Source organism: Paramormyrops kingsleyae, chromosome 22 (assembly GCF_048594095.1).
Source record: "Paramormyrops kingsleyae isolate MSU_618 chromosome 22, PKINGS_0.4, whole genome shotgun sequence".
NCBI lineage: Eukaryota > Metazoa > Chordata > Actinopteri > Osteoglossiformes > Mormyridae > Paramormyrops > Paramormyrops kingsleyae.
Window position 1 is genome coordinate 17,248,881 of NC_132818.1, and position 144,179 is coordinate 17,393,059.

General features: G+C 41.5%; 5 protein-coding genes and 1 pseudogene across 8 annotated transcripts; 4 read left to right on the forward strand and 2 right to left on the reverse strand.

Moving 5' to 3' along the window:
* Nucleotides 1-821: 821 nt before the first annotated feature.
* LOC140581706 (GTPase IMAP family member 8-like) lies at nucleotides 822-17,196 on the forward strand. Its single transcript, XM_072705237.1, has 6 exons — nucleotides 822-879; nucleotides 1,467-1,532; nucleotides 9,159-9,869; nucleotides 10,408-11,118; nucleotides 11,792-12,580; nucleotides 17,105-17,196. Exons 2-6 carry the CDS (start codon nucleotides 1,514-1,516, stop codon nucleotides 17,194-17,196), a joined length of 2,322 nt encoding a protein of 773 aa, XP_072561338.1. The 5' UTR covers nucleotides 822-879; nucleotides 1,467-1,513.
* Nucleotides 17,197-18,512: 1,316 nt separating this feature from the next.
* Nucleotides 18,513-19,978, reverse strand: LOC140581685 (radical S-adenosyl methionine domain-containing protein 1, mitochondrial-like). Its single transcript, XM_072705175.1, has 3 exons — nucleotides 19,628-19,978; nucleotides 19,322-19,455; nucleotides 18,513-19,194 (listed from the first exon to the last, which is right to left on the reverse strand). Exons 1-3 carry the CDS (start codon nucleotides 19,784-19,786, stop codon nucleotides 19,002-19,004), a joined length of 486 nt encoding a protein of 161 aa, XP_072561276.1. The 5' UTR covers nucleotides 19,787-19,978; the 3' UTR covers nucleotides 18,513-19,001.
* A 5,649-nt stretch (nucleotides 19,979-25,627) lies between these two features.
* On the forward strand, nucleotides 25,628-27,032 carry LOC111852886 (GTPase IMAP family member 9-like). Its single transcript, XM_072705238.1, has 2 exons — nucleotides 25,628-25,649; nucleotides 26,236-27,032. The coding sequence occupies exons 1-2, from the start codon at nucleotides 25,628-25,630 to the stop codon at nucleotides 27,030-27,032; spliced, it is 819 nt and encodes a 272-aa protein (XP_072561339.1).
* Nucleotides 27,033-29,725: 2,693 nt separating this feature from the next.
* On the reverse strand, nucleotides 29,726-30,814 carry LOC111852885 (cdc42 effector protein 4-like; annotated as a pseudogene).
* A 1,736-nt stretch (nucleotides 30,815-32,550) lies between these two features.
* Nucleotides 32,551-42,223, forward strand: LOC111852878 (GTPase IMAP family member 8-like). Of its 4 annotated transcripts, XM_072705170.1 has the most exons (7): nucleotides 32,551-32,810; nucleotides 34,756-34,838; nucleotides 35,026-35,082; nucleotides 36,405-37,115; nucleotides 37,661-38,371; nucleotides 38,916-39,704; nucleotides 40,521-42,223. In XM_072705170.1, exons 2-7 carry the CDS (start codon nucleotides 34,820-34,822, stop codon nucleotides 41,147-41,149), a joined length of 2,916 nt encoding a protein of 971 aa, XP_072561271.1. In that variant the 5' UTR covers nucleotides 32,551-32,810; nucleotides 34,756-34,819; the 3' UTR covers nucleotides 41,150-42,223. The 4 variants fall into 4 exon arrangements, with proteins under 4 accessions (XP_072561271.1, XP_072561269.1, XP_072561272.1 ...); XM_072705168.1 differs by having other exon boundaries at nucleotides 32,551-34,838; XM_072705171.1 differs by lacking the exon at nucleotides 35,026-35,082.
* A 1,706-nt stretch (nucleotides 42,224-43,929) lies between these two features.
* On the forward strand, nucleotides 43,930-58,730 carry LOC111852877 (GTPase IMAP family member 8-like). The gene is made up of 6 exons (XM_072705172.1): nucleotides 43,930-44,203; nucleotides 47,276-47,337; nucleotides 48,085-48,795; nucleotides 49,332-50,042; nucleotides 55,364-56,143; nucleotides 56,730-58,730. Exons 2-6 carry the CDS (start codon nucleotides 47,319-47,321, stop codon nucleotides 56,873-56,875), a joined length of 2,367 nt encoding a protein of 788 aa, XP_072561273.1. The 5' UTR covers nucleotides 43,930-44,203; nucleotides 47,276-47,318; the 3' UTR covers nucleotides 56,876-58,730.
* The last annotated feature ends 85,449 nt before the right edge of the window (nucleotides 58,731-144,179 follow it).

Below are 144,179 nucleotides of genomic sequence, written 5' to 3' on the forward strand. Positions count from 1 at the left end.
CTGTTTCCTGCCTGCACCTGAGCCTGTGCCGGCATACCTGTGTCTGTACCTGTATACCTGTGCCTGTGTACCTGTGTCTGTACCTGCATACCTGTGCCTGTGTACCTGTGTCTGTACCTGTATACCTGTGCCTGTGTACCTGTGTCTGTACCTGCATACCTGTGCCCGTGCCTGTGTACCTGTGTCTGTACCTGTATACCTGTGCCTGTGTACCTGTGTCTGTACCTGTATACCTGTGCCTGTGTACCTGTGTCTGTACCTGTATACCTCTGCCTGTGTACCTGTGTCTGTACCTGCATACCTGTGCCCGTGCCTGTGTACCCGTGTCTGTACCTGTATACCTGTGTCTGTACCTGTATACCTGCGCCCATGCCTGTGTACCTGTGTCTGTACCTGTATACCTGTGCCTGTGTACCTGTGTCTGTACCTGTATACCTGCGCCCGTGCCTGTGTACCTGTGTACCTGTGTCTCTACCTGTATACTTGCGTCTGTGCCTGTGTACCTGTATACCTGTGCCTGTGTACCTGTGTCTGTACCTGTACAGTATACTTGCGCCCGCACCTGTGTACCTGTGTCTGTGTCTGTACCTGTATACTTGCGCCCGTGCCTGTGTACCTGTGTACCTGTGTCCGTGCGTCTAGCTTATGTCTTCATTTGTCTTGCTTGGTTTCTTTGGAGTTTGGTTTCCAATAAAATTCCCCGCTTGTCGGTAAGGTGAACTTTGGACTGATTAAAGTACTATTATACAGATACTGAATTGCTTTATATGCACAAAGTCCAGGGGAGTGTATTTATGATTTCTTGTAAGGGCTTGTTGTTTGATTGTCCATACTGTATGAGGATGTGGTGGGGAAAGACATGAACTGCTAATACTTCAGGTCAGTTTTTAATTCACATAGTAACACTATTTATTCTATGCATTGATATATATTTATATGTAAATATATAGTTATACTTTTGGTCTGTGATGCCGATTTGTTTGTTAAAATCTGAATTTACAGGTAACATAGTAAAAGTCATTTTTGCCTTCTGAAAAATATATAATATTATTTTTACAGTAGCTGCATTTGCAAGTTTTTGAAACTCATCTGGTAGAGAAAAGCAGCCACGACAAGACAGAAAAGTAGAGAAGAAAGTGTAGAGGTTGACTATAAAGATAGTGTAATAAACATTTGCCAAACATAGGATGTATCAGATATTAAACTGCATTCAATAATACTATTAAAGATTATGTGTTATCGGTAAATAACTGAATACAGATGTCTTCGAAATATGCTGTATCTTCCAGTATTACAATGTATTTCATTAAATTATTACAATAAACAGAATGAAGCATCTATCAAAATTTTCTGACTCTATGATGAATCTTTTTTTATGGGTGAAAATGCTTAATAAGTAATTGATATTACTAAAGGTCACTGCAGTTATCTGTAATGTCTTTCTGACGCCTAGTATTTTACAACAGGAGAGGGTACACTTTGATCTCCATAATCCAAGAAATTCCAGAAAGACATGGCTTCTTCCAAAGATGGTAAGTTCATGCTTGTCCCGACCGGAGACGGAAGAGGAGTGATGATCTGAATGCAGCTCAGGGTATCCGAAGGGGATTTTATTTAAAGACTGGAAGACATAGTATGTAACATACAAAAGGTCTGCAAGTGGTCAAGACAGGAGGCAGGGATCATAAAGGATCTAAACACAGGGAAAGGCAGGACAGACAGTAACTGAGAGCACCAGGGTGAATTACCCACAAGCGGGAACTAGCACAGAGCACTAAGGCTAACATACTGTAAAGTGCCATTGGGATTTCATCATTTCTAAATGAAAATATTGAGATTTGCCATTTAACTTCATATTCATTTTATTAAGCAGACCTTAGGCTGTTACAAATGTGTGTTGGTCAAGGTCCAGAACATTTTGTAAATTAACTACAAGCAGGCAATGTATGAGCCATTCGCAAAATACATCCATCCTGTCGTGGACAAATTCAAAGTAGAGTAAATGCATTTTCATTGCATAGTGATTAAAAATGTACATTTTCAGAAAGATGTTTTGTCCCTTTCTCAACAGTTTAGTTAATGGGAAAAGTCTTTTGATAATGAAATTACTGCAAGTATATTTTTGCTGTCTGAAATTCCAATCACCAACATGTTCAATTTCGATTTGTGCACAGGATATACTGAACTCTGCGATTAGGTTTCGCTTTGGCACTTGACCCCCTTTGTAAATATCACCCACATAAAGCCCTTGGTACCATGTTGTATTTCCTCAAGCTTTTGGGTGCTTAAAACACCAAGTTCAGTCCATAACCTGAATATGTGCCTAGCTGTTCCAAGAAGTAGATTATGCATTAGGTCAATGACAACAAATCGTATGGCATCATAATACTTAAGGTGAAAAAGTTCAGACCACCTGGCACCATATTGAGCTTCCAGTCTTTTTTGGGCTGCCTTTGTAGTTGCCTTCTCCGTCATTTTAGCATACAACTTGTGTTCCTCTGAAGTGCGTGGGACCCAGGATGATCGGTCAAAACCAGAGAAGTCTGTTTTCCCCCCAAAGGATGTTTTCTTGAATGTTTTCAGGCATTTGTTACATCCTACACAACACAAATACAACAATAAATGGATGATGTCTCTTAAACTCAGATGTACTTTTAAATTTTAAAACAACAGATGTTATGGCGCAATAGCAGAAAACTAACCTCTTAAAGCTCCATGGCCCACAAAGCCACCCCCTTCTTTACAAATCCTCGCTTTACCCAACTTCGCTTTTACGAAAGACCTACAATTGCGACAGTTTTCACTAACCAAATGAAATCTGAAGAGGATTTTTGCTTTTACGAAAAATTAAGAAAAGTGAGAATAGTGTTTAGCATTGGTTTATCAGTGAGCCAGTTATCGATATACAGTCAGGCTCCACATAACGATATTTCGGTCAACGACGGACTGCATATATAGCAGTAGCCCCATAACATTATAACGGAACTGAAAAATTCTTATCCCTTAGTGACGTTGTGTTGTAGCTTTTATGTGTTATTTGACATGATTTCGTAGGTTATTTTTTCGTCTGGGAACCCTTAATGTTTACTTCCATATAAATTAATAGTAATTGCTTCTTTGTTTTATGCCATATCGGTTTATGAATGGTTTCATAGAAACCCTCTATGCTTTAATAACTGTGGAAACCTCTATATATAGAGTAACTCACCATTAAAGGAGCAGAAAAAGTCCAGGGGTTGGACAATGAAACAGAAACACCTACTGTAGTTTTAGACCACAATAGTTTATTAGTATGGAGTAGGGCCTCCTTTTCTGTTCAGTACAGCATCAGTTTATCTTGGGAATGACACAGTGGCCAGAGGGATTTTGAGTCATTCCTCTAGCAGAACAGTGGCCAGGTCACTATGAGATGCTGGTGGAGGACAACGTTTCCTGACTCGCTCCTCCAAAACACCCCAATGTGACTGAATGATATTCAGATTTGTTGACTGCAGGCCATGGGAGATGTTCAACTTCACGTTCATGTTCATCAAACTACTCTGTTACCAGTCTTGCTCTGTGTATTGGGACATTATCATCCTGATATATGGCACCACATTCAGGGTACAATGTTTGAACCATTGGGTGAACATGGTCCTCCAGAATCGTTTTGTAGTCCTTGGCACTGAAACGCCCATCAATAGCAATGTGGTCTGTCCTTTGTATGCCAACATTACCCTGGATACCATGACTCTCGATTGACCCCAAAGACTTGCTGTTCTGGTCACAGATGCCCCAGCGAGACACACAAGTCCTTCTGAGACACTTTGGAGATGCCTTTTCATGCTCTGACTTTTCTAGATATTAGTAGCATGAAACATAATGATTCGGTGTGACTTAGGTTTTTGCTTTCTGCACAAACAGCTACAATAATATGGTAGCAGTATTTTGTCAAGATTTTATTTTCCTTTTATGTTTTTTTTAGATTATATACATTTAGCAAAAAATGATTTTCAAAACATGCTAGAATAATGTCAAAGATCAGAAATTGGTCAATATCCTTGCTGAAGAAAGTAGTTATGGTGAATAATGTGAGCGATTCCACCATGATGGTTCGTTTGCATTACGTCAGACTTAACAAGCAGGTACATTCTGCACACGTGTGCACCTGAGTGAGGGCGGGGCTTCTAACAGCAGAGTATTGGAATCTGGAGCAGACAATGAGGGATAAGAAAAAGGCTTCCCACAAAATTCAAATAGAACTTTATTTAAAAACTTCAAAACTTTATTTAACATGATATAAAAGATACGGCCTTAATCAATATCATGCTGTTTATATGCTGGTATGTTTTAAAAAAGGATTTATCATTATCATTAAATTCACTCAAGATGTGCAGGCTTGAATATAGTGTTAAAGGTTACTGTGCTTCACAATAAGGAAAACTGAGTCATAAGAGGATAAGTAGATATTTTCTTTTTATTCTGAAAAAGCAGGGAAAATTGCTAAGCTTGTTAAGGCAGATTAGCACTGATTTTTTTATTCTTTAGAAAATAAAAGATTGATCTTTTAAATAATGAATTTAAAACATTTTGCTTCTGGTACTTTTAGACGTCTTAAGTGGTGAATAAGGCGACTAAAACCCTCGTCCCCCACTACGGAAAATGGCTGATTGTCCAGTGCGATCATCAGCATTATTTCAGTAGCAAGCCTAGTGCTACTGACTTTCAATATTGATAAAGATTAAATAACCCATCAGATGGCAATTTCGGTATGTTAAGCGATAGCTTACAATCCCGTTTCTAAAATGCTGCGTGAAATATAAATTAAAGCGTTATGTATGATTTGATTAATACAATATTAATTAGTTGTTAATTGTTATTAATGTCAATGCTTCAAAAAACGCTGTTTATGCAATTTCCTTTTATGTCATCAAGACAATCACAGTGGAGACCCCAACAGTAGTCTGCCATCATGTGTATGTCCCATCTGCCTTGATATCTCTCCTCCATCACCCTCATAGTCTGGTGGAACCTCTCACCTTGTTCCTTGCTGAAGTCTCCAAGGTTATCTGGAAATCTGTTTAAATCTGTTTAAATGGCTATGGAGATATATTAACTGCCACATTTCTGAACTTAGCAAGCATATCTTGCACCAATTCTTCATAATTTTCTGCTCTTTGATTACCCGAGTAGTTCTTCACAACAGAGACAAAACTCTTCCAGGCCAAAGCCTCATTGTCATTCATGCATTTAGTAAAATTGGATTGTTGATGCCGGCTCTTCTTGATGAAGTCATAATTTTTACATGTTTTTATATACTTAAGACAGAACTTTTTGGGTATAAACCAAGACTGGGTTGACAAACTTATACTGTAGTCGACTTCTTTCCTCTGCAAATTCACAGTTGAATTCTTGCTTCAAAAAGTTGCTTTTATAGCATTGTAGGCCTACAAATTGAAATACAAAATAATTATATGCGATATTTCATTACCTGAGACACTGTTAAAGAGTCAAAAGACAGACCAAATGGATGTCCATTATCTCAAAAACTAGAACCAATTCAGCCAAAGTAATGTGATTTTTTAATTCAACACCCTAAATCCATTCAAAAAACCTTGGCATCTGAATTTTTTATTTTTTTTTGAAGACCTGTGTAATATATACCCATATTTAATTGAAAATAGAACAAGGACAGTATATCAAAGGATGAAGCTGAGAAATTTTGTTGTTTTATGACAAATATATGCTCAATTTGATTTTGATGCCAACAACATGTTTCAAAAAAGTTGGGACGGGGCAACAAAAGACTGTAAAAGTCGTGCAGTGCTAAAACAAAACACCTGGTTGTATATCTCACAACTAATTGGGTTAATTGTCAACAGGTCAGTAAGATGACTTGTTATAAAAAGAGTCTCCCAGAGAGGCAGATTCTCTGTGCAGTGAAGATGGGGAGAGGTTCACCACTCTGTGCAGTGAAGATGGGGAGAGGTTCACCACTCTGTGCAGTGAAGATGGGGAGAGGTTCACCACACTGTGCAGTGAAGATGGGGAGAGGTTCACCACTCTGTGCAGTGAAGATGGGGAGAGGTTCACCACACTGTGCAGTGAAGATGGGGAGAGGTTCACCGCTCTGTAAAAGACTGTGTGGGCAAATAGTGCAGCAATTTAAGAATAATGTTCCTCAGTGTAATATTACAAAGAATTTGGAATTTCATCATCTACGGTACATAATATCATTAAAAGAATCAAAGAATCTGGAGAAATCTCTGTACACAAGGGACAAGGCTGAAAACCAGTATTGGATAGCCGTGATATTTGGGTACTCAGGCGGCACTGCATTAAAAACAGACACGATTCTACAGTGGAAATCACTGCATGGTCACAGGAACATGGATGATAGACCCACCTTTACAATATAAATAAAAGCAGTGTCCCATTTTGATCGTGATCAATCCCCCCAGTAACTAACAAAGCGACTTATTTATCCTCCATTAATTAGGAGTGGCAGTGCAGTTTCGTATGAAATTATGTATGAAGTGTAACCCATTAACTTTTTGTGGCCCCCATGCTTATTTAGCATAAAGGTCATAGTTCTTGTTTTGTGGTGTGAAAGCAACACAAGAACGTGACCAGGAACTACAAAAGTCCCAGGTCGAGCCCAAGGATTTGTAAACTGGGACCAGGTTCCGGAACTTCAGTTTGAAAGCACCTATAGTAATTTAGCCTGCAAGCCTTTCCTGCTCCAAGCAGGAGCCTGTATAACAATGCAGAATTTCTTGTTTAGTTGGATAACTTCAGGGATTTAAGTAGTCTGTATTTTTTTTACTTATTGCTAATAAACTGTAACAATTTAAAAGGTATAAAATAATTTCATTAGTAAGTACCATTTAGGCACTAACTCAAAGTCTGAATCTCCAGATATAGAAAATGATAAAATGATTGAGTCTAAAAAAAACTTATAAAAAAAAAACTATATATATAAAAAAATATATGTATATAATTTTACTTAATCTCAAAAACCCATAAATTCACAGTAGTTATGTAGAGGTGCACATGTCTGATGTGAAATTTAAGACCTTTTTAATACCACATCAAGCTGAACTTAGGACCAAACTGTAAGTGGAGATACTGTCTGCTTTACCAGATTCAATACCCACATACTTACACTACTGTGACCCACTTTTCATTCAACTTTGTATTACAAAAGGTCCAACAATTGGTATGTGAATAATAAACCAATCGCTACAAAGTGACGATGAAGGTCCGGAGGATGCTATGAGAAATCCTACTACCAAGAAACTTCAATAAAGACAGAGGAATAATGGACTTACTGTAGATTAAGACATTTAATATCCCATTCTCCAACATTACAGGCATATAAAGCAGCAGATTTAACTCATTCTTGAATATTTGAATTTACACCTCCCATGGATTGCTGATTCAAACACATTGCTGTAAATAAGATACTTACTGTAGCTAATATATGCTCTGATAGCTGCATAGAGCTACATTTGCACCAGTTGTTGAACTGCATCTATCCATCCATTTTCTGTAATCGCTTATCCTATTCAGAGTCTATCCCAGAGGCTATAAGGCAGGGAACAACCCAGGATGAGGTGCCAGGCCATTGCAGAGCACTCTCACACACCATTCACTCACACATGCACACCTATGGGCAGTTTGGTAACTCCAATAACCTCAGCATGTTTTTGGACTGTGGAGGAAACCAGAGTACCTGGAGGAAACCCAATTGTTGAATGTGAGCTTCTAAATCAATAAATAATTGTCTCACATTAATTGTATCAAATGTTATCAAAACTAAGGGGTATACTATGAAACAAGATTAACATGCACCTTTGAAAACCCATTCAATATTCCATTATCCATCTCTCTCTCTCTCTCTCTCTCTCTCTCTCTCTCTCTCTCACACACACACACACACACACACACACACATTAGCTATTCATATCTTTGTGAGGACCATCCATTAAAAACCATGGGTGTAAATTACAGGGGGGATGGGGGGGTTGTAGCCCCCCCAATAAATCAAAACCAGCTAATACAACCCCCCCAATAATCATGTTTCCCCCGTAATGGGTGGAGACCTCAACCCCCCCAATGTTCCAGCCAAAGTTACGCCCTTGGACAAAACCCTAATCCCGACCATGACCTTAAAATGTAAAGGCTGATACGTCTCAGCATTTACAACTGTCCTATGAGAAGTTTTATATTCGTCAGAGTTATGCCCCCGACTATTGAGATTCCTAATGCGTTTTTTGACACTGTGCAAACACAAGATCAATCATTACTTTTATAAGTTTGGCAAGCTAATCAATGAAGCTGTATTATATATAATTTTAATGGAAAACATACTAAAAACAATCTTTTTAAATGTACATATTGTAAAGCATGTGATACAAACAGGTTTAGCACATTACTAATATTGATAAATTATGGCATTATGTGTACAGCATATACCAAACTCAGAATCATGTATTTAAATGTCAGAAGTATGAATTAAACTTTTCTGTAATTGATTCCAGTTACTTTAAGTATGCAGAAATATACTGTTAACACATCACATTTCATAACTGGCCAGGTAACTGGGAAGATGGTGGCACAGGAGGTAGTGCTATTGGTCGGCAGCTGCCGGGTTGCAGGTTCGAACCCTGGTTTCTTCTGACCCCATCAAAGTGTCCTTGAGTAAGACACTGAACCCCAAATTGCTCCCAGTGTGCAGGTTGGCACCTTGAATGACAGCCTCCACCACCGGTGTGTGGATGGGTGAATGTGAGGCATATAATTGTATAGCACTTTGAGTGCTCATAGGAGTAGAAAAGCACTATATAAATGCAGTCCATTTGCCATAACTGAGCTTGTGGGCATCTGAGATTTTACAGAATTGCATATAACTAGGCTTTTCTTGGTAAGACACATTGAGACCTTTAATGGCATCTGTAGCCTGGAAATCATGTTCAACATCTGGATTTTCAAACTATCAGCTTCTCCTTAAATGTTGCAAAGGAGTCAAATATGTCATATTTCACCTTTACATTTTATTCTGGCTTATGAAGATAAGGGCTGATAAAAATATCATTATGTATGATCATCCTATGAGGGATTTTTTTCATGAAAATTCTGCCCTAACTAATGTGTTTATAACTTTTTTTTTTACACAGAGCAAACACAGGATCTCTCAGAGCTGAGGATTGTTCTGCTGGGAGGGAGGTGGACTGGGAAAAGTTCAGCAGGAAACACCATCCTGGGGAGAGAAGAGTTTGTCACTGGGGGAAGAACTGCACAGTGTGTGAAGAGACAGAGGGAAGTGGCTGGGAGGCAGGTCACTGTGGTCGACACACCAGGATGGTGGAAGGACTGGTCTGTGGAAAATACTTCAGAGTTGGACAAACAGGAGATTGTGCACAGTGTGTCTCTGTGTCCCCCAGGACCCTGTGCTCTGTTCATTGTTTTAAATGTAGATGCATCATTCACAGAGACACACAGGAGGTCAGTGGAGGAACATCTGGAGCTTCTCAGTGGGACAGTCTGGAGACACACTATAGTGCTGTTCACCAAGGGAGACTGGCTGGGAGACAGAACTATTGAGAAGCATATAGAGGCTGAAGGGGAGGCCCTCCGGTGGCTGGTTGGGAAATGTGGGAACAGGTATCATGTTCTCAACAATGAGAAGAGGGGTGATGTCCCTCAGGTCACTGAGCTGCTGGAGAAGGTGGAGGAGATGGTGGCAGGAAACAGTGGATGTCACTATGAAATCGACAGAATGATCATAGAGAAAGTGGAAGAGAAGAAGAGATCAGTAGAAGAAAAAGCAAACCAGAGGATGATGAAGGTGGAAAATCAGAGGAAGACACTCAGGGCCCTATTTAAAGGTGGGTTCACTTTAAGATGTAGATCAGTCAAAATGATTTTTTTAACTAAAAGAAAAAGCTATTAGTCTCATCCAATTGATAAGTACATGAATTATACTAAATGTACTTTAATGGAAACCATTAGTGACAAAATCTTTCAGATGTATCTATTGTAAAGCATGTGATGCAAACAAGTTTTGCTAATTAATAGTTTTAATATAACCAAGGCAGGATGTGTACAGCAATAACTAAAATCAGAATTATTTATTCTTAAGGTCGGGAGATTTGTCTTAAATACTAACACATTTCACAAGTGTAACTTTTATTCCACTCCATAACCACTGAGTTTGAGGTTTTCGGAAATTAAATGCATTTTCATAAGGATTGTTGCTCAAAAACAAAAAACTACCATGTTGTACCTTTTACATTATGATCCATTTTATTAAAATATAAAGGATGATTGAAGTATCTGCATGTAGAACCATCATGTGAATGATTTAATTTTCATCAAATATTCTGTCCCCAACTAATGAGTTTCTGAATGTGTTTTTTTACACAGAGCAAACACAGGATCTCTCAGAGCTGAGTATTGTTCTGCTGGGAGGGAGGTGGACTGGGAAAAGTTTAGCAGGAAACACCATCCTGGGGAGAGAAGAGTTTGTCACTGAGGGAAGAACTATACAGTGTGTGAAGAGACAGAGGGAAGTGGCTGGGAGGCAGGTCACTGTGGTCGACACACCAGGATGGTGGAAGAGCTGGTCTGTGGAGGAAACTCCAGAGGCTGACAAACAGGAGATTGTGCACAGTGTGTCTCTGTGTCCCCCAGGACCCTGTGCTCTGTTCATCGTTTTAAATGTAGATGCATCATTCACAGAGACAGAGAGGAGGTCAGTGGAGGAACATCTGGAGCTTCTCAGTGGGACAGTCTGGAGACACACTATAGTGCTGTTCACCAGGGGAGACTGGCTGGGAGACAGAACTATTGAGCAGCACATAGAGGCTGAAGGGGAGGCCCTCCGGTGGCTGGTTGGGAAATGTGGGAACAGGTATCATGTTCTCAACAAACAGAAGAGGGGTGATGTCACTCAGGTCACTGAGCTGCTGGAGAAGGTGGAGGAGATGGTGACAGGAAACAGTGGATGTCACTATGAAATCGACAGAATGATCATAGAGAAAGTGGAAGAGAAGAAAAGATCAGTGGAAGAGAGAGCAAAACGGAGGATGATGAAGGTGGAAAATCAGAGGAAGACACTCAGGGCCCTATTTAAAGGTGGGTTCATTTTAAGATGTAGATTAATTAAAATTGCTTTTTCTTTTAGTTAAAAAAATCATTACTTTTATAAGTTTGGCAAGTTAATCAATGAAGCTGTATTATATATCATTTTAATGGAAAACATACTAAAAACAATCTTTTTAAAAGTACATATTGTAAAGCATGTGATACAAACAGGTTTAGCACATTACTAATATTGATTAAAGATGGCAGTGTTTGTACAGCATATACCAAACTCAGAATCATGGTATTTAAGTGTCAGAAGTATGAATTAAACTTTTCTGTAATTGATTCCAGTTACTTTAAGTATGCAGAAATATACTGCGAATGTTAACACCTCACATTTCATAACTGGCCAGGTAACTGAGTTTGTGGGCGTCTGAGATTTTATAGAATTGCATATAATTAGACTTTTTTTGGTAAGACACATTAAGACTGTAATGGCATCTGTAGCCTGTAAATCATGTTCAACATCTGGATTTTCAAACTATCAGCTTCTCCTTTAATGTTGCAAAGGAGTCAAATGTATCATATTGCACCTTTACGTTTTATTCTATTTTATGAAGATAAGGGCTGATAAAAATATCATTATGTATAATTATCCTATGAGGGATTTTTTTCATGAAAATTCTGCCCTAACTAATGAGTTTATAACTTTTTTTTGACACAGCGCAAACACAGGATCTCTCAGAGCTGAGGATTGTTCTGCTGGGAGGGAGGTGGACTGGGAAAAGTTCAGCAGGAAACACCATCCTGGGGAGAGAAGAGTTTGTCACTAAGAGAAGAACTGCACAGTGTGTGAAGAGACAGAGGGAAGTGGCTGGGAGGCAGGTCACTGTGGTCGACACACCAGGATGGTGGAAGAACTGGTCTGTGGAAAATACTTCAGAGTTGGACAAACAGGAGATTGTGCACAGTGTGTCTCTGTGTCCCCCTGGACCCTGTGCTCTGTTCATTGTTTTAAATGTAGATGCATCATTCACAGACACACGCAGGAGGTCAGTGGAGGAACATCTGGATCTTCTCAGTGGGACAGTCTGGAGACACACTATAGTGCTGTTCACCTGGGGAGACTGGCTGGGAGACAGAACTATTGAGCAGCACATAGAGGCTGAAGGGGAGGCCCTCCAGTGGCTGGTTGGGAAATGTGGGAACAGGTATCATGTTCTCAACAATGAGAAGAGGGGTGATGTCACTCAGGTCACTGAGCTGCTGGAGAAGGTGGAGGAGATGGTGGCAGGAAACCGTGGGCGTCACTTCACTGTGGGAGAAAGGATGGAATCCTGGGGTCAGTTAGTAGAAAGAGCAGGAATCAGTAAACACACAAAACAGCAGTTTGAGGAGGAATGGAGCAGAAGAGAAGAAGAGCTGATAGAGATGATGTCACTGCTGGTGGGTGATACTCAGACAGATGAGCCTCCACGGAGGAGGAGGCGCAGTATTTCTACTCCTCCTTATTGTAAGTTTGTCTATATACACTTTTTTTGCAGGTTTCACATGGATGTGTAAAAAATACAAAGAATAACTGTAGAATAGCCTGTTATAATTGCTAACTACAGCTGTGGGGTTAACCTGCATATTAAACACCACTTAACTCTATGTAACTGTGTGTAGTTTATCTGCACTTGACAAAGCACCTCAGATAACAAGGAAAAGAAAGGATTGAGATATTTAATAATAGATATAGTGTTTTCCTTCACTATGGAATATGTTACTCATAAAATATTTTTTAAATCCTCTTTTGATGAATTGTTAATAATCAGAGCTGTGATCCAGTTCGGTTCCTGTAAATCCTTACAGGAAGCAGCGTAACGGACCGGCCCTCCTCTGACTGTGTGGGTTACGTTTGGCTCTGGGGAGCAACACTGACAGCTTCTATAATCAAGCTGATTTTTCAGTGCCTTCACTGTGTATTTAACTGATTTTGTTTTTCAGTGGTTAGTGAGTGACTCTGGCACTTATTGTCAGACTGTTTCTTTGCCTGTACATCCTGAAATTAATGCACTGTTGGTGTTTATTACAATACAAATGTGAAAACAGGAAAACATGTTTATCTTCCTCTTGCCTCTGTTTCATTTTTTATGATCACAATTGTTTACCATGTAATGTGTAATTACCATTTGGAAATATTATTCAGGAGGCATTTGTGTATAATTCCTTCTGTGGACATCACCTGATTACTAATTTTTTTAATAACCTCTAGATTTCATAATGTTATATTCTGCACTATCACTGAAACATGGCCTGTTGTTTATATTGTTTTTCAGTCAGTGGAGAATCTCCACCTCCCTCTCAAGCCGGATCTTCAGTACTGGGTGGAGAAATGAGACCTTGGCGGTCCAGTAAGAAGGTGTCACAGTGGCTGGAGGAAAACCAAGCAGGGTCATCTTCATCTGGTTATGGAACACAGACATCTGCATCTACAGCCCCCTCTGAAGCAGGAGGTTCAGTACTGGATGGAGGACAGGCACCTCGGCTGTCCCACAAGAAGGCATCAGAGAGGGCAGAGAACAACCAAGCAGGGTCATCTTCATCTGGTTATGGAACACAGACGTCTGCATCTACAGCTCCCTCTGAAGCTGGAGACTCAGGGTGGCTCAGCTGGTTATTTAAACGATTTATGAGGAAATGATTTTGTAATAAACTGGGGAAATACCAAGCAGGGACGTCTTCACTGGCTCATGGAACGCTGACATCACAACAAGCCAGGGACATTCCTCAGCCTTGTCAGATACTGAAAGCACTTATGAGGGATCTTAGGGCTGGGAGACGTGGCAAAATGTTTTATCATAATGTATTTTTTTAATATCAAATAATTATCACTATATAATTCATGTCAGTATTTCTTTAGGTCGAGGCTCCATTTTTGCTTAAAATTCCATTAGCTGTTCTCTTAGACAGATCATGAAAATCAGAACATGAAAAATGACCAGAAATTCAATGAACTGCAAACTGAAATCTAATTTTAATAAATAAATCATACAGAATAGACTTTCTTTGTCGCAGTGTGTAACACTGTGCTGCCGGTGCGGTTTGTTGCCGGGCTTTTCCACCAGACAGGGGGCCGCTAGAGACTTTGGGTCCCAGGAAAGCATATCATATTGGGCCCCCAACCCAGACCAATACAATTATGTGCCAATTTTTTTTGAGCCCCCTTCAAATCATCCTAACTGCCGCCCCCCCCCCCCCCCCTCCTCTTTATGGCACCCCTGCACCAGGCGGTAACCCTCCTTTGTACAATCTTCAAATTTTTAAGTAATTAACTGATAAATATATGTAAATTATAGTATATTAATGGTTAATTTCCACAGGTACGTAGGGTTTATTTTAGGGGTAAGACACACTCAGGATCATGGAACAACAAGGAGGAATGACGCTGGACTAGAAAAACATTCGCTGACACGTGTTTACATACACTACAGCAATTAACAAAACTAAAAACAGCTGATAACACAGGGATTCCACACGAGGTAAATGAGGGGGCGTGGCACACAGGAGGATTGGAATGATCGGGACGTGACACTAAGTAGGTAAATACAGAGAAACACAACTGCTAAGAAAAATCTCCACTACTACCCTTTAACTCTGGTAATACCATGGAAATAAACAAAGGCTTCCTTTCACAGTACAGTTTCAGCTTATTAGTACATTGTAAAAACATCTGCAAGAACATACCCAGTATTTAAGAAGATGTACCATGACACTAGAGGAAATCGGTTTCTGCAGGGGTTGTTACCAAGTATAAGGTAAAATTAAAATGTGAATTTAAAAACTGCTTCATAAATGGATGTATCCATGAACAATAACTATGTAAGAAAAAGTAATGTGTTGGAAAATTTCTACATAATTAAACTTGGGCTGTTATCAACATAAACCTTGAATAACAACAACTGTAATTTGAATTGATGAGTAATTGAGGAGATGTTTCTCTGAATTGGCTACCTACTTTCCTAGGAAGTACGCAATTTTATCTGAGTTATTACCACTTAAGTCTTAAATCTCTTAAATCTTAACTCTTGTTCATGCCCTTGTGTGATTCAGTCCTGCTGGCCCTTGTTTGCTCCCTCATTAGTCCTTATATATAAGCCCTTCCCTGTGCTCCCCAGTCTTGGTATTGATTTTGCTCCTCCTGTTTGCCCATGTCCTTCCCTGTGTAAGTCCTCCATTCCTGACCCCTCGCGGTTCCGTTTGTTTTCAGCCCCAGTTCTGTTCTGTTTGACTTGATCCCAATAAAACCCCTTTGTCTTGCCCAAAAATGCCTGCCCCCCAGTCACACATCATGCGTATCCTGACAGAATGTCAAGACTCCACAAACTACTGATGAATCCTCATGAAGCTTGCAAGACATTCCACATATCATGCCAGAACGTGTTTCTTTGAGCCTGTTTAAACATGGGGAGATACTTAGTGTGTTTTGGCAATGATTTGAACAACCTGAGAATTAAGTCTGTGTTTGCATTGAATGTAGGTCTGATTATGATATTATATATTTGATCTTAAAAATACTATAAGTGTTTCTTTCAGTTTACTTATATGTATTTTCAGTAATTATGTCTTTTTAATAAAATTTTGTGATGGGATTTGTGTCCATAGCTTCTGGAATAAGCTCCGGAACCCCCCCCCCCCCCCCGAACCTGAATAGGACAAGTGGGGACGGACAATGGATGGATGGATGGATGGATGTTTGTGCTTTTGTCTTACATTTATTCATTTGGAAGATGCTTTTATCCAAAGTGATTTACAACAAGAGAAATGAAACCTAGTGTCTTGCATGGTGTCACAAACCCGCTAGGACCAACAGAGGGATTATTGACAGAGCCTTTATTGGACAGTGCAGAAGGAACAGTGACTGGGAGCGGGCAGGGACGTGGTCGTGCAGGCAGGGTCGAAAATCAGGAGATCAGGCAGGCCAGGGTCAGGATCCGGGTCCGTAGTCGGGGTCGCAGGCAAAGGGGGAGAGCCGAGAGGTCCGTCCGAAGACACAGACAAGGCACACGAGGTACTCACGAGGAGGAAGAGCGAGGGGAGGAAGGGCAGGAGGGAGGTTGAGATGGGTTGCAGGGAGAGTCGGGCAGGGCGGAATGGAACTATACGGGAGACAGGGAAATGCACGCTCAGTATGTATCTTTGCATCTACAATACCTCACACTGGGCTGTGGTGTTTTCGGGCTTTTATCTAACGTGGAGTCCCGGTATTGGTCGGGGGCAGCCGCCTACTATTGCCGGTTCACCGACGGGGCGTGACACATGGCAGGAGAGAATTGGCTCAATGAACCTGCAATGGAACTAATAATAATAATAATTATTATTATTATTATTGTTATTGTTGTTATATTATTTTTTAAAATATTTTTTATTATTATTATTATTATTATTATTATTATTATTATTAGTAGTAGTAGTAGTAGTAGTAGTAGTAGTAGTAGTAGTAATAGTAGTAGTAGTATTTTTCCATTTGAATATTCTTTCCTCTTATTGGGGCATATCTAATTTAAAATGTACCAAAATCTGAGAATCGCCTCAGGTCATTTTCCGAACCACTTTCCATAATGAATGGAATGAGATGTTGTATGTTATACAAACTAAACTATTCTCAGTGACAAAAAAGAAGCACCTAGAAGTAACGGTACGATTTGGATATAATTTGGTACATGTGCAGACCAGCAATAGGTATATAAATTATATGATTTGCAAGGAGCTGGCATCACCAGACGCAGAGGATGCCTCGCAGACACATTAGTGTGATAGGGGTCACATTATGGGTTTGCATGAGGCCGGGTGGTCGTATCGTGCAATTGCCCGGCATGATGGGCATGCAGATGCCACAGTCGCCCGATGTTGGAAACAATGGGGATATGAGGGCACCCACACACATCATGAAGGTTCCGGTTGCCAAAGACAGACCACACCAACGGAGGATTGTCGTATTGTGGCCCAAGCATTACAGAACCCCATGACATCTGCGCCTGCCATCTGGACACAGGTATTGGACTCTCTACAACACCCAGTGTCATCCCACACCGTGTCTCGATGATTGTCATCAGCCAGGCTATAGGTTCACTGTCCCATGCGTAGGCTGCTGTTAACACCAGCACAGCGATGGCTGTGTTTGGAGTGGTGTCAACTGGGAGGCATGGACTGATTATGAGTGGCATTGTACAATGTTTAGTGATGAATCTTGGTTCTGCATTAGCATGGATGACCGTCATGTGTGCGTATGGTGGCGCCAAGGGGAGAGGACCAATCCTGCCAATGTTGTGGAGAGACACACCAGCGATACTCCTGGCATCATAGTATGGGGAGCCATAGGGTATGACATCATGGTGTAGGGAGCCATAGGGTATTACATCATGGCTGTGTCTGGGACCTCCCTCCTCCCCCGGCTGTCGTTGGGACGTGGGCTTAGCCCACTGAGCCATATGCTGCCCCTTAATTAATCAAGTAATGTTGAAATTATGTTATATCCAGCAGGGCTTTCTAAAGCTTAATAAAAAATAACATGTACAAATATTCAAATTGAAAACAATTTATTATTCATAACATATTATATATTAGGGATGTAACGGTATTGTAAATACCGTCGTACCGCAATAGCAAATTTTTTCGATACTACCGTGGTCGCATGACTCGATAAAACGATAGGTCTTCTGAGAAAAGTTTGCTCAGGCGAATGGAGCGAACGGGAGGTAGCAGGAACTACAATTCCCATCAGCCCAGGCGTGGTCATCATCCTTTGCGGTCTGTTGTCGCTACAGATCCAGTAATGCGGAAATGGCGGGTGCTGCTAGTAGCGGCGAAGGAAAAGAGATGGAAATACTAAATTGAAACTTTATTTTTTTACATGGTTTAATAATTTTTTGTTATTAAAATTGAAAAATTGAAGTTCCTGTTTCAAAGTTTACAGATAGGTGGCTAATTTGTATGCCATTGATATGTTCAGTGTTCATGTAAACTGTTTAATAAACACTTCTGGCACTTTTTTCGAGTCTCTTCATTAGTTTTGTTTTTCCTGTAAATGATTCAATAAATACCGTACCGTGCCATTCATACCGAGGTATTACCGTACCGTGAAGTTTTGATACCGTTACATCCCTATTATATATACATTCACAGAAAAGCAGCAGAATGGTAGTAATTTGGTAATTTGATAACACTGAAGTGCTAACTGACCCTCCCAAGCCGCCCACTCCCACAAAAAAAAAAAAAAAACGTGTGAGTTCAGTTCAGACGTCAACTCAGACCCAGCGCCGATCTGCAGGATCTCGAGAGCCAGTTACAACAGCTGTGGCCCGACTTGCCACAGGAGAGGATACATGAGCTGTACGACTCCCTTCCGCACTGTACGCCGCATGTATCCAGGCCCGGGGGGGAACATACCCAGTATTTACTGACATGGGACCAGCAGTGTGTCCATTTGATCTGATATTATAATCACTGCGATATAGTGATACTCCGTCTGGGTGCTTAATTTTTTATTGCCGAGGATATAGGAATCTCTCCAGCTGCCTGCCATTGCTGATCACAGAAGAAGGAAGCGATGCCAGTGGTTGTTCTCCTGCCTGACAAAAATAATTGATTACGTATTGCCAGTAGATGGCAGCACTGACTTTCACAGATCAGTGGTCAATAACAAAAGAGTATAGGAAGAATTGTCGTTGTTGTAGTACTAGTTGTGTTGAGCAGCTGTATGAGGAGTATTGGAGGTACCCGCATATCTGTTATGGTATTTTAAAAAGCAGCACTATTCCGGCATCTTGAAATATTGGTGATAAAATTTACTGAGTTGGGGTATTTCAAAATACTGCAGTATACCATATTACTGTGAAAAAGCCCAAACATAGACTAATAACTTTATAACTGTTCATAAAGGTTTAGACGTTTCACAAGCGATTCACCCCAGCAAGCCTGAATTCCTCCAGCGAGGCCAGTCCCATGGGGGTCGGGTTTATCTCTAAGGTGACTTCAGCATCAACAGGGAGATCTGCGCGCCTAGCAACCGTCTCCAGGATGGCTGCGATTGTTGAGGGTGGGGCCAGGCTAGGGGTGCCACCACCAAAAAACACAGAAGTGATGCTGAGTAATGAGAAATAAGGGGCAAAGAGGTGGTGGTGGGGGGGGGCATCAGTGCAATCAAACAGATTTCAAAAAGGCTATATCAGGGCTTTGAACTCTTCAGCAAGAAGAGAAGACAGACACAAACCGGGACACTTGGCTGACTCGGAGTAATGCCTCGGTCTCTAACTGCAGACATGCCCTCATCTCGGCGTGGTTGACATCCCGGGAAATGTACTTGTTGAAGTTGCAGTAGGAGCAGCGTTTCAGGCAGTAGGGCCACTGCAGAGAGACAACGGCCCGGGAGCGTGAGGAGACACAGCCCATTCCCCCACAAAATTCCAGGATCCACTCTGGTAGTGCAAAAGGATATTCACAATAAAAAAAGCATATTTACACGAAGATTCATCCGGCGGCAATGAGTAGACTAGATGTTTTATTAAGTTAAAGTCACGTGTACGTAGAGAGACGCCTCCTCCGAAGGCAGCGGAGCAGCTGGGATCTTACGCCCGGTCATGCCCGCGCTCATATAGCGCAAGATGTAGCGTGACCAGGGCAAACAGCGCCGAAGACCGGCGCCGCATTTACGCATAGCTAACATCACATCGCCCATTTCATCATGAAAGTATAAAAATACAGCTACTAATTAAATCATCTGTAAATACGAATAAAATGTCAGAGCATATGCAAGGTGCCGTGCTCATAATTGGGCCGTGACATACAATCAACGTCCGACTTAAAACGATTCGTTACGAGCAAAAAAGTACCATTAACTTCACATCTCACTGCCCATTTTACCGGCAGCCTAAACGAAAGTAAACGAATGAATCTCTTTCGTCCTCTTCAGTGGATGATTCACTGACGATTATCGATACGCATGTCGCCATCTAGCGGCTTGGAGTAGATACGGCGCGGATAAATCATGTGTATACAGTATGTGCAGCTAAACATAGCTACGTATGTACAGTACCCAGCATAAATGAGTACACCCTCTTTGAAAATTAAGACTTTTATCAATTTCTCAGTGAACACTAGAACAATTAGCAGATTGTTGACAAAACTAAGTTTTGTTAAACATTTGTTTCATTAACAACATAAAATCTTGGTCACCAACATCATTAGGATAAGAAAATAAACTGTATTCAAATTAAGTGTTGCAAAAATGGATACACCTTACAACAAATTCGACCAAATTTAATATTTTGTATGGCCTCCATTATTTTTAAGAACAGCACCAACTCTTCTAGATGAGGAATGTACAAGTTGGCAATATACTGCCACGTCTATCTTTCTCTATTATTGGAGAATGAGCTCTTCCAGAACCTGGATGCTGGATGGATAATGACGTTCAGCCTGTCCTTCCAGAACCTGGATGCTGGATCGATAATGACGCTCAGCCTGTCCTTCCAGAACCTGGATGCTGGATCGATAATGACGCTCAGCCTGTCCTCCCAGAACCTGGATGCTGGATCGATAATGACGCTCAGCCTGTCCTTCCAGAACTCCCCACAGGTGCCCTTTGGGTTGAGGTCAGCTGATATGCTTGACCACAGAATCACTGTCAGCCTGTTCTTCCTCAGAAATGCAGCAGTGGCCTTGGATGTTTGTTTTGGGTCATTGTCATGTTGAAAGAGTGTCCGGCCACCAAGGGCATACAGATTTGGCAGCATCTTCTCTTTCTGTACTTCACAGTACATCTGTGAATTCATGATGCCATCAGTGAAGTGCAATTCTCCAAAATGATTTACCTTTGTCTCATCGCTCCAAAGTATGGAGTCCCAATAGTCTTCACCTTCATCAGCAATTGTTGGCTAGTAATAATGGCTAGTTCAGTAATGCATGTGGCTGTGTGGAACGTAACTGAAGGGAAAAAAGCAAAACTGCAGAGTGCAGTGTATGTAAGGTTAGATTTCCTTATGTCTGAACACAGTAGCATTTATACAAGTGATACATCTTCAGACTTATATTCTTTCTACAGTTTGATTACTACTTAAAAGCTTTATCTGTGCTCCATTGTACATTTTGCACTGGAGACTTATGTGTACTTTTTGACTAGAAATGGTTAGTTGGGGTGTACAGTGATATTTTTATTATTGATTTCATTATTATATTTAATTTGCCAACAGATTGCATAGTTTTAAAGAAATATTTCTGTTGATTGTTGTTAGAATTGCATATATCATATTGGCCATATATTTCTGCCATAGCTTTTGTTTGAGCAACATGATCATTATATTTTCCTATTGTTAGCACTAAATGCAGATAGTTTACCATGTTAAATGAAATGTATTGATACAAATACCTAATTTAATGGTGAGTAGTTGATTAAGAGGAAAAACTATCAGATTGATATTGAAATCTGCAACTCAAAACTCAAAATTTTAATATTGGGACAGGAGCAGAAAAAATGATATCGTGCCAACTTTAGTAACCAGTAACGGCCCAAACCAGTCCCTGGTAATGCCATCATTATCTGAGAATGTAAGAGCCTGCCATTGGCCTGTTCCTTGGCCAGTCATTGTGTTTGCTTCTGTTTCCTGCCTGCACCTGAGCCTGTGCTGGCATACCTGTGCCTATGTACCTGTGTCTGTACCTGTATACCTGTGCCTGTATACCTGCGTCCGTGCCTGTGTCTGTACCTGTATACTTCCATCCGTGCCTGTGTACCTGTGTCTGTACCTGTATACTTGCGTCCATGCCTGTGTCTCTGTGTCTGTGTCTGTACCTGTATACCTGCGTCCGTGCCTGTGTACCTGCGTCTGTACCTGTATACCTGCGTCCGTGCCTGTGTACCTGTGTCTGTACCTGTATACTTCCATCCGTGCCTGTGTACCTGTGTCTGTACCTGTATACCTGCGTCCGTGCCTGTGTACCTGTGTCTGTACCTGTATACTTGTGCCCGTGCCTGTGTACCTGTGTCTGTACCTGTATACCTGCGTCCGTGCCTGTGTACCTGTGTTTGTACCTGTATACTTGCATCCGTGCCTGTGTACCTGTGTACCTGTGTCTGTACCTGTATACCTGCGTCCGTGCCTGTGTACCTGTGTCTGTACCTGTATACCTGCGTCCGTGCCTGTGTACCTGTGTCTGTACCTGTATACTTGTGCCCGTGCCTGTGCCTGTGTACCTGTGTATCTGTGTCTGTGCGTCTAGCTTAAGTCTTCATTTGTCTTGCTTGGTTTCTTTGGAGTTTGGTTTACAATAAAATTCCCCGCTTGTCTGTAAGGTGAACTTTGGACTGATTAAAGTACTATTATACAGATACTGAATTGCTTTACTGTATATGCACAAAGTCCACGGGAGTGTATTTATGATTTTTTGCAAGGGCTTGTTGTTTGATTGTCCATACTGTATGAGGATGTGGTGGGGAAAGACATGAACTGCTAATACTTCAGGTCAGTTTTTAATTCACATAGTAACACTATTTATTCTATGCATTGATATATATTTATATGTAAATATATAGTTATACTTTTGGTCTGTGATGCCGATTTGTTTGTTAAAATCTGAATTTACAGGTAACATAGTAAAAGTCATTTTTGCCTTCTGAAAAACAATATATAATATTTTTACAGTTGCTGCATTTGCAAGTGTTTGAAACTCATCTGGTAGAGAAAAGCAGCCACAACAAGACAGAAAAGTAGAGATGAAAGTGTAGAGGTTGACTATAAAGAAATTTTTAAAGATACTGTAATAAACATTTGCCAAACATAGGATGTATCAGATATTAAACTGCATTCAATAATACTATTAAAGATTATGTGTTATCGGTAAATAACTGAATACAGATGTCTTCGAAATATGCTGTATCTTGCAGTATTACAATGTATTTCATTAAATTATTACAATAAACAGAATGAAGCATCTATAAAAATTTCCTGAATCTATAATGAATCTTTTTTTATGGGTGAAAATGCTTAATAATTAATTAATATTACTAAAGGTCACTGCAGTTATCCGGAATGTCTTTCTGACGCCCAGTATTTTACAGGAGAGGGTACACTTTGATCTCCATAATCCAAGAAAATCCAGAAAGACATGGCTTCTTCCAAAGATGGTAAGTTCATGCTTGTCACGACCGGAGACGGAAGAGGAGTGATGATCTGAATGCAGCTCAGGGTATCCAAAGGGGATTTTATTTAAAGACTGGAAGACATAGTGTGTAACATACAAAAGGTCAACAAGGGGTTAAGACAGGAGGCAGGGATCATAAAGGATCTAAACACAGGGAAAGGCAGGACTGACAGTAACTGATAACACCAGGGTGAATTACCCACAAGCGGGAACTAGCACAGAGCACTAAGGCTAACATACTGTAAAGTGCCTTTGGGAGTTCATCATTTCTAAATGAAAATGCTGCGATTTGCCATTTAACTTCATATTCATTTTATTAAGCAGACCTTAGTATGTTATAAATACATGTTGCTCAGTCTCCAGGACATTTTGTAAATTAACTACAAGCAGGCAATGTATGAGCCATTCGCAAAATACATGCACCCTGTCGTGGACAAATTCAAAGTAGAGTAAATGTCATGGTTCCAGACGGCACGGGAACGAGGCATGGTGCACAAGGAAGGGGCGGACGACCCACTTGCGGCTCCGGCAAACAAAACAGGGTTTATTGAATCAAACAGATAACTAAAGAAAACCAAAAGACCACGAGGGGTCAAAACTAAACAGAGGGGAATAAACCAGACTAAATAACACACATGGAAAAACTAACTAACTAGAAAAGCAAGACACTGAAGTAAAATACAACCATGGGGAAAACCAGAGACAAGGGCATACCACAGACAAACGTAGACATCAGAGACACGAGCTTAGACAATAGCTTAGACACGACGCGATGAACCAGCGGGGAACAGAACAAGGGCAGGAACTAATATACCACAAGGGGTAATGACTAACACAGGGCAGGTGAGACTGATTAACAAGGACTAGGGAAACAAGACACAGGTGAAACCAATTAACTCAAAGAAACTAACAATCAGGGAAACTAAGAACTAACCAAGAATGCATATATCAACACTAGGGGAGTACATAGGAATAACACAGGCAGGGGAACAAGAAACAAAACCAAAACCGATTACTAAATCAGACACCAGGGTTTAACAAGCACAAAGGGAAAAAAACAGGGAGCTAAATACAAAAACAGAGGAGGTGGGATTCGAACACAAGACAAGAAGGAACTCAGGACCGAGGGGCAAACAGACAGCACATGCTTAATACATTGAGCCACGAGACCAGACAGGAGACAGGGGAGAACAAGGACTGACGTGAAGGATGGAATGACCAGCACCACCTGCTGGTCAAACGGGGAAGGGACACGGAAGGACCACAGTGGGGGGCTGACCCTGACAGTAAATGCATTTTCTTTGCATAATGATTTAAAAATGTACATTTTCAGAAAGATGTTTGGTCCCTTTCTCAACAGTATAATTTAGTTAATGGGAAAAGTCTTTTTATAATAATGAAACTACTGCAATTTTTTTGCTTCCATCTAAAATCTACGATAGTTCAACTTTCTTTGCTAAATAATCTCTAGCAACAAATATATCTGGTCAAACTTTCAAACAAAACTATTTGGTCTTATATTTAATTGGATTATAAAGAAATCACACAAAAGGTTTTTCTAACTTGTGAAAATAGTTTGTTTATTTTCATATAACTTGAAGATGATGGGGTGGACACTGACAATGACATGACAGGGTGGACAAAGGCTGTAATACGCGCACTAGAAGAGAATACGTCTATTATTAAACAACACGAAATCATTATAAAGAATCATACATTGATAAACATTATAAAGAATGGTTTTCATTTTTTCCATCTCTCTCTCTCTCTCTCTCTCACACACACACACACTGAGCTCATTAATACCTGTTTTCTTTCCAGTACCTCTGTCTTTATGCCACCTGTCCCCCACTCTCTTTCTCCAGGCACTTTCTTCTCCTTACTATTTCAGCTCCACTTTGATCCATTCCAATGAAAAGTCAATTCAAAACATTCCCTCACAAACTGCTGACCCCCTTTATTTAGTGGTCTGAAAAAACTATGCAGTCTGATTTAATTACGTAGGAAAAGTTTGTAAAATAGAAAATTAAGATCAACAAAACGTTAGGAGTCACATGTATCGAGCTAAGCAGGGGAAACAGGTGTGATTGCTTGACACCAGGCTAACGTTAGGAACAGACAAGATAGACAGCGCCATCTGCTGGCCAAACAGGAATATGACGGGACTGGCAGGGACAAATACTGACAATGCAATGATCCTGACAAGTAATTGATTTCACATTTATTATTTATGATTTTATCAAAGGATTATCAATGCAAATGTACTGAACTATTTTCAAACTGAACTGCATTTATCCAGCACACTGTGAATCACTGGCCAGGCATAATTAAAGTGCTCCGTTCTGTACCTGGTTCCGTATGTGAGGATCCATAGATCAGCATGGTTTTCACCAAGACTTCCGGTTTCCTTCCACAGTCCAAGAGCATGCAGTGGTGTCTTACAGTGAGAGATTGTGTGAGTCTGTGCCCTGTGATGGACTGTAATCCCATCCAGAGTGTCCCACAGCTGTAGGTCTATGTTTGTAGCTGTCAGAAACATTAAAGTTGATTTACAGCAGGGGTGGGCAATCTTATCCGCAAAGGGCCGGTGTGTATGCGGGTTTTTGCTGCAGCTCTCTAATTAGATTACTGATTAGAGGACTGATTGGTTGAAGAGTCCTCACACCTGGCGAATAAGTTTACCCACCCCTGGTTTAGAGACACCAGTTCATTTAGGTTACATGTTTTTGGATGTTACTGTACTGGGAGAATATCCTCACATGCACTGGGAGAGCATTCAAATTCTACCCACACATACCCCCTTTCAAATCCACCACTGTCAGCTTCTACCTTCCACGAAAATTAGCCATTTTCTTCCATTTATATTATGTTTAATTTATTAAAATATGTAAGCTGATAAAAGTTTTAACATGGAGATCCATTCTGTGAGGGATGTTCTTTGAAATTATGGCACCAGCTAATTAGTTTCTAACTTTTTATTTGACACAGCACAAATACAAGATCTCTCAGAGCTGAGGATTGTTCTGCTGGGAGGGAGGTGGACTGGGAAAAGTTCAGCAGGAAACACCATCCTGGGGAGAGAAGAGTTTGTCACTGAGCGAAGAACTGCACAGTGTGTGAAGAGACAGAGGGAAGTGGCTGGGAGGCAGGTCACTGTGGTCGACACACCAGGATGGAGGATGAGCTGGTCTGTGAAGGAAACTCCAAAGCTGGTCAAACAGGAGATTGTGCACAGTGTGTCTCTGTGTCCCCCAGGACCCTGTGCTCTGTTCATTGTTTTAAGGGTAGATGCATCATTCACAGAGACACACAGAAAGTCAGTGGAGGAACATCTGGAGCTTCTCAGTGGGACAGTCTGGAGACACACTATAGTGCTGTTCACCAATGGAGACTGGCTGGGAGACAGAAATATTGAGCAGCACATAGAGGCTGAAGGGGAGGCCCTCCGGTGGCTGGTTGGGAAATGTGGGAACAGGTATCATGTTCTCAACAATGAGAAGAGGGGTGATGTCACTCAGGTCACTGAGCTGCTGGAGAAGGTGGAGGAGATGGTGGCAGGAAACAGTGGATGTCACTTCACTGTGGGAGAAAGAGCAGGAAGCAGTAAAGACATAAAACAAACTTCTCAGGAGGAATGGAGCAGAAGAGAGGAGCAGCAGATAGAGATGATGTCACGGCAGGTGGATGATGATCAGACAGACGAACCTCCAAGGAAGAGGAGGAGGAGCAAGAGTATTTCTCCTCCTCCTTATTGTAAGTTTATCTACTGTACACACATTTTTTAGCTGTGATACAGTTTGGTTCCTGTAAATCCGTACAGGAAGCAGAGTAACGGACCAGCCCTCCTCTGACCATGTGGGTTACGTTTGGCTCTGGGGAGCAACACTGACAGCTTCTATAATCAAGCTGATTTCTCAGTGCTGTCACTGTGTAAACAGGAAAACGAATTTCTCTTCCTCTTGCCTGTGTTTCATTTTTTATGATCACAATCCTTTACCACGTAATGTGTAATTACCATTTGTAAATATTATTCAGGAGGCATTTGTGTATAATTCCTTCTGTGAACATCACCTGATTACTATTTTTTTAATAACCTCTAGATTTTATAATGTTATATTCTGCACTATCACTGTAATATGGCCTGTTGTTTATATTGTTTTTCAGTTAGTAGAGAATCTTCACCCCCCTCTGAAGCCAGATCTTCAGTACTGGGTGGAGGACGGGGACCTCGGCTGTCCCACAAGAAGGCATCAGAGAGGGCAGAGAATTACCAAGCAGGAGCATCTTCATCAGGTTATGGAACACAGACGTCTGCATCTGCAGCCCCCTCTGAAGCTGGAGACTCAGGGTGGCTCAGCTGGTTATTTAAACGATTTATGAGGAAATGATTTTGTAATAAACTGGGGAAATACCAAGCAGGGACGTCTTCATTGGCTCATGGAATGCTGACATCACAACAAGCCAGGGACATTCCTCAGCCTTGTCAGATACTGAAAGCACTTATGAGGGATCTTAGGGCTGGGAGACGTGGCAAAATGTTTTTTCACAATGTATCTTTTTTATGTCAGTCTTTAATGACAATCCTATAATGATATAGTGATAATTATCATACACTGTAAAAAATTCTTGTAAAAAAACAGTAAACAACTGGCAGCAGGATTGCCATTATGTTACTGTAAAATTAAGTTTTTTTACTGTTACTGAAGTTTTCTGTTTTGTACTGTTAATAGAAAATACAGTACAGACTTGTTTTTGAGTACCTTCACAGTATAGTACTGTAAACTAAAAAATACATTATACAGTATATAGACTTTTTTTTTTCTTTTACTCTCTTACAGCTGACTGATTTGTTTTAATACAAATTTTAGTTTGTATTTTTTTTTACATACATTTTAATACACCTAGTTTTTTTACCCTAAATTAATACTGACTTAGCAGGTTATACACATAAAAATAGTCATGCTAGATATGATTAAAGGCACCTTAGTTAATAAAAAGGCAATAATAGACCTTACTGGTTGCCCCAAAATCAAAACATCCCAGCCTGGAACATTCAAACTGTTGTACAGTATGTGTAGCTTCTGAAACAGACCACAAATAACACATAATAACAGAAATAATACACAGTGTAAGAATAATAGATGTCATGAGTAAAAGAATGATTGTGAGAATTAAAAATTATGTCAGACTGAGAGAATGGAAGAGGGGTTCAGACTTCTTGCTCTGTTAGGGAGAATGGGAGAAGGAGGGCGAGAGTGAGAGAAAGAACAAGTTAGAGGAATGAGACACGCTGGTGTTATATGTGAGTAACTTCACTGAGTAAGCTCACTATTTATACTCACAGTCCATGAGCCTCCTCAGCAGAGTGGATACATGTGGATTGAACATTGTTGCCTTTTAGTTGGTGACTTGGCCAGTTTTCTTTGATAAGACTTTGCCCCGTCCAGCCTTGGTGCTTCTCTCGGGGTTTATTCCAACAAACCCCCTGAAAAAATGATAGTGTTACTTAAGACACTGTAACTGTGATTAACAGCACAATAAAAGGTAGCAAATGCATAGATTCGCAATAGCATGTCATCAAAAAAGATAACAAACAATACAGGTTTTAAAGTATCAAACCTTTGGATAAATTTGAGTGTGCATACTGCCTCTTCCTGGAATTGGAGATTGAAGTTGTAGAATGTGGAAAATATTGCAGCAAGCCCTGTCAAGAAGGTGGGCTGGATCTCCCAGGGTGGTCCTACCCCCCAGGACGGTCCTACGACGTGGCTCTCAAGGCTGACCATCCAGCACTGAAAATTGGTTCCTGCTCTTTCACCTGAAACTTTTTAGTCCATGTTTGACAGCAATTGTGTTGAGTGATGAAAAATATAGTATAGTATAGTACTGTTTGAAAAACCTTTTTTTATCCATTATGAATATTCTATCCAACTATCCAACTCTTTCTATAATACCCTGAATCAGTATTTCTGTAACAGATACTGTCTCTCATTTCAACTGCCCCAGTAACAACAAGTAACACTAAAAATTACCATGGTACAATCAATGGTGTTTCCCAGTGCTTTTGTTATAGCTTTGTGTCTATCCGAACAAACATGGAATATGAATGAGATGGCATACAAGACTCACATTCCCAGAATGCATTTGGTATCTGTCCTGATAAATTACTAAGAAAAAAAGCTTTCCTCTAGTACTTCCTGTCAGATGATCAAGGGAGGAAGTGGTCAGACAGTATGAAGGATTTAAACAAAAAAACAGCTGGAAGATTATTTATAAAACATATGTATGTAACATATGTAAAAACTACTATTGCTGAACAGGATTAAAATAACCGACTTAAAAATTATTACTACATAGAATTAAATTAAAAAGTAGTCGGTACCTAATTGTAAATCAATAGCCTGATTAGCACAAGGTGACTGAAACACAAAATTGCAGATCTAGGTCAAAATGACCAAGAAACTCATCCCAGAATCCATCAGTTTGATCTAACAGGCCAGACAAACAGCGGAAACAGGGAGCTGAAGGAGGCGCTGTCCACATCACCTCCTGGCAGCAGGTGGGGTAGTTTCTCCTCCATGGCAGCGGAGCCTGAGCTGGAGACAGAGCAGCTGTCTAGGTGCCCTGGGTGTCGGGCAGATGTTTCTGGGGTGCTGGAGCCGACGCTCTGGTTCTCCAGATCCACAGAAGAGGAGAGCGGAACCGGGAGCTGCTGAAACACCATCCTCGCCTCCTTGACCTCCTCCTCCTCTTCCTCCTCCTCTCCCTGTCCAGAAGCAACGAGCAAGGGGGAGCCCCTGTCCTCACTATTTCCACCCTCCTCATACCCGAGGTCATCTTCCTCCCTCTCCATCACACCCAAGATGTCTCCCAGCATGGAGGGACCGAGGTCCACGTAGAAGGACAGGACGGACACGGCGTGTTTCAGGCCGGCACTGCGGATGGGGGTGGAAGGCAGCTCTGTCAGCTCCCCAAAGTGCTTCTCGTCCAGCTCCGGGTCCTGGGAAACACCGGCTGCTGTGGCGCCATTGGCTGCCCCGCTGTCCTGCTGCTTCAGGGGGCTGGACGAGAGGCTGTGGGTCACAGGGGTGTCCCCCCGGCCCCTGTTCCTGTCGTTGAGATAGGGTAGGGACATGGCGCTCTTCATTAGGGATGGCGAGCTTCCAGTGGGGACAAGGCCTCATTTTGCCGGTCCACCCGAGTCACTGATTGAGTCACCAGCTGATACGGAATGTCCGGAACAGGAGGCTGAGCTTCAGGGATCGTAATTGCATTCCCCCATCCATGAGGGGCTCTCCCATCTGAATGCCGAGAAAGTAGGTGTTCCCAAAAGCATCACCACTCTCACCCACATACATCGTATGGTGGAAGTTCCCCAGTGGGGCGCTGATCATCTCCAGTGTAAGTTCCATCTGAGATCGACATTTAGACTGGGACGATGTTTGAGGGTAGGCATCCTGGGCATCTTGGCACTTCCTGATGACTCTGCAGAAAGTCTTTTTACATATATGGGGTCAGCAGGTGATCAAGGAACAAACAAATCCAGGTCTTGTGGCATCATCGCCATAGCAGTCGTCTGGAAGAGTCACTCAGGTTCCTGGAACGTCACTCACAGCCTCTGAAGCTACACTGGAGAAAGACAGAGCAGATATCAGATCAATGTTTTGGTGAATTTCATTAAATCACTCAGGAGTGATCAGAATCAAATCAGACCCCCCACATCCGAAAACACACCACATATCCCTGATATGTATCCCTCATATACGAGTAGCTGACCTCAAGTCCAACCACTTTCTAATGAAACCACATCACCCACTACGCTGTTTACATGCCACAAGACAGACTACTGAGAAAACAGTAACCAGAGAGAAGAGAGAAAAGAGACTGAACCTGTACATTAAATCTCTAAACTACGCATATATCCGTAAAGAAGGAACAGCAAAACAGAGGCTGGATTAATCTTCAGAGATCTTGCTGCAGTTTGTGGCAGATAAAACCAACGATGAAATAGAGGTTAAGAGACTCCAACATGGGGGGAGGGGGGCCTGTTTCTGGATTATTTAATAACACAAAGATCATAACGGCTTTTAGGTAAGTTCATGCAAGGTCAGTGTGGCCGATGAGGGAGATGGACAGAGCTGTACCACCAGATGGACCTTTAATGATATCAGGACACCCAGCCCCCCAGTATCAGCACGGACACCCAGCCCCCCAGTATCAGCGCAGACACCCAAAGACACACAAACAAAATCTCTTTTATTTGGGCAATCCAGCAAAGTGTTACCGTCACACTCTGGCACTCGGTACCAAGTCACACGGCGCACAAAGAGCAACCAGTTGATAAACCATAACTCCCAATTCCCTATAAGGACTTCAAAGTCATGATTGGTCACAAAACACCAACAAACCAAGCTCAAACGTATAACAAATACAATTCTCCTCCTCTATTGATTCACCTTGGTAGCAAGGTAAAATCCACCCATTAGTCTCGACTTCTAGACTCTACTTGAGATATGCATATAGATATTGATTATATGACATTGAATCACGGTTAATGTTTGGGTGTTCCATTGATTAATGATTAACACATTGACGTATTGTCATTGAATCACTGCAAATGCATGGTTAACATATGATTAGTACGATTAATGATTAATGTAACAACTACTTATATATTTGCACTACCGAGCTCTCTTCAGGGTCTGCGGAACTAACCGCACCTAGCTATCACAAAGCGATACAGTATTCTTGCCTGAGGCCTAAGACATAACAGACCCAATATGCCTCCCCTCCCAGGCCTACCAATGTCCAATTTTCCTTCCACAACCTCACAAAGTATTGTTTTCTGCAAGATAAACTGACTATTATAGCTGTCAAGAAATATATCCCCTGTGTTTCAGACCAAAGTATGAACAGATAACATAATGTAATCTGAACGTCTCTTGGAAACGTTCATGGGGGACCTATTTCATTGCATATTAGCTGATGAAAGCTAAGGCAAAAGAACCCCAAGGATGTGCTGGTAGCAGCATTTCCTACTAAGATTTATGAAACACAATAATAATAATAATACAGGGGGATGCATTATTTGTCAAGCTCGATTTTATAGCTGCTGAGATTTGCATCCCCCTTTTTTCGTGAGGTACATGCAGTTCTCGGCAGACACACAAAACTCGGCATAACACACCAGCGGTGCCATACCTCGAAATTTGGTGATTATTAGTCGCTGCTTTGGTCCATTTAGCCACGCTAAGCCTTTAAGAATGTTCCCCCTAACCAAAAGTGAAAGTGGTTCAGGCTAAAGGAACTGTACAACAAACCTGTCCAAACAGGCTTTTGTTAATCATTGTCAGTCTGTAAGCTTGTTTTCAGTCTGTCCTTCTTCTTTCTGCTCATTTCACTATTTATCGATTTTGCCTCCAGTGTTTGTTTATTAGTAGTGGTGTTTGGTCCTGGCTACAGAGTATTAGTTAAGTTTTGATTCCTGCTTACAGACGTTTCCTCTTGGATTATCTTGGATTCCTCACAGCCACGTCGATCTCTCACTTCCAGGCTTCTCTCAGGTATGAACCGCCACCTAATCTGAGAATGATAGTGAGCTTAATGTATATGATGAAACAACCACAACAAGTTACATAGTTACAAAAAATGATTTTTTGTAGGGAAAGCACAGTACAATCAGCTTTTGAAATTGCATTTTTTTTTACATTTGTGTATAGGGAAGTAGATTTGGTTAATTTGTGTTTCAGATCTGAGGCTACATTACTGACTGACAGCTTTATTTAAGGGTAATTTTTAACTGTGTTGTAACACAGTAATTTTAAAGTGCTTTGAGTCATTTAAAACTGTACAGATGAGCCTGGATCGCTCACAGCGACTACGCCATCAACCCGAACTACACGACAGAGTATTTTCAGATGCCCTGTTTTAGTTCTTATTGCTGTTGGTATTAAACCAGCAGAACCAGTTTTGTTGCAAGGTTTTGTTTTGACATGTCAGACAGCCGAGCGCTTTTCTGCCCTGTTCCTCCGTGGTCGTGTATCTTCCCTCCTGTGTGCTTTCATGTGCCTCTTCTCCGTGACCCTGTTGTCCATGATGAGGCTGAAGTTGGTTCAATAGGCGGCAGTTTCTTATCCACAAGATTTGTTCCACCTTAAATAGACATAATGCTTGTTCTGCCGTATTGACAGTAATTAATCTTATCAATGTCATACGTCTGTTACAAAGTTCAATACCATGTGACTATTACATTTCATTAAGACCTGCACCCCATTTGGGTCCCCTGTTCCCAATCTGTCAGGTGAATAGAATAGCTTTGGAGCTCCCTGAAAAATCATGATAAACTTATATGCTATAATACACCATTTGGACAAAAGTATTGGGACACCTGGCCATTACACCTACAGGAACTTTTATGACATTCCATTCTGAATCCGTTGGCATCAATATGAAGCTGGTCCCCCCTTTGCAGCTGTAACAGCTTCCACTCTTCTGGGAAGGCTTTCCATAAGATGTTGGAGTGTGTCTGTGAGAATTTTTGCTCGTTCATCCAGATGAGTCTCCCTTTGCCAACCAAACTTTAAAATTGGCACAATACAGTCAGACATTCGTGGCTGAGTTTCTGTCATTCCTAAACACTTCTACTTTGGAATAATTCCACTTACAGTTGACTGTGGAATATCTAGCATGGAAAAAAAAAATCACAAACTGACTTATTGCAAGAGTGGCATCCTATGACAGTACCGCGCTTGAATTCACTGAGCTCTTCAGAACCCATTCTTTCACAAATGTCTGTAAACCTGACTGCATAGCTAGGTGCTTGGTTTTATACACCTGTGGCAATGGGTCTGACTCAAACACCCGAATTCAATGATTGAAATTTTTGTCCATACAGTGTATGTTTTTTTCATATAGGGTGTGATCACGGTGGGGTCACAACAAACCAAAACATTCTGCAGTGAAATGAATTGTACTGTCATCCATTCAAACACAGTACATAGTGGAATGAAATAATGTTCCTCATTCAAACTGAATGAATACCCCAGCTAATTAAAAAAACGAATTTCAATTTATTTGTAATGTAATTGTCCCAATACTTATGCCTCACAGTAAAAGAGACATTATGTTGCATGGAATTATTTATTTCTAAAGATCTTTCAACTATTTACCTATAATCTAGTAAAAACCAGAACAGCTGTCTTTAAGATATACCTACTGTGACCAAGTTAAAGATAAACTGCTTCATGGGTTGTCATACTAACCAGTTTTCACCATTACTTTGGGTGTATTTAAATACCTTATTACACAAAATAGAATGATACCAAATTAGTGCATATAAGAATAATTATATGTACCTAATTATATTATAAATACCTAATTATAACATATAAGAAACCTGATATATCACATATACAAGTTCTTATCTGCTTTAATTTCGTTAATGTTTGAAAAAGTTATTGTCCCAAGTGTCATACTGTGAATGATTTTACGGATCTTCCTGTCTACCAGTACTTTATATCAGGACAGGGCTCATGCTGATGTCCATAAGCACCATCACAGATTCAAGAAAGAAATGGCTTCTTCCAGACATGGTAAGTTCATATGCTCATTTTATAACCCAAGTCATATCAGAGTATAATACCATTATGGTGTTAATGAGGAAGAGCAAAAAATCATAACATACATATTGTGGTAACTTGTAAAATGAGGGACAAGTTATTTGTTTCCCAGTAATTATTTATTTAGATTTAATAACAACACTGTTTCCTTCTACACCAGGGTTCTTCAAATCTGGACGTCGATTCGAAATCAAGGCCTTGTTTTCAGTTCTCCCAGGTAGTTAGTTTAATAATTACTGATTCTGATTGGTCAGAGGCTTCACACCTGACTGACAGGTAAAGGAAGGCTGGAAAACCAGCAGTGCTCGGACCTCAAGGACCGTGATTTGAATGACCCTGATCAAGATGATGATCAAGATCTGATCAAGACTCTTACAAGATGCAGTTAAATGGTGTCTCATAGTGAGAGACTGTGTGAGTCTGTGCCCTGTAATGGACTGTAATCCCACCCAGAGTCTCCCCAGCCTCATGCCCTTTGCTGGAGTGAGGGATTGTGTGACTCTGTGCCCTGTAATGGACTATAATCCCACCCAGAGTCTCCCCAGCCTCATGCCCTTTGCTGTAGTGAGGGATTGTGTGACTCTGTGCCCTGTAATGCACTGTAATCCAGCCCAGAGTCTCCCCAGCCTCATGCCCTTTGCTGTAGTGAGAGACTGTGTGACTCTGTGCCCTGTAATGGACTGTAATCCCGTCCAGAGTCTCCCCAGCCTCATGCCCTTTGCTGTAGTGAGAGACTGTGTGAGTCTGTGCCCTGTAATGGACTGTAATCCCACCCAGAGTCTCCCCAGCCTCATGCCCTTTGCTGTAGTGAGGGATTGTGTGAGTCTGTGCCTGTAATGGACTGTAATCCCACCCAGAGTCTCCCCAGCCTCATGCCCTTTGCTGTAGTGAGGGATTGTGTGAGTCTGTGCCTGTAATGGACTGTAATCCCACCCAGAGTCTCCGCAGCCTCATGCCCTTTGCTGTAGTGAGAGACTGTGTGACTCTGTGCCCTGTAATGGACTGTAATCCCACCCAGAGTCTCCCCAGCCTCATGCCCTTTGCTGTCTGCAGCCTCCAGGCTCCTCATGACCTTGTGCTGTGTAGGTGGTTATGGAAGATGATGGATAAACAATCAGAAATCTGTCCTGAACCTTAATATCTCAGACTGAATGACTCCAGATTGTTTAGCAAAGTATAAGAAATGTAGGCCTATGTCTATATCTGTCAGGAACATTGAAGATGGTTTACAGTTACGGCAGTGAGAAAGCATTCAAACACCACACACACAGACCCAGGGGAAAAACTCAAACCGAAACCCTAGATGCAATATGCTGGTGGTTTTGGGGAGGGGTTGGTTTATTTTCAAATGAGCCTGATCCACCACAGTCAGCTTCCACCTTCTTACAAAATTAGCCATTTTGTACCATTTATATTATGTTGAATTTATTAAAATATGGAAGTTAATCAAGGTTTTGGCATGGAGATCCATTTTGTGAGGGATTTTCGGCAAAATTATGGCACCAACTAATGAGTTTCTAAATGTGTTTTTTGACAAAGTGCAAACACAAGATCTCTCAGAGCTGAGGATTGTTCTGCTGGGAGGGAGGCGGACTGGAAAAAGTTCAGCAGGAAACACCATCCTGGGAAGAGAAGAGTTTGTCACTGAGGGAAGAACTGTACAGTGTGTGAAGAGACAGAGGGAAGTGGCTGGGAGGCAGGTCACTGTGGTCGACACACCAGGATGGTGGAAGAGCTGGTCTGTGGAAAATACTCCAGAGGCTGACAAACTAGAGATTGTGCACAGTGTGTCTCTGTGTCCCCCAGGACCCTGTGCTCTGCTCATTGTTTTAAGGATAGATGCATCATTCACAGAGACAGAGAGGAGGTCAGTGGAGGAACATCTGGAGCTTCTCAGTGGGACAGTCTGGAGACACACTATAGTGCTGTTCACCAGGGGAGACCGGCTGGGAGACAGAACTATTGAGCAGCACATAGAGGCTGAAGGGGAGGCCCTCCGGTGGCTGGTTGGGAAATGTGGGAACAGGTATCATGTTCTCAACAATCAGAAGAGGGGTGATGTCACTCAGGTCACTGAGCTGCTGGAGAAGGTGGAGGAGATGGTGGCAGGAAACAGTGGGCGTCACTATGAAATTGAGAGAATGATCATAGAGAAAGTGGAAGAGAAGAAGAGATCAATGGAAGAAAGAGCAAAACAGAGGATGATGAAGCTGGAAAATCAGAGGAAGACACTCGGGGCCCTATTTAAAGGTGGGTTCATTTTAAGATGTAGATCAGTCAAAATTACTTTTTCCTCATAGTCACAGAATTATTAGTCTCATCCTATTGATAAGTACATGAATTTTACTATACTGTAAGTAGCTTTAATGGAAACATTAGTGGCAAAATCTTTCAGATGTTTCTATTGTAAAGCAAGTGATGCAAACAAGGTTCACCAATTAATATTTTTTATTTAACCAAGGCAGAATGTGTACAGCAATTACCAAAATCAGAAAAATGTATTTTTAAGGTTGGGAGATTTGTCTTAAATACTAACATATTTCACAATTTTTACTTTTATTCCACTACATACCTACTCTGAGTTTGAGGGTTTTTGAAATTTAATGCATTTCCATAAAGATTTTTGCTCAGAAAGTAAAAACTACCCTGTGGTACCTTTTACATTATGATACATTTTACTAAAACATGAAGGATGATTGAAGTTTTTCCATGTAGAACCATCATGTGAGGGATTTAATTTTCATCAATTATTCTGCCCCCAACTAATGAGTTTGTAAATGTGTTTTTTGACACAGAGCAAACACAAGATCTATCAGAGCTGAGGATTGTTCTGCTGGGAGGGAGGTGGACTGGGAAAAGTTCAGCAGGAAACACCATCCTGGGGAGAGAAGAGTTTGTCACTGAGGGAAGAACTGTACAGTGTGTGAAGAGACAGAGGGAAGTGGCTGGGAGGCAGGTCACTGTGGTCGACACACCAGGATGGTGGATAAACTGGTCTGTGGAAAATACTCCAGAGGCTGACAAACAGGAGATTGTGCACAGTGTGTCTCTGTGTCCCCCAGGACCCTGTGCTCTGTTCATTGTCTTAAATGTAGATGCATCATTCACAGAGACAGACAGGAGGTCAGTGGAGGGACATCTGGATCTTCTCAGTGGGACAGTCTGGAGACACACTATAGTGCTGTTCACCAGGGGAGACTGGCTGGGAGACAGAACTATTGAGCAGCACATAGAGGCTGAAGGGGAGGCCCTCCGGTGGCTGGTTGGGAAATGTGGGAACAGGTATCATGTTCTCAACAATGAGAAGAGGGGTGATGTCACTCAGGTCACTGAGCTGCTGGAGAAGGTGGAGGAGATGGTGGCAGGAAACAGTGGGTGTCACTTTGAAATCGACAGAATGATCATAGAGAAAGCGGAAGAGAAGAAGAAATCAGTGGAAGAAAGAGCAAAACAGAGGATGATGAAGGTGGAAAATCAGAGGAAGACACTCAGGGCCCTATTTAAAGGTGGGTTCATTTTTAAGATGTAGGTCAGTAAAAATAGTTTTTTATTTTAGTTAAAAGATCATTAGTCTCATCCGATTGATAAGTACATGATTTATACTATACAGTATGTAGCTTTAATGGAAACATTAGTGGCAAAATCTTTCAGATGTTTCTATTGTAAAGCAGGTCATGCAAACAAGTTTCACTAATTAATAGTTTGGATATAACCAAGGCAGAATGTGTACAGCAATCACCAAAATCAGAAAAATGTATTTTTAAGGTCTGGAGATTTGTCTTAAATACTAGCATATTTCACAATTGTAACTTTTCTTCCACTTCATAACCACTCTGAGTTTGACGATTTCCGAAATTAAATGCATTTTCATAAAGATTTTTGCTCAGAAACAAAAACTACCATGTTCTACCTTTTACATTATGATACATTTTACTAAAACATAAAGGATGATTGAAGTTTTTCCATGTAGAACCATCATGTGAGGGATTTAATTTTCATCAATTATTCTGCCCCCAACTAATGAGTTTGTAAATGTGTTTTTTGACACAGAGCAAACACAAGATCTATCAGAGCTGAGGATTGTTCTGCTGGGAGGGAGGTGGACTGGGAAAAGTTCAGCAGGAAACACCATCCTGGGGAGAGAAGAGTTTGTCACTGAGGGAAGAACTGTACAGTGTGTGAAGAGACAGAGGGAAGTGGCTGGGAGGCAGGTCACTGTGGTCGACACACCAGGATGGTGGATGAACTGGTCTGTGGAAAGTAGTCTAGAGGCTGACAAACAGGAGATTGTGCACAGTGTGTCTCTGTGTCCCCCAGGACCCTGTGCTCTGTTCATTGTTTTAAGGGTAGATGCATCATTCACAGAGACAGACAGGAGGTCAGTGGAGGGACATCTGGAGCTTCTCAGTGGGACAGTCTGGAGACACACTATAGTGCTGTTCACCTGTGGAGACTGGCTGGGAGACAGAACTATTGAGCAGCACATAGAGGCTGAAGGGGAGGCCCTCCGGTGGCTGGTTGGGAAATGTGGGAACAGGTATCATGTTCTCAACAATGAGAAGAGGGGTGATGTCACTCAGGTCACTGAGCTGCTGGAGAAGGTGGAGGAGATGGTGGCAGGAAACAGTGGACGTCACTTCACTGTGGGAGAAAGGGAGGATTCCTGGGAACAGTTATTAGAAAGAGCAAGAATCAGAAAAGAGATAAAACAGCAGCCTGAGGAGAAATGGAGCAGAAGAAAAGAAAAGCTGATAGAGATGATGTCACTGCTGGAGGGTGATACACAGACAGATCAGCCTTCAAGGAGGAAGAGGAGCAGTATTTCTACTCCTCCTTATTGTAAGTTTGTCTACACACACTTATTTTGCTGTGATACTTTTGTGCACGTTACACATGGATGTGTTAAAAATACGAAGAACAACTGTAGAATAGCCTGTTATAATTGCTAACTACAGCTGTGGGGTTAACCTGCAAATTAAACACCACTTAACTCTATGTAACTGTGTGTAGTTTGACTGCACTTAAGAAAGTACCCCAGATAAAATGGTAAAGAAAGAATAGAGATATTTAATAACAGATGCAATGTTTTCCGTCACTATGGAGTATGTTACTCGCAAAATATTTTTTAAATCCTCTTTTAATGAATTTTTAATAATCAGAGCTGTGATCCAGTTCGGTTCCTGTAAATCCTTACAGGAAGCAGAGTAACGGACCGGCCCTCCTCTGACCATGTCAGTTACGTTTGGCTCTGGGGAGCAACACTGACAGCTTCTATAATCAAGCTGATTTCTCAGTGCCTTCACTGTGTATTTAACTGATTTTGTTTTTCAGTGCTTAGTGAGTGACTCTGGCACTTATTGTCAGACTCTGTTTCTTTGCCTGTAGATCCTGAAACTAATGCATTGTTGGTGTTTATTAAAATACAAATGTGAAAACAGGAAAACATATTTCTCTTCTTATTGCCTCTGTTTCATTTTTTGTGATCACAATCCTTTACCATGTAATGTGTAATTACATTTTTAAATATTATTCAGGAGGCATCTGTGTATAATTCCTGCTGTGGACATCACCTGATTACTCATTTTTTTAATAACCTCTAAATTTTATGTTATATTCTGAAATATAAACTCACCTGTTATTCATATTGTTTTTCAGTTAGTGGAGAATCTTCATCCCCCTCTGAATCTGGATCTTCAGTACTGGATGGAGAACTGGGATATCAGATGGTCAGCAGGGAGGAGTCAATGCGGATGGAGAAATACAAAGCAAGGTCATCTTCATCACGTTATGGACTACGAACATCAGCATTTGCAGCTCCCTCTGAAGCCCGATATTCAGAACTGTATGGAGAACTGGGACATCAGCTGGCCAGCAGGAAGGTGTTAGAATGGATGGAGAAAAACAAAGCAAGGTCATCTTCATCAGATTGTGGAACATGGACATCTGCATTTGCAGCTCCCTCTGAAACACAATATTCAGTACTGTATGGAGAACTAGGACATCAGGAGTCAATGCAGATGGAGAAATACAAAGCAAGGTCATCTCCATCACATTATGGACCACGAACATCTGCATTTGCAGCTCCCTCTGAAGCCCGATATTCAGTCCTGGATGGAGAACTAGGACATCAGCTGGTCCACAGGAAGAAGTCAATGCAGATGGAGAAATACAAAGCAAGGTCATCTTCATCACATTATGGACCACGCAGGGACAGATTACAGACCGGGCCAGCGGGGTCGCTGCCCAGGGGCCCTTGGGGTGCAGGGGGCCCGTGGGGCCCCTAGCCCAAAACAATTTGCAACGCTTATCAACAATGTATTTTCGCTTGTCTATTTTAGAGGGCCTACATTCTTTGATCCTCTGCCTACAAGGGCCCCTGACCCTATAGGGCCTCTGATGGAAACATGGAGGGAGGGCGTTTGGCTGCCAAGGGCCCTTGAATTGTGGTGGTTGTGGTGGTGGTGCTGGTGGTGGTGGTGCTGGTGGTGGTGGGGGGGGCCCTCGCGAAAGTTTTGCCCAGGGGCCCACACAACCCATAATCCGTCCCTGGGACCACGAACATCTGCATTTGCAGCTCCCTCTGAAGCAGGAGATTCAGAATGGCTCACCTGGTATCACAACAAGCCAGGCACATTCCTCAGCCATTTCAGATACTGAAAGCACTTATGAGGGATCTTAGGGCTGGGAAACATGGCAAAATGTTTTATTATAAAAAGTTTTTCATATTAATCAATAATGATCATTATCACTATATAATTCAAGTCATTATTTCTTTACTTCAAGGCTCCATTATTGCTTATAATTCCATTAGTTGTTCCCTTAAACAGATTCAGAACATGAATAATGTCCACAAATTCAATGAACTGCAAACTGAAATCTAATGTTATTAAATGAATCATACAGGATAGTCTTTGCCTGTCGCATGGTGTAACACCATGCTCCGGAATCGTTTGTTGTTGGGCTTTTCCTCTGACTGCCAGGAAATGGGTGTGATGTTGCTGGTAGAGCTGGCACCAGGCAGGGGGCCACTAGAGACATTGGGTCCCAGGAAAGCATATCATATTGGGCCCCCAGACCAATACAATTGTGTTCCAGATTTTTTCAAGCCCCCTTTGAATTATCCCACAATAGGCGGATGTACCCTGCTACTAAGGTGAACCAATAGAGGTGGAGAATTATGTTTGTTATACCTTTCAACTTGGTTTGTTGGTGTTTTGTGACCAGTCAGGACTTAGACGTCCTTATAGGGAATTGGGTGTTATGATTTATCAACTGGTTGCTCGGGGTACCTGGTGCCAGAGTGTGACTGGAGCACTTTGCTGGATTGCTTCAATAAAGGAGAAAACTTTGCTCACCAACTGCGAGGTCCGGAGTTTTATTCTAAGTGGTTTAACTAGAGTTATTAGAGAGGTTGATTTATAATTTTTCTTCCACAATGTCTTTCATTTGCAGGTAACCGGAGGCTCTTCACTGATCCTGAAGAAGCTCTGCAGGCAATCGGCACCTTCACCTCCACCGGGATTTGGCCACTTTGCTGTCCTTATTTGATCTGTGTTTTTGTACGTTTCAGCTGTGACACCTTCCCTTTCTCTCCATGAAAGCTGAGGCGGCTAATCCTGTACTGGGTCCAATCATGTCTTATGCCGTGCAGATCTTCCATTGCATTGAAAAGCACATCGACTCCATGCTGGCATTCCAGCGCACCAATATTTCTTAATAGACCGCTCAACATTGGTGGTCAACCCATCACAAACTCCCGGTGGATTTCGTCAGGAGTCTGTACACTGGGTGATCTATTTGACGATTCTGACCTCGCGTTCCAGATTCAGCTCTAAATTCCCTATCCCTCCCTCTTCCATTTATTTGTATCTGCAACTGCGATCTGTTCTTAGAACGTGTGGGATAACTTTCTCTGCTCCCTCGCCCCCTTTGTAAATTTGTGGCTTCCTTGCCCAAGTCCAACAAACCAGTTACCACATTGTATGCGCTTTTGCATGATGCTGGTCATTTACGGACCCCCGGCTGTTGTCCGTAAATGGGGTGAGGATATCCCTTCTTCCTCTCCTTTTGTGCTGGAACACTATTTTTAAAAATGTTAAGTGCGCTCTTAGAAATCCCAATCACCCACACGTTCAGTTTCGATTTGTGCACAGGATGTACTGAACGCTGCGATTAGGTTTTGCTTTGGCACTTGATCCCCTTTGTAAATAGCACCCACTTAAAGCCCTTGGTACCTTTCTCCACACGTCCTGGGAATGCCCACCTGTGCCACTCTCTGACCTGCAATCCCCTCCTTTCTTTCTGATCTGCTAGGTGTGACTGTCCCCTGTTCTCCTCAATCACTGCTCCTCTTGGATTTCTCTCTCCTTTCCTTTTCCCTTCTCAGCCACAGGTGATTTCTCTGTTGCTGCAAAACTGATGTTGGTCTTAAGCAGGAAAGACCAGGCCGCTGCACTTTCGTAGTTTAGAGGGCTTCCTATTATAACCTGATCATGGTGGAGCTACTGCTGTATGAATAATTGCTGCCTCTGACATCACTATAAAAAACTGGGTGTGCACTGCTTCACTGGCTACAAGGGTACAGCGAGGGGAGCACATCACATACTGTGTTTGGTTAAATTTTGGTGTATATACTGTATATATACACACACACACACACACACACACACACACACACACTTTATCAGTATTTCCTTTGCTTCCTTTTCTGTCCTGGGCTGAGGGGAGGGGTGGTCGCTGGTGGGGTTTTGGTTCTCTCTCTTATTTTTCCTGTTTTGTTTGTTCGACTGTCTATATGTTACTTCGTATACATCTTACTGAAATTCTCAATAAAAAATTGATTGTAAAAAAGTAAGACCCAGGTTGTCCTCTTTCCATTGTACATTGAGTGATCTGCGGTGGACAGAGTTAGAAGCACCAAATTTCTCTGAATGCACTTTGCAGAAGACCTCACCCTGTCTCTCAAGGCCTTTACCCAAACCAAGAAGGCACGACTGCTTCCACTTCCTGAGGCAGCGGAGGACTGCAAGACTTCCAGTGCGGATGCACAGTGTGCAGTGAGAAGTTTCCGCTACCAAAACTGAAAGTAGTCACGACCAAAAGAACCGTGTATTAAAATGTGCTACAGGATTCCCGTTAGTTATACTCATTTGTTTTATTTCTTTTCATTTCACTATTTGTCGATTTTGCTTCCAGTCTTTGTACTTTAGTTCCATTTTTTCATCTTGGCTCCAGAATTCTAGTTAAGTTCTGTTTCCGGTTTACGAACGTCTCTTTTGGCACTTTCATCTCAGATTCCACTCAGTTTCGTCGATCTCTCTGTTCCAGGCTTCTCTCAGGTATTAACCGCCATCAGATCTGAGAACGATATTGAGCTTAATCTATACGAAGGAACAACTCTAACAAGTTAGATATTTTCCAAAAAACTGAATTTTGAAATTACAACCAGAATTGTAATTGCTATCTTTTAACATTATTATAAGTATAGTGTAATTAAACTGGGGATGAAATTTGTATTTCTGATCAACAGGAAAATGAGGTTAAAGTACAGAGTGCCAGCTTTATTTCTGGATAGTTCTGAACTATACTGGAAGAGACATATTAATTTGAAGGTGATTCGAGTAACCGGATACAGCGTTTTAATATGTGTTAGAAGTAAAAACAAATATTGAGGTTGGGGGGGGGGTCTCCGGGGGTTGCTCGGGGGAAACACACAAAGGTTCCACTTTCAATGCATTTGTTCAGTACGTATGTGTACCAAACCAAAAGACTCATACTGAAAATTTTCGTTACGAATACGTGTATTGTTACACTCCAAGGTCTTAGTACCGAGAAACATGCATAGTTATGGATGCTTTCAAGAAGCAGCTGTTTCAGGAGGTATCCGCATACAGGTATCCCCTTCATTACAAATCTTCACTTTACCCCACTTTGCTTTTACGAAAGACCTACAACTGCGACAGTTTTCACTAGCCAAATGAAATCTGAAGAGGATTTTCGCTTTTACGAAAAATTAAGAAAAATGAGAATAGTGTTTAGCATCAGTTTATCAGTGAGCCAGTCATGCTCCACATAACGATATTTCGGTCAACGACGGACTGCATATACAGCAGTAGTCCCATAAGATTATAATGGAACTGAAAAATTCTTAATCCCTTAGTGACGTTGTGTTGTAGCTTTTATGTGTTATTTGCTATGATTTGGTAGGTTATTTTTTCGTCTGGGAACCGTCAATGTTTATTTCCATATAAATTAATATAATTGCTTCTTTGTTTTTCTCCATTTCCGGTTATGAAAGGTTTCATAGAAAGAATCTAGTCTTTAATAACTGGGGAAACCTGTACATATAACTCACTATTAAAGGAGCAGAAAAGTCCAGGGGTTGGACAATGAAATGGAAACACCTAGTTTTAGACCACAGTAGTTTATTAGTATGGAGTAGGGCCTCCTTTTCTGGTCAATACAGCATCAGTTTGTCTTGGGAATGACCGATACAAGTCCTGCACAGTGGCCAGAGGGATTTTGAGACATTCCTTTAGCAGACCAGTGGCCAGGTCACTACGTGATGCTGGTGGAGGAAAACGTTTCCTGACTCACTCCTCCAATGCGCCCCAAAGTGGCTCAGTGATATTCAGATCTTGTGACTGCAGGCCATGGTAGATGTTCAACTTCACGTTCATGTTCATCAAACCACTCTGTCACCAGTGTTGCTGTTTGTATTGGTGCATTATCAGCCTGATACGCAGTGTTTGAACCATTGGGTGAACATGGTCCTCCAGAATGGTTTGGTAGTCCTTGGCAGTGATATGCCCATCAATAACAAGCAGTCGGCCTGGGGAATGCCATGATACTGCAGCCCAAAGCCATCACTGATCCACCCCTGTGCTGTACTCTGGGTACCCAGCAGTCTGAGTGGTAAGCCTACTTGGGGCTTCTCCACACTGTAACTCTCCCAGATGTGGGAAATACAGTGAAGGTGGAATCATCAAAGATCAATACATGTTTCACATTGTCCACAGTCCAAGATTTGCACTGCTTGCACCATAGAAACCAACATTTGCCATTGCCATGAGTGACCAATGGTTTGGCTATAGCAGCCAAACCATGTATATTGACCCTGTGGAGCTCCTGATGAACAGTTTTAGTGGAGTCAGCAGACGTGGGCATTTAATTCTGCAGTAGGTTGGGTAGCTGTGGTTTTATGTGTTTTGGATACAATCGAGGTTAGTGCCCAGACATCCCTTTCAGACAGCTTCCTCTTTCATCCACAGTTACTCCTGTTGGTCTGTCCTTCATGGTGGTATGCCAAAGTTACCCTGGATACCGTGGCTCTCGATAGACCTCAAAGACTTCCTGTCCTGGTCACAGATGTCCCCACAAGTTTTCTGAGACACTTTAGAGATGCCTTGTCATGCTCTGACTTTTCTAGATATTAGTAGCACAAAACATAATGATTCGGTGTGACCTTGGTTTTTGTTTTCTGCACAAACAGCTACAGTAGAACAATATAGTAGCAGTATTTTGCCAAGATTTTATTTTCCTTTTATGTTTTTTTTAGATTAGATACATTTAGCAAAAACTGATTTTCAAAACTTGCTAGAATAATGTCAAAGATCATAAATTGGTCAATATCCTTGCTGAAGAAAGTAGTTATGGTGAATAATGTGAGCGATTCCACCATGATGGTTCATTTGCCCCCAGAAACAGTTTTCCGTCACGCATTACGTCAGACTTAACAAGCAGGTACATTCTCCACATGTGAGCACCTGAGTGAGGGCGGGGCTGCTAAGAGCAGAGTATTGGAGTCTGGAGCAGACAGTGAAGGATAAGAAAAAGGCTTCACACAAAATTCAAAATGAACTTTATTTAAAAACTTCAAAACTTTATTTAACATGATATAAATGATACTGCCTCAATCAACATCATGCTTTGTTCAAATCCTGATTTGTTTTAAAATCTTGATATACTGCTGAGCTGTAGTATATTACTAACAAATTAGCAAGTGGAGTAATTTGCTAACTTAGCCTTACTGTGAATTAGGTGGGCATATGTCGTTCATTCTTGTTTATGATTGGTTAGAACTGAGTTTGTTTCTGTGATGTGAAAAGCTGATTTGTGCTATTGAGCAATGTCCTTATCAACAGTTCATTGAAATTTTCTTATTGTTTAAAATTTGTATGACATCAAATCATGTATATTGTCCAGTCCTACTTTGGATGCATTTAATTACCTTATTATACCAAAAAATGAAACCCACCTAACTATAAAATAATGCCTCATTTTTAACAATTCTTATGTCCATGATCTTGTTTACGGTTGCAAAAGTAAGTAGTGTTACTGAACACCATTGCATGTATCCTGAATGTCATAATTTAAGGTTATATGGTTTTATACATGTTTCTGATTTCCAGTATTTTACATCGGGACAGAAGAAAGAATGGATTGAAGAAAGAAATGGCTTCTTCCAAAGATGGTAAGTTCAGGCTCTCATTGATTGAGTCAAATTGCATCAGATCATAAATCCATGATGGAGCCAGTGGCACAAAAACAAAAAGTTATACCATGCGTATTGTAACTATTGACACAATAGAGGACAAGTTATTAATTTCCCAATTATTTTACTAAAGTGCTCAGTTCTGTTCCAGGATCTGAATGTGTGGAGTATCCTTCAATCTGCATGGTTTTCCAGGTGCTCTGCATTGCTTCCACAGTCCAACAGCATGTAATTAAATGACTCTGGTGTGAGTTTGTGCCCTGTAATGGACTGTAATCCTCACACCTGGGTTTGAAAAGCTGAGCTAAAGGTCATACACACCGGCCCTTTGGTGGATAAGATTGCCCACCCCTGGTTTAGAGACACCAGTTTACTAAGGTTATATGTTCTTGGAAATTACGGTATTGGGAAATTGTCCTCACAAGCACTGGGAGAGCATTTAAACACCACACACAGACCAAGGGGAAAAACTCAAAGCCCGACCCTAGATGCAAAATGCTGGTGGTTTGGGGGAGAAGTTGGTTAATTTTTTAATGAGCCTGATCCAACGCAGTCAGCTTCCACCTTCCAACAAAATAAATGAATGTTGTACCATTTATATTATATTGAATTTATTCAAATATGCAAGTTGATAAAAGTTTTAGTGTTGAGATCCATTCTGATGGATGCCGTTCATTAAAATTGTGGCATCAACTAATGAGTTTCTGAATGTGTTTTTTGACACAGATCAAATACAAGATCTCTCAGAGCTGAGGATTGTTCTGCTGGGAGGGAGGTGGACTGGGAAAAGTTCAGCAGGAAACACCATCCTGGGGAGAGAAGAGTTTGTCACTGGGAGAAGAACTGTACAGTGTGTGAAGAGACAGAGGGAAGTGGCTGGGAGGCAGGTCACTGTGGTCGACACACCAGGATGGTGGATGAACTGGTCTGTGGAGAAAACACCAGTGGTGGACAAACAGGAGATTGTGCACAGTGTGTCTCTGTGTCCCCCAGGACCCTGTGCTCTGTTCATTGTTTTAAATGTAGATGCATCATTCACAGAGACACACAGGAGGTCAGTGGCGAAACACCTGGAGCTTCTCAGTGGGACAGTCTGGAGACACACTATAGTGCTGTTCACCAGGGGAAACCGGCTGGGAGACAGATCTATTGAGCAGCACACAGAGGCTGAAGGGGAGGCCATCCAGTGGCTGGTTGGGAAATGTGGGAACAGGTATCATGTTCTCAACAATCAGAAGAGGAGTGATGTCACTCAGGTCACTGAGCTGCTGGAGAAGGTGGAGGAGATGGTGGCAAGAAACAGTGGATGTCACTTTGAAATCGACAGAATGATCATAGAGAAAGTGGAAGAGAAGAAGAGATCAGTGGAAGAAAGAGCAAAACAGAGGATGATGAAGGTGGAAAATCAGAGGAAGACACTCAGGGCCCTAATTAACGGTGGGTTCATGTTAAGATGTAGATCAGTCAAAACTGTTTTTTATTTTAGTTAAAAAATCATTAGTCTCATCCGATTTATAAGTACATGAATTATACTATATGTAGCTTTAATGGAAACATTAGTGACAAAATCTTTCAAATGTATCTCTTGTAAAGCATGTGATGCAAACAAGTTGCACTAATTAATAGTTTTGATGTAACTAAGGCAGGATGTGTACAGCAATCACCAAAATCAGAGTAATTAATTTTTAAGGTCAGGAAATTTGTCTTAAATGCTACTATGTTTCACAATTGTACCTTTTATTTCACTCGTTAACCGCTCTGATTTTGAGGGTTTCTGAGATTAAAAAAATGCATAAATATTGTTGCTCACAAGCAATAAATTGCCATGTTGTACCTTTGACATTATGTGTTAATTTATTAAACTACAAAGACTGATAAATGTGTCAGCATGTAGCACCAGACTATGAGGGATTTTATTTCCATCAAAATTTTCCCCCAAACTAATGAATTTACAAATGTGTTTTTTGACACAGAGCAAACACAAGATCTTTCAGAGATGAGGATTGTTCTGCTGGGAGGGAGGTGGACTGGGAAAGGTTCAGCAGGAAACACCATCCTGGGGAGAGAAGAGTTTGTCACTAAGAGAAGAACTGCGCAGTGTGTGAAGAGACAGAGTGAAGTGGCTGGGAGGCAGGTTACTGTGGTCGACACACCAGGATGGTGGAAGGACTGGTCTGTGGACGGAACACCAGAGGCTGACAAACAGGAGATTGTGCACAGTGTGTCTCTGTGTCCCCCAGGACCCTGTGCTTTATTTATTGTTTTAAGGGCAGATGCTTCATTCACAGAGACAGAGAGGAGGTCAGTGGAGAAACATTTGGAACTTCTGAGTGGGACAGTCTGGAGACACACTATAGTGCTGTTCACCAGGGGAGACTGGCTGGGAGACAGAACTATTGAGCAGCACATAGAGGCTGAAGGGGAGGCTCTCCGGTGGCTGGTTGGGAAATGTGGGAACAGGTATCATGTTCTCAACAATCAGAAGAGGGGTGATGTCACTCAGGTCACTGAGCTGCTGGAGAAGGTGGAGGAGATGGTGGCAGGAAACAGTGGATGTCACTTTGAAATCAATAGAATGATCATAGAGAAACTGGAAGTGAAGAGGAGATCAGTGGAAGAGAGAGCAAAACAGAGGATGATGAAGGTGGAAAATCAGAGGAAGACACTCAGGGCCCTATTTAAAGGTGAGTTTGTTTTAATATGTAGATTAATTAAAATTGCATTTCTTTTTAGAGGGACACCAAGGACGGGAACAACGGAGGGACGACAGCAGGGGGCAAACCAGCGAAAGGAGGAGTGAAGGGACCAGGAGGGAACAAAGGCACAGAGTAACGGGGAGCAAACACAGGGGACACAAAACCAGGGGGCAAGGAAGCAAAGGACAGGGGGAAGTGGGGAACCGGAGGGAACCCCGGTGGGTGGAAGGCAGGAGCCGCAGGGGCCACAGGTGACCCCGAGGTCGGAGCTGGAGGGACCTTCGGCGAAAGCGAGGCAGGAGCTGGAGGTGACACTGAAGGGGGCGAGGAGGAATATGGAGGGACTGACGGAGGGGGTAAGGAGGAAGATGGAGGGGACACCAGCGGAGGAGAGGAGGGAGGTGAAGGGGACACCGGAGGAGGAGAGGAGGGAGCAGAAGCCGTGGCAGGTGAAGGTGTAGCCACAGTCAGCAAAATAGGGGGAACCGCAGGTGACTGTCGAGCTGGAGGCAGGGGGACCACAGGCAACCACTGAGCCAAAGCCAGGGGGACCAAAGGCAAGCCAGTGGGCAGGGAGGGCGGGACCCGACCCTGGCACAGGTGTCCTTGTCCACTCCATGAGATGGAGAGACGGGGACCCGGCCAGGATCGACCACGCTGGTGTAGTGGCTGGGGTGACCCACTGGAGCGGTTCAGTTGTGCAGTCATTAGGGCGATCCCCAAGGGGTCCCACTCGAGCGCCTCCTCCTCCAAGGAGGAAGGACCAGTGGTCCAGGACCTCCGCAGGGACTGGGGACATGGGAGATGGGGGCCCAAGAGCAGGAACTTCTGAGATGAGACACGGGGGCACGAGAACAGGAACCTCTGGGACAAAGACCATTGGGACTGATACAGGAACCTCAGAAGTGGGAACCACGGGGACTGGAACAGGAACCTTGGGAGCAGAAACGACAGACTGGAACAAGAACCTCAGAAGCGAGATCCACGGGGACTAGAACAGGAACCATGACGGGCGGAACAGGAGCTGTCGGCACAGGAACCACGGGGGGCAGAGCAGGAAGGGCCGGCACAGGAACCATGGGGGGGTGGAGCAGGAACCGCCGGCACAGGAACCACAGGGGGGTGGAGCTAACACCCCTTTTTTTGGGGAACTTGGGGATCCAGGGAATCACATCCTCTTCCGACCTGACACCTTTACGGGCCAGGCGTGTGCCAACGAAGGCACAGGCATTGGAGACTGGGATGAGGGAAACCGAGCATTCTGGGAGGTGCGTCTCAGGAGTCGGTGCAGTGAGATCAGGCACTTCCGAAGCCAGCTTGCTGGAAGTGGAGGCTGGTGACCTGGGCGCGACAAACACTGCTGGATCGAGCACCGTGAGGTAAACCCCTTTAGGGGCGACGTGGAAGCAAGCGGGACCTGCGTCAGGCTGAAGGGGATTCCCCGAGGGATCCGCCGCTCCACTTCTTCTTGGCCACTTTTGTCGGAGCCGGGGCTGGTTCGGCCAGTGGGTCGGGGGTAGTCCGCAGTCCAAAGCTACCTTTCCAAGCATCACCTTGACCACCCCGCTCCCTCTGCGAGGTGCGAATCTTTGGATGGGAAGATTGCCTCCAGGATCTCCCTCGAGTCTGCAGCCAGAGTGTAAGCCAAGGGGTCTTCCAGGACCTCGGGCTGTGTCAGCCAGTACAGTACCTCATCTGTGTGACTGTGGTATTCTTCTGTGGACAGGCAAGGCATCTTCTTATGGAGTCCTGTCATTCTGTCATGACACGGCCCAGGGAAGCAGAAGCAGGGAGACAGAGAATCGGGAAACAAGTTAAAACAGCAAGGCACACGGGGCAAATCAAGTAGCAACTTCAATGACAGGACTTGGGAAACATACTTTGATGCGGACCTAAAAACACAGGACTAATGACAGCAACTCAAAACAGCTGATCACACAGGGATTCCACACGAGGTAGCGAGGTGGCGTGGCACACGGGAGGATTGGATGAGCAGGGCATGACAGTATGTGTATAGTATATGCCAAAATCAGAATCAGGTTAGGTCAGGTCAGGTTGGGGATCATGCACTGATGCAGTGCGTTGCCGCACCCACCATACATAGAAGCTCCTCGGGATCCCGGCCTGCGATCCCCCAGGCTGACACACAGTCCAGTCCCACCCTCTGGAAATGGCTGTCTATCTGCCGCAGCCAGGTGTTATTTGGGCATCCCCTTGGCCAGGTCCAGCCGCTTGGGTGCTCAGCAATGAGGATCCTGTGAGCCGGATCACCCTCAGGGAAATGCGGCAAAAGGCCGTAGTGCCATAACTGACGCTCCCTCACAATGTGGGTCATGTCCCTCATTCGGGACTCCTCTAGCAACTGTTCATTCGACACAAAGTCAAACCAGCGGTACCCAAGGATCCTCTGAAGAGACATAGTAAAAAAGGAGTCCAGTCTTCATCTCAGCTCACTGGATAGCGTCCATGTCTCACAGCCATACAGCAAGACAGGGAGCACCAGGACTATAAAGACTTGGACCTTTGTCCTCTTGCAAAGATATCAGGAGCACCACACACCCCTTTCCAGCAACCTCATGACCCCCCATGCTCAAAACAGCTGATCACACACTGCTGACTTTATAGGAAGATTCCCCAGAGACATGACTGTCGCTGCCGAGGTAGGTAAATCTCTCGACAAGGTCGACATTCTCCCCACAGACAGACACACTACTGATGGCTGTGCCCAAGAAGTCATTAAATGCCTCTATCTTGGTCTTTATCCAGGACACCCACAATCTCAGACATTCAGGGCGCTTTTCCACCCCTCAAAGTATGGTACTTTCGGTACGGTACTTTCGCTTTTCCATTGACTGATACTGGTCGAGTACCAGTACCGAAATCTCGAGTACCGAAAGTGCCAAACCAGTTGGGGTACTCCTTTGGTACTTCGGTACTTTGGGGTGGGACTTGCAAACGTATTTGCTGTCGATTGGTTATGCAAATAGCCTACCGCTTAAACACAAAATACAACCGCCATCTTTTGAAACACACAGTGAACAGAGCGATCACAGCGAGAAACAAAATAAAAAGCAGCAGAAACAAAAATATAAAAAAGTAAAATGGAAGGATGGACAAACGAGGAAACACAGGCTTTAATCGCCATATGGTCGGATGAACAGATCCAGTGGGATTTGGATGGCACGACTCGAAATAAAAACGTTTTTGCCGTTCCCGGCAATTCAGTTTCCCTACTGTATGTTTCCCCTGTCGCGCGCTGATTTGTACACAGTTTAGCTGTTGTTTTCATGTCTTTTTACGAAGCTCTTGAGGTAAACAAGCTATATATTAATTTTAAAACATCACATCCCTTTTCTATGTTTTTTGTTTTTACAGATAATAAATGAAATTACTTAATTCTCTGGATAGAGATATTTCTTGATGAAAACGGTATAGTATTGCTTATAAGACTATATTATGCCTAACGATCTACTGTATTCACATGTAATAATGTACCTGAGTGATTTTCAGACATTTCACATACCTCTTTGCTTTAATATTAGGGGAAACATTATTTCCTGATAGACAGGAGAAACATAGGGAAACTGAATTGCCCGGAACACCGTAATACCAAGCCGCTTGGTCAGAAATGGGGCACACGCGAAACACCGAACAATTCCGCTTGAAAATTAAAAACATAATTAAATAATTTGTTTGCTTTCAAAAGACTGAATTAGCAGTAAGATAATTCTTACTGCTTTGATCGGCTTAGCCAAAGTAAGTGTACCTACGTAAATGTAATTGATGGCAGCATGATTAGGATTTTACTAAATCTTATACTGTGATAGAAGCTGTCATAACAATTAACCGCATTTTCCAGCCTCAACTGTTAGTTTTAATTTTGTGCTGTCAGTCAGGAGCGGTCACTGATGATGTCATTTGGCACCGGTACCATTTTTTACGCCAGTGGAAAACCGACATGAAAGAAGTACCAAACTTTCGGCACTTCATGGAAGTACCGAAAGTATGGTACCTGGTGCGGTGGAAAAACACCCTCAGACTCCTCACTCAGTCTCTCAAGAGCCCCAATCAGAGCATCCATTAACTTTGCTAAGATAACCGTATCGTCTGCAAAGTCAAGATCAGTAAATCTTTCTTCACCAATGGACACCCCACAGCTCCTGGACCCCACGACCCTGCCCAACATCCAGTCCATACAAGCATTGAACAGAGTAGGAGCAAGAACACACCCCTGGTGAACCCCAGAATCAACTGAGAAGAACACAGAGGTTCTTCCTCCACCCTGCACAACACTCACAGTACCAGTGTACAGGCCGGCCATGATGTCCAGCAACTTCAGGGGGATCCCGCAAAGTCTCAGGATGTCCCACAAGGCAACTCGATCAACTGAGTCGAACACCTTATGAAAATTGACAAAGACTTCAAAGTACCTCTGCCGATATTCATGTTTGTGCTCAATGAAAACCCTCAGTGCCAGGATTCTGTCGATGGTAGACTTCATAGGTGTACAATCAGACTGCTCTGGTCACTGACAGGCAAGCAAGTGATCACGGATCCTGTTAAGGATGACCCTAGCAAAGTCCTTACCCAGCACTGAAAGCAGTGTTATTCCCCTGTAGTTGCTGCAATCCAGGGAATCACCTTTTCCTTTCCAGATAGGGATTACAAGTCACGTTTTTCACTCAGTTGGGATGATGCCTGACTCCCAAATGAAAGCAAAGATTGCCTGCAATGCCTGGAGGACAGCCTTACCACCAGCCTGGAGAAGTTCACCCCGGATACCACAGATCCCTGCGGCCTTCCCTACCGCCAGCTGATTTACCACCCGTGCACCATCTCAGTCAGACTGGGTGGTTCACAGCTGATCAGAGGATCAGAATCATGTCTTTTAAATGTCAGAAACATGAATTGAACTTTTCTGAAATTGATTCCAATTACAGTATTTTAAGGATGCAGAAAAATACTGCGAATGTTATATCACATTTCATAACTGGACAGGTAACTCAGAGTTTGTGGGCTTCTGAGATTTTATAGAATTGCTAACTAGGCTTTTTTTGTTAAGACATACTCAGACCTTTAATGGCATCTGTAGCCTGGAAATCATGTTCAACATCTGGATTTTCAAACTATCGGCTTCTTCTTAAATGTTACAAAGGAGTCAAATGTATCATATTTCACCTTTACGTTTTATTCTGTTTTATGAAGATAAGGGCTGATAAAAATATCATTATGTATAATCATCCTATGAGGGATTTTTTTCATGAAAATTCTGCCCCTAACTAATGAGTTTCTAACTTTTTTCCTGACAGTGCAAACACCGGATCTCTCAGAGCTGAGGATTGTTCTGCTGGGAGGGAGGTGGACTGGGAAAAGTTCAGCAGGAAACACCATCCTGGGGAGAGAAGAGTTTGTCACTAAGAGAAGAACTGCACAGTGTGTGAAGAGACAGAGGGAAGTGGCTGGGAGGCAGGTCACTGTGGTCGACACACCAGGATGGTGGACAGACTGCTCTTTGGAGGAAACTCCGGAGGCTGACAAACAGGAGATTGTGCACAGTGTGTCTCTGTGCCCCCCAGGACCCTGTGCTCTGATTATTGTTTTAAAGGCAGATGAATCATTCACAGAGACAGAGAGGAGGTCACTGGAGAAACATGTGGAGCTTCTCAGTAGGACAGTCTGGAGACACACTATAGTGCTGTTCACCAGGGGAGACTGGCTGGGAGACAGAATCATTGAGGAGCACATAGAGGCTGAAGGGGAGGCCCTTCGGTGGCTGGTTGGGAAATGTGGGAACAGGTATCATGTTCTCAACAATGAGAAGAGGGGTGATGTCACTCAGGTCACTGAGCTGCTGGAGAAGGTGGAGGAGATGGTGGCTCGAAACAGTGTATGTCACTTCACTTTGGGAGACAGGGAGGATTCCTGGGAACAGTTATTAGAAAGTGCAGGAATCAATAAAGACATAAAACAAAGATTTGAGGAGGAATGGAATAGAAGAGAGGAGCAGCTGATAGAGAAGATGTCATTACTGGTGGTTGATGAATCTGCAAGGAAGACGAGGGACAGTATTTCTCTAAACCCTCCATCTTGTAAGCTTTTCTATGTTTTTTTTTTTTTTACATTTTCCATGTTTCAGAAGATTCAAATTTGTGTTCCAAATTTTTCCATAGCTACAAGTTTTACACACACACAAGTTGGACTTCCTATCTAAATGGGACCGTCCATTCATTTCTATGGGAAAAACCCTAATCCCAATCACGACATCCTTAACCCCTACCCATTCCTATCCTTTTGGCATTTTTACTTTGATTGCATTCACAGATTTTAATAAAACTGAGGTTATCCAAATGGGGACCTCAAAAGATGTCCCAAAAAGTAGGGAAATTTCAGGTTGTACTACACTTTGGGGACAATTTGGTCCTCAAATGTGATCTATGCAACCCCCCCCCCTACACACACACACATAAAGTACTTCACCGTCCCTTAGTTTTCTGAATCGTCCCTCCTTCATCATGTCTCCCATAACAAATTATGAGGTGTGGATATTATTCAGGACATATATGTATATAACTCCCTGTGTGGACGTCACCTCATTAATGACTTCTTCAATAATCTACAGCTTTTATATTCTGCACTATCACTGTAACATAGACTGTTGTTTATATTGTTTTTCAGTTAGTGGAGAATCTCCAGCCTCCTCTGAGGCTGGATATTCAGGACTGGGTGGAAGGATGGTGTCAGAGTGGATGGAGACATTCCAAGCAGTGTCATCTTCATCTGGTTGTGGAACGCAGACATCTGCATCTGCAGCCCCCTCTTAAGCTGGATGGAGGAGATGAAGGACGGGGACATCAGCTGTCCCACAAGAAGGCATCAGAGAGGACAGAGAAAAACCAAGCAAGGTTGTCTTCATCAGGATATAGAATGCTGACATCCCCAAAAAGCATGCGCGTACGCATAAGTGGGTATACCTATATTTTTATCAGCCTTAGAAGCAGGGGGAGAAGCTCATAGTATGTTTTTATATTTTACAAGTATGGCTTTTTTAGATGTAATCACCATGTTTTTTGTCTTGCTTTGCATAATTTTGCATCTTTATTGCATAAATGTTTGTATTAAATTTGTAGTGTTTTAACACAGGTAAAATTGATCTTTCCCTCGTTAGAGAAGAAGTGAGGCATCTTAACCCGCAAGTGGAGGGATGATCACACCCTTTAGGTTACATCAGGCAGGGACTGACTGTTCCCATAATTTCCAAGATGCTTGAGTTTACAATTTTACACCTCTACCTCTAGGGAGCAGTGCATTAGTTATTTATAATGGCTACGCTACATCCTTTCTTGATGTATGGAAATCATAGATGAGGTTATAAACATTTATGAATAAAATTAACTTCTTGTCAATGTGACCAAAACAAAATAATAATAATAACTAGAAACTGCAGGCAGTTACGAACGGGTCCAAAGCTCGGACAAGTAGGACAGGTAGGACAGGTAGGAGAGGTACGACAAGTAATATAGAAATAACGGCGGAAAACTGGAGTACTGTCACTGGCGGCCAGCATAGTACAAAGTCAGACATAACTATAATATTATAACTGGATGTAGATTAAGTGTAGTTCTAATGAGATTGTAGATGTAAGACAGAGCAGGACTGGTTTTGGTGAAATGGTCGTAGTATTAGGTAGAACTTTTGATGAGATGCTTTTAGTGTAGGTGTAACAGGTCAGTAGATGTTTGATAGAATGTTGAACCCTCTGGTGAAGTGCCTTTGCCTGTCTGAATTATAATAAAGAAGCTTCATTGCCTAAATAAACAGTACAGGCATAATTTGCAGAACATAATGTAAGACCTGGAGGACTGACTGTTACTGGTGACCACTGTAGTAATATGTCAGATAGTAGTAATCAGTGCTTGGACATGATATAGATTTTATAGTCTAGGCCTAATGTCTGAGGAGATATAGGACAGAATGTAGAAACCTAGCAGCTCCCTCGCTTTGGATGTCTGATTTGGTTGAGATAGTCTAAGTAGCTCAGTAGTACAGTAGGTAGAAATAGTCAGCTTCTTACCTATTCTGGTAGGTGTAGATCATACAGGTTAATCTTTGTTTGTGCTGCTGTGTAAGCTTAGACTTTCTTGCATATTCTGCACAGCATTGCTCTGTTGGGACATGGCCCATATAATAGCAGTATGATCATACTTTGTCCTTTGTACAAACTGTTCATCTAGACATGAGATGGCCTTAAAGTACTTAATGGCATTCATGAAATGTAGCACTGACTCTGTCTGCTAGCCAATTCACTTACAAGTGTTATATGTCCAACATATTAAACAGTCAGACAGTAGTATTCCGAAATTGACAACTTCCTACCTAATTTGGTTGGTGTAGATGTTACAGGTTAAGCTTGATTTATGGTGGCTGTGTAAACTTAGTCATGCAAATTTACAGCAATATTGCTGACCTGGGGCGTTGGTCAATATAACAGAACTACAGTAATGCTTTGTCGTTTTTGTAGGCTCTTCATTTAGATGTGATTTTAGCCTCATATATGCAGTAGTATGTTAGTTGTGCTGCTACCAGTATTGTGACTATGAAATCCTTTATCAGCTGCCTCAGACAGTAACACAAGCATAGTAGCTTGTTTCAGACAACTGTAGTCTATTTTAATTTTACAATGTGTATAATATGTTTTCCATTATGTCTATAATTAATAATAATAAATTTTTATAATCATTAATAAAGTCATCATTCTTAAGCATGTTAAATACACATGAAAATGTCACAATAAATTTCAATTAATCAGGCAGTAAAGGAAATACACATACAGAAAGTATTACAATGTCCTGAGCAACATTTAAAGAGAAACACACTATACTATAATGACATTATATTGTAAATGGCCATAATGTATAAAATTAGCCTGCTGTATGCATGCAGTCCCTTGTGTGGCAGTTTGACTACTGCCATTTGCAGAAGCAGCCTTAGTACACCAATATAGGATATAATATAGAACCCTTTGGTGAAGTGCCTTAGCCCAAAATAATGTGTGGTTTGTGTCAGATGGTCTAAGTAGTCGGTAGAAATAGGCACCTGCATACCTAATATTTTAAGTCTCGATCATAAAAGTTAAGCTTACTTTATAATACCTCAATAAACACATGCTGTCTTCTATATTTAAAACAACAGTGGCTTACTCCATTTGTAAAGTATTCTTTTAGACATGAGAAGCCCTGAAATAATTAAATGGCATTAATGAAATAGAGGACAAACTGCACCTGCTGGCAAATCCATAAAAAATAATCCAAAAAAGTGCAACATAAATAGAGCACCATCTCCACCTACTGGCCAATTTAATACAAAAATGTGAAAAATCTGCAATATATTCTGCCTGGCTTATAAATGAAATCTGATAAGTTTCTATAAGTCAAATAGCAGAAAAATTAAAGGAGCTTAAAAATATGGACTGAGGTGAAGAGAAAGTTAACAAGTCTTTGAAAGTATTATGAAGGATATTTCAGCTGAATTAGCCAAGGTAGGTATTAGACATACTAGGACAATAGCTGAACCACTCCCGTTTGACTGATCGCCACCAAACTTGGAAGGTCTGTCTGAAGTCCAGTGATACCGAAGTGAATCAAATTTTGTATGGATTGGATGAAGCATGCCTGAGATTTAGCTGTTTGAATGAAATGGGAATGGAAATGGTGTGGCCAGCAGGTGGAGTCAGCGCTCCATTTTAGAAATGCTATTAAATGCTTTCAGACCTTCTCATTTGAAATGAAGTCTGATAATGCTGTATAAGGCAAATTGGTGAAAAATTTAAGGAAATTAAAAATATGGACTGAGGTGAAGGGAAAGATAACAATTCTTTGAAGGTTTTATGAGGAATAAGGACATTTCAGGTGAATCTGCTAAGGTGGGTCTTAGACATATATGGACAGTGGCTGTCGCGCCCCCGTTTGACCGATTGGCACCAAAATTGGAGGGTCTGTCTGAGGTCCCTTACTCCATTAGGCCGTCAAATTTGATGAGGATTGGCTGAAGCACGGCTGAGATTTAGATGGTTGATTGAAATGAGCATGGATATGGTGCAGGTTTGTTGTAGCCGGTGGCCATAGCATACAGGTCAAGATATTTTTATGAATTATCCATAAGGGCAATGTCCTGATTGATGTACTACCAGAATGACCTACTTGGGCTGGACATTGTAGAAGTTACAGTAATATGTTATTTATTAAGTCTTTAAACATCACAAGGGAATGAAAATGACTATCATTGGGCATTGCATATGTCTTGATTTGGCATGACTCACAGAACTAGCAGTACAAAATATTTTAACCAGTAATATGTCACTAGAACAGAAATGAGATAAATGTAAGTTGAACTGATTTTCAAGGTTTATACAGACATGTTATATTGTTGTAGCGCCCCCATTTGACCGATTGGCACCAAAATTGGAGGGTCTGTCTGAGGTCCCTTACTACATTAGGCCATCAAATTTGATGAGGATTGGCTGAAGCACGGCTGAGATTTAGATGGTTGATTGAAATGAGCATGGAAATGGTGCAGGTTGGATGTAGCTGGTGGCCATAGCATACAGGTAGGTCAAGTAGCCACCGAAACTGGGTTTGAACCGGTAACTCTCTGATCACAAGCATGCAGGCTTAGCCCACTGTGCCACATGCTGCATTTGGTAAGATGGGGAAATCGGTAGACTCCTTCCTACCTGACCTGGTAACTCATTTTAGCTGAATTAGCATAGGTTGGTCTTAGACAAATATAAACAGTGGCCGTAGCGCTCCCGTTTGACCGATTGACACGAAATTTGGAATGTGTCCCTGTGATACAGCCCTACATCAGAGAGAGAAATTTGGTAATGATTAGCCAAAGCATGCCTGAGATATAGCTGTCTGAGTGAAATAGGCGAGGCACCAGTACAGTCAGGGTGTCCCTGGTGGCCATACCTTACCGAAAGTTTATGTTTTTTCTCTAAATGTTTAAAAGGACTGTCTGCTGATTAGAATGACATCAGACTTATGTTGATTGGCTGAAAATCATAGGATGGTAATGAAAAAGCCTGTTTTTAGAAAAATAAAAAATTGTGCAATAATGCAAAGATGCAGAGAAAAGCTCTATATGTTGTTTGATTTGTCATGACATAGTGGATTAGAATGGCAATAAATTTCAACTGTAGGCATGACAGTTCTGAAGATATAGGCAGAAATGTAAATCAGGGCACTGTAGCGCCCCCATGTGGCCGAGTGAGGTGTCCTTTGCATGGTGGGCTGCGGGTCAGAGGACAAATATAGCACCGAAATTTGGTCTAGATTGGTCATTGATAAGCCTGTCAAATGGCTGCTTGATTTTGATTGGCTGATGGCGGCCACTCTTTAAGGAAAAATGACTGCCATTGTATGTGGCTGATGTCAGGCTGGGCCCTAGTACATATCTGCCAAATTTCAGTTAGATTGGCAAAGGCAGTCAGGAGATATTGCCAGTTTTTAATTGTAGCGCCCCCTATGGACGAAATGCGGCCCGCCTCGGACCGTGTCCCCAGAATGGTGTAGGGAGGTAGCATTTCAAATTTGGTGAAGGTAGGCCAAGGCACGGCCAAGTTATAGCCGTCAGACCAAAACGGGCCAAATTTGGACATTGTTTGGGCGTGGCTAATGGCCGTAGGATATAAAAATGTCTGAATTTTGTTAATGATTCTTGATCAGCTGGGAATTCTGATTCGTCTGACACCTCATTTGTCTGATTTGGTAGGACAAGGCAGGACTTGAAGGAAAAAGTATGATTTGCAAATTATGCAAATTAGCAAAAAATCTAAGTAGGCGGATCTTCATGGTCCCATTGACTTTTTGGTAGGGCATGGCTGTCTGCATCAGGAGAAAAAAGAATTTCGAAGGTAGGACAAACAGGACAGGAGATATCGTCCAAAACGTGTTGGGGGGCGCTACGGCGCCCCCCTCTGGCTGAGTCGGACGCGTCGGACAAGCTGAGTAGTGGGTAGGAATTGCAATCATCATACCAAATTTGGTCGGCCTAGGACTTACGGTTTAGGCTGGGCATTCAGTTTTACGGCAGAAAAATAATAATAATAACAAGCAGTTACGAATGGGTCCAAAGCGTAGGACAATCGGACTGATAGGACAGTAGAGGAATAAGGGCAGAGATCCGGCGGCCAGGGTAGTAAAAAGTCAGACAGAATTAGACTGCCATAACAGGATGCAGATTTAGCATAGCTCTAATGCGACAGGAGATGTAGGGCAAACCGTAGAGGAGGATACCAACAAGTCAGACAGAACTACAGGTCAGCAGATGTCAGACAGAAGAGAACTTGTTTCGGTCAGATGGTTTGAGTAGAAGGTAGAAATCATGATGTAGATTGTTTAGTGTCGGTCTAACAGGTCAGGAAATGTAGGACAGAATGTAGAACCCTGGGGTGTAGTGCCTGAACCTGACTGAATGCATTGTTTTGGTCAGATGGTCTGAGTAGTAGGTAGAAATCAGGATATAGATTAGTTAGTATCGGTCTAACAGGTCAGAAAATGTAGGACAGAATGTAGAACCCTGTGGTGGAGTGCCTTAGCCTGACTTAATGCATGGTTTTGGTCAGATGGCCTGACTAGTTGGTAGATTTAGGCACCTTCATACCTGGTCTGGTAAGTCTAGATATTACAGAGTTGATTTTTTATACTGCCTGTGTAAACATAGGCTGCGTTGCATATTCTTAACAAAGTGCTGAGTTGCAGGAGTGTGACATGTAACAGCAGTAATATCATGCTGTATCATATTCTAGGTTGTACATTTAGACAGGAGAAAGGCTAAAAGTATTGAAGGCATTATTTAAATGGAGCGCTGACTCCACCTGCTGGCCAATGTATTATAAAATTGTAATTGCTGCAGTGTACACAGCCTGAAGAAAGATCAAAGTTTGAAAGATTTGTAAAAGTCAAATGGCAGGAAAATATAAGCAGATTAAAAATATGGACTTAGATGAAGGGAATGTCTTAGAGGAATGTCATACGAGGAAAGGTTATTTGAGCTAAATCTGTTCAGCCTCAAGCAAAGGAGACTGAGGGGGGACATGATCCAGGTCTATAAGATTCTAACAGGTTTGGATGCTGTTCAACCGAATAGTTACTTCAGCATTAGTTCAAATACAAGAACTCGTGGCCATAGGTGGAAATTAGCGGGAGAACATTTCAAACTGGATTTAAGGAAGCACTTCTTTACACAGCGTGTAGTCAGAGTATGGAATAGTCTTCCTGATAACGTAGTGCAAGCTGAATCCTTGGGTTCCTTTAAATCAGAGCTAGATAAGATTTTAACAACTCTGAGCTATTAGTTAAGTTCTCCCCAAGCGAGCTCGATGGGCCGAATGGCCTCCTCTCGTTTGTATAGTTCTTATGTTCTTATGTTCTTATGAAAGGTGATTAATATTTTAATTTTTAAATAAACAATAAGCAGATCTCAGCTGCATTAACCAAGGTTGGTCTTAGACATATTAGAACAGCGGCTGTAGCACCCCAATTTGACCGATTGCCACCAAACTTGGAAGGTCTGTCTGTAGTCCAGTGACACAGAAGCGAGTCAAATTTTGTAAGGATTTGATGAAGCATGCCAGAGATATAGCTGTTTGATTGAAATGTGTATGGAAATGGTGTGGCCAGCAGGTGGAGGCAGCGCTCCATTTTTGAAATTCCATTTAATACTTTCAGGCCTTCTTATGTGTAAATTAAGTCTGATAATGTTCTATGAGGCAAATCGGTGAAAAATGAAAGTGAATAAAAAATATGGACTCAGGTGAAGGGAAAGGTAACAATTTTTTCAAGGTTTTATGAGAAATAAGGACATTTCAGCTGAATTTGCTAAGGTGGGTCTTAGACATATATGGACAGTGGCTGTAGCGCCCCCGTTTGACCAATTGGCACCAAAATTGGAGGGTCTGTCTGATGTCCCTTACTACATTAGGCTGTCAAATTTGATGAGGATTGGCTGATGCACGGCTGAGTTTTAGATGGTTGATTGAAATGAGCATGGATATGGTGCATGTTTGGTGTAGCTGGTGGCCATAGCATACAGGTAGGTCAAGATATTTTTATGAATTATCCATAAGGGCAATGTCCTGATTGATGTACTACCAGAATGACCTACTTGGGCTGGACATTGTAGAAGTTACAGTAATATGTTATTTATTAAGCTTTTAAACATCACAAGGGAATGAAAATGACTATCATTGGGCATTGCATATGTCTTGATATGGCATGACTCACAGAACTGGCAGTACAAAATATTTTAACCAGTAATATGTCACAATAACAGAAATGAGATAAATGTAAGTTGAACTGCTTTTCAAGGTTTATACAGACATGTTATATTGTTGTAGCGCCCCCGTTTGACCGATCGGCACCAAATTTGGAGGGCCCTTCCGGACTACTATTCTACAGGATATGTTAAAGTTTGGTGATGATTGGCTGAGGCAGGCCTGAGATATAGCTGTCGGATTGAATTGGGCATGGCACCTGTATGATTTGTGTGTGGCTGGTGACTATACCTCATGGAAAGTTTATGATTTTTTTATGAATTATTTATTATGACTGTCTCCTGATTTAAATGATACCAGATTTGTGTAGGTTTGGTGAAAATCCTAGGAGGTTAACGAAATGTCTTGTTTTCAGACCAATATGAATTATGAAAAAACGCAAAGATGCAGAAGCAAGTTCTACATGTTGTTTGATTTGGCATGTCGTACTGAATTGACCTGGCAATAAATGTCGATTGTAGGCTTCACCGTTCTCGAGAAATAGGCAGAAATGCAAATGTTGTCACTGTAGCGCCCCTATCTGGCCAAGTGAGGTGTCCTTTGCATGGTGGGCTGCGGGTCAGAGGACAAATATACCACCAAAATTTGGTATAGATTGGTCATTTATAAGCCTGTCAAATGCCTGCTTGATTTTGATTGGCCGATGGCGGCCACTATTTAAGGAATGATGACTGCCATAGTATGTGACTGACCACAGGCTGGGTGCTAGTACATATCTGCCAAATTTCAGTTAGACTGGCAAAGGCAGTCAGGAGATATTGCCAGTTTTTAGTTGTAGCGCCCCCTATTGACGAAATGCGGCCCGCTTTGGACCGTGTCCCCAGAATGGTGTAGGGAGGTAGCATTTCAAATTTGGTCAAGGTAGGCCAAGGCACGGCCAAGTTATAGCCATCAGACCAAAATGGGCCAAATTTGGACATTGTTTGGGCGTGGCTATTGGCCATAGGATATAAAAATGTCTGAATTTTGTTGATGATTCTTGATCAGCTGAAAATTCTGATTCGTCTGACACCTCATTTGTCTGATTTGGTAGGACAAGCCAGGACTTTAAGGAAAAAGTATGATTTGCAAATTATGCAAATTAGCAAAAAATCTAAGTAGGCGGAGCTTCATGGTCCCAATGACTTTTTGGTAGGGCATGGCTGTCTGTATCAGGAGAAAAAAGAATTTTGAAGGTAGGACAAACAGGACAGGAGATATCATCCAAAACGTGTTATGGGGCGCTACGGCGCCCCCCTCTGGCTGAGTCGGACGGGTCGGAAAACCTGAGTAGTGGGTAGGAATTCCAATCATCGTACCAAATTTGGTAGGCCTAGGACTTACGGTTTAGGCTGGGCATTCAGTTTTAGGGCAGAAAAATAATAATAATAACAAGCAGTTACGAAAGGGTCCAAAGCGGAGGACGATCGGACTGGTAGGACAGTAGAGGAATAACAGCAGAGAACCGGTGGCCAGGGTAGTAGAAAGTCAGACAGAATTAGACTGCCATAACAAGATAGGCGATGTAGGACAGAGCTGGACGGTCTCAGTAGTTTGCAGACATTATGATGTAGATGCTTTTTGTGCAGGTGTAACAGGCCAGTCAACATCAGAGAGTACACTGTGAACATCAGGATACCTAGCTGAAATAGCATCCTAAGCTGGGTTCGAACCGGCGACCCTCTGATTACAGGCACACAGGATTAGCACACTGAGCCATCCGCTCCTGTGGGTAAGATGAGTGAGATCAGTAGACACCTTCCTACCTGATCTGGTAACTCATTATAGCTGAATTAGACTAGGTGAGGTTTAGACAAATATGGACAGTGGCTATAGCGCTCCCGTTTGACCTATTGACACGAAAATTGGAGGGTCTCTCTGCGGTACAGCCTTTCATCCGAGATAGATATTTGGAAATGATTGGCTGAAGAGTGCATGATATATAGCTGTCTGATTGAAATGGACGTGGCACCAGTAGAGTCAGGTTGTGGCTGGTGGCCATACCTTACCAAAAGTTTCATTTTTTTCTCTAAATCTTTAAAAGGACTATCTTCTGATTTGAAGGACAACAGATGTATGTAGGTTTGTTGAAAATCAAAAGAGGTTAACAAGAAAAGCTGTTTTCAGACAAATATAATATATGTAAAAATAGAAAGAGGGAGAACCAAGTTATATATGTTGTTAGATTAGTCATGACATAGTTAATTGTAGTCACAATAAATTTCAACTGCAGGCTTGACAGTTCTGTAGATATAGGCATAAATGCAAATCGGGGTGCTGTAGCGCCCCCATGACTGACTGTGATGGGTCAATGGGACTGAGTAGTGGGTAGGAATAGGAATCTTGTTGCCAAATTTGGTCAGCCTAGGACTTACTGGTTAGGCTGGGCATTAAGTTTTAGGGAAGAAAAATAATTATTGTTTAACCATCTGAAGTAGTGCCTTAGCACGTCTAAATTAACAATAATATAAGCTTCACTGATCCTCGTGAGGAAAACGCCTTCACGTCCCCCCAGCTCACTTCACGGAGGATATGCTGTGCACATCGGGCTGCCTACCTCGAGTACCTACCAAAGCTGGGTTCGAACCTGTGACCCTCTGATTACAAGCATACAAGTTTAGCCCACTGAGCCACCTGCTGCTGTGAGTAAAACGGGTGTGATCAGTAGACACCTTCCTACCTGATCTGGTAACTCATTTTACCTCAATGAGCCTAGGTGGGTCTTAGATGTATATAGACAGTGGTGTAGCACTGCCGATTGACCGATCGACAAGAAATTTGGAGGTTCTCTCTGGGGTACAGTCCTACATCAGTGAGCCAAATTTTGTAATGATTGGCTGAAGCATCCCTGAGATATAGCTGTCTGATTGAAATGGGCAAGACAACAGTACAGTCAGGGTGTGGCTGGTGGCTGTATCTTACTGAAAGTTTAAGTTTTTTCTCTAAATCTTTAAAAGGACTGTCTCCTGGTTTGAATGACACCAGATTTATGTATGTTTGGCGAAAATCCTACGAGGTTAACAAAATAACCTATTTTCAAACAACTATAAATCATGCAAAAAAGCAATGATGGAGAACCAAGTTCTATATGCAGTTGAAATTCGTCATGACAGTGAATTGGACTGGCAATAAATTTCAACTGTAGGCTTGACAGGTCTGTAGATATAGGCATAAATGCAAATCGTGGTGCTGTAGCGCCCCCATCTGACTGACTGGGACGGGTCAGTGAGACTGAGTAGTGGGTAGGAATAGCAATCTTGTTGCCAAATTTGGTCAGTCTAGGTCTTACGGTTTAGGCTGGGCATTAAGTTTTAGGGAAGAAAAATAATTATTGTTCAACGCTCTGTAGTAGTGCCTGAGCAGGTCTTAATTAACAATAATATAAGCTTCATTGACCTGCGTGGGGAAAACGCCTTCACGTCTCCCCAGCTCACTTCACGGAGGGTATGCTGTGCACATCAGGCTGCCTAGCTTGAGCACCCACCGAAGCTGGGTTCGAACCTGCGACCCTCTGATTACAAGCATACAAGTTTAGCCCACTGAGCCACCCGCTGCTGTTGGTAAAACGGGAGAGATCGCTGGACACCTTCCTACCTGATCTGGAAACTCATTTTACCTCAATGAGCCTAGGTGGGTCTTAGATGTATATGGACAGTGGCGTAGCGCTCCTGATTGACCGATTGACATGAAATTTGTATGGTCTCTCTGTGGTACAGTCCTACATCAGTGAGCCAAATGTTGTAATGATTGGCTGAAGCATCCCTGAGATATAGCTGTCTGATTGAAATAGGCAAGACATCAGTACAGTCAGGGTGTGGCTGGTGGCTTTATCTTACCGAAAGTTTAAGTTTTTTCTGTAAATCTTTAAAAGGACTGTCTTCTGATTTGAATGACACCAGATTTAAGGATGTTAAGCAAAAATCCTAGGAGGTTAACAAAAAAACCTGTTTTCAAAACATCTGCAAATCATGCAAGAAGGCAAAGATGTAGAACCAAGATCTATATGCAGTTTGATTTGTCAGGACATAGTGAATTGGACTGGCAATAAATTTCAACTGTAGGCTTGACAGGTCTGGAGATATAGGCATAAATGCAAATCGGGGTGCTGTAGCGCCCCCATCTGACTGACTGGGATGGGTCAGTGGGACTGAGTAGTGGGTAGGAATAGGAATCTTGTTGCCAAATTTGGTCAGTCTAGGACTTACGGTTTAGGCTGGGCATTCAGTTTTAGGGAAGAAAAATAATTATTGTTCAACCCTCTGTAGTAGTGCCTGAGCACGTCTAAATTAACAATAATAGAAGTTTCATTGATGCTCGTGGGGAAAACGCCTTCACATCTCCCCAGCTCACTTCACGGAGAGTATGCTGTGCACATCGGGCTGCCTAGCTCGAGTACCCACCGAAGCTGGGTTCGAACCTGCGACCCTCTGATTACAAGCATACAAGTTTAGCCCACTGAGCCACCCGCTGCTGTGAGTAAAACGGGTGGGATCAGTAGACACCTTCCTACCTGATCTGGTAACTCATTTTACCTCAATGAGCCTAGGTGGGTCTTAGATGTATTTTGACAGTGGCGTAGCGCTCCTGATTGACCGATCGACACGAAATTTGGAGGGTCTCTCTGTGGTACAGTCCTACATCAGTGAGCCAAATTTTGTAATGATTGGCTGAAGAATTCCTGAGATATAGCTGTCTGATTGAAATGGGCAAGACATCAGTACAGTCAGGGTGTGGCTGGTGGCTGTATCTTACCGAAAGTTTAAGTTTTTTCTGTAAATCTTTAAAAGGACTGTCTCCTGATTTGAATGACATCAGATTTATGGATGTTAGGCGAAAATCCTAGGATGTTAACAAAAAAACCTGTTTTCAAAACATCTGTAAATCATGCAAGAAGGCAAAGATGTAGAACCAAGATCTATATGCAGTTTGATTTGTCAGGACATAGTGAATTGGACTGGCAATAAATTTCAACTGTAGGCTTGGCAGTTCTGGAGAAATAGGCAGAAATGTTGAGGGGGGCGCTATCGCGCCCCCATCTGGCCTAGTGAGGTGTCCTTTACAGGGAGGGCTGAGGGTCAGAGGACAAATATACCACCAAAATTTGATTTAGATTGCTCATCGTTAAGCCTGTCAAATAGCTGCTTGATTTTGATTGGCCGATGGCGGTCACTCTTTAAGGACTAATGACTGCCATTGTACATGACTGACCTCAGGCTGCGTCCTAGTACATACCTGCCAAATTTCAGTTGGATTGGCCGAGGCAGTCAGGAGATATTGGCAGTTTTTAGTTGTAGCGCCCCCTATGGATGAAATGCGGCCCCCCTTGGACCGTGTCCCCAGAATGATGTCCGGAGGTAGAATTTCAAATTTGGTAGAGGTAGGCCAAGGCAAGGCCAAGTTATAGCTGTTAGAGCAAAATGGGCCAAATTTGGGAATTCTTTGGGCGTGGCTAATGGCCATAAAATACATAAATGTCTAAATTTTTTTAGAAATTCTTGATGAGCTCAGAGTTCTGATTAGTTTGACACCTCATTTGTCTGATTTGGTAGGACAAGCTATGACTTTAAGAGATAAGTAGTATTTGCAAAATATGCAAATTAGCAAAAAATCTAAATAGGCGGAGCTTCATGGTCCCATTGACTTTTTGGTATGGCATGGCCGTCTGAATCAGCAGAAAAAAGAATTTCGATTGTAGGACAAACAGGACAGGAGTTATCGACCGAAACGTGTTGGGGGGCGCTATGGCGCCCCCCTCTGGCTGAGTCGGACGGGTCGGACAACCTGAGTAGTGGGTAGGAATTCCAATCATCGTACCAAGTTTGGTCAGCCTAGGACTTACGGTTTAGGCTGGGCATTCAGTTTTAGGGAAGAAAAATAATAAAAACTAGAAACTGCAAGCAGTTACGAAAGGGTCCAAAGCAAAGGATGATCGGACTGGTAGGACAGGCAGAGAACCGGCGGCCAGGGTAGTAGAAAATCAGACAGAATAACATGGTAGGAGATGTAGGACAGAACAGGACGGTCTCAGTAGTAGGCAGACATTACGATGGAGATGCTTTCATGCAGGAGTAACAGGCCAGTCAACATCATAGAGTACACTGTGCACATCAGAATACCTAGCTGAAATCTCAACCTAAGCTGGGTTCGAACCGGCGACCGTCTGATTACAGGCACACAGGATTAGCACACTGAGCCACCCGCTGCTGTTGGTAAAACGGGAGAGATCACTGGACACCTACCTACCTGATCTGGTGACACATTTTAGCTGAATTAGCCTTGGTTGGTCTTAGATATATAGAGACAGTGGCCATAGCGCTCCCATTTGATCGATCAACAAGAAATTTACAGGGTCTCTCTGTAGTACAGCCTTACATTGGTGAGAGAAAATTGGTCATGATTGACTGAAGCATGCCTGAGATTTAGCTGTCTGATTGAAATGGGCGAGACACCAGTAGAGTCAGGGTGTGGCTTGTGGATGTATCTTACCGAAAGTTTAAGTTTTTTCTCAAAATCTTTAAAAAGACTGTCTCCTGATTTGAATGACACCAGATTTATGTATGTTGGGCGAAAATCCTAGGAGGTTAACAAAATAACCTGTTTTAAGGCAACTATAAATCACGCAAGAAGGCAAAGAGGGAGAACCAAGTTCTATATGCAGTTGGATTCATCATGACATAGTGAATTGGACTGGCAATAAATTTCAACGGTAGGCTTGACAGGTCTGGAGATATAGGCAGAAATGCAAATCGGGGTGCTGTAGCGCCCCCATCTGACTGACTGGGACGGGTCAGTGGGACTGAGTAGTGGGTAGGAATAGGAATCTTGTTGCCAAATTTGGTCAGTCTAGGACTTACGGTTTAGGCTGGGCATTCAGTTTTAGGGAAGAAAAATAATTATTGTTCAACCCTCTGGAGTAGTGCCTGAGCACGTCTAAATTAACAATAATATAAGCTTCATTGATCATCGTGGGGAAAACGCCTTCACTTATCCCCAGCTCACTTCACGGAGGGTATGCTGTGCACATCGGGCTGCCTAGCTCGAGGACCCACCTAAGCTGGGTTCGAACCTGCGACCCTCTGATTACAAGCATACAAGTTTAGCCCACTGAGCCACCCGCTGCTGTTGGTAAAACTGGAGAGATCGCTGGACACCTTCTTACCTGATCTGGTAACTCATTTTACCTCAATGAGCCTAGGTGGGTCTTAGATGTATATAGACAGTGGCGTAGCGCTCCCAATTGACCGATCGACATGAAATTTGGAAGGTCTCTCTGAGGTACAGTCCTACATCAGTGAGCCAAATTTTGTAATGATTGGCTGAAGCATTCCTGAGATATAGCTGTCTGATTGAAATGGGCAAGACAACAGTACAGTCAGGGTGTGGCTGGTGGCTGTATCTTACCGAAAGTTTAAGTTTTTTCTCTAAATCTTTAAAAGGACTGTCTCCTGGTTTGAATGACAACAGATTTATGTATGTTGGGCGACAATCGGAGGAGGTTAACAAAATTACCTGTTTTCAAACAACTATAAATCATGCAAAAAGGCAAAGATGGAGAACCAAGTTCTATATGCAGTTGAAATTCGTCATGACATAGTGAATTGGACTGGCAATAAATTTCAACTGTTGGCTTGACAGGTCTGTAGATATAGGCAGAAATGCAAATCGGGGTGCTGTAGCGCCCCCATCTGACTGACTGGGACGGGTCAGTGGGACTGAGTAGTGGGTAGGAATAGGAATCTTGTTGCCAAATTTGGTTAGTCTAGGACTTACGGTTTAGGCTGGGCATTCAGTTTTAGGGAAGAAAAATAATTATTGTTCAACCCTCTGATGTAGTGCCTGAGCATGTCTAACTTAACAATAATATAAGCTTCATTGATCATCGCGGGGAAAACGCCTTCACGTCTCCCCAGCTCACTTCACGGAGAGTATGCTGTGCACATCGGGCTGCTTAGCTCGAGTACCCACCTAAGCTGGGTTCGAACCTGCGACCCTCTGATTACAAGCATACAAGTTTAGCCCACTGAGCCACCCGTTGCTGTGGTTAAAGCAGGTGAGATCGGTAGACACCTTCCTACCTGATCTGGTAACTCATTTGAGCTGAATTGGCCTAGGTTGGTCTTAGTAATATAAAAACAGTGGCCATAGCCACTGTTTACAGGGTAGGCTGAGGGTCAGAGGACAAATGTACCAGCTAAATTTGATTTAGCTTGGTCATCATTAAGCCAGTCAAATTGCTGCTTGATTTTGATTGGCCGATGGCGGCCACTGTTTCAGGACTCATGACTGCCATTGTATGTGACTGACCTCAGGCTGCGTCCTAGTACATACCTTCCAAATTTCAGTTGGATTGGCCGAGGCAGTCAGAAGATATTGGCAGTTTTTAGTTGTAGCGCCCCCTATGGACGAAATGCGGCCCGCCTTGCACCGTGCCCCCAAAATGGTGTAGGGAGGTAGGATTTCAAATTTGGTCAAGGTAGGCCAAGGCACGGCCAAGTTATAGTAGTCAGACCACAATGTGCCAAATTTAGATACTGTTTGGGCTAGGCTAATGGCCGTAGGACATAGAAATGTCTGAAATTTGTGGATGATTCTTGATCAGCTCAGAGTTCTGATTCGTTTGACACCTCATTTATCTGATTTGGTAGGACAAGCTAGGACTGTAAGAAAAAAGTCTGATTTGCAAAATATGCAAATTAGCAAAAAATCTAAGTAGGCGGAGCTTCATGGTCCCATTGACTTTTTGGTAGGGCATGGCTGTCTGTATCAGCAGAAAAAAGAATTTCGGTTGTAGGACAAACAGGACAGGAGATATCGACCGAAACGTGTTGGGGGGCGCTACGGCGCCCCCCTCTGGCTGAGTCGGACGGGTCGGACAACCTGAGTAGTGGGTAGGAATACCAATCATCCTACCAAATTTGGTCGGCCTAGGACTTACGGTTTAGGCTGGGCATTCAGTTTTAGGGAAGAAAAATAATAAAAAAAAAAATAAAAATAAAAATAATAATCCTAACAAAAACAATAAGGTTCCATAGCACTACGTGCTTTGGACCCTTAACTAGAAACTGCAAGCAGTTACTAAAGGGTCCAAAGCGTAGGACAATCGGACTGGTAGGACAGTAGAGGAATAAGGGCAGAGATCTGGCGGCCATGGTAGTAGAAAGTCAGACAGAATTAGTCAGCCATAAAATGATGGAAATTTTGGCATAGGTCTAATGCGATATGACTATATATGTTCCTGGATTTGGTACAAGATAGTAAATTTGACTGCCAATAAAATTTAAGTGTAGGACAAGTAGGACAGGAGATATCGACCAAAACGTGTTGTGGGGTGCAACGGTGCCCCCCTCTGACTGACTGGGATAGGTCAGAGAGGCTCAGTAGTGGATAGCAATAGGAATCTTACTGCCAAATTTGGACGGCCTAGGACTTACGGTTTAGGCTGGGCATTCAGTTTTAGGGAAGAAAAATAATTATAATCGAACCCGCCGGAGGAGTGCCTAAGCCCGTCTGAATGGCTGGGTTAATAACAAAAACAGAAGCTTCATTGACCATCATGGGGAAAATGCCTATATGTCTCCCCAGCTTGCTTTACAGAGAACATGCTGTGCACATCGGGCTGCCTAGCTCAAGTACCAACTGAAGCTGGGTTCGAACCGGTGACCCTCTGATTACAAGCACACAGGTTTAGCCCACTGAGCCACCCGCTTCTGATGGTAAGATCAGTGAGATCAGTAGGCACTTTCATAACTGATCTGGTAACTCAGTATAGCTGAATTGGCCTAGGTTGGTCTTAGTAAGATATAAACAGTGGCCGTAGCGCTCCCGTTTGACTGATCGACACAAAATTTGGAGGGTCGCTCGGTGGTATAGCACTACATTAGTGAGAGAAATTTGGTAATGATTGGCTGTAGCATGCCTGAGATATAGCTGTCGGATTGAATTGGGCATGGCACCTGTATGGTTTGTGTGTGGCTGGTGACTATACCTCATGCAAAGTTTATGATTTTTTTATGAATTATTTATTATGACTGTCTCCTGATTTAAATGATACCAGATTTGTGTAGGTTTGGTGAAAATCCTAGGAGGTTAACGAAATGTCTTGTTTTCAGACCAATATGAATTATGCAAAAACGCAAAGATGCAGAAGCAAGTTCTACATGTTGTTTGATTTGGCATGTCGTACTGAATTGACCTGGCAATAAATGTCGATTGTAGACTTCACCCTTTTCGAGAAATAGGCAGAAATGCAAAAGTTGTCACTGTAGCGCCCGCATCTGGCCGAGTGAGGTGTCCTTTGCATGGTGGGCTGCGGGTCAGAGGACAAATATACCACAAAAATTTGGTATAGATTGGTCATTTATAAGCCTGTCAAATGCCTGCTTGATTTTGATTGGCCGATGGCGGCCACTATTTAAGGAATGATGACTGTCATTGTATGTGACTGACCACAGGCTGGGTGCTAGTACATATCTGCCAAATTTCAGTTAGATTGGCAAAGGCAGTCAGGAGATATTGCCAGTTTTTAGTTGTAGCGCCCCCTATTGACGAAATGCGGCCCGCTTCGGACCGTGTCCCCAGAATGGTGTAGGGAGGAAGCATTTCAAATTTGGTCAAGGTAGGCCAAGGCACGGCCAAGTTATAGCCATCAGACCAAAATTGGCCAAATTTGGACATTGTTTGGGTGTGGCTAATGGCCATAGGATATAAAAATGTCTGGATTTTGTTGATGATTCTTGATCAGCTGAAAATTCTGATTCGTCTGACACCTCATTTGTCTGATTTGGTAGGACAAGCCAGGACTTTAAGAAAAAAGTATGATTTGCAGATTATGCAAATTAGCAAAAAATCTAAGTAGGCGGAGCTTCATGGTCCCATTGACTTTTTGGTAGGGCATGGCTGTCTGTATCAGGAGAAAAAAGAATTTTGAAGGTAGGACAAACAGGACAGGAGATATCGTCCAAAACGTGTTATGGGGCGCTACGGCGCCCCCCTCTGGCTGATTCGGACGGGTCAGAAAACCTGAGTAGTGGGTAGGAATTCCAATCATCGTACCAAATTTGGTAGGCCTAGGACTTACGGTTTAGGCTGGGCATTCAGTTTTAGGGCAGAAAAATAATAATAATAATAATAATAATAATAATAATCCTAAGAAAAACAATAATGGTCCATAAGGACTTCGTCCTTTGGACCCTTAATAATCCTAAGAAAAACAATAAGGTTCCATAGCATTTCATGCTTTGGACCCTTAACTAGAAACTGCAGGCAGTTACGAAAGGGTCCAAAGCATAGGATGATAGGACAGGTAGGACAAGTAGAGGATAGGAGGTCGGGATAGGACATTTAGGACTGGTTTCGGTGAGATGGTCTAAGTAGTAGGCAGAAATTGTGATGGAGATGCTTTTAGTGCAGGTGTGACATGTCAGTCGACGTCGGATAGTACGCTGTGCACATCGGGCTACCTAGCTCAAATACCCACCGAAGCTGGGTTCGAACCGACGACCCTCTGATTACAGGCACACAGGATTAGCACACTGAGCCACCCACTGCTGTTGGTAAGATGTGTGAGATCGGTAGACACCTTCGTACTTGATCTGGTAACTATTTATAGCTCAATTAGACTAGGTTGGTTTTAGACATATATGGACAGTGGCTATAGCGCTCCCGTTTGACCTATTGACACGAAATTTGGAGGGTCTCTCTGTGGTACAGCCTTTCATCAGAGATAGATATTTGGAAATGATTGGCTGAAGCGAGCATTAGATTTAGCTGTCTGATTGAAATGGACGTGGCACCAGTAGAGTCAGGGTATGGCTGGTGGCCATACCTTACCAAAAGTTTAATTTTTTTCTCTAAATCTTTAAAAGGACAATATTCTGATTTGAAGGACAACAGATGTATGTAGGTTTGCTGAAAATCAAAGGAGGTTAACAAGAAAAGCTGTTTTCAGACAAATATAATTTATGTAAAAACAGAAAGAGGTAGAACCAAGTTATATATGTTGTTAGATTAGTCATGACATAGTGAATTGTAATCGCAATAAATTTCAACTGTAGGCTTGACAGTTCTGTAGATATAGGCATAAATGCAAATCGGGGTGCTGTAGCGCCCCCATCTGACTGACTGTGATGGGTCAATGGGACTGAGTAGTGGGTAGGAATAGGAATCTTGTTGCCAAATTTGGTCAGCCTAGGACTTACGGTTTAGGCTGGGCATTAAGTTTTAGGGAAGAAAAATAATTGTTTAACCCTCTGAAGTAGTGCCTTAGCACGTCTAAATTAACAATAATATAAGCTTCACTGATCCACGTGGGGAAAACCCCTTCACGTCTCCCCAGCTCACTACACGGAGGGTATGCTGTGCACATCGGGCTGCCTAGCTCGAGTACCCACCGAAGCTGGGTTCGAACCTGCGACCCTCTGATTACAAGCATACAAGTTTAGCCCACTGAGCCACCCGCTGCTGTGAGTAAAATGGGTGGGATCAGTAGACACCTTCCTACCTGATCTGGAAACTCATTTTACCTCAATGAGCCTAGGTGGGTCTTAGATGTATATAGACAGTGGCGTAGCGCTCCTGATTGACCGATTGACACAAAATTTGGACGGTCTCTCTGTGGTACAGTCCTACAACAGTGAGCCAATTGTTGTAATGATTGGCTGAAGCATCCCTGAGATATAGCTGTCTGATTGAAATGGGCAAGACATCAGTACAGTCAGGGTGTGGCTGGTGGCTGTATCTTACCGAAAGTTTAAGTTTTTTCTCTAAATCTTTAAATGGACTGTCTCCTGATTTCAATGACAACAGATTTATGTATGTTGGGCGAAAATCTTAGGAGGTTAACAAAAAAACCTGTTTTAAAAACAACTATAAATCATGCAAGAAGGAAAAGATGTAGAACCAAGTTCTATATGCAGTTTGATTCGTCATGACATAGTGAATTGGACTGGCAATAAATTTCAACTGTAGGCTTGACAGGTCTGGAGATATAGGCAGAAATGCAAATCGGGGTGCTGTAGCGCCCCCATCTGATTGACTGGGATGGGTCAGTGGGACTGAGTAGTGGGTAGCAATAGGAATCTTGTTGCCAAATTTGGTCAGTCTAGGACTTACGGTTTAGGCTGGGCATTCAGTTTTAGGGAAGAAAAATAATTATTGTTCAACCCTCTGGAGTAGTGCCTGAGCAGGTCTTAATTAACAATAATATAAGCCTCATTGACCCGCGTGGGGAAAGCGCCTTCACGTCTCCCCAGCTCACTTCACGGAGGGTATGCTGTGCACATCGGGCTGCCTAGCTCGAGTACCCACCGAAGCTGGGTTCGAACCTGCGACCCTCTGATTACAAGCATACAAGTTTAGCCCACTGAGCCACCCGCTGCTGTTGGTAAAACGTGAGAGATCGCTGGACACCTTCCTACCTGATCTGGAAACTCATTTTACCTCAATGAGCCTAGGTGGGTCTTAGATGTATATAGACAGTGGCGTAGCGCTCCTGATTGACCGATTGACACGAAATTTGGAGGGTCTCTCTGGGGTACAGTCCTACATCAGTGAGCCAAATTTTGTAATGATTGGCTGAAGCATCCCTGAGATATAGCTGTCTGATTGAAATGGGCAAGACATCAGTACAGTCAGGGTGTGGCTGGTGGCTGTATCTTACCGAAAGTTTAAGATTTTTCTGTAAATCTTTAAAAGGACTGTCTCCTGATTTGAATGACACCAGATTTATGGATGTTAGGCGAAAATCCTAGGAGGTTAACAAAAAAACCTGTTTTCAAAACATCTGTAAATCATGCAAGAAGGCAAAGATGTAGAACCAAGATCTATATGCAGTTTGATTCGTCAGGACATAGTGAATTGGACTGGCAATAAATTTCAACTGTAGGCTTGACAGGTCTGGAGATATAGGCAGAAATGCAAATCGGGGTGCTGTAGCGCCCCCATCTGACTGACTGGGACGGGTCAGTGGGACTGAGTAGTGGGTAGGAATAGGAATCTTGTTGCCAAATTTGGTCAGTCTAGGACTCACGGTTTAGGCTGGGCATTCAGTTTTAGGGAAGAAAAATAATTATTGTTCAACCCTCTGAAGTAGTGCCTGAGCACGTCTAAATTAACAATAATATAAGCTTCATTGATCATCGTGGGGAAAATGCCTTCACGTCTCCCCAGCTCACTTCACGGAGGGTATGCTGTGCACATCGGGCTGCCTAGCTCGAGTACCCACCGAAGCTGGGTTCGAACCTGCGACCCTCTGATTACAAGCATACAAGTTTAGCCCACTGAGCCACCCGTTGCTGTGGTCAAAACGGGTGAGATCAGTAGACAACTTCCTACCTGATCTGGTAACTCATTTGAGCTGAATTGGCCTAGGTTGGTCTTAGTAATATAAAAACAGTGGCCATAGCCACTGTTTACAGGGTAGGCTGAGGGTCAGAGGACAAATGTACCAGCTAAATTTGATTTAGATTGGTCATGATTAAGCCAGTCAAATTGCTGCTTGATTTTGATTGGCCGATGGCGGCCACTGTTTCAGGACTCATGACTGCCATTGTACGTGACTGACCTCAGGCTGCATCCTAGTACATACCTTCCAAATTTCAGTTGGATTGGCCAAGGCAGTCAGAAGATATTGGCAGTTTTTAGTTGTAGCGCCCCCTATGGACGAAATGCGGCCCGCCTTGGACGGTGCCCCCAAAATGCTGTAGGGAGGTAGGATTTCAAATTTGGTCAAGGTAGGCCAAGGCACGGCCAAGTTATAGTAGTCAGACCACAACGAGTCAAATTTGGATATTGTTTGGGCTAGGCTAATGGCCGTAGGACATAGAAATGTCTGAAATTTGTGGATGATTCTTGATCAGCTCAGAGTTCTGATTCGTTTGACACCTCATTTGTCTGATTTGGTAGGACAAGCTAGGACTGTAAGAAAAAAGTATGATTTGCAAAATATGCAAATTAGCAAAAAATCTAAGTAGGCGGAGCTTCATGGTCCCATTGACTTTTTGGTACGGCATGGCTGTCTGTATCAGCAGAAAAAATAATTTCGGTTGTAGGACAAACAGGACAGGAGATATTGACCGAAATGTGTTGGGGGGCGCTACGGCGCCCCCCTCAGGCTGAGTCGGACGGGTAGGACAACCTGAGTAGTGGGTAGGAATTCCAATCATCCTACCAAATTTGGTCAGCCTAGGACTTACGGTTTAGGCTGGGCATTCAGTTTTAGGGAAGAAAAATAAAAATAACTAGAAACTGCAGGCAGTTACGAAAGGGTCCAAAGCGCAGGACGATCGGACTGGTAGGACAGTAGAGGAATAACGGCAGAGAACCGGCGGCAAGGGTAGTAGAAAGTCAGACAGAATTAGACTGCCATAACATTATAGGAGATGTAGGACAGAGCAGGACGGTCTCAGTAGTAGGCAGACATTACGATGTAGATGCTTTTAGTGCAGGTGTAACAGGCCAGTAAACATCAGAGAGTACACTGTGCACATCAGGATACCTAGCTGAAACACCAACCTAAGCTGGGTTCGAACCAGCGACCCTCTGATTACAGGCACACAGGATTAGCACACTGAGCCACCCGCTGCTGTTGGTAAAATGAGTGAGATCAGTAGACACCTTCCTACCTGATCTGGTAACTCATTATACAGTAGCTTAATTAGACTAGGTCGGTTTTAGACATATATGGACAGTGGCTATAGCGCTCCCGTTTGACCTATTGACACAAAATTTCAAGGGTCTCTCTGCGGTACAGTCATACATCAGTGAGCCAAATTTTGTAATGATTGGCTGAAGCATCCCTGAGATATAGCTGTCTGATTGAAATGGGCAAGACAACAGTACAGTCAGGGTGTGGCTGGTGGCTGTATCTTACTGAAAGTTTAAGTTTTTTCTCTAAATCTTTAAAAGGACTGTCTCCTGGTTTTAATGACACCAGATTTATGTATGTTGGGCGAAAATCCTACGAGGTTAACAAAATAACCTATTTTCAAACAACTATAAATCATGCAAAAAGGCAAAGATGTAGAACCAAGTTCTATATGCAGTTGAAATTCGTCATGACATAGTGAATTGGACTGGCAATAAATTTCAACTGTAGGCTTGACAGTTCTGTAGATATAGGCGTAAATGCAAATCGGGGTGCTGTAGCGCCCCCCTCTGACTGACTGCGACGGGTCAGTGGGACTGAGTAGTGGGTAGGAATAGGAATCTTGTTGCCAAATTTGGTCAGTCTAGGACTTACGGTTTAGGCTGGGCATTCAGTTGTAGGGAAGAAAAATAATTATTGTTCAACCCTATGAAGGAGTCCCTGAGCCCGTCTAAATTATAAAAAAAGAAGCTTCATTAATACACATCTCCCCAGCTCACTTTATGGAGGGTATGCTGTGCACATCGGGATGCGTAGCTCGAGTACCCACCGAAGCTGGGTTCGAACCTGCAACCCTCTGATTACAAGCATACAAGTTTAGCCCACTGAGCCACCCACTGCCGTGGGCAAAATGGGTGAGATCGGTAGACACCTTCCTACCTGATCTGGTAACTCATTTTAGCTCAATGAGCCTAGGTGGGTCTTAGACACATACAGACAGTGGCCGTAGCTTTACCGTTTGACCGATCAACACAAAATTTGTATGGTATCTCTGCGGTACAGCCATACATTTGCGAGAGAAATTTTGTAATGATTGGCTGAAGCATCCTTGAGATATAGCTGTCTGATTGAAATGGGCGAGGTACCAGTACAGTCAGGGTGTGGCTGGTGGCTGTACCTTGCCGAAAGTTTAAGTTTTTTTCTGTAAGTCTTTAAAAGGACTGTTTCCTGATTATAAAGACAGCAGATTTATGTAGGTTCGGTGAAAATCCTTGCAGTTTAATGAAATAACCTGTTTTCAAAGAACTATAAATCATGCAAAAACACAAAGATGCAGAACCAAGTTCTATACGTTGTCAGGTTTGACATGACGTTGTGAATTCGATTGGCAATAAATTTCAACTGTAGGCTTGACAGTTCTGTAGATATAGGCAGAAATGCAAATCAGACTGCTGTAGCGCCCCCATCTGACTGACTGGGACGGGTCATAGGGGCTGAGTAGTGGGTAGGAATAGGCATCTTGGTGCCAAATTTGGTCAGCCTAGGTCTTATGGTTTAGGCTGGGCATTCAGTTTTAGGGAAGAAAAATAATTATAATCTAACCGTTTTGAAGAGAGCCTGAGCCATTCTGAATGGCTGGTTTAAATAAAATTTTGTGTATTTTTTTTCCCTCATGTGGAAAACACCTTTACGTCTCCCCACTTGCTTTACGGAGAGCATGCTGCGCACATCGGGCTGTCTAGCTCGAGTACCCACCGAAGCTGGGTTCGAACCAGCGACCCTCTGATTACAAGCATGCAAGTTTAACCCACTGAGCCACCCGCTACTGTTGGTAAAATGGGTGAGATCGCTGGACACCTTCCTACCTGATCTGGTAACTCATTTTAGCTGAATTGGCCTAGGTTGGTCTTAGTAACATATGAACAGTGGCCGTAGCGCTCCCATTTGACCAATCGACACAAAATTTGGAGGGTCTCTCCGTGGTAGAGCCCTACAATAGTGAGAGAAATTTGGCAATGATTTGATGAAGAATGCCTTAGATATAGCTGTCTGATTGAAATGGACATGGCATCAGTATGGTCATGGTGTGGCTTTTGGCAGTACCTTACCGAAAGTTTAATTTTTTTTCTCTCAATATTTAAAAGGACTGTCTCCTGATTTTAAAGACAACAGACTTATGCAGGTGAGGTGAAAATCCTAGGAGGATAATGAAAAAGCCTGTTTTCAGAGAAATATAAATCATGCAAAAATGCAAAGATGTAGAACCAAGTGCTATATGCAGTTGGATTCAGCTGGACATAGTGAATTGGACTGGCAATAAAATTAAAGTGTAAGCTTGGCAGTTCTGGAGAAATAGGCAGAAATGCAGATGGGGGCGCTGTCACGCCCCCATCTGGCCTAATGAGATGTCCTTAACAGGGTGGGCTGAGGGTCAGAGCACAAATGTACCAGCTAAATTTGATTTGGATTGGTCATCATTAAGCCAGTCAAATTGCTGCTTGATTTTGATTGGCTGATGACGGCCACTGTTTCAGGACTTATGACTGTCATTGTAGGTGACTGACCTCAGGCTGGGACCTAGTACATATGGGCCAAATTTCACTTGGATTAGCCAAGGCAGTCAGGAGATATTGGCAGTTTTTAGTTGTAGCGCCCCCTATGGACGAAATGCGGACCGCTTTGGACGTTGTCCCCAGAATGCTGTACGGAGCTGGCATTTCAAATTTGGTCAACGTAGGCCAAGGCACGGCCAAGTTATAGCCATCAGACCAAAACAGGACAAATTTGGACATTGTTTCGGCGTGGCTAATGGCCGTACAATACAAAAATGTCTCAATTTTTTTAGAAATTCTTGATTAGCTCACAGTTCTGATTCGTTTGACAACTCATTTGTCTGATTTGGTAGGACAAGCTAGGACTTTAAGAGATAAGTAGTATTTGCAAAATATGCAAATTAGCAAAAAATCTAAGTAGGCGGAGCTTCATGGTCCCATTGACTTTTTGGTAGGGCATGGCTGTCTGTATAAGCAGAAAAAAGAATTTCGGTTGTAGGACAAACAGGACAGGAGATATCGACCGAAACGTGTTGGGGGGCGCTACGGCGCCCCCCTCTGGCTGAGTCGGACGGGTCGGACAACCTGAGTAGTGGGTAGGAATACCAATCATCGTACCAAGTTTGGTCAGCCTAGGACTTACGGTTTAGGCTGGGCATTCAGTTTTAGGGAAGAAAAATAATAAAAACTAGAAACTGCAGGCAGTTACGAAAGGGTCCAAAGCGCAGGACGATCGGACTGGTCGGACAGTAGAGGAATAACGGCAGTGAACCGGCGGCCAGGGTAGTAGAAAGTCAGACAGAATTAGACTGCCATAACAGGATAGGAGATGTAGGACAGAGCTGGACGGTCTCAGTAGTAGGCAGACATTAGGATGGAGATGCTTTTAGTGCAGGTGTAACAGGCCAGTCAACATCAGAGAGTACACTGTGCACATCAGGATACCTAGCTGAAATACAAAAATACTAAGCTGGGTTCGAACCGGCGATCCTCTGATTACAGGCACACAGGATTAGCACACTGAGCCATCCGCTGCTGTGGGTAAGATGACTGAGATCAGTAGACACCTTCTGGTAACTCGTTTTAGCTCAATGAGCCTAGGTGGGTCTTAGATGTATATAGACAGTGGCGTAGCGCTCCCGATTGACCGATCGACACGAAGTTTGGAGGGTCTCTCTGTGGTTCAGTCCTACATCAGTGAGCCAAATTTTGTAATGATTGGCTGAAGCATCCCTGAGATATAGCTGTCTGATTGAAATGGACGTGGCACCAGTAGAGTCAGGGTGTGGCTGGTGGCCATACCTTACCAAAAGTTTCATTTTTTTCTCTAAATCTTTAAAAGGACTATCTTCTGATTTGAAGGACAACAGATGTATGTAGGTTTGTTGAAAATCAAAGGAGGTTAACAAGAAAAGCTGTTTTCAGACAAATATAATTTATGTAAAAACAGAAAGAGGGAGAACCAAGTTATATATGTTGTTAGATTAGTCATGACATAGTTAATTGTAGTCGCAATAAATTTCAACTGTAGGCTTGACAGGTCTGGAGATATAGGCAGAAATGCAAATCGGGGTGCTGTAGCGCCCCCATCTGACTGACTGGGACGGGTCAGTGGGAATGAGTAGTGGGTAGGAATAGGAATCTTGTTGCCAAATTTGGTCAGTCTAGGACTTACGGTTTAGGCTGGGCATTCAGTTTTAGGGAAGAAAAATAATTATTGTTCAACCCTCTGGAGTAGTGCCTGAGCACGTCTAAATTAACAATAATATAAGCTTCATTGATCATCGTGGGGAAAACGCCTTCACGTATCCCCAGCTCACTTCACGGAGGGTATGCTGTGCACATCGGGCTGCCTAGCTCGAGTACCCACCTAAGCTGGGTTCGAACCTGCGACCCTCTGATTACAAGCATACAAGTTTAGCCCACTGAGCCACCGGCTGCTGTTGGTCAAACTGGAGAGATCGCTGGACACCTTCCTACCTGATCTGGAAACTCATTGTACCTCAATGAGCCTAGGTGGGTCTTAGATGTATATAGACAGTGGCGTAGCACTCCTGATTGACCGATTGACATGAAGTTTGGAGGGTCTCTCTGTGGTTCAGTCCTACATCAGTGAGCCAAATTTTGTAATGATTGGCTGAAGCATCCCTGAGATATAGCTGGCTGATTGAAATGGGCAAGACACCAGTACAGTCAGGGTGTGGCTGGTGGCTGTATCTTACCGAAAGTTTAAGATTTTTCTGTAAATCTTTAAAAGGACTGTCTCCTGATTTGAATGACACCAGATTTATGGATGTTAGTCGAAAATCCTAGGAGGTTAACAAAAAAACCTGTTTTCAAAACATCTGTAAATCATGCAAGAAGGCAAAGATGAAGAACCAAGATCTATATGCAGTTTGATTAGTCAGGACATAGTGAATTGGACTGGCAATAAATTTCAACTGTAGGCTTGACAGGTCTGGAGATATAGGCAGAAATGCAAATCGGGGTGCTGTAGCGCCCCCATCTGACTGACTGGGACGGGTCAGTGGGACTGAGTAGTGGGTAGGAATAGGAATCTTGTTGCCAAATTTGGTCAGTCTAGGACTTACGGTTTAGGCTGGGCATTCAGTTTTAGGGAAGAAAAATAATTATTGTTTAACCGTCTGAAGTAGTGCCTGAGCACGTCTAAATTAACAATAATATAAGCTTCATTCATCATCGTGGGGAAAACGCCTTCACGTGTCCCCAGCTCACTTCACGGAGGGTATGCTGTGCACGTCAGGCTGCCTAGCTCGAGTACCCACCGAAGCTGGGTTCGAACCTGCGACCCTCTGATTACAAGCATACAAGTTTAGCCCACTGAGCCACCCGTTGCTGTGGTTAAAGCAGGTGAGATCGGTAGACACCTTCCTACCTGATCTGGTAACTCATTTGAGCTGAATTGGCCTAGGTTGGTCTTAGTAATATATAAACAGTGGCCGTAGCCACTGTTTACACGGTAGGCTGAGGGTCAGAGGACAAATGTACCAGCTAATTTTGATTTAGATTGGTCATCATTAAGCCAGTCAAATTGCTGCTTGATTTTGATTGGCCGATGGCGGCCACTGTTTCAGGACTCATGACTGCCATTGTACGTGACTGACCTCAGGCTGCGTCCTAGTACATACCTTCCAAACTTCAGTTGGATTGGCCGAGGCAGTCAGAAGACATTGGCAGTTTTTAGTTGTAGCGCCCCCTATGGATGAAATGCGGCCCGCCTTGGATCGTGTCCCCAGAATGGTGTAGGGAGGTAGGATTTCAAATTTGGTCAAGGTAGGCCAAGGCACGGCCAAGTTATAGCAGTCAGACCACAACTGGTCAAATTTGGACATTGTTTGGGCGTGGCTAATGGCCGTAGGACTTAGAAAAGTCTGAAATTTGTGGATGATTCTTGATCAGCTCAGAGTTCTGATTCGTTTGACACCTCATATGTCTGATTTGGTAGGACAAGCTAGGACTTTAAGAGATAAGTAGTATTTCCAAAATATGCAAATTAGCAAAAAATCTAAGTAGGCGGATCTTCATGGTCCCATTGACTTTTTGGTATGGCATGGCCGTCTGTATCAGCAGAAAAAACAATTTCGGTTGTAGGACAAACAGGACAGGAGATATCGACCGAAACATGTTGGGGGGCGCTACGGCGCCCCCCACTGGCTGAGTCGGACGGGCCGGACAACCTGAGTAGTGGGTAGGAATTCCAATCATCCTACCAAATTTGGTCAGCCTAGGACTTACGGTTTAGGCTGGGCATTCAGTTTTAGGGAAGAAAAATAATAATAAAAATAACTAGAAACTGCAAGCAGTTACGAAAGGGTCCAAAGCGTAGGACAATCGGACTGGTAGGACAGTAGAGGAATAAGGGCAGAGATCCGGCAGCCAGGGTAGTAGAAAGTCAGACAGAATTAGTCAGCCATAACAGGATGGAGATTGGGCATAGGTCTAATGAGATATGACTATATATGTTACTGGATTTGGCACAACATAGTGAATTTGAATGGCAATAAAATTTAAGTGTAGGACAAGTAGGACAGGAGATATCGACCAAAACGTGTTGTGGGGTGCAACGGCGTCCCCCTCTGACTGACTGGGATGGGTCGGAGAGGCTGAGTAGTGGATAGCAATAGGAATCTTACTGCCAAATTTGGTCGGCCTAGGACTTACGGTTTAGGCTGGGCATTAAGTTTTAGGGAAGAAAAATAATTATAATCGAACCCTCCGGAGGAGTGCCTAAGCCCGTCTGAATGGCTCGGTTAATAACAAAAATAGAAGCTTCATTGACCGTCATGGGGAAAATGCCTTTATGTCTCCCCAGCTTGCTTTACAGAGAGCATGCTGTGCACATCGGGCTGCCTAGCTCAAGTACCCACCGAAGCTGGGTTCGAACCGGCGACCCTCTGATTACAAGCACACAAGTTTAGCCCACTGAGCCACCCGCTGCTGATGGTAAGATGGGTGAGATCGGTAGACACCTTCCTAACTGATCTGGTAACTCAGTATAGCTGAATTAGCCTAGGTTGGTCTTAGACATATATAAACAGTGGCCGCAGCGCTCCCGTTTGACCGATTGACACAAAATTCGGATGGTCTCTCTGGGTTACAGCCGTACAATAGAACCACAAATTTGGTAATGATTGGTTGAAGCATGCCTGAGATATAGCTTTCTGATTGAAATGGACGTGGCAACAGTATGGTCTTGGTGTGGCTTTTGGCTGTACCTTACCGAAAGTTTAAGTTTTTTTCTCTAAATCTTTAAAAGGACTGTCTCCTGATTTGAATGACATTAGATTTAAGTAGTTTAGGCGAAAATCCAACGAAGGTAACACAATGTCCTTTAGTCAGACAAATATAAATCATGCAAAAACACAAAGATCGATAACCAAGTTATATATATTACTGGATTAGGCACGACAAAGTGAATTGAACTTTAAATAAAATTTAAGTGTAGGACAAGTACGACAAGATATATCGACCAAAACGTGTTGTGGGGCGCAACGGCGCCCCCCTTTGACTGACTGGGATGGGTCGGAGAGGCTGAGTAGTGGGTAGCAATAGGAATCTTACTGCCAAATTTGGTCGGCCTAGGACTTACGGTTTAGGCTGGGCTTTCAGTTTTAGGGAAGAAAAATAATTACAACAAACCCTCCAGAGTAGTGCATAAGCCTTTCTTAATGGCTGGGTTAATAACAAAAATAGAAGCTTCATTGACCTTCATGTGGAAAACGCCTTCACGTCTCCCCAGCTCACTTCACGGAGGGTATGCTGTGCACATCGGGCTGCCTTGCTCGAGTACCCACCGAAGCTGGGTTCGAGCCTGCGACCCTCTGATTACAAGCATACAAGTTTAGCCCACTGAGCCACCCGTTGCTGTTGTTAAAACAGGTGAGATCGGTAGACACCTTCCTACCTGATCTGGTAACTCATTTTACCTCAATGAGCCTAGGTGGGTCTTAGATGTATATAGACAGTGGCGTAGCGCTCCTGATTGACCGATTGACACGAAATTTGGAGGGTCTCTCTGTGGTACAGTCCTACATCAGTGAGCCAAATTTTGTAATGATTGGCTGAAGCATCCCTGAGATATAGCTGTCTGATTGAAATGGGCAAGACATCAGTACAGTCAGGGTGTGGCTGGTGGCTGTATCTTACCGAAAGTTTAAGTTTTTTCTGTAAATCTTTAAAACGACTGTCTCCTGATTTCAATGACATCAGATTTATGGATGTTAGGCGACAATCCTAGGAGGTTAACAAAAAAACCTGTTTTCAAAACATCTGTAAATCATGCAAAAAGGCAAAGATGTAGAACCAAGATCTATATGCAGTTTGATTTGTCAGGACATAGTGAATTGGACTGGCAATAAATTTCAACTGTAGGCTTGACAGGTCTGTAGATATAGGCAGAAATGCAAATCGGGGTGCTGTAGCGCCCCCATCTGACTGACTGGGACGGGTCAGTGGGACTGAGTAGTGGGTAGGAATAGTAATCTTGTTGCCAAATTTGGTCAGTCTAGGACTTACGGTTTAGGCTGGGCATTCAGTTTTAGGGAAGAAAAATAATTATTGTTCAACCCTCTGAAGTAGTGCCTGAGCATGTCTAAATTAACAATAATATAAGCTTCATTGATCATCGTGGGGAAAACGCCTTCACGTCTCCCCAGCTCACTTCACGGAGAGCATGCTGCGCACATCGGGCTGTCTAGCTCGAGTACCCACCGAAGCTGGGTTCGAACCGGCGACCCTCTGATTACAAGCATGCAAGTTTAGCCCACTGAGCCACCCGCTGCTGTTGGTAAAAGTGGTGAGATCGCTGGACACCTTCCTACCTGATCTGGTGACTCATTTTATGTCAATTAGCCTAGGTTGGTCTTAGACATATATGGATAGTGGCTATATAGCTCCCGTTTGACCGATCGATACAAAATTTGTAGGGTCTCTCTGTGGTACAGCTGTACAATACTATGCCAAATTTGGTAATGATTGGCTGAAGCATGCCTGAGATACAGCTCTCTCATTGAAATGGATGTGGCAACAGTACGGTCTTGGTGTTGCTTTTGGCCGTACATTATCGAAAGTTTAAGTTTTTTTCCATAAATCTTTAAAAGGATTGTCTCTTGATTTAAATGACAACAGACTTATGTAGTTGTGGTGAAAATCCTAGGAGGATAATGAAAAAGCCTGTTTTCAGAGAAATATAAATCATGCAAAAATGCAAAGATGTAGAACCAAGTGCTATATGCAGTTGGATTCAGCTGGACATAGTGAATTGGACTGGCAATAAAATTAAAGTGTAAGCTTGGCAGTTCTGGAGAAATAGGCAGAAATGCAGATGGGGGCGCTGTCACGCCCCCATCTGGCCTAATGAGATGTCCTTAACAGGGTGGGCTGAGGGTCAGAGCACAAATGTACCAGCTAAATTTGATTTGGATTGGTCATCATTAAGCCAGTCAAATTGCTGCTTGATTTTGATTGGCCGATGACGGCCACTGTTTCAGGACTTATGACTGTCATTGTAGGTGACTGACCTCAGGCTGGGACCTAGTACATATGGGCCAAATTTCACTTGGATTGGCCAAGGCAGTCAGGAGATATTGGCAGTTTTTAGTTGTAGCGCCCCCTATGGACGAAATGCGGACCGCTTTGGACGTTGTCCCCAGAATGCTGTACGGAGCTGGCATTTCAAATTTGGTCAACGTAGGCCAAGGCACGGCCAAGTTATAGCCATCAGACCAAAACAGGACAAATTTGGACATTGTTTCGGCGTGGCTAATGGCCGTACAATACAAAAATGTCTCAATTTTTTTAGAAATTCTTGATTAGCTCACAGTTCTGATTCATTTGAAAACTCATTTGTCTGATTTGGTAGGACAAGCTAGGACTTTAAGAGATAAGTAGTATTTGCAAAATATGCAAATTAGCAAAAAATCTAAGTAGGCGGAGCTTCATGGTCCCATTGACTTTTTGGTAGGGCATGGCCGTCTGTATAAGCAGAAAAAAGAATTTCGGTTGTAGGACAAACAGGACAGGAGATATCGACCGAAACGTGTTGGGGGGCGCTACGGCGCCCCCCTCTGGCTGAGTCGGACGGGTCGGACAACCTGAGTAGTGGGTAGGAATACCAATCATCGTACCAAGTTTGGTCAGCCTAGGACTTACGGTTTAGGCTGGGCATTCAGTTTTAGGGAAGAAAAATAATAAAAATAAAAATAATAATCCTAACAAAAACAATAAGGTTCCATAGCACTACGTGCTTTGGACCCTTAATAAAAATAATAATCCTAACAAAAACAATAAGGTTCCATAGCACTACGTGCTTTGGACCCTTAACTAGAAACTGCAGGCAGTTACGAAAGGGTCCAAAGCGTAGGATGATAGGACAGGTAGGACAAGTAGAGGATAGGAGGTTTGGATAGGACATGTAGGACTGGTTTCGGTGAGATGGTCTAAGTAATAGGCAGAAATTGTGATGGAGATGCTTTTAGTGCAGGTGTGACATGTCAGTCGACGTCGGATAGTACGCTGTGCGCATCGGGCTACCTAGCTCAAATACCCACTGAAGCTGGGTTCGAACCGACAACCCTCTGATTACAGGCACACAGGATTAGCACACTGAGCCACCCATTGCTGTTGGTAAGATGTGTGAGATCGGTAGACACCTTCCTACTTGATCTGGTAACTAATTATTGCTCAATTAGACTAGGTTGGTTTTAAACATATATGGACAGTGGCAATAGCGCTCCCGTTTGACCTATTGACATGAAATTTGGAGGGTCTCTCTGTGGTACAGCCTTTCATCAGAGATAGATATTTGGAAATGATTGGCTGAAGCGTGCATGAGATTTAGCTGTCTGATTGAAATGGACGTGGCACCAGTAGAGTCAGGGTATGGCTGGTGGCCATACCTTACCAAAAGTTTAATTTTTTTCTCTAAATCTTTAAAAGGACTATATTATGATTTGAAGGACAACAGATGTATGTAGGTTTGCTGAAAATCAAAGGAGGTTAACAAGAAAAGCTGTTTTCAGACAAATATAATTTATGTAAAAACAGAAAGAGGTAGAACCAAATTATATATGTTGTAAGATTAGTCATGACATAGTGAATTGTAATCGCAATAAATTTCAACTGTAGGCTTGACAGTTCTGTAGATATAGGCATAAATGCAAATCGGGGTGCTGTAGCGCCCCCATCTGACTGACTGGGATGGGTCAGTGGGACTGAGTAGTGGGTAGGAATAGGAATCTTGCTGCCAAATTTGGTCAGTCTAGGACTTACGGTTTAGGCTGGGCATTCAATTTAGGGAAGAAAAATAATTATTGTTCAACCCTCTGGAGTAGTGCCTGAGCAGGTCTTAATTAACAATAATATAAGTTTCATTGACCAGCGTGGGGAAAACGCCTTCACGTCTCCCCAGCTCACTTCACAGAGGGTATGCTGTGCACATCGGGCTGCCTAGCTGGAGTACCCACCGAAGCTGGGTTCGAACCTGCGACCCTCTGATTACAAGCATACAAGTTTAGCCCACTGAGCCACCCGCTGCTGTTGGTAAAACGGGAGAGATCGCTGGACACCTTCCCACCTGATCTGGAAACTCATTTTACCTCAATGAGCCTAGGTGGGTCTTAGATGTATATGGACAGTGGCGTAGCGCTCCTGATTGACCGATTGACATGAAATTTGTATGGTCTCTCTGTGGTACAGTCCTACATCAGTCAGCCAAATTTTGTAATGATTGGCTGAAGCATCCCTGAGATATAGCTGTCTGATTGAAATGGGCAAGACATCAGTACAGTCAGGGTGTGGCTGGTGGCTGTATCTTACCGAAAGTTTAAGTTTTTTCTGTAAATCTTTAAAAGGACTGTCTCCTGATTTGAATGACACCCGATTTATGGATGTTAGGCGAAGATCCTAGGAGGTTAACAAAAAACCTGTTTTCAAAACATCTATAAATCATGCAAGAAGGCAAAGATGTAGAACCAAGATCTATATGCAGTTTGATTCATCAGGACATAGTGAATTGGCCTGGCAATAAATTTCAACTGTAGGCTTGACAGGTCTGGAGATATAGGCAGAAATGCAAATCGGGGTGCTGTAGCGCCCCCATCTGACTGACTGGGACGGGTCAGTGGGACTGAGTAGTGGGTAGGAATAGCAATCTTGTTGCCAAATTTGGTCAGTCTAGGACTTACGGTTTAGGCTGGGCATTCAGTTTTAGGGAAGAAAAATAATTATTGTTTAACCATCTGAAGTAGTGCCTGAGCACGTCTAAATTAACAATAATATAAGCTTCATTCATCATCGTGGGGAAAACGCCTTCACGTCTCCCCAGCTCACTTCACGGAGGGTATGCTGTGCACATCGGGCTGCCTAGCTCGAGTACCCACCGAAGCTGGGTTCGAACCTGCGACCCTCTGATTACAAGCATACAAGTTTAGCCCACTGAGCCACCCGTTGCTGTGGTTAAAGCAGGTGAGATCGGTAGACACCTTCCCACCTGATCTGGTAACTCATTTGAGCTGAATTGGCCTAGGTTGGTCTTAGTAATAAATAAATAGTGGCCGTAGCCACTGTTTACACGGTAGGCTGAGGGTCAGAGGACAAATGTACCAGCTAAATTTGATTTAGATTGGTCATCATTAAGCCAGTCAAATTGCTGCTTGATTTTGATTGGCCGATGGCGGCCACTGTTTCAGGACTCATGACTGCCATTGTACGTGACTGACCTCAGGCTGCGTCCTAGTACATACCTTCCAAATTTCAGTTGGATTGGCCGAGGCAGTCAGAAGACATTGGCAGTTTTTAGTTGTAGCGCCCCCTATGGATGAAATGCGGCCCGCCTTGGATCGTGTCCCCAGAATGGTGTAGGGAGGTAGGATTTCAAATTTGGTCAAGGTAGGCCAAGGCACGGCCAAGTTATAGCAGTCAGACCACAACTGGTCAAATTTGGACATTGTTTGGGCGTGGCTAATGGCCGTAGGACATAGAAAAGTCTGAAATTTGTGGATGATTCTTGATCAGCTCAGAGTTCTGATTCGTTTGACACCTCATATGTCTGATTTGGTAGGACAAGCTAAGACTTTAAGAGATAAGTAGTATTTGCAAAATATGCAAATTAGCAAAAAATCTAAGTAGGCGGAGCTTCATGGTCCCACTGACTTTTTGGTAGGGCATGGCCGTCTGTATCAGCAGAAAAAAGAATTTCGGTTGTAGGACAAACAGGACAGGAGATATCGACCGAAACATGTTGGGAGGCGCTACGGCGCCCCCCATTGGCTGAGTCGGACGGGCCGGACAACCTGAGTAGTGGGTAGGAATTCCAATCATCCTACCAAATTTGGTCAGCCTAGGACTTACGGTTTAGGCTGGGCATTCAGTTTTAGGGAAGAAAAATAATAATAAAAACTAGAAACTGCAGGCAGTTACTGAAGGGTCCAAAGGGTATGACAAGTAGGACAGGTAGGACAGGTAGGACAACAGATGGTTTGAGTAGAAGGTAGAAATCAGGATGGAGATTGTTGAGTGTCCGTCTAACAGGTCAGGAAATGTAGGACAGAATGTAGGACCCTGTGGTGTAGTGCCTGAACCTGACTGAATGCAATGTTTTGGTGAGATAGTCTGAGTAGTAGGTAGAAATCAGGATATAGACTAGTTAGTATCGGTCTAACAGGTCAGCAAATGCAGGACAGAATGTAGAACCCTGTGGTGGAGTGCCTTAGCCTGACTTAATACATGTTTTGGGTCAGATGGCCTGACTAGTTGGTAGATTTAGGGACCTTCATACCTGGTCTGGTAAGTGTAGATATTACATAGTTGCTTTTTTATACTGCCTGTGTAAACATAGGCTGTGTTGCATATTCTTAACAAAGTGCTGAGTTGCGGGAGTGTGACATGTAACAGCAGTAATATCATGCTGTATGCTATTCTAGGATGTATATTTAGACAGGAGAAAGGCTAAAAGTATTGAAGGCATTATTGAAATGGAGCACTGACTCCACCTGCTGGCCAATTTATTATAAAATTGTAATTGCTGTAGTGTACACAGCCTGAAGAAAGATTAAAGTTTGAAAGATTTGTAAAAGTCAAATGGCAGGAGAATATAAGCAGATTAAAAATATGGACTTAGATGAAGGGAAAGGTGATTAATATTTTAATTTTTAAATAAACAATAAGCAGATTTCAGCTGCATTAACCAAGGTTGGTCTTAGACATATTATGACAGTGGCTGTAGTGCCCCCGTTTGACTGATTGCCACCAAACTTGGAAGGTCTTTTGCAGCTTGGCTGAGGCAGTCTAGTAACACAGCCGTGCATCAAATTTTGTGAGGATTGGATGAAGCATGCCAGAGATATAGCTATTTGAATGAAATAGGCATGGAAACAGTGTGGCCAGCAGGTGGAGTCAGCGCTCCATTTTAGAAATTGTATTCAATACTTTCAGGCCTTCTTATGTGTAAATTAAGTCTGATAATGTTCTATGAGGCAAATTGGTGAAAAATGAAAGTGAATAAAAAATATGGACTCAGGTGAAGGGAAAGGTAACAATTCTTTCAAGGTTTTATGAGAAATAAGGACATTTCAGCTGAATTTGCTAAGGTGGGTCTTAGACATATATGGACAGTGGCTGTAGCGCCCCTGTTTGACCGATTGGCACCAATATTGGAGGGTCTGTCTGAGGTCCCTTACTACATTAGGCCGTCAAATTTGATGAGGATTGGCTGAAGCACGGCTGAGATTTAGATGGTTGATTGAAATGAGCATGGATATGGTGCAGGTTTGTTGTAGCTGGTGGCCATAGCATACAGGTCAAGATATTTTTATGAATTATCCATAAGGGCAATGTCCTGATTGATGTACTACCAGAATGACCTACTTGGGCTGGATATTGTAGAAGTTACAGTAATATGTTATTTATTAAGTTATTAAACATCACAAGGGAATGAAAATGACTATCATTGGGCATTGCATATGTCTTGATTTGGCATGACTCACAGAACTGGCAGTACAAAATATTTTAACCAGTAATATGTCACTAGAACAGAAATGAGATAAATGTAAGTTGAACTGATTTTCAAGGTTTATACAGACATGTTATATTGTTGTAGCGCCCCCGTTTGACCGATCGGCACCAAATTTGGAGGGCCCTTCCGGACTACTATTCTACAGGATATATTAAAGTTTGGTGATGATTGGCTGAGGCAGGCCTGAGATATAGCTGTCTGATTGAATTGGGCATGGCACCTGTATGGTTTGTGTGTGGCTGGTGACTATACCTCATGGAAAGTTTATGATTTTTTTATGAATTATTTATTATGACTGTCTCCTGATTTAAATGATACCAGATTTGTGTAGGTTTGGTGAAAATCCTAGGAGGTTAACGAAATGTCTTGTTTTCAGACCAATATGAATTATGCAAAAACGCAAAGATGCAGAAGCAAGTTCTACATGTTGTTTGATTTGGCATGTCGTACTTAATTGACCGGGCAACAATTAGACTGCCATAACAGGATGGAGATTTAGCGTAGCTCTAATGTGACAGGAGATGTAGGGCAAACCGTAGAGGAGGATACTAAAAAGTCAGACAGAACTACAGGTCAGCAGATGTCAGACAGAACAGAACTTGTTTAGGTCAGATGGTTTGAGTAGAAGGTAGAAATCATGATGTAGATTGTTGAGTGTCGGTCTAACAGGTCAGGAAATGTAGGACAGAATGTAGAACCCTGTGGTGTAGTGCCTGAACCTGACTGAATGCATTGTTTTGGTCAGATGGTCTCAGTAGTAGGTAGAAATCAGGATATAGATTAGTTAGTATCGGTCTAACAGGTCAGCAAATGTAGGACAGAATGTAGAACCCTGTGGTGGAGTGCCTTAGCCTGACTGAATGCATGGTTTGGGTCAGATGGCCTGACTAGTTGGTAGATTTAGGGACCTTCATACCTGGTCTGGTAAGTCTAGATATTACAGAGTTTTCTTTTTTATACTGCCTGTGTAAACATAGGCTCTGTTGCATATTCTTAACAAAGTGCTGAGTTGCGTATTGTGACATGTAACAGCAGTAATATCATGCTGTATCATATTCTAGGTTATACATTTAGACAGGAGAAAGGCTAAAAGTATTGAAGGCATTATTGAAATGGAGCGCTGACTCCACCTGCTGGCCAATTTATTATAAAATTGTAATTGCTGCAGTGTACACAGCCTGAAGAAAGATTGAAGTTTGAAAGATTTGTAAAAGTCAAATGGCAGGAAAATATAAGCAGATTAAAAATATGGACTTAGATGAAGGGAAAGGTGATTAATTTTTTAATTTTTAAATAAACGATAAGCAGATTTCAGCTGCATTAACCAAGGTTGGTCTTAGACATATTAGGACAGTGGCTGTAGTGCCCCCGTTTGACCGATTGCCACCAAACTTGGAAGGTCTTTCTGAAGTCTAGTAACACAGATGTGCGTCAAATTTTGTGAGGATTGGATGAAGCATGCCAGAGATATAGCTATTTTAATAAAATGGGCATGGAAACAGTGTGGCCAGCAGGTGGAGTCAGCGCTCCATTTTAGAAATTGTATTCAATACTTTCAGGCCTTCTTATGTGTAAATTAAGTCTGATAATGTTCTATGAGGCAAATCGGTGAAAAATGAAAGTGAATAAGAAATATGGACTCAGGTGAAGGGAAAGGTAACAATTCTTTCAAGGTTTTATGAGAAATAAGGACATTTCAGCTGAATTTGCTAAGGTGGGTCTTAGAAATATATGGACAGTGGCTGTAGCGCCCCCATTTGACCGATTGGAACCAAAATTGGAGGGTCTGTCTGAGGTCCCTTACTACATTAGGCCGTCAAATTTGATGAGGATTGGCTGAAGCACAGCTGAGCTTTAGATGGTTGATTGAAATGAGCATGGATATGGTGCAGGTTTGTTGTAGCTGGTGGCCATAGCGTACAGGTTAAGATATTTTTATGAATTATCCATAATGGCAATGTCCTGATTGATGTACTACCAGAATGACCTACTTGGGCTGAACATTGTAGAAGTTACAGTAATATGTTATTTATTAAGTTTTTAAACATCACAAGGGAATGAAAATGACTATCATTGGGCATTGCATATGTCTTGATTTGGCATGACTCACAGAACTGGCAGTACAAAATATTTTAACCAGTAACATGTCACTAGAACAGAAATGAGATAAATGTAAGTTGAACTGATTTTCAAGGTTTATACAGACATGTTATGTTGTTGTAGCGCCCCCGTTTGACCGATCGGCACCAAATTTGGAGGGCCCTTCCGGACTACTATTCTACAGGATATATTAAAGTTTGGTGATGATTGGCTGAGGCAGGCCTGAGATATAGCTGTCTGATTGAATTGGGCATGGCACCTGTATGGTTTGTGTGTGGCTGGTGACTATACCTCATGGAAAGTTTATGATTTTTTTATGAATTATTTATTATGACTGTCTCCTGATTTAAATGATACCAGATTTGTGTAGGTTTGGTGAAAATCCTAGGAGGTTAACGAAATGTCTTGTTTTCAGACCAATATGAATTATGCAAAAACGCAAAGATGCAGAAGCAAGTTCTACATGTTGTTTGATTTGGCATGTCGTACTGAATTGACCTGGCAAGAAATGTCGATTGTAGGCTTCACCGTTCTCGAGAAATAGGGAGAAATGCAAAAGTTGTCACTGTTGCGCCCCCATCTGGCCGAGTGAGGTGTCCTTTACAGTTTAGGCAGAGGGTCAGAGCACAAATGTATCACCCAAATTTGATTTAGATTGGTCATTGAGAAGCCTGTGAAATGCCTGCTTGATTTTGATTGGCTGATGGCGGCCACTCTTTAAGGAATAATTACTGCCATTGTAGGTGACTGACCACAGGCTGCTTCCTAGTACATATCTACCAAATTTCAGTTAGATTGGCAAAGGCAGTCAGGAGATATTGCCAGTTTTTAGTTGTAGCGCCCCCTATTGACGAAATGCGGCCCGCCTCGGACCGTGTCCCCAGAATGGTGTAGGGAGGTAGCATTTCAAATTTGGTCAAGGTAGGCCAAGGCACGGCCAAGTTATAGCCGTCAGACCAAAACGGGCCAAATTTGGACATTGTTTGGGCGTGGCTAATGGCCGTAGGATATAAAAATGTCTGAATTTTGTGGATAATTCTTGATCAGCAGAGAATTCTGATTCGTCTGACACCTCATTTGTCTGATTTGGTAGGACAAGCCAGGACTTTAAGGAAAAAGTAGGATTGGCAAATTATGCAAATTAGCAAAAAATCTAAGTAGGCGGAGCTTCATAGTCCAAATGGCAAGTTGGTAGGGCTTTGCTGTCTGTATATGTAGAACAAAGAATTTCGATTGTAGGTCTAACAGGACAGGAGATATCGACCGAAACGTGTTGGGGGGCGCTAAGGCGCCCCCATCTGGCTGGCAGGACTGGGTAGGACAACCTGAGTAGTGGGTAGGAATTGACATCATCTGACCAAGTTTGGTTGGTCTAGCTCTTACAGTTTAGGCTGTACATTCAGTTTTAGGGCAGAAAAATAATAATAATAATAATAATAATAATCCTAAGAAAAACAATAATGGTCCATAAGGACTTCGTCCTTTGGACCCTTAATAATAATAACTAGAAACTGCAAGCAGTTACTAAAGGGTCCAAAGCGTAGGACAATCGGACTGGTAGGACAGTAGAGGAATAAGGGCAGAGATCTGGCGGCCATGGTAGTAGAAAGTCAGACAGAATTAGTCAGCCATAAAATGATGGAAATTTTGGCATAGGTCTAATGCGATATGACTATATATGTTCCTGGATTTGGTACAAGATAGTAAATTTGACTGCCAATAAAATTTAAGTGTAGGACAAGTAGGACAGGAGATATCGACCAAAACGTGTTGTGGGGTGCAACGGTGCCCCCCTCTGACTGACTGGGATAGGTCAGAGAGGCTCAGTAGTGGATAGCAATAGGAATCTTACTGCCAAATTTGGACGGCCTAGGACTTACGGTTTAGGCTGGGCATTCAGTTTTAGGGAAGAAAAATAATTATAATCGAACCCTCCGGAGGAGTGCCTAAGCCCGTCTGAATGGCTGGGTTAATAACAAAAATAGAAGCTTCATTGACCATCATGGGGAAAATGCCTATATGTCTCCCCAGCTTGCTTTACAGAGAACATGCTGTGCACATCGGGCTGCCTAGCTCAAGTACCAACTGAAGCTGGGTTCGAACTGGTGACCCTCTGATTACAAGCACACAGGTTTAGCCCACTGAGCCACCCGCTTCTGATGGTAAGATCGGTGAGATCAGTAGGCACTTTCATAACTGATCTGGTAACTCAGTATAGCTGAATTGGCCTAGGTTGGTCTTAGTAAGATATAAACAGTGGCCGTAGCGCTCCCGTTTGACTGATCGACACAAAATTTGGAGGGTCGCTCAGTGGTATAGCACTACATTAGTGAGAGAAATTTGGTAATGATTGGCTGTAGCATGCCTGAGATATAGCTGTCTGATTGAAATGTATGTGGCACCAGTATGGTCATGGTTTGGCTTTTGGCCGTACCTTGCTGAAAGCATAAGATTTTTTCTATAAATCATTAAATGGACTGTCTCCTGATTTTAATGACAGCAGATTTAAGTAGGTGAGGCAAAAATTCTTGGAGGGCAACGAAAAAGCCTGTTTACAGACAATTATAAATTATGCAAAAATGCAATGATATATAACCAAGATACATATGTGCTTAGATTTGCCATGACATATTGAATTAGACTGGCAATCAATTTTAACTGTAGGCTTGATAGTTTTGTAGAAATAGGCAGAAATGCAAATGGGGCCACTGTAGCGCCCCCATCTGGCCTAGTGAGTTGTCCTTTACAGGGTTTGCAGAGGGTCAGAAGATGAATGTAGCAGCCAAATTTTGGTTTGATTGGTCATTGTTAAGCCTGTCAAATGGTTGCTTGATGTTGATTGGCTAATGGCAGCCAAGCTTTTATGATTGATGACTGGCATTGTATGTGACTGTCCTCAGGCTACGTCGTAGTATATGTCAGCAAAATTTCAGTTGGATTGGCCAAGGCAGTCAGGAGATATTGGCAGTTTTTAGTTGTAGCGCCCCCTATGGACGAAATGCAGCCCGCCTTGGACCGTGTACCCAGAATGGGGTCGGAAGGTAGGATTTCAAATTTGGTCTAGGTAGGCCAAGGCACGGCCAAGTTACAGCCATCAGTCCAAAATGGGCCAAATTTGGACATTGTTTGGGCGTGGCTAATGGCCGTATGATATAAAAATGTCTCAATTTTGTTAATATTTCTTGATCAGCTGAGAAGTCTGATTCGTCTGACACCTCATTTGTCTGATTTGGTAGGACAAGCCAGGACTTGAAGGAAAAAGTAGGATTTGCAAATTATGCAAATTAGCAAAAAATCTAAGTAGGCGGAGCTTCATGGTCCCATTGACTTTTTGGTAGGGCATGGCCGTCTGCATCAGGAGAAAAAAGAATTTCGATGGTAGGACAAACAGGACAGGAGATATCGTCCAAAACGTGTTGGGGGGCGCTACGGCGCCCCCCTGTGGCTGAGTCGGACGGGTCGGACAACCTGAGTAGTGGGTAGGAATTCCAATCATCCTACCAAATTTGGTAGGCCTAGGACTTACGGTTTAGGCTGGGCATTCAGTTTTAGGGCAGAAAAATAATAATAATAATAAAGATAACTGCAAGCAGTGACAATCGGGTCCAAAGCAAATGGAAAGAAGTAATGAACTGAAATGAAGTGAATGGCATAAAATTACAAGTTCACTAATTATTGGAAATGAAGTACAGACTGTAATTGATGAGCAATGCATTTAAATTGGTAGAAAATATGAAATGCTACTATGAGATGATATCTAACATTTAAACATTACCTTTGGAAATGTTTATCAAGGTACGATAAAGGGAAAAAGGTAGATGAGAAACAGAAGGGAAATGTGGTGACAAGCTGTTGGAGAAATATTGCAATTGCTGCAGTGTACACAGGCTGAAGTAACATTGAAGTTTGATAGATTTCTAAAAGTCAAATGGCAGGAATTTATAAGCAGATTAAAAATATGGACTTAGATGAAGGGAAAGGTGATTAATATTTAAATGTTTAAATAAACAATAAGGAGATGTCAGCTGCATTAACCAAGGTTGTTGTTAGACATATTATGACAGTGGCTAAATTGTAAATGAAATATAGACTGTAACTGATGGCCAATGCATTTAAATAGTCAGAAAATAAGAAATGCTACTATGAGATGATAGCTAACATTTAAACATTATTGTGGAAGTGTTTATCAAGGTATGATAAAGGAAAATGGTAGATGAGAAACGGAAGGGAAATGTGGTGACTAGCTGTTGGAGAAAGATTGCAATTGCTGCAGTGTACACAGGCTGAAGTAACATTGAAGTTTGATAGATTTCTAAAAGTCAAACGGCAGGAATTTATAAGCAGATTAAAAATATGGACTTTGAAGAAGGGAAAGGTGAATAATATTTAAATGTTTAAATAAACAATAAGGAGATGTCAGCTGCATTAACCAAGGTTGATCTTAGACATATTTTGACAGTGGCTAAATTTGAAATGAAGTACAGACTGTAACTGATGGCCAATGCATTTAAATAGTCAGAAAAAGTAGGAAATGCTTCTATGATAAGATAATACCTGACATTTTGAACATTGACTTTGATATGTTGATTAAGGTACGATAAAGGGAAGAGGGTAGATGAGAAACAGAAGGGACATGTGGTGACTAGCTGTTGGAAGAAATTGCAATTGTTGCACTGTACACAGCCTGAAGTATCTCTGAACTTTGATACATTTCTAAAAGTGAAATGAAATGAAAATGTCAATAATCTTTGAAGGTTTGATGAAAAATAAAGAAATTTCAGCTGCATTAACTATGAGTATATTTTGACAGTGGCAGAAGCGCCCCCGTTTAACCGAATGTCACCAAAGTTAGATGGTCTATTCATAGTCCAGTGCTACAGAAGTGAGTCAAATTTTGTGAGAATTCGATGAAGTATGAATGAGGTTTAGCAGACTTAATGAATACGGTATGGAAATAGTGAGGCCAGCAGGTGGAGTTAGCGCTACATTTGATAATTGGTAGTATGCAGTCCCTGGTGTGGCAGTTTGACTACTGCCATTAGCAGAAGCAGCCTTAGTACAACAATATAAGATACAATATATAACCATTTGCTGAAGTGCCTCAGCCCAAAAGAATTTGTTTTTTGTGTCAGATGGTCTAAGTAGACGGTAGAAATAGGCACCTGCATAACTAATATTTTAAATCTAGATCATACAAGTTAAGCTTACTTTACAGTACCTCAGTGAACACATGCTGTCTTGTATATTAAAAAAAACAACAGTGGCTTACTGCATTTGTAAAGTATTCTTCTAGACATGAGAAGCCCTGAAAGAATTTAATGCCATTAATGAAATACAGGACGAACTCCACCTGCTGGCTAATGTATAAAAAAAAATCCAAAAAACTGCAATATAAATAGAGCACCATCTCCACCTACTGGCCAATTTAATACAAAAAAGCAAAAAATCTGCAATATATACTGCCTGGCTTATAATTAAAATCTGATAATTTTCTATAAGTCAAATAGCAGAAAAATGAAAGGAGCTTAATAATATGGACTGAGGTGAAGGGAAAGTTAATTCCTTTAAAGTATTATGAAGGATATTTCAGCTGAATTAGCCAAGGTAGGTATTAGACATACTAGGAAAGTGGCTGTACCGCTCCAGATTGACTGATCGCCACCAAACTTGGAAGATTTGTCTGTAGTCCAGTCATACAGAAGTGAATCAAATTTTGTAAGGATCAGATGAAGCATGCCAGAGATTTAGCTGTTTGAATGAAATGGGAATGGAAATGGTGTGGCCAGAAGGTGTAGTCAGCGCTCCATTTTAGAAATGATATTAAATGCTTTCTGACTTTCTCATTTGTAAATGAAGTCTGATAATGTTGTATAAGGCAAATTGGTGAAAAATGAAAGGAAATTAAAAATATGGACTAAGGTGAAGGGAAAGGTAACAATTCTTTGAAGGTTTCATGAGGAATAAGGACATTTCAGCTGAATCTGTTAAGGTGGCTCTTAGACATAATACAACATTGGCTGTAGTGCCCCCATTTGCCCGATCACCACCAAACATAGATGGTCTGTCTGTAGTCCACTCCTGCAGGAGACAGTCAAATTTTGTGAAGATTGGGAGAAGCATGCCTGAGATTTAGCTGTTTGAATGAAATGGAAATGGAAATGGTGTGGCCAGCAGGTGGAGTCAACGCTCCATTTTAGAAATGCTATTTAATACTTTTAGGCCTTCTCATGTTTAAATTAATTCTGATAATGTTCTGAGGCAAATGGGTGAAAAATGAACAGAAATTAAAATATGGACCTAGTTGAAGGGAAAGCAAACAATTCTTTGAATGTTTGAAGAGAAATAAGGACATTCCAACTGAATTTGCTAAGGTGGGTCTTAGAAATATATAGACAGTGGCTGTAGCTCCCCCATTTGACCGATCGGCACCAAAGTTGGAAGGTCTGTCTGTGGTCTATGGTTACATTAGCTGGTCAAATTTTATGAGGATTGGATGAAGAATGCCTCAGATTTAGCTGTTTGATTGAAATGAGCATGGAAATGGTGCAGGTTTGGTGTAGTTGGTGGCCATAGCATACAGGTAGGTCAAGTTATTTTTATAAATTATCCATAAGGGCCGTGTCATGATTGATCTACTACCAGAATGACCTGCTTGGGCTGGACATTGTAGTAGTTATAGCAATATGTTATTTATTAAGTTTTTAAATGTCACAAGGGAATGCAAATGACAATCATTAGGCATTGCATATTTCTTGATTTGGCATAACTAAGAGAACTTGCAATACAAAAGATTTCAACCAGTCATATGTCACTGGAACAGAAATGAGATAAATGTAAGTTGTACTGATTTTGCAGGTTTATAAAGACATGTTATATTGCTGTAGCGCCCCCGTTTGACTGATCGGCACCAAATTTGGAAGGTCTGTCTGTAGTCCACTGATACAGAAGGGAATCAAATTTTGTTAGGATTGGATGAAGCATGCCAGAGATATAACTGTTTGATTGAAATGGGCATGGAAATCATTTGGCCAGCAGGTGGAGTCAACACTCCATTTTAGAAATGCTATTTAAAACTTTTAGGCCTTCTCATGTGTAAATGAAGTCTAATAATGTTCTATGAGGCAAATGGGTGAAAAATGAACAAAAATTAAAAATATGGACCTAGTTGAAGGGAAAGGGAACAAATCTTTGAATATTTGATGAGAAATAAGGACATTTCAGCTGAATTTGCTAAGGTGGGTCTTACACATATATGCACATTAGCTGTAGCGCCCCCATTTGACTGATCGGCACCAAATTTGGAGGGTCTGTCTGAGGTGCAGTGGTATATTAGTGGGTCAAATTTCGTGAAGATCATATGAAGTATACCTCATATTTAGCTGTTTGATTGAAATGAGCATGGAAATGTGGTAGGTTCAGTGTGGCTGGTGGCCATACTGTACAGGCAGGTGAAGCTATCTTTATAAATTATACATAAGGGCAGTGTCCTGATTGATCTACTACCAGAAAGACCTACTTTGGCTAGACATTGTAGTAGTTATAGTAATATGTTATTTATTAAGTTTTTAAATATCACAAGGTAATTCAAATGACTATTATGGACTATCTTGATTTAGCATGACTAACAGAACATGCAGGACAAAAGATTTTAACGAGTAATATGTCACTTTATCAAAAATGACAACAATGTAACTTGAACTGATTTTGCAGGTTTATACAGACATGTTATATTGCTGTAGTGCCCCTGTTTGACTGATTGGCATGAAAATTGGAGGGCCCTTCCCCAGTAATGTCCTACAATATATATTTAAGTTTCGTGATGATTGGCTGAGGCACGCCTCAGATATAGCTGTCTGATTGAAATGGGTGTGGCACCAGTATGGTGTGGGTGTGGCTGGTGGCCATACCACATGGAAAGTTTCAGATTTTTTTAATATTTCTTTATAAGGACTGTCTCCTGATTAAAATGATCACAGAAATATGAAGGTTTGGTGAAAATCCAAGGAGGTTAAGAAAAAGTACTGTTTTAAGACTTTTACAAAATAGGCAAAAATGGCAAGAGATATGATGAAGTTCTTTATGCCATTAAATTTGTCATGAGCTAGTGGATAGCGTAAACAACAATTGTCAATTTTATAATTAACAGTTCAGGAGAAATAGGCAGAAATGTGCTGTAGCGCCCCCATATGGCAGACTGACATGTCCATTACAGGGTGGGTTCAGGGTCAGAGTACAAATGTAGAACCCAAATTTGGTTTGGATTGCTCATTGTTTAGCCAGTCAAATGGCTGGTTGATTTTGATTGGCTAATGGTGGCCAGGATTTTACAACTAATGACTGCCATGATACTTGTCTGACCTCAGGCTTGTACGTAGTACATATCTGCCAAGTTTCAATTAGATTGGTCAAAGCAGTCAGGAGATATCAGCAGTTTTTAGTTGTAGCGCCCCCTATTGACGAAATGTGGGCTGCATTGTATGGTCACCCCATAATAGAGCAGGGAGGTTGGATTCTAAGTTTGGTTCAGGTAGGCAAAGGTATGGAGAAGTTATAGCAGTCAGACTGAAATAGGCCAAATTTAGGTGTGATTTGGGCATGGCTAGTGGCCATAAAATAGACAAATGTCAGACTTTCTTGAACAGCTTTTGATCAGGTCAGTGGACTGATCGGTTTGACACCTCATTTGTCTGATTTGGTCCAACAATGTAGGACTTGAAGGCAGAAGCCAGTTTCACAAATTATGCAAATTAGCAAAAAATCTAAGTAGGTGGAGCTTCATAGTCCAAATGGCAAGTTGGTAGAGCAAAGCTGTCTGTATCAGCAGAAAAAATAAATTCAATTGTAGGACTAATAGGACAGGAGATATGGACTGAAACGTGTTGAGGGGCGCTAGAGCGCCCCCATCTGGCTGACAGGACTGGGTCAGAGAATCTGAGTAGCGGGTAGGAATTGACATCATCTTACCAAGTTTGGTTGGTCTAGCTCTTACGGTTTAGGCTGTACATTCAGTTTTAGGGCAGGAAAAAAATAATAATAATAATAATAATAATAATAATAATAATAATAATAATAATAATCCTAAGAAAAACAATAATGGTCCATAAGCATTTCATGCTTTGGACCCTTAATAACTAGAAACTGCAGGCAGTTACTGAAGGGTCCAAAGGGTATGACAAGTAGGACAGGTAGGACAGGTAGGACAACAGATGGTTTGAGTAGAAGGTAGAAATCAGGATGGAGATTGTTGAGTGTCCGTCTAACAGGTCAGGAAATGTAGGACAGAATGTAGGACCCTGTGGTGTAGTGCCTGAACCTGACTGAATGCAATGTTTTGGTGAGATAGTCTGAGTAGTAGGTAGAAATCAGGATATAGACTAGTTAGTATCGGTCTAACAGGTCAGCAAATGCAGGACAGAATGTAGAACCCTGTGGTGGAGTGCCTTAGCCTGACTTAATACATGTTTTGGGTCAGATGGCCTGACTAGTTGGTAGATTTAGGGACCTTCATACCTGGTCTGGTAAGTGTAGATATTACATAGTTGCTTTTTTATACTGCCTGTGTAAACATAGGCTGTGTTGCATATTCTTAACAAAGTGCTGAGTTGCGGGAGTGTGACATGTAACAGCAGTAATATCATGCTGTATGCTATTCTAGGATGTATATTTAGACAGGAGAAAGGCTAAAAGTATTGAAGGCATTATTGAAATGGAGCGCTGACTCCACCTGCTGGCCAATTTATTATAAAATTGTAATTGCTGTAGTGTACACAGCCTGAAGAAAGATTAAAGTTTGAAAGATTTGTAAAAGTCAAATGGCAGGAGAATATAAGCAGATTAAAAATATGGACTTAGATGAAGGGAAAGGTGATTAATATTTTAATTTTTAAATAAACAATAAGCAGATTTCAGCTGCATTAACCAAGGTTGGTCTTAGACATATTATGACAGTGGCTGTAGTGCCCCCGTTTGACTGATTGCCACCAAACTTGGAAGGTCTTTTGCAGCTTGGCTGAGGCAGTCTAGTAACACAGCCGTGCATCAAATTTTGTGAGGATTGGATGAAGCATGCCAGAGATATAGCTATTTGAATGAAATAGGCATGGAAACAGTGTGGCCAGCAGGTGGAGTCAGCGCTCCATTTTAGAAATTGTATTCAATACTTTCAGGCCTTCTTATGTGTAAATTAAGTCTGATAATGTTCTATGAGGCAAATTGGTGAAAAATGAAAGTGAATAAAAAATATGGACTCAGGTGAAGGGAAAGGTAACAATTCTTTCAAGGTTTTATGAGAAATAAGGACATTTCAGCTGAATTTGCTAAGGTGGGCCTTAGACATATATGGACAGTGGCTGTAGCGCCCCTGTTTGACCGATTGGCACCAATATTGGAGGGTCTGTCTGAGGTCCCTTACTACATTAGGCCGTCAAATTTGATGAGGATTGGCTGAAGCACGGCTGAGATTTAGATGGTTGATTGAAATGAGCATGGATATGGTGCAGGTTTGTTGTAGCTGGTGGCCATAGCATACAGGTCAAGATATTTTTATGAATTATCCATAAGGGCAATGTCCTGATTGATGTACTACCAGAATGACCTACTTGGGCTGGATATTGTAGAAGTTACAGTAATATGTTATTTATTAAGTTATTAAACATCACAAGGGAATGAAAATGACTATCATTGGGCATTGCATATGTCTTGATTTGGCATGACTCACAGAACTGGCAGTACAAAATATTTTAACCAGTAATATGTCACTAGAACAGAAATGAGATAAATGTAAGTTGAACTGATTTTCAAGGTTTATACAGACATGTTATATTGTTGTAGCGCCCCCGTTTGACCGATCGGCACCAAATTTGGAGGGCCCTTCCGGACTACTATTCTACAGGATATATTAAAGTTTGGTGATGATTGGCTGAGGCAGGCCTGAGATATAGCTGTCTGATTGAATTGGGCATGGCACCTGTATGGTTTGTGTGTGGCTGGTGACTATACCTCATGGAAAGTTTATGATTTTTTTATGAATTATTTATTATGACTGTCTCCTGATTTAAATGATACCAGATTTGTGTAGGTTTGGTGAAAATCCTAGGAGGTTAACGAAATGTCTTGTTTTCAGACCAATATGAATTATGCAAAAACGCAAAGATGCAGAAGCAAGTTCTACATGTTGTTTGATTTGGCATGTCGTACTTAATTGACCGGGCAACAATTAGACTGCCATAACAGGATGGAGATTTAGCGTAGCTCTAATGTGACAGGAGATGTAGGGCAAACCGTAGAGGAGGATACTAAAAAGTCAGACAGAACTACAGGTCAGCAGATGTCAGACAGAACAGAACTTGTTTAGGTCAGATGGTTTGAGTAGAAGGTAGAAATCATGATGTAGATTGTTGAGTGTCGGTCTAACAGGTCAGGAAATGTAGGACAGAATGTAGAACCCTGTGGTGTAGTGCCTGAACCTGACTGAATGCATTGTTTTGGTCAGATGGTCTCAGTAGTAGGTAGAAATCAGGATATAGATTAGTTAGTATCGGTCTAACAGGTCAGCAAATGTAGGACAGAATGTAGAACCCTGTGGTGGAGTGCCTTAGCCTGACTGAATGCATGGTTTGGGTCAGATGGCCTGACTAGTTGGTAGATTTAGGGACCTTCATACCTGGTCTGGTAAGTCTAGATATTACAGAGTTTTCTTTTTTATACTGCCTGTGTAAACATAGGCTGTGTTGCATATTCTTAACAAAGTGCTGAGTTGCGTATTGTGACATGTAACAGCAGTAATATCATGCTGTATCATATTCTAGGTTATACATTTAGACAGGAGAAAGGCTAAAAGTATTGAAGGCATTATTGAAATGGAGCGCTGACTCCACCTGCTGGCCAATTTATTATAAAATTGTAATTGCTGCAGTGTACACAGCCTGAAGAAAGATTGAAGTTTGAAAGATTTGTAAAAGTCAAATGGCAGGAAAATATAAGCAGATTAAAAATATGGACTTAGATGAAGGGAAAGGTGATTAATTTTTTAATTTTTAAATAAACGATAAGCAGATTTCAGCTGCATTAACCAAGGTTGGTCTTAGACATATTAGGACAGTGGCTGTAGTGCCCCCGTTTGACCGATTGCCACCAAACTTGGAAGGTCTTTCTGAAGTCTAGTAACACAGATGTGCGTCAAATTTTGTGAGGATTGGATGAAGCATGCCAGAGATATAGCTATTTTAATGAAATGGGCATGGAAACAGTGTGGCCAGCAGGTGGAGTCAGCGCTCCATTTTAGAAATTGTATTCAATACTTTCAGGCCTTCTTATGTGTAAATTAAGTCTGATAATGTTCTATGAGGCAAATCGGTGAAAAATGAAAGTGAATAAGAAATATGGACTCAGGTGAAGGGAAAGGTAACAATTCTTTCAAGGTTTTATGAGAAATAAGGACATTTCAGCTGAATTTGCTAAGGTGGGTCTTAGAAATATATGGACAGTGGCTGTAGCGCCCCCATTTGACCGATTGGAACCAAAATTGGAGGGTCTGTCTGAGGTCCCTTACTACATTAGGCCGTCAAATTTGATGAGGATTGGCTGAAGCACAGCTGAGCTTTAGATGGTTGATTGAAATGAGCATGGATATGGTGCAGGTTTGTTGTAGCTGGTGGCCATAGCGTACAGGTTAAGATATTTTTATGAATTATCCATAATGGCAATGTCCTGATTGATGTACTACCAGAATGACCTACTTGGGCTGAACATTGTAGAAGTTACAGTAATATGTTATTTATTAAGTTTTTAAACATCACAAGGGAATGAAAATGACTATCATTGGGCATTGCATATGTCTTGATTTGGCATGACTCACAGAACTGGCAGTACAAAATATTTTAACCAGTAACATGTCACTAGAACAGAAATGAGATAAATGTAAGTTGAACTGATTTTCAAGGTTTATACAGACATGTTATGTTGTTGTAGCGCCCCCGTTTGACCGATCGGCACCAAATTTGGAGGGCCCTTCCGGACTACTATTCTACAGGATATATTAAAGTTTGGTGATGATTGGCTGAGGCAGGCCTGAGATATAGCTGTCTGATTGAATTGGGCATGGCACCTGTATGGTTTGTGTGTGGCTGGTGACTATACCTCATGGAAAGTTTATGATTTTTTTATGAATTATTTATTATGACTGTCTCCTGATTTAAATGATACCAGATTTGTGTAGGTTTGGTGAAAATCCTAGGAGGTTAACGAAATGTCTTGTTTTCAGACCAATATGAATTATGCAAAAACGCAAAGATGCAGAAGCAAGTTCTACATGTTGTTTGATTTGGCATGTCGTACTGAATTGACCTGGCAAGAAATGTCGATTGTAGGCTTCACCGTTCTCGAGAAATAGGCAGAAATGCAAAAGTTGTCACTGTTGCGCCCCCATCTGGCCGAGTGAGGTGTCCTTTACAGTTTAGGCAGAGGGTCAGAGCACAAATGTATCACCCAAATTTGATTTAGATTGGTCATTGAGAAGCCTGTGAAATGCCTGCTTGATTTTGATTGGCTGATGGCGGCCACTCTTTAAGGAATAATTACTGCCATTGTAGGTGACTGACCACAGGCTGCTTCCTAGTACATATCTACCAAATTTCAGTTAGATTGGCAAAGGCAGTCAGGAGATATTGCCAGTTTTTAGTTGTAGCGCCCCCTATTGACGAAATGCGGCCCGCCTCGGACCGTGTCCCCAGAATGGTGTAGGGAGGTAGCATTTCAAATTTGGTCAAGGTAGGCCAAGGCACGGCCAAGTTATAGCCGTCAGACCAAAACGGGCCAAATTTGGACATTGTTTGGGCGTGGCTAATGGCCGTAGGATATAAAAATGTCTGAATTTTGTGGATAATTCTTGATCAGCAGAGAATTCTGATTCGTCTGACACCTCATTTGTCTGATTTGGTAGGACAAGCCAGGACTTTAAGGAAAAAGTAGGATTGGCAAATTATGCAAATTAGCAAAAAATCTAAGTAGGCGGAGCTTCATAGTCCAAATGGCAAGTTGGTAGGGCTTTGCTGTCTGTATATGTAGAACAAAGAATTTCGATTGTAGGTCTAACAGGACAGGAGATATCGACCGAAACGTGTTGGGGGGCGCTAAGGCGCCCCCATCTGGCTGGCAGGACTGGGTAGGACAACCTGAGTAGTGGGTAGGAATTGACATCATCTGACCAAGTTTGGTTGGTCTAGCTCTTACAGTTTAGGCTGTACATTCAGTTTTAGGGCAGAAAAATAATAATAATAATAATAATAATAACTAGAAACTGCAAGCAGTTACGAAAGGGTCCAAAGCGTAGGACGATCGGACTGGTAGGACAGTAGAGGAATTAGGGCAGAGATCCGGCGGCCAGGGTAGTAGAAAGTCAGACAGAATTAGACTGCCATAACAGGATGGAGATTTAGCGTAGCTCTAATGCGACAGGAGATGTAGGGCAAACCGTAGAGGATACTAACAAGTCAGGCAGAACTACAGGTCAGCAGATGTCAGACACAACAGAACTTGTTTAGGTCAGATGGTTTGAGTAGAAGGTAGAAATCAGGATGGAGATTGTTGAGTGTCGGTCTAACAGGTCAGGAAATGTAGGACATAATGTAGAACCCTGTGTAGTGCCTGAACCTGACTGAATGCATTGTTTTGGTCAGATGGTCTCAGTAGTAGGTAGAAATCAGGATATAGATTAGTTAGTATCGGTCTAACAGGTCAGCAAATGTAGGACACAATGTAGAACCCTCTGGTGGAGTGCCTTAGCCTGACTGAATGCATGGTTTGGGTCAGATGGCCTGACTAGTTGGTAGATTTAGGGACCTTCATACCTGGTCTGGTAAGTCTAGATATTACAGAGTTGCTTTTTTATACTGCCTGTGTAAACATAGGCTGTGTTGCATATTCTTAACAAAGTGCTGAGTTGCGTAGTGTGACATGTAACAGCAGTAATATCATGCTGTATCGTATTCTAGGTTGTACATTTAGACAGGAGAAAGGCTAAAAGTATTGAAGGCATTATTGAAATGGAGCGCTGACTCCACCTGCTGGCCAATTTATTATAAAATTGTAATTGCTGCAGTGTACACAGCCTGAAGAAAGATTGAAGTTTGAAAGATTTGTAAAAGTCAAATGGAAGGAAAATATAAGCAGATTAAAAATATGGACTTAGATGAAGTGAAACGTGATTAATATTTTAATTTTTAAATAAACAATAAGCAGATTTCAGCTGCATTAACCAAGGTTAGTCTTAGACATATTATGACAGTGGCTGTAGTGCCCCCGTTTGACCGATTGCCACCCAACTTGGAAGTTCTTTCTGAAGTCTAGTAACACAGATGTGCATCAAATTTTGTGAGGATTGGATGAAGCATGCCAGAGATATAGCTATTTGAATGAAATGGGCATGGAAATAGTGTGGCCAGCAGGTGGAGTCAGCACTCCATTTTAGAAATTGTATTCAATACTTTCAGGCCTTCTTATGTGTAAATTAAGTCTGATAATGTTCTATGAGGCAAATGGGTGAAAAATGAAAGTGAATAAAAAATATGGACTCAGGTGAAGGGAAAGGTAACAATTCTTTCAAGGTTTTATGAGAAATAAGGACATTTCAGCTGAATTTGCTAAGGTAGATCTTAGACATATATGGACAGTGGCTGTAGCGCCCCCGTTTGACCGATTGGCACCAAAATTGGAGGGTCTGTCTGAGGTCCCTTACTACATTAGGCCGTCAAATTTGATGAGGATTGGCTGAAGCACGGCTGAGATATAGATGGTTGATTGAAATGAGCATGGATATGGTGCAGGTTTGTTGTAGCTGGTGGCCATAGCATACAGGTCAAGATGTTTTTATGAATTATCCATAAGGGCAATGTCCTGATTGATGTACTACCAGAATGACCTACTTGGGCTGGATATTGTAGAAGTTACAGTAATATGTTATTTATTAAGTTTTTAAACATCACAAGGGAATGAAAATGATTATCATTGGGCATTGCATATGTCTTGATTTGGCATGACTAACAGAACTGGCAGTACAAAATATTTTAACCAGTAATATGTCACTAGAACAGAAATGAGATAAATGTAAGTTGAACTGATTTTCAAGGTTTATACAGACATGTTATATTGTTGTAGCGCCCCCGTTTGACCGATCGGCACCAAATTTGGAGGGCCCTTCTGGACTACTATTCTACAGGATATATTAAAGTTTGGTGATGATTGGCTGAGGCAGGCCTGAGATATAGCTGTCTGATTGAATTGGGCATTGCACCTGTATGGTTTGTGTGTGGCTGGTGACTATACCTCATGGAAAGTTTATGATTTTTTTATGAATTATTTATTATGACTGTCTCCTGATTTAAATGATACCAGATTTGTGTAGGTTTGGTGAAAATCCTAGGAGGTTAACGAAATGTCTTGTTTTCAGACCAATATGAATTATGCAAAAACGCAAAGATGCAGAAGCAAGTTCTACACGTTGTTTGATTTGGCATGTTGTACTGAATTGACCTGGCAATAAATGTCGATTGTAGGTTTCACCGTTCTCGAGAAATAGGCAGAAACGCAAAAGTTGTCACTGTAGCGCCCCCATCTGGCCGAGTGAGATGTCCTTTACAGGGTAGGCAGAGGGTCAGAGCACAAATGTATCACCCAAATTTGATTTAGATTGGTCATTGAGAAGCCTGTCAAATGCCTGCTTGATTTTGATTGGCCGATAGCGGCCACTCTTTAAGTAATGATGACTGCCATTGTATGTGACTGACCACAGGCCAGGTCCTAGTACATATCTGCCAAATTTCAGTTAGATTGGCAAAGGCAGTCAGGAGATATTGCCAGTTTTTAGTTGTAGCGCCCCCTATTGACGAAATGCGGCCCGCCTCGGACCGTGTCCCCAGAATGGTGTAGGGAGGTAGCATTTCAAATTTGGTCAAGGTAGGCCAAGGCACGGCCAAGTTATAGCCATCAGACCAAAACGGGCCAAATTTGGACATTGTTTGGGCGTGGCTAATGGCCGTAGGATATAAAAATGTCTGAATTTTTTTAATGATTCTTGATCAGCTGAGAATTCTGATTCATCTGACACCTCATTTGTCTGATTTGGTAGGACAAGCCAGGACTTGAAGGAAAAAGTAGGATTTGCAAATTATGCAAATTAGCAAAAAATCTAAGTAGGCGGAGCTTCATGGTCCCATTGACTTTTTGGTAGGGCATGGCTGTCTGTATCAGGAGAAAAAAGAATTTCGAAGGTAGGACAAACAGGACAGGAGATATCGTCCAAAACGTGTTGGGGGGCGCTACGGCGCCCCCCTCTGGCTGAGTCGGACGGGTCGGACAACCTGAGTAGTGGGTAGGAATTGCAATCATCCTACCAAATTTGGTAGGCCTAGGACTTACGGTTTAGGCTGGGCATTCAGTTTTAGGGCAGAAAAATAATAATAATAATAATAATAATAATAATAATCCTAAGAAAAACAATAATGGTCCATAAGGACTTCGTCCTTTGGACCCTTAATAATCCTAAGAAAAACAATAATGGTCCATAAGGACTTCGTCCTTTGGACCCTTAATAACTAGAAACTGCAGGCAGTTACTGAAGGGTCCAAAGGGTATGACAAGTAGGACAGGTAGGACAGGTAGGACAACAGATGGTTTGAGTAGAAGGTAGAAATCAGGATGGAGATTGTTGAGTGTCCGTCTAACAGGTCAGGAAATGTAGGACAGAATGTAGGACCCTGTGGTGTAGTGCCTGAACCTGACTGAATGCAATGTTTTGGTGAGATAGTCTGAGTAGTAGGTAGAAATCAGGATATAGACTAGTTAGTATCGGTCTAACAGGTCAGCAAATGCAGGACAGAATGTAGAACCCTGTGGTGGAGTGCCTTAGCCTGACTTAATACATGTTTTGGGTCAGATGGCCTGACTAGTTGGTAGATTTAGGGACCTTCATACCTGGTCTGGTAAGTGTAGATATTACATAGTTGCTTTTTTATACTGCCTGTGTAAACATAGGCTGTGTTGCATATTCTTAACAAAGTGCTGAGTTGCGGGAGTGTGACATGTAACAGCAGTAATATCATGCTGTATGCTATTCTAGGATGTATATTTAGACAGGAGAAAGGCTAAAAGTATTGAAGGCATTATTGAAATGGAGCGCTGACTCCACCTGCTGGCCAATTTATTATAAAATTGTAATTGCTGTAGTGTACACAGCCTGAAGAAAGATTAAAGTTTGAAAGATTTGTAAAAGTCAAATGGCAGGAGAATATAAGCAGATTAAAAATATGGACTTAGATGAAGGGAAAGGTGATTAATATTTTAATTTTTAAATAAACAATAAGCAGATTTCAGCTGCATTAACCAAGGTTGGTCTTAGACATATTATGACAGTGGCTGTAGTGCCCCCGTTTGACTGATTGCCACCAAACTTGGAAGGTCTTTTGCAGCTTGGCTGAGGCAGTCTAGTAACACAGCCGTGCATCAAATTTTGTGAGGATTGGATGAAGCATGCCAGAGATATAGCTATTTGAATGAAATAGGCATGGAAACAGTGTGGCCAGCAGGTGGAGTCAGCGCTCCATTTTAGAAATTGTATTCAATACTTTCAGGCCTTCTTATGTGTAAATTAAGTCTGATAATGTTCTATGAGGCAAATTGGTGAAAAATGAAAGTGAATAAAAAATATGGACTCAGGTGAAGGGAAAGGTAACAATTCTTTCAAGGTTTTATGAGAAATAAGGACATTTCAGCTGAATTTGCTAAGGTGGGTCTTAGACATATATGGACAGTGGCTGTAGCGCCCCTGTTTGACCGATTGGCACCAATATTGGAGGGTCTGTCTGAGGTCCCTTACTACATTAGGCCGTCAAATTTGATGAGGATTGGCTGAAGCACGGCTGAGATTTAGATGGTTGATTGAAATGAGCATGGATATGGTGCAGGTTTGTTGTAGCTGGTGGCCATAGCATACAGGTCAAGATATTTTTATGAATTATCCATAAGGGCAATGTCCTGATTGATGTACTACCAGAATGACCTACTTGGGCTGGATATTGTAGAAGTTACAGTAATATGTTATTTATTAAGTTATTAAACATCACAAGGGAATGAAAATGACTATCATTGGGCATTGCATATGTCTTGATTTGGCATGACTCACAGAACTGGCAGTACAAAATATTTTAACCAGTAATATGTCACTAGAACAGAAATGAGATAAATGTAAGTTGAACTGATTTTCAAGGTTTATACAGACATGTTATATTGTTGTAGCGCCCCCGTTTGACCGATCGGCACCAAATTTGGAGGGCCCTTCCGGACTACTATTCTACAGGATATATTAAAGTTTGGTGATGATTGGCTGAGGCAGGCCTGAGATATAGCTGTCTGATTGAATTGGGCATGGCACCTGTATGGTTTGTGTGTGGCTGGTGACTATACCTCATGGAAAGTTTATGATTTTTTTATGAATTATTTATTATGACTGTCTCCTGATTTAAATGATACCAGATTTGTGTAGGTTTGGTGAAAATCCTAGGAGGTTAACGAAATGTCTTGTTTTCAGACCAATATGAATTATGCAAAAACGCAAAGATGCAGAAGCAAGTTCTACATGTTGTTTGATTTGGCATGTCGTACTTAATTGACCGGGCAACAATTAGACTGCCATAACAGGATGGAGATTTAGCGTAGCTCTAATGTGACAGGAGATGTAGGGCAAACCGTAGAGGAGGATACTAAAAAGTCAGACAGAACTACAGGTCAGCAGATGTCAGACAGAACAGAACTTGTTTAGGTCAGATGGTTTGAGTAGAAGGTAGAAATCATGATGTAGATTGTTGAGTGTCGGTCTAACAGGTCAGGAAATGTAGGACAGAATGTAGAACCCTGTGGTGTAGTGCCTGAACCTGACTGAATGCATTGTTTTGGTCAGATGGTCTCAGTAGTAGGTAGAAATCAGGATATAGATTAGTTAGTATCGGTCTAACAGGTCAGCAAATGTAGGACAGAATGTAGAACCCTGTGGTGGAGTGCCTTAGCCTGACTGAATGCATGGTTTGGGTCAGATGGCCTGACTAGTTGGTAGATTTAGGGACCTTCATACCTGGTCTGGTAAGTCTAGATATTACAGAGTTTTCTTTTTTATACTGCCTGTGTAAACATAGGCTGTGTTGCATATTCTTAACAAAGTGCTGAGTTGCGTATTGTGACATGTAACAGCAGTAATATCATGCTGTATCATATTCTAGGTTATACATTTAGACAGGAGAAAGGCTAAAAGTATTGAAGGCATTATTGAAATGGAGCGCTGACTCCACCTGCTGGCCAATTTATTATAAAATTGTAATTGCTGCAGTGTACACAGCCTGAAGAAAGATTGAAGTTTGAAAGATTTGTAAAAGTCAAATGGCAGGAAAATATAAGCAGATTAAAAATATGGACTTAGATGAAGGGAAAGGTGATTAATTTTTTAATTTTTAAATAAACGATAAGCAGATTTCAGCTGCATTAACCAAGGTTGGTCTTAGACATATTAGGACAGTGGCTGTAGTGCCCCCGTTTGACCGATTGCCACCAAACTTGGAAGGTCTTTCTGAAGTCTAGTAACACAGATGTGCGTCAAATTTTGTGAGGATTGGATGAAGCATGCCAGAGATATAGCTATTTTAATGAAATGGGCATGGAAACAGTGTGGCCAGCAGGTGGAGTCAGCGCTCCATTTTAGAAATTGTATTCAATACTTTCAGGCCTTCTTATGTGTAAATTAAGTCTGATAATGTTCTATGAGGCAAATCGGTGAAAAATGAAAGTGAATAAGAAATATGGACTCAGGTGAAGGGAAAGGTAACAATTCTTTCAAGGTTTTATGAGAAATAAGGACATTTCAGCTGAATTTGCTAAGGTGGGTCTTAGAAATATATGGACAGTGGCTGTAGCGCCCCCATTTGACCGATTGGAACCAAAATTGGAGGGTCTGTCTGAGGTCCCTTACTACATTAGGCCGTCAAATTTGATGAGGATTGGCTGAAGCACAGCTGAGCTTTAGATGGTTGATTGAAATGAGCATGGATATGGTGCAGGTTTGTTGTAGCTGGTGGCCATAGCGTACAGGTTAAGATATTTTTATGAATTATCCATAATGGCAATGTCCTGATTGATGTACTACCAGAATGACCTACTTGGGCTGAACATTGTAGAAGTTACAGTAATATGTTATTTATTAAGTTTTTAAACATCACAAGGGAATGAAAATGACTATCATTGGGCATTGCATATGTCTTGATTTGGCATGACTCACAGAACTGGCAGTACAAAATATTTTAACCAGTAATATGTCACTAGAACAGAAATGAGATAAATGTAAGTTGAACTGATTTTCAAGGTTTATACAGACATGTTATGTTGTTGTAGCGCCCCCGTTTGACCGATCGGCACCAAATTTGGAGGGCCCTTCCGGACTACTATTCTACAGGATATATTAAAGTTTGGTGATGATTGGCTGAGGCAGGCCTGAGATATAGCTGTCTGATTGAATTGGGCATGGCACCTGTATGGTTTGTGTGTGGCTGGTGACTATACCTCATGGAAAGTTTATGATTTTTTTATGAATTATTTATTATGACTGTCTCCTGATTTAAATGATACCAGATTTGTGTAGGTTTGGTGAAAATCCTAGGAGGTTAACGAAATGTCTTGTTTTCAGACCAATATGAATTATGCAAAAACGCAAAGATGCAGAAGCAAGTTCTACATGTTGTTTGATTTGGCATGTCGTACTGAATTGACCTGGCAAGAAATGTCGATTGTAGGCTTCACCGTTCTCGAGAAATAGGCAGAAATGCAAAAGTTGTCACTGTTGCGCCCCCATCTGGCCGAGTGAGGTGTCCTTTACAGTTTAGGCAGAGGGTCAGAGCACAAATGTATCACCCAAATTTGATTTAGATTGGTCATTGAGAAGCCTGTGAAATGCCTGCTTGATTTTGATTGGCTGATGGCGGCCACTCTTTAAGGAATAATTACTGCCATTGTAGGTGACTGACCACAGGCTGCTTCCTAGTACATATCTACCAAATTTCAGTTAGATTGGCAAAGGCAGTCAGGAGATATTGCCAGTTTTTAGTTGTAGCGCCCCCTATTGACGAAATGCGGCCCGCCTCGGACCGTGTCCCCAGAATGGTGTAGGGAGGTAGCATTTCAAATTTGGTCAAGGTAGGCCAAGGCACGGCCAAGTTATAGCCGTCAGACCAAAACGGGCCAAATTTGGACATTGTTTGGGCGTGGCTAATGGCCGTAGGATATAAAAATGTCTGAATTTTGTGGATAATTCTTGATCAGCAGAGAATTCTGATTCGTCTGACACCTCATTTGTCTGATTTGGTAGGACAAGCCAGGACTTTAAGGAAAAAGTAGGATTGGCAAATTATGCAAATTAGCAAAAAATCTAAGTAGGCGGAGCTTCATAGTCCAAATGGCAAGTTGGTAGGGCTTTGCTGTCTGTATATGTAGAACAAAGAATTTCGATTGTAGGTCTAACAGGACAGGAGATATCGACCGAAACGTGTTGGGGGGCGCTAAGGCGCCCCCATCTGGCTGGCAGGACTGGGTAGGACAACCTGAGTAGTGGGTAGGAATTGACATCATCTGACCAAGTTTGGTTGGTCTAGCTCTTACAGTTTAGGCTGTACATTCAGTTTTAGGGCAGAAAAATAATAATAATAAAGATATAAACAGTGGCCGTAGCGCTCCCGTTTGACTGATCGACACAAAATTTGGAGGGTCGCTCGGTGGTATAGCACTACATTAGTGAGAGAAATTTGGTAATGATTGGCTGTAGCATGCCTGAGATATAGCTGTCGGATTGAATTGGGCATGGCACCTGTATGGTTTGTGTGTGGCTGGTGACTATACCTCATGCAAAGTTTATGATTTTTTTATGAATTATTTATTATGACTGTCTCCTGATTTAAATGATACCAGATTTGTGTAGGTTTGGTGAAAATCCTAGGAGGTTAACGAAATGTCTTGTTTTCAGACCAATATGAATTATGCAAAAACGCAAAGATGCAGAAGCAAGTTCTACATGTTGTTTGATTTGGCATGTCGTACTGAATTGACCTGGCAATAAATGTCGATTGTAGACTTCACCCTTTTCGAGAAATAGGCAGAAATGCAAAAGTTGTCACTGTAGCGCCCGCATCTGGCCGAGTGAGGTGTCCTTTGCATGGTGGGCTGCGGGTCAGAGGACAAATATACCACAAAAATTTGGTATAGATTGGTCATTTATAAGCCTGTCAAATGCCTGCTTGATTTTGATTGGCCGATGGCGGCCACTATTTAAGGAATGATGACTGTCATTGTATGTGACTGACCACAGGCTGGGTGCTAGTACATATCTGCCAAATTTCAGTTAGATTGGCAAAGGCAGTCAGGAGATATTGCCAGTTTTTAGTTGTAGCGCCCCCTATTGACGAAATGCGGCCCGCTTCGGACCGTGTCCCCAGAATGGTGTAGGGAGGAAGCATTTCAAATTTGGTCAAGGTAGGCCAAGGCACGGCCAAGTTATAGCCATCAGACCAAAATTGGCCAAATTTGGACATTGTTTGGGTGTGGCTAATGGCCATAGGATATAAAAATGTCTGGATTTTGTTGATGATTCTTGATCAGCTGAAAATTCTGATTCGTCTGACACCTCATTTGTCTGATTTGGTAGGACAAGCCAGGACTTTAAGAAAAAAGTATGATTTGCAGATTATGCAAATTAGCAAAAAATCTAAGTAGGCGGAGCTTCATGGTCCCATTGACTTTTTGGTAGGGCATGGCTGTCTGTATCAGGAGAAAAAAGAATTTTGAAGGTAGGACAAACAGGACAGGAGATATCGTCCAAAACGTGTTATGGGGCGCTACGGCGCCCCCCTCTGGCTGATTCGGACGGGTCAGAAAACCTGAGTAGTGGGTAGGAATTCCAATCATCGTACCAAATTTGGTAGGCCTAGGACTTACGGTTTAGGCTGGGCATTCAGTTTTAGGGCAGAAAAATAATAATAATAATAATAATAATAATAACTAGAAACTGCAGGCAGTTACTGAAGGGTCCAAAGGGTATGACAAGTAGGACAGGTAGGACAGGTAGGACAACAGATGGTTTGAGTAGAAGGTAGAAATCAGGATGGAGATTGTTGAGTGTCCGTCTAACAGGTCAGGAAATGTAGGACAGAATGTAGGACCCTGTGGTGTAGTGCCTGAACCTGACTGAATGTAATGTTTTGGTGAGATAGTCTGAGTAGTAGGTAGAAATCAGGATATAGACTAGTTAGTATCGGTCTAACAGGTCAGCAAATGCAGGACAGAATGTAGAACCCTGTGGTGGAGTGCCTTAGCCTGACTTAATACATGTTTTGGGTCAGATGGCCTGACTAGTTGGTAGATTTAGGGACCTTCATACCTGGTCTGGTAAGTGTAGATATTACATAGTTGCTTTTTTATACTGCCTGTGTAAACATAGGCTGTGTTGCATATTCTTAACAAAGTGCTGAGTTGCGGGAGTGTGACATGTAACAGCAGTAATATCATGCTGTATGCTATTCTAGGATGTATATTTAGACAGGAGAAAGGCTAAAAGTATTGAAGGCATTATTGAAATGGAGCGCTGACTCCACCTGCTGGCCAATTTATTATAAAATTGTAATTGCTGTAGTGTACACAGCCTGAAGAAAGATTAAAGTTTGAAAGATTTGTAAAAGTCAAATGGCAGGAGAATATAAGCAGATTAAAAATATGGACTTAGATGAAGGTTAAGGTGATTAATATTTTAATTTTTAAATAAACAATAAGCAGATTTCAGCTGCATTAACCAAGGTTGGTCTTAGACATATTATGACAGTGGCTGTAGTGCCCCCGTTTGACTGATTGCCACCAAACTTGGAAGGTCTTTTGCAGCTTGGCTGAGGCAGTCTAGTAACACAGCCGTGCATCAAATTTTGTGAGGATTGGATGAAGCATGCCAGAGATATAGCTATTTGAATGAAATAGGCATGGAAACAGTGTGGCCAGCAGGTGGAGTCAGCGCTCCATTTTAGAAATTGTATTCAATACTTTCAGGCCTTCTTATGTGTAAATTAAGTCTGATAATGTTCTATGAGGCAAATTGGTGAAAAATGAAAGTGAATAAAAAATATGGACTCAGGTGAAGGGAAAGGTAACAATTCTTTCAAGGTTTTATGAGAAATAAGGACATTTCAGCTGAATTTGCTAAGGTGGGTCTTAGACATATATGGACAGTGGCTGTAGCGCCCCTGTTTGACCGATTGGCACCAATATTGGAGGGTCTGTCTGAGGTCCCTTACTACATTAGGCCGTCAAATTTGATGAGGATTGGCTGAAGCACGGCTGAGATTCAGATGGTTGATTGAAATGAGCATGGATATGGTGCAGGTTTGTTGTAGCTGGTGGCCATAGCATACAGGTCAAGATATTTTTATGAATTATCCATAAGGGCAATGTCCTGATTGATGTACTACCAGAATGACCTACTTGGGCTGGATATTGTAGAAGTTACAGTAATATGTTATTTATTAAGTTATTAAACATCACAAGGGAATGAAAATGACTATCATTGGGCATTGCATATGTCTTGATTTGGCATGACTCACAGAACTGGCAGTACAAAATATTTTAACCAGTAATATGTCACTAGAACAGAAATGAGATAAATGTAAGTTGAACTGATTTTCAAGGTTTATACAGACATGTTATATTGTTGTAGCGCCCCCGTTTGACCGATCGGCACCAAATTTGGAGGGCCCTTCCGGACTACTATTCTACAGGATATATTAAAGTTTGGTGATGATTGGCTGAGGCAGGCCTGAGATATAGCTGTCTGATTGAATTGGGCATGGCACCTGTATGGTTTGTGTGTGGCTGGTGACTATACCTCATGGAAAGTTTATGATTTTTTTATGAATTATTTATTATGACTGTCTCCTGATTTAAATGATACCAGATTTGTGTAGGTTTGGTGAAAATCCTAGGAGGTTAACGAAATGTCTTGTTTTCAGACCAATATGAATTATGCAAAAACGCAAAGATGCAGAAGCAAGTTCTACATGTTGTTTGATTTGGCATGTCGTACTTAATTGACCGGGCAACAATTAGACTGCCATAACAGGATGGAGATTTAGCGTAGCTCTAATGTGACAGGAGATGTAGGGCAAACCGTAGAGGAGGATACTAAAAAGTCAGACAGAACTACAGGTCAGCAGATGTCAGACAGAACAGAACTTGTTTAGGTCAGATGGTTTGAGTAGAAGGTAGAAATCATGATGTAGATTGTTGAGTGTCGGTCTAACAGGTCAGGAAATGTAGGACAGAATGTAGAACCCTGTGGTGTAGTGCCTGAACCTGACTGAATGCATTGTTTTGGTCAGATGGTCTCAGTAGTAGGTAGAAATCAGGATATAGATTAGTTAGTATCGGTCTAACAGGTCAGCAAATGTAGGACAGAATGTAGAACCCTGTGGTGGAGTGCCTTAGCCTGACTGAATGCATGGTTTGGGTCAGATGGCCTGACTAGTTGGTAGATTTAGGGACCTTCATACCTGGTCTGGTAAGTCTAGATATTACAGTTTTCTTTTTTATACTGCCTGTGTAAACATAGGCTGTGTTGCATATTCTTAACAAAGTGCTGAGTTGCGTATTGTGACATGTAACAGCAGTAATATCATGCTGTATCATATTCTAGGTTATACATTTAGACAGGAGAAAGGCTAAAAGTATTGAAGGCATTATTGAAATGGAGCGCTGACTCCACCTGCTGGCCAATTTATTATAAAATTGTAATTGCTGCAGTGTACACAGCCTGAAGAAAGATTGAAGTTTGAAAGATTTGTAAAAGTCAAATGGCAGGAAAATATAAGCAGATTAAAAATATGGACTTAGATGAAGGGAAAGGTGATTAATTTTTTAATTTTTAAATAAACGATAAGCAGATTTCAGCTGCATTAACCAAGGTTGGTCTTAGACATATTAGGACAGTGGCTGTAGTGCCCCCGTTTGACCGATTGCCACCAAACTTGGAAGGTCTTTCTGAAGTCTAGTAACACAGATGTGCGTCAAATTTTGTGAGGATTGGATGAAGCATGCCAGAGATATAGCTATTTTAATGAAATGGGCATGGAAACAGTGTGGCCAGCAGGTGGAGTCAGCGCTCCATTTTAGAAATTGTATTCAATACTTTCAGGCCTTCTTATGTGTAAATTAAGTCTGATAATGTTCTATGAGGCAAATCGGTGAAAAATGAAAGTGAATAAGAAATATGGACTCAGGTGAAGGGAAAGGTAACAATTCTTTCAAGGTTTTATGAGAAATAAGGACATTTCAGCTGAATTTGCTAAGGTGGGTCTTAGAAATATATGGACAGTGGCTGTAGCGCCCCCATTTGACCGATTGGAACCAAAATTGGAGGGTCTGTCTGAGGTCCCTTACTACATTAGGCCGTCAAATTTGATGAGGATTGGCTGAAGCACAGCTGAGCTTTAGATGGTTGATTGAAATGAGCATGGATATGGTGCAGGTTTGTTGTAGCTGGTGGCCATAGCGTACAGGTTAAGATATTTTTATGAATTATCCATAATGGCAATGTCCTGATTGATGTACTACCAGAATGACCTACTTGGGCTGAACATTGTAGAAGTTACAGTAATATGTTATTTATTAAGTTTTTAAACATCACAAGGGAATGAAAATGACTATCATTGGGCATTGCATATGTCTTGATTTGGCATGACTCACAGAACTGGCAGTACAAAATATTTTAACCAGTAACATGTCACTAGAACAGAAATGAGATAAATGTAAGTTGAACTGATTTTCAAGGTTTATACAGACATGTTATGTTGTTGTAGCGCCCCCGTTTGACCGATCGGCACCAAATTTGGAGGGCCCTTCCGGACTACTATTCTACAGGATATATTAAAGTTTGGTGATGATTGGCTGAGGCAGGCCTGAGATATAGCTGTCTGATTGAATTGGGCATGGCACCTGTATGGTTTGTGTGTGGCTGGTGACTATACCTCATGGAAAGTTTATGATTTTTTTTATGAATTATTTATTATGACTGTCTCCTGATTTAAATGATACCAGATTTGTGTAGGTTTGGTGAAAATCCTAGGAGGTTAACGAAATGTCTTGTTTTCAGACCAATATGAATTATGCAAAAACGCAAAGATGCAGAAGCAAGTTCTACATGTTGTTTGATTTGGCATGTCGTACTGAATTGACCTGGCAAGAAATGTCGATTGTAGGCTTCACCGTTCTCGAGAAATAGGCAGAAATGCAAAAGTTGTCACTGTTGCGCCCCCATCTGGCCGAGTGAGGTGTCCTTTACAGTTTAGGCAGAGGGTCAGAGCACAAATGTATCACCCAAATTTGATTTAGATTGGTCATTGAGAAGCCTGTGAAATGCCTGCTTGATTTTGATTGGCTGATGGCGGCCACTCTTTAAGGAATAATTACTGCCATTGTAGGTGACTGACCACAGGCTGCTTCCTAGTACATATCTACCAAATTTCAGTTAGATTGGCAAAGGCAGTCAGGAGATATTGCCAGTTTTTAGTTGTAGCGCCCCCTATTGACGAAATGCGGCCCGCCTCGGACCGTGTCCCCAGAATGGTGTAGGGAGGTAGCATTTCAAATTTGGTCAAGGTAGGCCAAGGCACGGCCAAGTTATAGCCGTCAGACCAAAACGGGCCAAATTTGGACATTGTTTGGGCGTGGCTAATGGCCGTAGGATATAAAAATGTCTGAATTTTGTGGATAATTCTTGATCAGCAGAGAATTCTGATTCGTCTGACACCTCATTTGTCTGATTTGGTAGGACAAGCCAGGACTTTAAGGAAAAAGTAGGATTGGCAAATTATGCAAATTAGCAAAAAATCTAAGTAGGCGGAGCTTCATAGTCCAAATGGCAAGTTGGTAGGGCTTTGCTGTCTGTATATGTAGAACAAAGAATTTCGATTGTAGGTCTAACAGGACAGGAGATATCGACCGAAACGTGTTGGGGGGCGCTAAGGCGCCCCCATCTGGCTGGCAGGACTGGGTAGGACAACCTGAGTAGTGGGTAGGAATTGACATCATCTGACCAAGTTTGGTTGGTCTAGCTCTTACAGTTTAGGCTGTACATTCAGTTTTAGGGCAGAAAAATAATAATAATAAAGATAACTGCAAGCAGTGACAATCGGGTCCAAAGCAAATGGACAGAAGCAATGAAGAGAAATGAAGTGAATGGAATAAAATTTGAAGTTCACTAATTATTGTAAATGAAGTACAGACTGTAATTGATAAGCACGGCATTTAAATAGTCAGAAAATAGGAAATGCTACTATGATAAGATGATACCGAACATTTAAATTTACCGTAGAAATGTTTATCAAGGTACGATAAAGGGAAAACGGTAGATGAGAAACAGAAGGGAAATGTGGTCAGTAGCTGTTTTGAGAAATATTGCAATTGCTGCAGTGTACACAGGCTGAAGTAACATTGAAGTTTGATAGATTTCTAAAAGTTAAATGGTAGTAATATATAATTAGATAAAAAATATGGACTTAGATTAAGGGAAAGGTGATCAATATTTAAATGTTTAAATAAACAATAAGGAGATGTCAGCTGCATTAACCAAGGTTGTTGTTAGACATATTATGACAGTGGCTAAATTGTAAATGAAGTGCAGACTGTAACTGATGGCCAATGCATTGAATTAGTCAGAAAGTATGAAAATGGTAGATAAGAAACATAAGGGAAATGTGGTGACTAGCTGTTGGAAAAAATTGAAATTGCTGCAGTGTACATCACTGAAGTTTGATACATTTCTAAAAGTCAAATGGCAGGATAATGAAACCAATTTATTAATATTGACTAAGGTGAAGGTAATGGTGATTAATATTTAAATATTTGATGAGAAATAAGCTAATTTCAGTTGCATTAACCAAGGTTGGTCTTAGAAATATTATGACAGCGGCTAAATTGTAAATGAAGTACAGACTGTATCTGATGGCCAATGCATTTAAATAGTCAGAAAGTATGAAATGCTACTACAGTATAAGATGATACCTGACATTTTGAACATTACCGTAGAAATGTTGATTAAGGTACAATAAATGGAAAACGGTAGATGAGAAACAGAAGGGAAATGTGGTGACTAGCTGTTCAAAGAAATTGCAATTGCTGCAATGTACAGAGCCTGAAGCATCACTGAAGTTTGATACATTTCTAAAAGTCTAATGGCAGGAAAATTAAAGCAATTTAAAAATATTAACTGAGATCAAGGTAATGGTGATTAATCTTTAAATATTTGATGAGAAATAAGGTAATATCAGCTGCATTAGCCTATGTTGGTCTTAGACATATTTATATAGTAGCTGTAGCGCCCCCCTTTGACCAATCTGCACAAAAGGTGTAGGGTCTGTCTGTGGGCCAGTGATAAATCAGTTGGTCAATTTTTGAGAGGATTGGATGAAGCATGCCAGAGATATAACTGTTTGATTGAAATGGGCATGGAAATGGTTTGACCAGCAGGTGGAGTCAGCGCTCCATTTTAGAAATACTATTTAATACTTTTAGGCCATCTCATGTGTAAATGAAGTCTGATAATGTTATATGAGGGAAATAGGTGAAAAATGAAAGGAAATTAAAAATATGGACTAAGTTGAATGGAAAGGTAACAATTCTTTGAAGGTTTTATGAGAAAGAAGGACATTTCAGCTGAATTTGCTAAGGTAGGTCTTAAACATATATGGACAGTAACTGTAGTGCCCCCATTTGACCGATTGGCACCAAATTTGGTGGGTCTGTCTGAGGTGCAGTGGTACATTAGTTGGTCAAATTTGGTGATGATCAGATGAAGAATGCCTCAGATTTAGCTGTTTGATTGAAATGAGCATGGAAATGCTGTAGGTTCAGTGTGGCTGGTGGCCATACTGTACAGGCAGGTGAAGTTATCCTTATAAATTAGACATAATGGCAGTGTCCTGATTGATCTAATACCAGAATGACCTACTTGGGCTGGACATTGCAGTAGTTATAGCAATATGTAATTTATTAAGTTTTTAAATATTACAAGGTAATCGAAATGACTATCATTAGGCATTGCATATATCTTGATTTGCAATGACACACAGAACTTGAAGGACAAAAGATTTTTATCAGTAATATGTGACTGAAACAGAAATAAGAAAAATGTAAGTTTAGCTGATTTTGCAGTTTATACAGTGATGTTATATTGCTGTAGCGCCCCCATTTGACCGATCGGCACAAAATTTGGAGGGCCCTTCCAGAGTAATGTCCTACATTATATATTTAAGTTTGGTGATGATTAGTTGAGGCACGCCTAAGATATAGTTGTCTGATTGTAATGGGTGTGGCACCTGTATGGTTTGGGTGTGGCTGGTGGCCGTACCTCATGGAAAGTTTATGATTTTTTTAATAATTTTATATATTGACTGTCTCCTGATTTAAATCATACCAGATTTGTGTAGGTTTGGTGAAGATCCTACGAGGCTAAGAAAAAGCCCTGTTTTCAGAACTATATAAATCATTAAAAAAGGCATAGATGTATAACCAAGTTCTACATGTCATTTGATGTAGCATATCATACTGAATTGGCCTGGCAATAAATCTCAACTGTGTGCTTGACAATTGTTGAGAAATAGTCAGAAATGTGCTGTAGCGCCCCCATATGGCAGACTGAGGTGTCCTTTACAGGGTGGGCTGAAGGTCAGAGGACAATTGTACAACCTAAATTTGGTTTTGATTGCTCATTGTTTAGCTGGTCAAATGGCTGCTTGATTTTGATTGGCTAATGGTGGCCAGGATTTTGCAACTAATGACTGCCATGATAAATGACTGACCTCAGGCATGGACGTACTACATATCTGCCAAATTTCAATTAGATTGGTCAATGCAGTCAGGAGATATTGGCAGTTTTTAGCTGTAGCGCCCCCTATTGATGAAATGGGGCCAGCTTTATATCTAGTCCCCAGAATGGCGCTGGGAGGAACGATTTAAAATTTGGTTAAGATTGGTTAAAGCAGAGCCAAGTTATAGCAATCAGATTGAAACTGGCCAAATTTATGCAAAGTTTGGGCGTGGCTGAAGACCGTATGATACAGAAATTTCATGATTGTTTTTGTAAGTCTTGATCAGCTCAGAGAACTGATTGGTTTGACACCTCATTTGTCTGATTGGGACAGACGGGGTAGGACTTGAAGGCAGAGGTCAGTTTTGCAAATTATGCAAATTAGCAAAAAATCTAAGTAGGCGGAGCTTCATAGTCCAAATGGCAAGTTGGTAGAGCAAAGCTGTCTGTATCAGCAGAAAAAATTATTTCAATTGTAGGACTAATAGGACAGGAGATATGGACTGAAACGCGTTGGGGGGCGCTAGAGCGCCCCCATCTGGCTGACAGGCCTGGGTCGGAGAATCTGAGTAGCGGGTAGGAATTGACATCATCTTACCAAGTTTGGTTGGTCTAGCTCTTACGGTTTAGGCTGTACATTTAGTTTTACGGCAGGAAAAAAAAAAAATAATAATAATAATAATAATTAAAAATATGGACTTAGATGAAGGGAAAGGTGATTAATATTTAAATGTTTAAATAAACAATAAGGAGATGTCAGCTGCATTAACCAAGGTTGTTGTTAGACATATTATGACAGTGGCTAAATTGTAAATGAAATATAGACTGTAACTGATGGCCAATGCATTTAAATAGTCAGAAAATAAGAAATGCTACTATGAGATGATAGCTAACATTTAAACATTATTGTGGAAGTGTTTATCAAGGTATGATAAAGGAAAATGGTAGATGAGAAACGGAAGGGAAATGTGGTGACTAACTGTTGGAGAAAGATTGCAATTGCTGCAGTGTACACAGGCTGAAGTAACATTGAAGTTTGATAGATTTCTAAAAGTCAAACGGCAGGAATTTATAAGCAGATTAAAAATATGGACTTTGAAGAAGGGAAAGGTGAATAATATTTAAATGTTTAAATAAACAATAAGGAGATGTCAGCTGCATTAACCAAGGTTGATCTTAGACATATTTTGACAGTGGCTAAATTTGAAATGAAGTACAGACTGTAACTGATGGCCAATGCATTTAAATAGTCAGAAAAAGTAGGAAATGCTTCTATGATAAGATAATACCTGACATTTTGAACATTGACTTTGATATGTTGATTAAGGTACGATAAAGGGAAGAGGGTAGATGAGAAACAGAAGGGACATGTGGTGACTAGCTGTTGGAAGAAATTGCAATTGTTGCACTGTACACAGCCTGAAGTATCTCTGAACTTTGATACATTTCTAAAAGTGAAATGAAATGAAAATGTCAATAATCTTTGAAGGTTTGATGAAAAATAAAGAAATTTCAGCTGCATTAACTGAGTATATTTTGACAGTGGCAGAAGCGCCCCCGTTTAACCGAATGTCACCAAAGTTAGATGGTCTATTCATAGTCCAGTGCTACAGAAGTGAGTCAAATTTTGTGAGAATTCGATGAAGTATGAATGAGGTTTAGCAGACTTAATGAATACGGTATGGAAATAGTGAGGCCAGCAGGTGGAGTTAGCGCTACATTTGATAATTGGTAGTATGCAGTCCCTGGTGTGGCAGTTTGACTACTGCCATTAGCAGAAGCAGCCTTAGTACAACAATATAAGATACAATATATAACCATTTGCTGAAGTGCCTCAGCCCAAAAGAATTTGTTTTTTGTGTCAGATGGTCTAAGTAGACGGTAGAAATAGGCACCTGCATAACTAATATTTTAAGTCTAGATCATACAAGTTAAGCTTACTTTACAGTACCTCAGTGAACACATGCTGTCTTGTATATTAAAAAAACAACAGTGGCTTACTGCATTTGTAAAGTATTCTTCTAGACATGAGAAGCCCTGAAAGAATTTAATGCCATTAATGAAATACAGGACGAACTCCACCTGCTGGCTAATGTATAAAAAAAAATCCAAAAAACTGCAATATAAATAGAGCACCATCTCCACCTACTGGCCAATTTAATACAAAAAAGCAAAAAATCTGCAATATATACTGCCTGGCTTATAATTAAAATCTGATAATTTTCTATAAGTCAAATAGCAGAAAAATGAAAGGAGCTTAATAATATGGACTGAGGTGAAGGGAAAGTTAATTCCTTTAAAGTATTATGAAGGATATTTCAGCTGAATTAGCCAAGGTAGGTATTAGACATACTAGGAAAGTGGCTGTACCGCTCCAGATTGACTGATCGCCACCAAACTTGGAAGATTTGTCTGTAGTCCAGTCATACAGAAGTGAATCAAATTTTGTAAGGATCAGATGAAGCATGCCAGAGATTTAGCTGTTTGAATGAAATGGGAATGGAAATGGTGTGGCCAGAAGGTGTAGTCAGCGCTCCATTTTAGAAATGATATTAAATGCTTTCTGACTTTCTCATTTGTAAATGAAGTCTGATAATGTTGTATAAGGCAAATTGGTGAAAAATGAAAGGAAATTAAAAATATGGACTAAGGTGAAGGGAAAGGTAACAATTCTTTGAAGGTTTCATGAGGAATAAGGGCATTTCAGCTGAATCTGTTAAGGTGGCTCTTAGACATAATACAACATTGGCTGTAGTGCCCCCATTTGCCCGATCACCACCAAACATAGATGGTCTGTCTGTAGTCCACTCCTGCAGGAGACAGTCAAATTTTGTGAAGATTGGGAGAAGCATGCCTGAGATTTAGCTGTTTGAATGAAATGGAAATGGTGTGGCCAGCAGGTGGAGTCAACGCTCCATTTTAGAAATGCTATTTAATACTTTTAGGCCTTCTCATGTTTAAATTAATTCTGATAATGTTCTGAGGCAAATGGGTGAAAAATGAACAGAAATTAAAATATGGACCTAGTTGAAGGGAAAGCAAACAATTCTTTGAATGTTTGAAGAGAAATAAGGACATTCCAACTGAATTTGCTAAGGTGGGTCTTAGAAATATATAGACAGTGGCTGTAGCTCCCCCATTTGACCGATCGGCACTAAAGTTGGAAGGTCTGTCTGTGGTCTATGGTTACATTAGCTGGTCAAATTTTATGAGGATTGGATGAAGAATGCCTCAGATTTAGCTGTTTGATTGAAATGAGCATGGAAATGGTGCAGGTTTGGTGTAGTTGGTGGCCATAGCATACAGGTAGGTCAAGTTATTTTTATAAATTATCCATAAGGGCCGTGTCATGATTGATCTACTACCAGAATGACCTTCTTGGGCTGGACATTGTAGTAGTTATAGCAATATGTTATTTATTAAGTTTTTAAATGTCACAAGGGAATGCAAATGACAATCATTAGGCATTGCATATTTCTTGATTTGGCATAACTAAGAGAACTTGCAATACAAAAGATTTCAACCAGTCATATGTCACTGGAACAGAAATGAGATAAATGTAAGTTGTACTGATTTTGCAGGTTTATAAAGACATGTTATATTGCTGTAGCGCCCCCGTTTGACTGATCGGCACCAAATTTGGAAGGTCTGTCTGTAGTCCACTGATACAGAAGGGAATCAAATTTTGTTAGGATTGGATGAAGCATGCCAGAGATATAACTGTTTGATTGAAATGGGCATGGAAATCATTTGGCCAGCAGGTGGAGTCAACACTCCATTTTAGAAATGCTATTTAAAACTTTTAGGCCTTCTCATGTGTAAATGAAGTCTGATAATGTTCTATGAGGCAAATGGGTGAAAAATGAACAAAAATTAAAAATATGGACCTAGTTGAAGGGAAAGGGAACAAATCTTTGAATATTTGATGAGAAATAAGGACATTTCAGCTGAATTTGCTAAGGTGGGTCTTACACATATATGCACATTAGCTGTAGCGCCCCCATTTGACTGATCGGCACCAAATTTGGAGGGTCTGTCTGAGGTGCAGTGGTACATTAGTGGGTCAAATTTCGTGAAGATCATATGAAGTATACCTCATATTTAGCTGTTTGATTGAAATGAGCATGGAAATGTGGTAGGTTCAGTGTGGCTGGTGGCCATACTGTACAGGCAGGTGAAGCTATCTTTATAAATTATACATAAGGGCAGTGTCCTGATTGATCTACTACCAGAAAGACCTACTTTGGCTAGACATTGTAGTAGTTATAGTAATATGTTATTTATTAAGTTTTTAAATATCACAAGGTAATTCAAATGACTATTATGGACTATCTTGATTTAGCATGACTAACAGAACTTGCAGGACAAAAGATTTTAACGAGTAATATGTCACTTTATCAAAAATGACAACAATGCAACTTGAACTGATTTTGCAGGTTTATACAGACATGTTATATTGCTGTAGTGCCCCTGTTTGACTGATTGGCATGAAAATTGGAGGGCCCTTCCCCAGTAATGTCCTACAATATATATTTAAGTTTTGTGATGATTGGCTGAGGCACGCCTCAGATATAGCTGTCTGATTGAAATGGGTGTGGCACCAGTATGGTGTGGGTGTGGCTGGTGGCCATACCACATGGAAAGTTTCAGATTTTTTTAATATTTCTTTATAAGGACTGTCTCCTGATTAAAATGATCACAGAAATATGAAGGTTTGGTGAAAATCCAAGGAGGTTAAGAAAAAGTACTGTTTTAAGACTTTTACAAAATAGGCAAAAATGGCAAGAGATATGATGAAGTTCTTTATGCCATTAAATTTGTCATGAGCTAGTGGATAGCGTAAACAACAATTGTCAATTTTATAATTAACAGTTCAGGAGAAATAGGCAGAAATGTGCTGTAGCGCCCCCATATGGCAGACTGACATGTCCATTACAGGGTGGGTTCAGGGTCAGAGTACAAATGTAGAACCCAAATTTGGTTTGGATTGCTCATTGTTTAGCCAGTCAAATGGCTGGTTGATTTTGATTGGCTAATGGTGGCCAGGATTTTACAACTAATGACTGCCATGATACTTGTCTGACCTCAGGCTTGTACGTAGTACATATCTGCCAAATTTCAATTAGATTGGTCAAAGCAGTCAGGAGATATCAGCAGTTTTTAGTTGTAGCGCCCCCTATTGACGAAATGTGGGCTGCATTGTATGGTCACCCCATAATAGAGCAGGGAGGTTGGATTCTAAGTTTGGTTCAGGTAGGCAAAGGTATGGAGAAGTTATAGCAGTCAGACTGAAATAGGCCAAATTTAGGTGTGATTTGGGCGTGGCTAGTGGCCATAAAATAGACAAATGTCAGACTTTCTTGAACAGCTTTTGATCAGGTCAGTGGACTGATCGGTTTGACACCTCATTTGTCTGATTTGGTCCAACAGTGTAGGACTTGAAGGCAGAAGCCAGTTTCACAAATTATGCAAATTAGCAAAAAATCTAAGTAGGTGGAGCTTCATAGTCCAAATGGCAAGTTGGTAGAGCAAAGCTGTCTGTATCAGCAGAAAAAATAAATTCAATTGTAGGACTAATAGGACAGGAGATATGGACTGAAACGCGTTGAGGGGCGCTAGAGCGCCCCCATCTGGCTGACAGGACTGGGTCAGAGAATCTGAGTAGCGGGTAGGAATTGACATCATCTTACCAAGTTTGGTTGGTCTAGCTCTTACGGTTTAGGCTGTACATTCAGTTTTAGGGCAGGAAAAAAATAATAATAATAATAATAATAATAAAGATAACTGCAAGCAGTGACAATCGGGTCCAAAGCTAATGGAAAGAAGCAATGAAGAGGAAAGAAGTGAATGGCATAAAATTAGAAGTTCACTAATTATTGTAAATGAAGTACAGACTGTAACTGATGGCAAATGCATTGAAATAGTCAGAAAATAGGACATGCAACAATGAAATGTGATACCTAACATTTAAACATTACTGTAGAAATGTTCATCAATGTTTGATAAAGGGAAAAGGATAGATGGGAAACAGAAGGGAAATGTGGTGAGTAGCTGTTTGAAACAATTGCAATTGCTGCAGCATACACATCTTGAATAAACATTGAAGTTTGATAGATTTCTGAAAGTCAAATGCCAGGAAAATATAAGCGGATTAAAAATATGGACTTAGATGAAGGGAAAGGTGATTAATATTTAAATGTTTAAATAAACAATAAACAGATGTCAGCTGCATTAACCTAGGTTGATCTTAGACATATTATGACAGTGGCTAAATTGGAAATGAAGTACAGACTGTAACTGATGGCCAATGCATTTAAATAGTCAGAAAGTAGGAAAATGGTAAATGAGTGACAGAAGGGAAATATGGTGACTAGCTTTTAGAGAAATATTGAAATTGCTACAGTGTACACAGGCTAAAGTAACATTGAAGTTTGATAGATTCCTAAAAGTCAAATGGCAGGATTGTATAAGCAGATTAAAAATATGGACTTAGATGAAGGGAAAGGTGATTAATATTTAAATGTTTATATATACAATAAGGAGATGTCAGCTGCATTAACCAAGGTTGGTCTTAGACATATTAAGACAGTGGCTAAATTGGAAATGAAGTACGGACTGTAACTGATGGCCAATGCAGTTAAATAGTCAGAAAGTAGGAAATGCTTCTATGATAAGATAATACCTGTCATTTTGAACATTGACTTTGATATGTTGATTAAGGTACGATAAAGGGAATATGGTAGATGAGAAACAGATGGGACATGTGGTGACTAGCTGTTGGAAGAAATTGCAATTGTTGCACTGTACACAGCCTGAAGTATCTTTGAACTTTGATACATTTCTAAAAGTGAAATGAAATGAAAATGTCAATAATCTTTGAAGGTTTGATGAAAAATAAAGAAATTTCAGCTGCATTAACTATTAGTATATTTTGACAGTGGCAGAAGCGCCCCCGTTTTACCGAATGTCACCAAAGTTAGATGGTCTATTCATAGTCCAGTGCTACAGAAGTGAGTCAAATTTTGTGAGAATTCGACGAAGTATCAATGAGGTTTAGCAGACTTGATGAATTCGGTATGGAAATGGTGAGGCTAGCAGGTGGAGTTAGCGCTACATTTGATAATTGGTAGCATGCAGTCCCTGGTGTGGCAGTTTGACTACTGCCATTAGCAGAAGCAGCCTTAGTACAACAATATAAGATACAATATATAACCATTTGCTGAAGTGCCTCAGCCCAAAAGAATTTGTTTTTTGTGTCAGATGGTCTAAGTAGACGGTAGAAATAGGCACCTGCATAACTAATATTTTAAGTCTAGATCATACAAGTTAAGCTTACTTTATAGTACCTCAGTGAACACATGCTGTCTTGCATATTAAAAAAAACAACAGTGGCTTACTGCATTTGTAAAGTATTGTTCTAGACATAAGACGCCCTGAAATAATTTAATGCCATTAATGAAATACAGGACGAACTACACCTGCTGGCTAATCCATAAAAGAAATCCAAAAAACTGCAAGATAAATAGAGCACCATCTCCACCTACTGGCCAATTTAATACAAAAAAGCCAAAAATCTGCAATATATACTGCCTGGCTTATAAATAAAATCTGATAATTTTCTATTAGTCAAATAGCAGAAAAATGAAAGGAGCTTAAAAATATGGACTGAGGTGAAGGGAAAGTTAATTTCTTGAAAGTATTATGAAGGATATTTCAGCTGAATTAGCCAAGGTAGTTATTAGACATACTAGGACAGTGGTTGTATGGCTCCCATTTGACTGATCGCCACCAAACTTGGAAGGTCTGTCTGTAGTCCACTGATACAGAAGTGAATCAAATTTTGGAAGGATCGGATGAAGCATGCCTGAGATTTAGCTGTTTGAATGAAATGGGAATGGAAATGTTGTGGCCAGCAGGTGGAGTCAGCGCTCCATTTTAGAAAAGATATTAAATGCTTTCTGACCTTCTCATTTGTAAATGAAGTCTGATAATGTTGTATAAGGCAAATTGGTGAAAAATTAAAGGAAATTAAAAATATGGACTCAGCTGAAGGGAAAGGTAACAACTATTTGAAGATTTCATGAGGAATAAGGACATTTCAGCTGAATCTGCTAAGGTGGGTCTTACACATATATGGACAGTGGCTGTCACGCCCCCATTTGACCGATCGGCACCAAATTTGCAGGGTCTGTCTGAGGTGCAGTGCTACATTAGTGGGTCAAATTTGGTGATGATCAGATGAAGTATGCCTCTGATTTAGCTGTTTCATTGAAATGATCATGGAAATGCTGTAGGTTCAGTGTGGCTGGTGGCTATACTGTACAGGCAAGTGAAGTTATCTTTATAAATTATACATATGGGCAGTGTCCTGATTTTTCTACTACCAGATTGACCTACTTAGGCTGGACATTGCAGTAGTTACAGTAATATGTTATTAATTAAGTTTTTAAATATGACAAGGGAATGCAAATGACTATCATGGGACATTGCATATTTCTTGATTTGACATGACTCACAGAACTTGCAGGGCAAAAGATTTTAACCAGTAATATGTCACTGGATCAAAAATGAGATAAATGTAAGTTGAGCTGATTTTGCAGTTTATACAGTGATGTTATATTGCTGTAGCGCCCCCGTTTGACTGATCGGCACCAAATTTGGAGGGCCCTTCTCCAGTAATATCCTACATTATATATTTAAGTTTGATGATGATTGGTTGAGGCAGGCCTGAGATATAGCTGTCTGATTGAAATGGGTGTGGCACCACTATGGTTTGGGTGTGGCTGGTGGCCATACCTCATGGAAAGTTTATGATTTTTTTAATAATTTTATATAGGGACTGTCTCCTGATTTAAATGATACCAGATTTAGGTAGGTTTGGTGAAAATCCTAGGAGGATAAGAAAAAAGTACTGTTTTAAGACTTTTACAAAATAGGCAAAAATGGCAAGAGATATGATGAAGTTCTTTATACCATTAAATTTGTCATGAGCTAGTGGATAGCTTAAGCAACAATTGTCAATTTTATAATTAACAGTTCAGGAGAAATAGGCAGAAATGGGCTGTAGCGCCCCCATATGGCAGACTGACATGTCCTTTACAGGGTGGGCTCAGGGTCAGAATACAAATGTATAACCCAAATTTGGTTTGGATTGCTCATTGTTTAGCTGGTCAAATGGCTGCTTGATTTTGATTGGCTAATGGTGGCCAGGATTTTACAACTAATGACTGCCATTTTACTTCTCTGACCTCAGGCTTGTACATAGTACATATCTGCCAAATTTCAATTAGATTGGTTAAGGCAGTCAGGAGATATTGGCAGTTATTAGTTGTAGCGCCCCCTATTGACGAAATGTGGGCCGCATTGTATGTTGACCACATAATAGAGCAGGGAGGTTGGATTGTAAGTTTGGTTCAGGTAGGCTAAGGTATGGAGAAGTTATAGCATTCAGACTCAAATAGGCCAAATTTATGTGGGATTTTGGCATGGCAAATGGCCATAAAATAGACAAATGTCAGACTTTCTTGAATCTATTTTGATCACCTAAGTGGACTGATCGGTTTGACACCTCATTTGTCTGATTTGGTCCAATATTGTAGGACTTGAAGGCAGAAGTCAGTTTCACAAATTATGCAAATTAGCAAAAAATCTAAGTAGGCGGAGCTTCATAGTCCAAATAGCAAGTTGGTAGAGCAAAGCTGTCTGTATCAGCAGAAAAAATAATTTCAATTATAGGACTAATAGGACAGGAGCTATGGATTGAAACGCGTTGGGGGGCGCTAGAGCGCCCCCATCTGGCTGACAAGCCTGGGTCAGAGAATCTGAGTAGCGGGTAGGAATTGACATCATATTACCAATTTTGGTTGGTCTAGCACTTACGGTTTAGGCTGTGCATTCAGTTTTAGGGCGCGAAAAATAATAATAATAATAATAATAAAAGAGAAAAATCCTAAGAAAAACAATAATGGTCCATAAGCATTTCATGCTTTGGACCCTTAATAATAATAATAATAATAATAATAATAATAATAATAATAATAATAATAATCCTAAGAAAAACAATAATGGTCCATAAGCATTTCATGCTTTGGACCCTTAATAATAACTAGAAACTGCAGGCAGTTACTGAAGGGTCCAAAGGGTATGACAAGTAGGACAGGTAGGACAGGTAGGACAACAGATGGTTTGAGTAGAAGGTAGAAATCAGGATGGAGATTGTTGAGTGTCCGTCTAACAGGTCAGGAAATGTAGGACAGAATGTAGGACCCTGTGGTGTAGTGCCTGAACCTGACTGAATGCAATGTTTTGGTGAGATAGTCTGAGTAGTAGGTAGAAATCAGGATATAGACTAGTTAGTATCGGTCTAACAGGTCAGCAAATGCAGGACAGAATGTAGAACCCTGTGGTGGAGTGCCTTAGCCTGACTTAATACATGTTTTGGGTCAGATGGCCTGACTAGTTGGTAGATTTAGGGACCTTCATACCTGGTCTGGTAAGTGTAGATATTACATACAGTAGTTGCTTTTTTATACTGCCTGTGTAAACATAGGCTGTGTTGCATATTCTTAACAAAGTGCTGAGTTGCGGGAGTGTGACATGTAACAGCAGTAATATCATGCTGTATGCTATTCTAGGATGTATATTTAGACAGGAGAAAGGCTAAAAGTATTGAAGGCATTATTGAAATGGAGCGCTGACTCCACCTGCTGGCCAATTTATTATAAAATTGTAATTGCTGTAGTGTACACAGCCTGAAGAAAGATTAAAGTTTGAAAGATTTGTAAAAGTCAAATGGCAGGAGAATATAAGCAGATTAAAAATATGGACTTAGATGAAGGGAAAGGTGATTAATATTTTAATTTTTAAATAAACAATAAGCAGATTTCAGCTGCATTAACCAAGGTTGGTCTTAGACATATTATGACAGTGGCTGTAGTGCCCCCGTTTGACTGATTGCCACCAAACTTGGAAGGTCTTTTGCAGCTTGGCTGAGGCAGTCTAGTAACACAGCCGTGCATCAAATTTTGTGAGGATTGGATGAAGCATGCCAGAGATATAGCTATTTGAATGAAATAGGCATGGAAACAGTGTGGCCAGCAGGTGGAGTCAGCGCTCCATTTTAGAAATTGTATTCAATACTTTCAGGCCTTCTTATGTGTAAATTAAGTCTGATAATGTTCTATGAGGCAAATTGGTGAAAAATGAAAGTGAATAAAAAATATGGACTCAGGTGAAGGGAAAGGTAACAATTCTTTCAAGGTTTTATGAGAAATAAGGACATTTCAGCTGAATTTGCTAAGGTGGGTCTTAGACATATATGGACAGTGGCTGTAGCGCCCCTGTTTGACCGATTGGCACCAATATTGGAGGGTCTGTCTGAGGTCCCTTACTACATTAGGCCGTCAAATTTGATGAGGATTGGCTGAAGCACGGCTGAGATTTAGATGGTTGATTGAAATGAGCATGGATATGGTGCAGGTTTGTTGTAGCTGGTGGCCATAGCATACAGGTCAAGATATTTTTATGAATTATCCATAAGGGCAATGTCCTGATTGATGTACTACCAGAATGACCTACTTGGGCTGGATATTGTAGAAGTTACAGTAATATGTTATTTATTAAGTTATTAAACATCACAAGGGAATGAAAATGACTATCATTGGGCATTGCATATGTCTTGATTTGGCATGACTCACAGAACTGGCAGTACAAAATATTTTAACCAGTAATATGTCACTAGAACAGAAATGAGATAAATGTAAGTTGAACTGATTTTCAAGGTTTATACAGACATGTTATATTGTTGTAGCGCCCCCGTTTGACCGATCGGCACCAAATTTGGAGGGCCCTTCCGGACTACTATTCTACAGGATATATTAAAGTTTGGTGATGATTGGCTGAGGCAGGCCTGAGATATAGCTGTCTGATTGAATTGGGCATGGCACCTGTATGGTTTGTGTGTGGCTGGTGACTATACCTCATGGAAAGTTTATGATTTTTTTATGAATTATTTATTATGACTGTCTCCTGATTTAAATGATACCAGATTTGTGTAGGTTTGGTGAAAATCCTAGGAGGTTAACGAAATGTCTTGTTTTCAGACCAATATGAATTATGCAAAAACGCAAAGATGCAGAAGCAAGTTCTACATGTTGTTTGATTTGGCATGTCGTACTTAATTGACCGGGCAACAATTAGACTGCCATAACAGGATGGAGATTTAGCGTAGCTCTAATGTGACAGGAGATGTAGGGCAAACCGTAGAGGAGGATACTAAAAAGTCAGACAGAACTACAGGTCAGCAGATGTCAGACAGAACAGAACTTGTTTAGGTCAGATGGTTTGAGTAGAAGGTAGAAATCATGATGTAGATTGTTGAGTGTCGGTCTAACAGGTCAGGAAATGTAGGACAGAATGTAGAACCCTGTGGTGTAGTGCCTGAACCTGACTGAATGCATGGTTTGGGTCAGATGGCCTGACTAGTTGGTAGATTTAGGGACCTTCATACCTGGTCTGGTAAGTCTAGATATTACAGTTTTCTTTTTTATACTGCCTGTGTAAACATAGGCTGTGTTGCATATTCTTAACAAAGTGCTGAGTTGCGTATTGTGACATGTAACAGCAGTAATATCATGCTGTATCATATTCTAGGTTATACATTTAGACAGGAGAAAGGCTAAAAGTATTGAAGGCATTATTGAAATGGAGCGCTGACTCCACCTGCTGGCCAATTTATTATAAAATTGTAATTGCTGCAGTGTACACAGCCTGAAGAAAGATTGAAGTTTGAAAGATTTGTAAAAGTCAAATGGCAGGAAAATATAAGCAGATTAAAAATATGGACTTAGATGAAGGGAAAGGTGATTAATTTTTTAATTTTTAAATAAACGATAAGCAGATTTCAGCTGCATTAACCAAGGTTGGTCTTAGACATATTAGGACAGTGGCTGTAGTGCCCCCGTTTGACCGATTGCCACCAAACTTGGAAGGTCTTTCTGAAGTCTAGTAACACAGATGTGCGTCAAATTTTGTGAGGATTGGATGAAGCATGCCAGAGATATAGCTATTTTAATGAAATGGGCATGGAAACAGTGTGGCCAGCAGGTGGAGTCAGCGCTCCATTTTAGAAATTGTATTCAATACTTTCAGGCCTTCTTATGTGTAAATTAAGTCTGATAATGTTCTATGAGGCAAATCGGTGAAAAATGAAAGTGAATAAGAAATATGGACTCAGGTGAAGGGAAAGGTAACAATTCTTTCAAGGTTTTATGAGAAATAAGGACATTTCAGCTGAATTTGCTAAGGTGGGTCTTAGAAATATATGGACAGTGGCTGTAGCGCCCCCATTTGACCAATTGGAACCAAAATTGGAGGGTCTGTCTGAGGTCCCTTACTACATTAGGCCGTCAAATTTGATGAGGATTGGCTGAAGCACAGCTGAGCTTTAGATGGTTGATTGAAATGAGCATGGATATGGTGCAGGTTTGTTGTAGCTGGTGGCCATAGCGTACAGGTTAAGATATTTTTATGAATTATCCATAATGGCAATGTCCTGATTGATGTACTACCAGAATGACCTACTTGGGCTGAACATTGTAGAAGTTACAGTAATATGTTATTTATTAAGTTTTTAAACATCACAAGGGAATGAAAATGACTATCATTGGGCATTGCATATGTCTTGATTTGGCATGACTCACAGAACTGGCAGTACAAAATATTTTAACCAGTAACATGTCACTAGAACAGAAATGAGATAAATGTAAGTTGAACTGATTTTCAAGGTTTATACAGACATGTTATGTTGTTGTAGCGCCCCCGTTTGACCGATCGGCACCAAATTTGGAGGGCCCTTCCGGACTACTATTCTACAGGATATATTAAAGTTTGGTGATGATTGGCTGAGGCAGGCCTGAGATATAGCTGTCTGATTGAATTGGGCATGGCACCTGTATGGTTTGTGTGTGGCTGGTGACTATACCTCATGGAAAGTTTATGATTTTTTTTATGAATTATTTATTATGACTGTCTCCTGATTTAAATGATACCAGATTTGTGTAGGTTTGGTGAAAATCCTAGGAGGTTAACGAAATGTCTTGTTTTCAGACCAATATGAATTATGCAAAAACGCAAAGATGCAGAAGCAAGTTCTACATGTTGTTTGATTTGGCATGTCGTACTGAATTGACCTGGCAAGAAATGTCGATTGTAGGCTTCACCGTTCTCGAGAAATAGGCAGAAATGCAAAAGTTGTCACTGTTGCGCCCCCATCTGGCCGAGTGAGGTGTCCTTTACAGTTTAGGCAGAGGGTCAGAGCACAAATGTATCACCCAAATTTGATTTAGATTGGTCATTGAGAAGCCTGTGAAATGCCTGCTTGATTTTGATTGGCTGATGGCGGCCACTCTTTAAGGAATAATTACTGCCATTGTAGGTGACTGACCACAGGCTGCTTCCTAGTACATATCTACCAAATTTCAGTTAGATTGGCAAAGGCAGTCAGGAGATATTGCCAGTTTTTAGTTGTAGCGCCCCCTATTGACGAAATGCGGCCCGCCTCGGACCGTGTCCCCAGAATGGTGTAGGGAGGTAGCATTTCAAATTTGGTCAAGGTAGGCCAAGGCACGGCCAAGTTATAGCCGTCAGACCAAAACGGGCCAAATTTGGACATTGTTTGGGCGTGGCTAATGGCCGTAGGATATAAAAATGTCTGAATTTTGTGGATAATTCTTGATCAGCAGAGAATTCTGATTCGTCTGACACCTCATTTGTCTGATTTGGTAGGACAAGCCAGGACTTTAAGGAAAAAGTATGATTGGCAAATTATGCAAATTAGCAAAAAATCTAAGTAGGCGGAGCTTCATAGTCCAAATGGCAAGTTGGTAGGGCTTTGCTGTCTGTATATGTAGAACAAAGAATTTCGATTGTAGGTCTAACAGGACAGGAGATATCGACCGAAACGTGTTGGGGGGCGCTAAGGCGCCCCCATCTGGCTGGCAGGACTGGGTAGGACAACCTGAGTAGTGGGTAGGAATTGACATCATCTGACCAAGTTTGGTTGGTCTAGCTCTTACAGTTTAGGCTGTACATTCAGTTTTAGGGCAGAAAAATAATAATAATAATAAT

What these genes read in the sequence shown, in the direction of transcription:
- LOC140581706 (XM_072705237.1), top strand. An exon ending in ACTCAGGGCCCTATTTAAAG is followed by an intron (nt 11,119 to 11,791) that starts GTGGGTTCATTT and finishes TTTTTGACACAG; the next exon opens with CGCAAACACAGGATCTCTCA. An exon ending in TATTTCTACTCCTCCTTATT is followed by an intron (nt 12,581 to 17,104) that starts GTAAGTTTGTCT and finishes ATCTGGACACAG; the next exon opens with GTATTGGACTCTCTACAACA.
- LOC140581685 (XM_072705175.1), bottom strand. Translation starts at nt 19,786, where the DNA reads ATGGGCGATGTGATGTTAGCTATGCGTAAATGCGGCGCCGGTCTTCGG. An exon ending in AGGCGTCTCTCTACGTACAC is followed by an intron (nt 19,456 to 19,627) that starts GTGACTTTAACT and finishes GTCTCTCTGCAG; the next exon opens with TGGCCCTACTGCCTGAAACG. An exon ending in CGAGTCAGCCAAGTGTCCCG is followed by an intron (nt 19,195 to 19,321) that starts GTTTGTGTCTGT and finishes CTCATTACTCAG; the next exon opens with CATCACTTCTGTGTTTTTTG.
- LOC111852886 (XM_072705238.1), top strand. Translation starts at nt 25,628, where the DNA reads ATGGTTTTCACCAAGACTTCCG. An exon ending in GGTTTTCACCAAGACTTCCG is followed by an intron (nt 25,650 to 26,235) that starts GTTTCCTTCCAC and finishes TATTTGACACAG; the next exon opens with CACAAATACAAGATCTCTCA.
- LOC111852878 (XM_072705168.1), top strand. Translation starts at nt 34,727, where the DNA reads ATGATTTTACGGATCTTCCTGTCTACCAGTACTTTATATCAGGACAGG. An exon ending in ACTCGGGGCCCTATTTAAAG is followed by an intron (nt 37,116 to 37,660) that starts GTGGGTTCATTT and finishes TTTTTGACACAG; the next exon opens with AGCAAACACAAGATCTATCA. An exon ending in ACTCAGGGCCCTATTTAAAG is followed by an intron (nt 38,372 to 38,915) that starts GTGGGTTCATTT and finishes TTTTTGACACAG; the next exon opens with AGCAAACACAAGATCTATCA.
- LOC111852877 (XM_072705172.1), top strand. An exon ending in ACTCAGGGCCCTAATTAACG is followed by an intron (nt 48,796 to 49,331) that starts GTGGGTTCATGT and finishes TTTTTGACACAG; the next exon opens with AGCAAACACAAGATCTTTCA. An exon ending in ACTCAGGGCCCTATTTAAAG is followed by an intron (nt 50,043 to 55,363) that starts GTGAGTTTGTTT and finishes TTTTCCTGACAG; the next exon opens with TGCAAACACCGGATCTCTCA.